Genomic DNA, 124683 nt, shown 5'->3' with positions numbered 1-124683 from the left:
CGGATCTCTCTGTTTCACTGCCTTCTCCTTTTGGATGATCTCGCTGCAATAATGTGGTAGCTTAAGGTCGGCTTTTGTCGGCTTTCTCTTCCTCATCACCGCCTCCCTTAGTAGCTTCGCATATTTAGGTATTTCCTGCAACGATTCAACAAGAGGAATGTTAGTATGAACCTTACAACACATGTTCAAAAAATGCTTGAACTGCTCTTCGAGCTTAATCTTCCTCTTTGGTTGAAAAGGTAGCACAATCCCATGTGCCGCACGAGTCCTTGCTGAGTGGTTGCATCTGCCTTGTCTGTGCGGCCCGCCGTGGTGTGTGCGGCGGTCCGCCGGCGGCTGGGAAGACTCCATTCGGTGCTTCAGCGGCGGCCCACTGCAATGGTTGCGGCGGTCCACCGGCTGCTGGGCAGTCCCTAGTTTTCTGCTTTGCCACCCACTTCTTATTGATGTCATCCACTCGTGCGGCTGCCTTTGCCGTGTCCTCATCCAACTTCTTTTGGATTTGCTCCATTTGAGTGTTGATGTTGGCTATGGCAGTTGAGATCGTGTTCATTCCCTGCTCGAGGTTGTTTATTCTAGCTTCAACCACTCCGATCTTGGTGTCATTAACCTTCTTGTCTTGTCTGATTACTTCCAAGATCCTTGTGATCCCTTGGTCATACTTTTTCTCCTTCTTGGTCGTCTCAACTACTCCTCCCTTGCTAATATTAAATCCTGCGGGGGGTTGCAAGTAATTATTATTAGAATAAGAGAGATTAGGATGAGGTCGGTTTCCATTATAATTATTGAAATTACCGCCCCCCTGATTAGGATGATAATTATTGTTTTAATTTCTGTTGGAACCGCCTGCTTGCATGTAGTTGATTTTCTCAACTATCGGGGCAGGAGTTTCGGTTTTAGAGACCGCTATGATGGAGGTCGGTGGAATTGAGTCCTCGTTCCTTGATGTATCCATTTGGTCCACCCTAGCTCTAAGCTCGGCCAATTCCTTCGCAAAAGAACTTTCCTCGGCCTCTTCAATTGCAGCTATCCTCTTCATGCTATGCCTTTCTTTCGACCACCCCCTGCTGTTGGTGGCGAATTCCTCTATCACCGCCATGGCTTCCTCACCTGACTTCCTTAAGAATCCTCCATTTGCACCTGAATCAAGCATATCACAAATCTTCTCGTTAAACCCATTATAGAGAATTCCTACCTGATGGTCCACGGTGAAACCATGGTTAGGGCACTTTCGGAGAAGAGCTTTGAAACGAGCAAATGCCTCGTAGAGGGGATCGTCATGGCGTTGGATGAACTAGAAGATCTCTCTTTTGAGCTTCAAAATTGTGCCCGGCGGATAGTACTTGTCGAGGAAGGCTGCTACAATGTCCTTCCATGTGAAGACCTTTTCTCTGGGCATGCATTCAAACCACTCTTTAGCAGAATCAGTTAATGAAAAGGGGAAGAGTCTTACCCTTATGGCATCGTCATCGGCGCCGTTTAATTTGAGAGTGTTTGAGATCTCCACAAATTTGGAGAGATGGTGATGGAATCCTCTGTAGCCCTACCTGCAAAAGGAGTTTGCTCGACCCTTTGAATAAGGGGCATGCGTAACTCGCAATTGTTAGCGTCAATACGAGGTCCTTCGGGAAAGGTAATCATATTCCCAAGATTGAACATGTTCATCACGGGTTGTATTTCCTGATTCTTCTTATCCAAAGCCTCGCGGGCTGCCCTTTCCGCATCTCTCTTATCCATCAACAACTTCACCATTTCTTGTAGCTTTTCGATGTCTGTTCGGTCACCCATTGTTCCTGATCACTTTTCACTTCTTATTTTCCTATGAGTTCTTTCAAGTTCTAAATCGAGCGGTTCTAGGCTGTCCTTCCCAGAGCGTGTTCGCATACAAAACCTGCAAGAATCTAAAACAAAAACAAATTAAAGAACTAAAAATAAAAACTGAAAGCAATTAAATTCCAAAGTTGCAAAATTATCCTTTTGAAGATATCACTGCAAAGTGAATTATCTTCCTCGGCAACGGCGCCAAAAACTTGATGCACTTTTTATTAGCACTAAAAATACCTGCAAGTATACAAGGTATATATAGTATAGCTAAAGGTTAGTACCGGATATCGAACACGGGGAAGGCATACACAAAGTGTCTATCCTCTACTAAGACTCAATTACTATCTGGAAAAGCAAGTAGATTTTGAAAAACTTTTGAAAAACTAAAAACAATAAAAAGCATATAACAACTAAGAGCAAATAAAACACGGAGATAGACGATAGAGATAAGGGAATCCCAGGGATGTGCGTTCACAGTTATGGTTATACAAATTCCAACTACAATACCCTAGCACAGTTTATACTTTGAAAGGACGAGTCACCTAGCTTATGCTCATGCGATACAAACGTTGATTACAAAGTTAGGGTTGTCAATCCTAACACGTAACTCCAAAAAGCTCCTAAGACCATAGAAAAGTCCTCACTCTCAATTAACAGTGCCGTTTTAAGGGAAGCTAACTGTAGTGTCTACTAAGTGAATCTAACTCGCTAGAACTCTGTCACAGTTATGAAGCAAGTTATATTAAATCATACAAGATTGTGTAACTCAATCATGCAGCATAAGAACTACTTAGGGAAGAAACAAAGTAAAAAAAAAACGGATATTAAATAGAAAAAGAAATTTGTATAACCAAAGTCGTTACTAACACATCCCTAGAATCCTATGAGTTTAGTTACACATAATTGAATAAGCTAAAAACATAGATTGAAGGGAAGACAATTTGAACATAAAACTAAAGCAAATAAAACCCGTAGGTTGAATCCTTGTCGTTCTTGATGTTCTTGAAATCCTTCTCCAACTCATTGCACAAGTGAATTACTCTAGCTCTTAATCTCTATGAAGTATTTTGCAAGTATAAGCTCTCTCTTTTGATGAAGCTTGAGGTCTTATTTATAGGGAACAGCCAATCCTAGTTGTAGAAGGAAAAGATCTCCAAAATATGGTAAATCTGGGCTCAAATCTAGGGCTTCTCGGATTCACCGCCTTTCTCCGGCTTGCCGCCGCACCTTGGCCGGCGTTCGCCGTGTTGGACTCCAGAGAGTCTGCTCCCTCGGCGCCGGACCGCCGCACGATTTCCGGCGGTCGCCGGACGAGACTTCTCTTCCAAGCGTATTTTTCCGAGGTGGACCGCTGCATTTATCTGTCCGCCGTGCGCCGGCGCTCGCAGCACACATCCGCGGCGGTCGCCGGTCGCTGTCTGACTCCAGATTTCCAGAATTTGCGTTTTAGCTCCCTTTTTCGGCTCAATTATATACATTTCTCACAAAACACGTCAAAATACCAAAATAGACAAAATATGCGAATAATGGACATGTAGAGTGACTTTGACATAAAAAACGGACCAAATAATGGCCTTAAAATAGTGCAAAATCCGAGCGTATCAACTCCCCCAAACTTACATTTTTGTTTGTCCTCGAACAAAACAATAAAGATACAAGAATAGGCGCACGGATTGCACAAGGACTAGACGTCATAATTGCCTCAAAAGATGAAAGAATAGATTGCACAAGGACTAGACGTCATAATTCCCCCTCAGCAGATTTCTCCACAGATATTTTACCTTCCCTCGCATCCTCATTCCCAAAATCGTCCACCTTTATGCCGTCAAGCTCCTCCGTAAAACCACGAACGCCCTCCTGCTCTTCCTCAAGTCTACCAACGCCCTCTTGCTCTTCGATGTTGGGGCTCGGCCCAGTTTCTGCATGTGGTTGATCTTGGGTAGACTCTTCGATTGAGGCTTAAGCTTCCTCCAAGTGTGGAATCGAGGGTTTGACTGTTGTATCCTCAGGAATTGTTGGCGATTGTGGCGCTGTGGCTGCGGCTCCGACAGATTTCTCTTGGTGCATCGCCGAAAAGAGGGAAAATATTCTTCTAGCCTCCTCCTTGCTGCCAAATTTTTCCTCCAACTCTTTCAAGAACACCGCCTCTTTAGGGTCTTCGACGGTAGTGAGCTCCGGGACTAAGGACGTTTTCCACTCGTAGCGTATATCAAGTGTCGGAAAATTGGTCGGAGTGACAACTGGTGGTTTTGCTGTGGAATCCCCTCCCTTCGTGGTAGCAGTCGGTGCTTTCTTCATGGCTATTCTGCAAGAATTCACGAAGTCTAGGGTAAAATTTGGGTTAGGGTTAGAGAGAAATTGAGTATTGAGAGAATTTTGAGAGAGATTAGAGAGAGAAAGGTCGTTTGGGGTTTTTGATTTGAAAGGAAAAAGGAAATTATTTTATTTGTTTTAAGATAAGGAAGGCGAACGGTTGCAGGGTGATGTAAGCAACCGTACGCCTCCTCAAAAGGCTGATTTTGAATTTCAAAAAGTAACCGATTTCCCTCCAAAAGTATTTTGCCTCCCCTATGCACCTCTCAATACCACACAAAATAAAGGTGAAACACCAAGTTCTCAGGTCGAGGATTATGAATGACTAACCAATTTCCCTAAAAAGCCTGATGCTTCGAAAATATTTTTGGAAGATTAGTTTTTTTTTCCTTTGTTTGATTTTTTTTTCTATATTTGAAAAATCGATTAAACTATTTATACCTGCATATGGGTATTCTCAAGACCCCCTATGTCAGTGCACAGATAAAACTTATTCCCATTTTACCTGACCTAGGAATTCGTTGAGAATATTCATTTGCCAGACCAGTTAGGCAATAATTACGGATGCTTGTAGTGGCACTTCCTCCATTACATGCAACTCCGAATTATCCATATATATTTTCACCCTATGTCCATTAACCAGAAGGGTGAACTGCCTCTAAAATCGTCAACTTTCACTAAAGGCTGGTATTTTCTGTGAACTTTAAAAGTTGCACGAAAAATCGCAAACTTTGTCGGGTTGTGCAAATTTCCCGAGTGACCCGACCCTGAAATATTCCGGCATTAAATTATCTTATATGGCAGCCGGAAGCATGACTAGGCTGTCGGAACAGAAAAACGACGTCGTTTTATGTTGATGTGTTAAAAAAAAAATTTAAAAACCTCACACAGTAAATTACGGGATTCAAATTAAAAACCTCACACACAAAACCTCACAAAAACATCATACTACAATCGGCACCGGAGAACATCACCATCCGAGAATCACCATCCAGATTATATCGAAAAAAACGAGGTTAGATTTTGGGTGTATTTCGAATTTTGGGTGTAGTTCGAATTGTGGGTTCAAATCGATTTTGGGTGTATTTCAAATTGCATTGATTCGATTTAGGGTTTATTACGAATTGCATTGATTCTATTTTTATGGAAATCGATTTAGGGTTCTATTTCGAATTGTGGGTTCAAATCAATTTGGGATTCTATTCGAATTGTGAGTTCAAATCGATTTGGGATACTATTTCGAATTGTGGGCTCAAATCGATTTGGGATTCTATTTCGAATTGCATTTATTCTTGTAACCATGGATTCGTTATTAAAGATTGAATCTTGATTGTTATTTCATTTCGAATTGTGGGTTAAAATCTTGCTTTAAACTATTTCGAATTGTGGGTTCAAATCTTGATTGTTATTTCATTTATTCTATTTCGAATTGTGGGTTCAAATCTTGCTTTAAACTAGCAGATTCTTGTAAAAAATAGGGCAATCTGATTTGTTATTTCATTTCTTGTGATTATTTGTAGCAGAGGCAGAATTTGTGAGTTATACTTTGTGCTCTGATTCTACTTTGTGCTCTGATTTGTGCTCTTGCACTAAAAAGTAGGGCGATCATAATTTGATGTCAGATTCTTGGAAAATAATTCTACTTTGTGCTTTGATTTTGTCAGATCTGTATTTTGAAATTTTTCGTGGTTATCATTTGTGTGTGTGTAGGATGTCCACATCGTCGTGTAATATGAGCCATGGGAGTTGGCCAAGGCCAGAAGTCGTGGTTTGTAATCATGGAATTGAAGCTCAAGTTGTAACATCGAAGACGGATGCAAATCCTGGACGACGTTTCTATCGGTGCTATATTTGGAAGGAGGACGACTGCAAATTCTTCCGCTGGATTGATCCAACTTTGTCACCTTCTCAAGAGAACTATATGCAAAAATTGAAAGTGGAGAAGGACAGCATGCAAAAAGCATTGCAAGAGAGAGTTGCTATTAATGATATGCTAACAGAGAAAGTAGAATTGGAATCACTCCAAATAGTGGTTGAAAATTTGCGTCGACAGAACCGGAACTTGAAGTATGCCATTTTGTGTTTATGTGTTGTGGTGTGGCTTCTAATCTAGACTATAATAGTGTTAACTTAATAGTCTAATGTATCCCCAACTTTATCTTCGTTGTAGACTTTAAGAAATTTTCAATGCAGATGCAGTGTTAACTTAATTCATTTATCATTCTTGTTCATGTGTTCTTTATTAATTCACTGCTCAACAGATTGGATTTATCTTTATCTAAACTGTATCATCAATGGTGTTGTAACTATTTTTGGTGCTTCAGAAAGTAAATTGTGGGGCAGAGTCTTGGGTGGGAAAAGTTTTACTCTTTCATAGTTGATCCTATGCCTGTTACAATTGGGATACCAAATAATAATAATCATTAGTGAGCACAGAGCTGGATGTGATGTTAGTGAAACATGGTATTTTCTTGTATTTTAATTTCAGATTAGCGAATAATCTAGTGAAATAGAACTGGAGCTGGTGCAGCAGTATAATGAGATATGGAAGCCTGTCTATGATAAGCAAAATGATATCATCAAGTCGATTCTTGGTTTCTGGATAACTGCAGTAAATAGACCAAATGTAAACTGTAAACACACCGAATATCTCCTGTCAACACACCAAATATCTCCTGCCCTCATTGAGCTCTTGAATGAAGTAGACCAAAATAAGCCAAATAGCTCAAAATGCAAACTGTCAACACACCAAATATTTACAAATGTCTCAAATTGTCACCAACATAAGCCAAATAGCGCAAACTGTAAACAAGACACACCAAATATCTCCAAATGTCTCAAATTGTCACCAAAACAAGCCAAATAAATCAAAATGAAGAAACAATCAAAGAAAGTCTTCATGACACATCTCTAGGTTGCACTTTGTTGAGTAGAGACTACTCCATCCGGGTTCGCTGCACTTGGTCCAGCTCCAACACTCTCTCATCCTCTACTCCTCCGTCGAACCGTGGTGGTGCCACTATGTGGCGTCTTTCGTGGCCTCCCCCTTTTTGCCTGATAAAATTTGAATCAGTTCACAACATATTAGAAAAAAAAACATGTCAATGTATTAAAGTCAAACAAAATCCGACCTTTGGTTGCTCTGGCAGACGAACAGTCTCGTTCTTGCAGGTCCTAGAGTTATGGCCTTCTTGGAAACATTTTTGGCAAGTCATCACACACATCTTCCTTAGCCTGTTTGGTCTGTCCGGATCCTTCTCAAATGGGTGTACCCGGCATTTTTCTCACAGGTGGTGGGGTGACGAGATAACCGTCAGCAACAGGCCATAGTTTCTCTCCATTCACAGCTGGCAAGCCATACCCATAAGTCAACTTATACTTGCTCACTGAAAAGTATTGGTTGACATATTCATCGACATCCTCCTTCAGAAAGTTAATAGCAGCAATACCATGCAAACAAGGAATGCCCGTTATATCCCACTTCCTACAACCATAGTGTCTTTTTGAAGGAGTCACTACGAATCTGTCATCGAAGTGACTAACTTCGAAATTTCCCCCTAATGCAGGTATTATCGTACAATTTCTGCTCTCATATACCATTGCATTGATTTTTTTTTTAATCTTTGGACAAAAGGTAGAACTACTCCCATAAGATGCAATCTTGACAGCCTTTCTATAGAACCTCTCCATAAGCGTTGTTCGTATCTCCTCAAGCATTTCTATTATGTGTTTATCTCTAGCCTCCAAAATGTACGCATTGAAACACTCACATACATTGTTCAAAATAGAATCAGAGCATTGTGTTGTGGAGAGGAATGCCTTACAGAATTTGCTTGGGTTCTTGTCCATTAAATTGGCAAATGCTTGCCCATCCTCACTCTCTAACTCCTTGCATGCCAAGTCATACTCCTGCCTGTATGTGCTTCTAACCAACTTCCAAAAAAGCTGCTTCAGTTTAGGACCTTTGTGGACTTTCTTCCAATTGGCATATATGTGTTTGGCACAATTTCTATGCTCAGCTAATGGGATAAGCTCCTTGACTGCATTCTCAAGCCCCTACAATCATTAATATTCGTGTAAGTTTTAATCTAAGTATTTAGTGAATGCACAAGTAAAGTGTCAGTTTAGTTTATACCTTTTGTTGATCACTAATGATAGTAATTCCAACTCCTTCACCCAAGTTCAGCTCTTGCACTAAAATGTTAATGAACCAAGTCCAGCAAGCCTCGTTCTCAACTTTAACTATTGCCCAAGCTATAGGATACATTTGATTATTCCCATCAGTTCCTACTGCAGATAACAAAATGCCACCTAGGTAAGTCTTCAAGAAAGCCCCATCTAGTCCAATCACCCTCCTACACCCCCCCTTGAAACCTCTTCGCAGCCCACTAAATCCAATGTACATTGCCTTGAACACAACACCTACTTCCACATGTAGTTCAAACCTACCTTCTTTATCAGCTCTACTCAACTCAAGTACATAGCTCCTCAACTTGGCATAATGATCTTCCACAGATCCTGTCAACAGATCAATAGTTTTTCGTCTTGAATGGTATAGCTTCCACCTTGTAGCCTCAACAACATACCTCTGCATCAAATCCCTACCTAAGTCTTTACAACTCATATTTGGTTTCAGCTTAAAGACATGAAAGTATTTTCTAGCAATCCAATTTGATGTAGCAATTTTATTCCTCATAGCCCTAGGACAAGTGTGAACCCCTTCTTGATGTTTTATTAAAATTACACCAGTTTTGCCCACTTTACTCCCATATATCATCCATTCACAAGGACTCTGGCAACCTGCTTGAAGTTCCTCCTTACTTGCTCTTTTAAAATGAATTTGCCATCCATTCAGCACTGCGCTATCTGTCAATGTGTCTCTAGCCTGGTGTCCATCAATAAATCCCATACCAACACTGAATGTAAGAAGCTTATGATCACATTTTGGATCATACATCACTTTGGCATGTCGCTGTCTAGTTCGTCTCCCTTCATCTTCAAAGTCAGTGGAGTCAGAATAAATATCATCTTCTTCAGAATTATCATATTCAGACACATACTCACTCCTCTGTCCTCCATTGAGTATACCATGGAACATCTCATCAGTTATTACAAATGGCTTCTTTCTCTCTTTCATCTTCCTTCTACATTCCTCATATTCTTCATCCTCAGAGACTAGTTCAACGGCTTCCATTTCATCATCTGTCTCCTCATCACTTGATGGTACAAAATTGTCATCATCAGTCTCCTCATAATCTTCCCCAAAAACCTCGTTAGCTGATCTAGCTCCCTCAGTACACTTAACTACCCTCTGACTAGCTCGCCTCTTAGTAGACTTCTCTACCCTCTCACTACCTTGCTTCTTTGTAGACTTAGCCACCCTCTCAATGCCACTTCTATCAGAAGATATAGCAGAATTCTTACTAATACTTTCAACAACACTCTTCTCCATTGATTCAATCACATTTTTCTCCACATTTTTTTCAATCACACTCTTCCCCGTGCTCGCACCCTTCTCTCCCACATGTTCCCTACCCATGCTTTCAGTAGAATTTCTCCCATCAACTACATATATTGTACACATTCTGTTAAAACTATGTCTTAAAGTAGCAGATAACATCTGCATCACCTCCGTATCACTTTTTATATCCACATGATTTGCTGACATAGGATTCACATAGGTGATTCTACCCCATGTGTCGATTCCTATTTTATTCAATTCTTCTTCTAAGTCAAAATACCCAAATCTATCTGGGTCTAGATCATTTGCTTGTGCTATTCCACCACCAATATATTTCTGAAACTTTCCATTTGGAATGAAATGTCCTCCATGATAAATATATAGGCCAAAAACGTCGTCCCTGCACAAGTTCAAATTCCAAATTTCAACTTTTAGTTCACATTTTCAGTAAAAATCATTTAATTCAAATTTTATTTACTAAAGTAGCAATACTACGGATTCTCGGACAAACTAAGCAAACTAGGCATAACAACATACCAACATACCAAAAACAAACTAGGCACATTCACGGAGAAATAGTACTTGAGCAGCGGAGTTTATGGATTCTCAAACTACTACTTGAACGGCCAAAATCATTGAGCACACTACTTGAAGCTGAATTCTCAAACTCTCACTACTACTTTAAGGATTGGGACAATAAATTAATGAAACCAAAATTCATCCTACACAAAATCAACAAAAAATTGAGCAGCGGAGTTTATGGATTGCGGAACTTACGGAGTCGCCGGCGCCATCGGATGTTGCGGCTGCCGTCGCCGTCGCCGTCACGGTCGTTGTCGGGGAAGAGACGCGTCGCCGCGCTGTGCAGAAGAGTCGCGTCGCCGCGTTGTCTGGGAGTAGGGCAAACCGTTTAATTCTATGTTAGGGTTTAATCTAATTTGGGAAATTTAAAATATAAAATTTAGATTTTTAAATTCAGAATTTTACAATATAAAATTTAAATCCATGTCATTACACACGTCAACGTCCACAACATCTTCCACGTCACACACTTATACACGTCAGCACTCTACTTAGCCGGAATACCCGACTCGGGAAATTTGCACACCGGAGCAAAGTTTGCGATTTTTCGTGCAACTTTTAAAGTTCATGGGAAATAACAGCCTTTAGTGAAAGTTGACGATTTTAGAGGCAGTTTACCCTAACCAGAAAGGGAACACAATTAGGAGCATTTCCCTGAATTTCCACTGCTCCATTTGCACGAAAGCCGACAATGGTTGTAACAGCCCGAACTTTCGTACCTTATTATTATTACTATTATTATTATTATCCTAAAGAAAAAAAAAAAGAAAAAAAAAATTATCTATATATATATATATATAATAAGTGATCTTGTAGAATTCAAAACCTGCCATTTTCGTTTATTATAATCGATCTTGGAATTATAAATAATAGTTGCTTCGTTCTCAAACGAACATTTCAAGTGCAACTAAAAGGAGAGAACCAAATAAAAAGTTTCAATGTCCGGCCCATCCATCGGATGTTCGATGAAGTCTTATGGTACAAACTTATCAAATCCTAATCTATTACAATTAGAGAGAGAGACGTGCAAGCCCAGGCAGCCCGTTCTACGGTCGTGCTCGCACTCCAAGAAAGTCGGAACATCATCAGGGATGACCGTGGATGTTATTTGTTTTCCTACACCAAAGCCACGAGCTTGAACCGGGTTTTTTTTTTCTACGCCAAATTAAACAAATATTAGATGAATAAATGCCCAAATAACTAAACTAATAGAATAGTAAAATGCATACGAATAAAAAAAAAAAGAAAAGGGATTGGGCGTATCCTAGAAGGATCAGGTGAGAAGATCATCACCTTCTGGCAAAGATGATATTTTCTGACAGAGAGAATATTTGGAGGGGAGATTTGTCAGCCAAGTTGCCATCTTCTCGCACATATATGTATACACCACCAATCATTTGCATACCCCCACCTCACATAAACAATAACTCCCACAATATTTTCTCAACGAAGCAAGAGGAGGAAGCAATCCATCAGGACCTTTTGTATATCATGAGAGAGACGAATTCAGCAAGTCCTTTTCACAATCACACAAAGGTGAGTATCATCAACAACTCACTTTTTTCACATATTGCATATAGCCTCTGCTCAAAATAGTTCCACATATTGTATATAGGCAAAACTTAGCCTCTGCCCAAAATACCAACTTAGCATCCGATGGATATTGCTTATAGGCAAATTTAGTATTCCCTCCGTCTCGGAGTATTAGACTCACTTCTTTTGGCACATGATTTAAGGAATTGATATTTAAATAGTTAAAGTGGAGAGAGTAAAGTATGAGAGAGGGAAAAAGTAGGGGAGAGAAGAGAGAAAAAAGTAGGTGGAGAATAAAATAAGATAGATGCTTTTTGCTAAAAAAGGAAATGAGTCTAATATGTTGGGACATCCAAAAAGGAAAGTTGGTCTAATACCTTGGGACGGAGGGAGTATCTCAAGAACATAGTTGCTAGCATCTCAAAAACATGAAAAATAAAATGGCCGATTTTAAGGGATACTAAGAACTTAGCTTGAAATAACATAGGAATCTGTCGGAGAGACTTTCGGTAGAAAGCTCGACACTGTCTTCATTCCTTTCAAATCTGAAATTTCTAATTTCCAAAGCTTGGCATCAAAAAGGAAATAAAATAAAATAATACTAATAATAAAGTAAATTAATTAATAAAATAAAATCTTGGTGAATAAGCAAATGAGAGAGACAAAATAGATGAACGAAATTTGTTGACCACCTTACCTGTCGGAGGGGCGGCGAGGCGGTGCATGCCGGCGGTGGCGGATTCGTGGCGGCGGCGGTACGGTGAAGAGAGAGGGAGAGAGGGAAAGAGAGAGAAAGGGAGAGAAGAGAAAGAGAGAAGGGGAAGCCGCGGCGGCGCGACAGTGGCGGCTGGTCGACGGCAGCAAGGTGTGAAGGGGGGAGGCGATTGAAATTCTGATTTGGGGGAAGTGTTTTCATACTTTGTGCATTTGGGGAAGAAGAAGTCAACAGTGTGATTGAGTGAGGGAGAGAGACCGATAAGTGAGTATGTATATGGCTGATTTCATTTTAGAATTGAGGCTGCTCTTTTTCCTAATTAATTGATGGGCCAATAATTTAATTAGAGTTGGGTTAATTTCTAATTTGGTGCAAAGATGGTGGGCTAGTTCGATGGAATAGACACTGGGCCAAGATTTATCAAAGAGCAAGAAGCATTGTTGGACTGGATGGAATTAATTTCTAAAGGATTTAGGACGGAAGAATAAATTGTTTAAGTAAGCTAAAATAATTAGTTGTGATCCAAGTTGTTATAGTTTTGCATAAATTTGTAGTAGTATATGGAATATCACTTTAGTCGAAACCCGAGAACAGTGGAAGAAGAAGCATCAAATAATATATGAGTTCTATAAATCTTCTTAAGGATAAATAATAAATAAATAAACAAAATGAAAGAGATTAATTAGGAGGCATGCATTCCTATTAAAGTTAAGCATTTCTTGAAGTTTGATTAGTATATCATATTATATTGTTTTGTTATCAAAAAGGTTATCTTTGCAAGTTAAAGTCGGAGCAAGAATTTCAAGTTAAGGAAATTAAACAAATGAGGTGAGCTTTCTTATACTAAAAATACAAAGTATATTTTGTGAAAACTCGAACACATGTTCGTGATTTGATATTGTCTTGCCATAAATGTTTTGTGTATGATGCCTATCTGTTGGCTAAGGCCAAGTGAATTATGAATGATGATAAATAAGTCGAATTCGGGTCCCAGTGAGGGTGGTGTCCCCTCTCGGACTAGTGTACACGGGATACCTTTGACCGTGAACGGACGGCAGAGAAGGTGACCGTGGAAGGTGCCCACCTTCCCGGCACAAGGATACCTCTGACCTGTTGGGTAGAGAAGGTGACCGTATGGGAACACCATCTCAGCGGCACAAGGATACCTCTGACCTGTTGGGCAGGGAAGGTGACCGTACGAGAATACCATCTCAGCGGCACAAGATGATCAGATATGGCTAAGTACAGAAAAATGGGGCTGCAGCCCAATGTGAATGTTTTTAGTAAGCTCAGGTCTTTTCAATAAAACCCCTGAGTATTACTGTGATGATGATGGCTTGACAATATTTTTAAATGTATATGTGTATCTTTTCTCGGCAATGTGTTCTGAGTACCTTTGTACTCAGCCCTGCATATATTTCTAAATATGCAGGTTAAGCGGTGACGACGAGGGCGATGTTGAGCAGGGATGGCGAATGTGTTTCAGTGTGATAAATGCTTGGATGCATCGTGTCTTCATACACAGTGTCATTCTCTCTTGACTCTTCCGATGCAATGTAAATAACGAGCTTATGTTCCTTTGTATCATGTACTCTGATATATTTTGCCAGTTATTCAAATTTAATTTCATTCATATCAGTTTTCCCGAGATCCCCCTTTCTTCCCCGCTTCTTTAATCCTCCCCTAGTCGCGATAAACCGTGTTTGCTATCCTTAGCAAAGTGCGGTCGTGACAATGGTGTACGGGCCTATCCACTTGGATTTCAGCTTCCCAGGCATTAGCTTGAGTCGAGATTGAAAAAGAAGTACTTTCTGTCCAACTCGCAGTTCTTTGACCCGAAGGTTCCTATCATGCCAGAGCTTTGTTCTCTCCTTATACCACATTGCTAAATCAAATACCTCCAGTCTTAGTTCCTCCAGCTCCTGTAGTTGCAGCTTTCTTTCTTCTTCACAGGCTAGCGCCTTCATATTCATCTCCTTTATGTCCCAATATGCCTTGTGTTCCACTTCCACGGGCAGATGACACATTTTTCCAAACACCAATCTATAGGGTGACATTCCAATTGGTGTCTTGTAATCGGTCCTATAGGCCCAGAGAGCATCATCAAGGTGCTTACTCCAATCCTTCCTTGTGGTGTTCACCGTCTTTTCCAGAATGCTCTTGATCTCTCGGTTCGATACTTCAGCCTCACCATTTGATTGGGGGTGATATGGAGTAGATAACCGATGGTGGACACCGTATTTCCTCATCAATGCCTCTATGGTGCGATTGCAGAAGTGTGTTCCCTAGTATGAGACTATGGCTCTAGGCACTCCATACCTGTTGAAAATATTCACCTTCAAAAACCTTGCCACTTCCTTTGATTCACAGGTGGGTGTAGCCTTTGCCTCTATCCATTTGGACTCATAGTCCACCACAACCAATATATAAGTGTTGCCATAGGAAGATCGGAACGGTCCCATAAAATCCATCCCCCACACGTCAAAGATTTCGCAAACTATTATTGGAACTTGGGGCATCTCGTCCCTCCTTGAAATACCTCCTGTCTCTTGACATCTCTCACAACATTGACAGAATTCGAAGGAATCCTTGTTCAGTGTTGGCCAATAGAATCCACTGTCTAAAACTTTTCTGGCAGTCTTCCTATGTCCGAAGTGACCTCCACACCCCAGGGCGTGACAGTGGTTGAGTACGTCCTTTTGTTCCCATTCTGGAATACATCGTCGGATTACTTGATCTGAGCACATTTTCCAGAGGTAAGGATCGTCCCAAAAGTAGTATCTAGCCTCACTCTTCAACTTCATTCTCTGGGCCCGGGAAATGTCTTGGGAGCTTGGCATTTCTCCCATGACCAAGTAGTTAGCCAGGTTAGCGAACGATGGCTCTGTATTCAATGGATATTTCCCTTTATCTGATGTTCCTGGCCCCGTTGCTGCTAATACTGTTTCCCAGTCAATAGGTCTAGCAGGTTTCCCTAGATAGTAAAGGTGTTCCTCGGGGAAGTGATACGCTCAGATTTTGCACTATTTTAAGGCCATTATTTGGTCCGTTTTCGATGTTAAAGTCACTCTACACGTCCATTATTTGCATATTTGGTCTATTTTGGTATTTTGACATGTTTTGCGAGAAATGTGCATAATTGAGACGAAAAAAGGAGCCAAAACGCAAAGTCTGGAAATCTGGAGTCAGACGGCGACCGCCGACCGCCGAGAGGTTGTACGGCGACCGCCGGCGCCCAGCGGGCAGTGCAGTGCAGCGGTCCGCCTCGGAAAAATACACTTGGAAGAAAAGTCTCGCCCGGCGACCGCCAGAAGTCATGCGGCGGTCCGCCACCGGAGAAACAGATTCTCTGGACTCCAACACGGCGACCGCCGGCCAAGGTGCGGCGGCCCACCGGAGATAGGCGGCGAATCCGAGATGCCCTAAATTTGCTCTAAGATTTACCATATTTTGAAGATCTTTTCCTTCTACAATGAGGATTGGCTTTCCCCTATAAATAAGACCTCAAGCTTCATCAAATGGGAGAGAGTGCTTCTACTTGCAAAATAATTCAACTTCCTATGCCGATACATGGTTTTAAACCAACCCACATTTTCTAGACCATATTCTACAATAATTGCATCCCACATTTCTTCAAACTCCTCCGGTTCGTGTAATTTGGACCACACACAAGCATGGAAATCCTTCTTGAAATGTTCATTTGTGAGGAGCCTCTTCGGAGCTCTGACCGAAAGCTTGTGCATTATATGCCACATGCACCACCGATGTCTAGTGCCAACTAGAATTTCCTCAATTGCTGACCGCATGCCCAAATCTTGGTATGTGACCATCATTTTGGGTGCGACGCCCATGCACTCAATAAAATGTTTAAACAACCAAGCAAATGCACCTGTCTTCTCATTCGAAACTAGACCAGCAGCGAATGTAACAGGTCTCCCATGATTATCCTTACCAGTAAATGGACAAAATATCATACAGTACCTGATATTTCCAACCAGAAAAAATAATGTAAAAAAAACTATGAATAATGTACAACCGTAAGGAGAGGATATTGTTTAATTGAGATTATTTAGCTAAATTGAGAAATGAGATGCAATGTAGGCCACTAATCCACAAGATTAACAAAATATCAACAGATACCACATTATGTCAACACGGGGGAATAAGTGTCATTTCGTTGTGTAATTTCTGGATTTGTTGAGCAAAAATTTTGGATTGAATTGGATGAACTTTGTGCAATACCATTTTTTCCCCAAAATTGAAGCTGAAGAATTTGAGCAATTGAAACATGAATATAGGAAGTAAACAGAAGCAGGGAAGAGAATTGCATGGCGAGGAGGTAGGGAATAAAGACGAGCGTGTTGGCGATTAGGTAGGAGGAGAGGCGGTAGACGCCGCTGGAGGCTTCTCGGAGGAGGATTGGTCGCTCGTTGATGAAGATCGAGAGGGTTTCGGTGGTGGAGGAGAGGAGGAAGGTGAGTGTGTACGCGAAGAGACCTAATCACTTCTCGATCCCCGATTTGTCTAATCCGATGTTGATGTAGATCGTGCCAAGCACGATTCCGACTCCTATGGCTTGCAATGTGTTGGTGACAAGCAATTGCTTCGTTCTGTAAATCATTTTCCAGAATCGGAAAGATAAGAGTGTGATTTCGTGGATTCTCGAGCTTCCAGATCTGATTTTGTGTTCAATTGGAGGAGGAGAGATGGATTTAATTGATTTTTCTGGCTACTGCTCCGGCTGTTCCAGTGGTTGGAGGTCGGTGAGGATTTCCATGGCGAATTTGAGGGGATTGAGCTAAGGGGGGACAGTGAAGCCGTTGGAGAGGAGGAAGGCTTTGAGGGAGGAGTTGTCGCCGTGGTGGATCACGAAGCTGCAGCAGCCGCCGCAGGGCGTGCCGCCGGAGCTCTTCTCCGTGCTGCAGTAGGTGAAGAGAGCGTTGGTGCCGTTCCAGAGCCACCAGCAGCGCAAGGGGGCGGCGGAGGTGGTGGAGCTCGATCGGATTCTCCAGGTGTTTGATGAATTGATTCAGAAGGTGTGTGCGTTTATGCGTGTGAAAGTTTAGAGTGATTTGTCTCGCTAATCTAATTATTAAGATTCGATTTTTTTCCAGAATAAAATGCTCTTTTTTCTTGTTTATAGTGATGGTTGAATGTGTTCTGTTTTTCTAGAAATCTTTCCTTTCTTTTCAATGAGGGATTTTTTTTGGTGGATTGTTTTTCTTATTCTTGAGCTGAAATTGTTCTTGATGGAGTTGCTGTCTTACTTAATTCTGCTGAGTTTTTATTGGTCTTGATATCTTACCATAGCTAATCTCTCTCTCCGTTTGTCTCTTGAGCTAAGATTTCCATAGCTTCTTGGTTCCTGAAAGAAACATATTGATCTATTTGAGAGAAAGAGTGAGAGAGAGAGTGGAAAACATCTTGATCTTGTAAGGAATAGAGTGAAAAGCAGCACTCTCAATATTGATGATGACGATGATGATGTGCAGAGCCATAAAATAGTAGTTATTTTTTAATTACAAGAATTGTTTTAGTTGTTGACACTATATACAAGTTGTTGACAAGATGTTGACATTTTGCTATAAGTTGTTGACATTTGATATTGTGGCTATTGATATGTGAATTATAACTGTTATTTTTTAGTTGTTGACATTTAATACGAGTTGTTGACATTTGATATTGTGGCTATTGATATGTGAATTATAAGTGTTATTTTTTAGTTGTTGACATTTTAATACGAGTTGTTGACATTCGATATTCCGCCATTTTAGAAATGAAATGACGATAATACCCCTAGTTGGCATAATCATGTCAACTATACACATATAATGTCAACTATAAGTTGCTGACATTTGATGGAGCCACTCATTCATAATTTTCGTGCGATGTCAACAGCGTGTAGTTTATGTCAACTAGGGGTATTATCGTCAATAGCTTGCACATCAAATGTCAATAGCCTGCATCAAATGTTAACAACTTATAGGGTACATTATATGTGTATAGTTGACACGAATTGTATATGTAGTTGACATTATATGTGTGTAGTTGATATGAATTGTATATGTAGTTGACATGGATTGTACACATAGTTGACATTATATGTGTGTAGTTGACATGAATTGTAAATGTAGTTGACATTATATATGTGTAGTTGACATAGATTATATAGGTAGTTGACATGCATAGTTGATATTAAAAAAGGGAGATATTACCAAACAACTAGAGTGCAAAATATTTCATGCTTTAATTTGGAGAAATAAAAGAGAGACACATGTAACATTTGCCTCAAAAGCATAATTCTTTATGTATTTTCCGTTCCTTTCATATTTGATAAATCATCCAACAACAATAAGAAAGAAACATAAATTTGTGGAAGAAAAAAAAAATTAGTAAATTAGAGACGACTCAAAAACGACAAATATGAATTAATTTAATTTAAGAATCATAATACAATAGATTTCGCACACTCAAACCCGAACACAAACAACAATGATTAAGTATTAACCTACAAATTAATCACAATTAACAAACAACACTCAGATCAAAACAGAATCCCCAAAACAGAAACAGATCTGCTACATTGCCCTCAAAGCTGAATCGAAGCCAACACGAATTGGTAGAATTGCAAAACAGCGACTGTAGTGGGTGATGGAGGAGCAGCAGCGAGAGTAGGGGTGAATCGGAGCGCGGCGGGCAAGGGATCCTGTTAGAAGTTATACGCCTCCTCCTCCCCCTCTCCTCCTTCGCCGCCGCTCCTCCGCCGTATCGCCTCCACGTAGCTCCTGTGCGCATAGTACGCCTCCGCCTCCACGATCCCCGTCTCCGCATCGTCATGGGTCTGGATCTGAATCTAGATCGGGCGGCGCTCGTAGTGGCCGCGCGAGATCCCCTCGAGGTTGTCCATCCTGGCAAGCGCGGCGACGTAGAGCTCGCCGGAGACGCGGTGGCCATTTTTGTGCTTCTTTTCTTATCTGTGGAAACCTCATCGATACTACTACACTTGCTCAGGATTGAAGACGGTGGTGAAGATGAATCCCCAATCCCCAAACAAAAGCTGAAAACCCTAATTAAAACATATAATTACCATTCTACCCTTTCATAATAAATTAATCTAAAAATATTTTTTGAGCGGTAAAATCTGGACCACTCATTTAATAAAAATGAGTGGCTGATATTGCATCTCATTTCTCAATTAGCCTAAATAATCTCAATTAGCCTAAATAATCTCATTTCTCAATTGAGATTGCATCTCATCTCATTTCTCAAAAATAATTAATATTAATAAGAATATCTAATGTCAACAACTCGTATTAAAATGTCAACAACTAACAAATAATACTTACAATTCACATATCAATACCGATAATATCGAATGTTAACAACTCGTATTAAAATGTCAACAACTAACAAATAACACTTATAATTCACATATCAATATCGAGAATATCGAATGTCAACAACTCGTATTAAAATGTCAACAACTAACAAATAACACTTATAATTGACATATCAATACCGAAAATATCGAATGTCAACAACTAAAAAATAACACTTACAATTGACATATCAATACCGAGAATATCGAATGTCAACGTGTACAAATGATTGGCTAGGAATAGTGGTATGGTGTTATTTTAAGGGGTGGTGGCACCCTAACATGCCCCTATAGGGATGCGATCAAATGAAAACCATATATTTAATACAAACTGAAAATTTTAATCCTAGCCGTTAAATATTACAAATCTATGGTTATAATGTTGCTGAATTTTAATGTCAACAATAGCATGTATTTTGTCAACAGAGGGTATTTCTGTAACTAAGTTTTTTTTTACGGTTCATACGTTCCTTAATTTTCTCCCACACTCTAAACAACAATAATTTATATCTTGAAGATTCTTTAACCCCATTTTAATTAATTAGAAAACTTAACTCTTTTTGTTTATTGATTATTCATTGCAAGACGATTATTCTTAGTTCATAGTATTATTTTTTTTGTTATTTTTAGAGCTTTCTGTTTTTGTACGCGGTTATCCTAGGTTGATTTATGTTATTTCTATTGATATTTTATGAAACGAAGTTGATTCTATGTTGACATTTTTATACGTAGATATGTATAGTTGTTGATTCTATGTTGATATATATTGTTGTTACGTTGATTTAATTTTTTGCAGTTTTATTCTACTATGTTGACATCGTATTGACATTATTCCATTGTGTTGATATCGTGTTGACATTATTTTATTGTGCTTACATCGTGTTGACATTATTCTATTGTGTTGACATCGTGTTAATATTTATTGCAGTTGATTCTATTGTGTTGACATCGTATTGACATTATTACATTGTGTTGATATCATGTTGACATTATTTTATTGTGCTTACATCGTGTTGACATTATTCTATTGCGTTAACACCGTGTTGATATTTATTAAAGAATCAATATACAATCAGTAGAAAAGGAATAAAATAAGAAAAGAAACAACGAATTTGTTAATTTTATAAAATCAGCACAAAATCGACAAATATACAACACCAAATTTGTATTAATTCCACAAAATCAACACCAAATCTATGTTAATTTCGCAGAATCAACTCAAATTCAACTTCCCCATTAAAATCAACACAATTTCAATGCGACTTCAACACAAGCAAATCGGAAATTCAACGTGAATTCAACACAAATAGATTAAACAATTTTCAGAAGCACAAGCATATAGTCGCTTGAAATTTTTAGCAGAGATGAACATAGAGTGAATTGAGAAAGTGGGAAGGTGGGTGGAGAGAGAATTGATCGTGTATAATTAATGTCAATAGTGGGAAGGAGTGAGAACGTTTTTGATGACCAATATTATAGGCATTATACAATCCTACTAGAATTTTTAAAAATGGGTCGAATTAGATTGTCCCTAATTTACCCCTTGTTGATAGATTTATAGAAGCCGTTGCCATTTTAATTTTTATATATAAAAATAGTTGATTTAACATAATTAAGGGCTAGGATTAGAGTTTTGAGTTTGTATAGTATATAGGTTTGCATTTTATCACTACCCTATATATATATATATATATATATATATATATAGGGGTGTATTCAGATTAAAACCATAATGTATATTAAAACATCAAACCATGTAAAATAATGTACATTATACACACTAATAATATACATTTTATTCATGTATAATGTACTGTCAGCATAATGTACAGAATTCATATAATGTAAATGTACATTATTAATGTGTACAATATTTAGAACAGTACATTATACATGAATAAAATGTACATTATTAGTGTGTATAATGTACATTATTTACATGATTTGATGTTTTAATATACATTATGGTTTTCATCTGAATACACCCCTATATATATATATATGTGTATATATGGGCATGTTAGGGTGCCACCACCCCTTAAAATAACACCATACCACCATTCCTAGCCAATCGTTTGTACACGTGGACGAATAATAAACTACCACGTGGCAAAAAAAATCTGAAAAAAGACGGTCAGCAATTTGCTGATCTTTATCCAGCAATATTTCTTATCCAGCAATATCCGACACACTATACAACAATCTATAGATTGCTGTGTAGTGTTTGTAATATTGCTGTATAAGTGGTGTCACGGTGTCATTTTAAGAGGGGTTGTCATTTTAACACAAACCTATATATATATATATATGTATATATATAGGGTCTTGTTAGGATGAGATTTTTTGGCATAATTGAGAAATGAGATGCAATCTTAGCCACTAATTCACAAGATTAATTTAATGTCAACAACTATCACATTATGTCAACACGGGGGTATAATTGTCTTTTCATTAAATTGTATTTGAAATCATTTTCTAAAATCCTCTCTAAAACTCTAGCTGCAAAGTCTTCAAATCTTCAAATCTTCAACATTCAAATCTTCAAATCTTCAACATTCAATAAAATAACACTTATTAAAATTTTAACAACTAAAAAATAACACTTATAATTCACATATCAATACCGAGAATATCGAATGTCAACAACTAAAAAATAACAATTATAATTCACATATCAATACCGAGAATATCGAATGTCAACAACTCGTATTAAAATATCAACAACTAACAAATAACACTTACAATTAACATATCAATACCGAGAATATTGAATGTCAACAACTCGTATTAAAATATCAACAACTAACAAATAACACTTACTATTCACATATCAATATCGAGAATATCGAATGTCAACAACTTGTATTAAAATGTCAACAACTAACAAATAACACTTACAATTCACATATCTGTTAGGTTTGGTATACTGAAAAGCATGTTTCGAGCAAGTTTCGCTCGAATAGAATCTTGCTTGTATACGTAAAACTCTATAATCCACTTTTAACCCGATTCAGTATTATTCGAGCAGTTTCGCACGAATCAGTATATTATTACATTGTGTTTGCTTGTGCATTTATAAGATGTTATATAAACATTTAAATGTATAAGAAGCAAACAAAGTCTAAGTCTTTTGCTTAGTAGACTGGTTGTGGGCGGCGTCCACTTTAAGGTAACACGGTCAGATCTATGCAATGCTTTGCAAAAGAAAAAGAAGAATTTCACAACCTTGATAGGCTTAGACTACCTATCGTGAAAAGTTGCAATGTCAGTCCGCATATTTCTAAGCCTTACTGAAATAAGATGACATTGGTGTGGTATAGCACTGAACGGATCTAACAGCAAGACGTGTCTTTATGCTATCTACTGAAAGACTAGGTCTTGATAAAATACTATTTCTTAATCTACATATGTTAGTATTGAGCATACGGTATTGATTATGCATTACTTTGACTTATCAAATGGTGCGGGTTTTTCGCAACCCAATAATCTTGATATATTGGGTAGTGGTAATTAATATCTAGCGGTGCTAGGATTGCTATTATGTTGAAACGTGCGCGAGGTGAGTCTCGTTTGATAATGTCCTCAAGAGGAGCTCGAACAAGGTTTTATTATTTAGAAAAACTGGTCAGTTGGAGTTTTATTACTCTATGAATAATAAATAAATGCTTCTTGCTAAGTCCACTCTTGGAGTTAATAAGATGTTAATTAATTAAATCCATAGCAGACATTGATTAATTAATGGACATTTATATCTTAAGCGCTGGAAATAAATAATAAACAAAGTGGAAACACGGATTACTTGTAATTTCGGTTTTGGATGGGGAGAGTTCAATATTACCTCTGTAGTGACTGCTCGTAATATTCCAATATAAGCTTGTATTAAATTGTGGGTTCAATTTAATTAGTAAAACGCCAATTGGGGGAGCCCACGATCAAAACCTTCCATAGATCCCTGTCTGGGCCCAAAAGGAACTTAATATAATTAGGAGAATAAAGAAGACAGAAATAATTATTACTCATGATGAAAATTTCGATCCTTTCTCTCTACAGAAGGAGACGATTTTTTCTTGTTATTTTCTCCTCCGTGAAAATTTCAGCTCCTCCTCCGTGAGGAATTTTCTGTCTTCTTTATTCGAGTCCTAGTATTTTGATAAGATCAGCCCACCCTGATATCGAGATACAGTTCGGGAACCAGAGAGGATCCTTAGTCTAGTATTGAAGATCGTCACATGTAGAAGGCGCGAGCAATCGTCGATTCTTTGGAGAATCAAAATCGGTAACCCTAAACCGTAGAAATAATTTTTTAGGATTTATATTTTCTAAGCATGAATTATTTGCGTGCTAGCATGCAATTATCTGTTTAACATGTGAATTGATTAATCACATAATCAATCAAATAGATCCGTATCTGATTTATTTGTTTTGTACAAGTCTTCCGCTGTGCAAGGGGCTCCAAAACCCCAGCAATATCAATATCGAGAATATCGAATGTCAACAACTCGTATTAAAATGTCAACAACTAAAAAATAACACTTACAATTCACATATCAATACCGAGAATATCGAATGTCAACAACTCGTATTAAAATGTCAACAACTAACAAATAATACTTATAATTAACATATCAATATCGAGAATATCGAATGTCAACAACTCGTATTAAAATGTCAACAACTAAAAAATAACACTTACAATTCACTTATCAATACCGAGAATATCGAATGTCAACAACTCGTATTAAAATGTTAACAACTAACAAATAACACTTATAATTCACATATCAATACCGAGAATATCGAATGTCAACAACTCATATTAAAATGTTCACAACTAAAAAATAACACTTACAATTCACTTATCAATACCGAGAATATCGAATGTCAACAACTCTAATTAAAATGTCAACAACTAACAAATAACACTTATAATTCACATATGAATATCGAATGTCAACAACTCGTATTAAAATGTCAACAACTAACAAATAACACTTATAATTCACATATCAATACCGAGAATATCGAATGTCAACAACTCGTATTAAAATGTCAACAACTAAAAAATAACACTTGTAATTTACATATCACTACCGATAATATCGAATGTCAACAACTCATATTAAAATATCAACAACTAAAAAATAACACTTATATTTCACATATCAACGGCGAGATTATCGAATGTAAACAACTCGTATTAAAATGTCATAAACTAATATATTATGTCAACTACGATGTCAACAACAAACGTTATTTATGTCAACTACGATGTTAACAACAAACTTTATTTATGTCAACTATTATGTCAACGATAACATTTTACAAATAATTAATGTCAACAACAAATATTTACATGTCAAGGACGAATATTATTTATGTCTACAACAACGTTTTACATATAATTCATGTCAACAACATTTTTCATAAAATTTATGCCAACGACCTATATAATTCATGTTAACAACAAACGTTATTATGTCAACGAGCTATATAATTCATGAAGTTCCTATCTCCAACATTCAATTAGCAAGTCATATCTAAAATCCACAAATACGCAATAATGCAAATAACTCTGCTTTAGAAAAGATCAAAGAAAACTCCTATTCCCTAAGTAAACTAAAAGGAGATCCAGACACTCAATGTAACCGAAGGAAAAATCCACAAAATTGTAAAAATACACAGATAACAACATCGTTCGATCCATTCTTCTAATTTCATACTATGTCGAAGAGCATCATTACCGCCAGATTAAAATAACCAAAATAGATGAAAATCAACTAATCAATTTTTCAAAATTGGAATTCGCTCAGCCTAGATAATTCACTGTAATACACCGACCAACAGCCGTGGCTCCTCCCTCCCGCCGCCTCCGCCGACCGAGCCGCCTCTGCCTCTAGAAGCCATAGCGATGCCGAGAAACGCCGCAGAGACAGAATCAACGCTCAGCTCTCCACTCTACTCAAACTCATCCCCAAATTCGAAAAGGTATTTTTCCCTCTCCTCTCTCGAATCAAATTAAAAATCAAAGCAAAATTGAATCAAAATTCTCACTGAATTGATCGATTCCGATCTTTGTAGATTGACAAGGCGGCGCTATTGAGGCACGTGGTGGATCACGTGAAGGAGAAACGACAAAGAGCGAAGGAGGCGCGCAAAATCAGCAGCGGCGTGCCGAGCAAGATAGAAGAGGTGATCGTCCATCAGATTGATGACAGATCGGAGCAGATCAAGGAGTCAATCTGCTGCGACGATCGGCCGGAGCTCTTCACGGAGATCGGGAGCGCGCTGAAGGCGCTGGAAGCCACTTACACCAGCACCCTCACCAGAATCCCCTAATTAAAACATGAAATTACCATTATGCCCTTTTATAATAAATTAATCTAAAAATATTTTTTGTGTGGCAAAATCTGGACCACTCATTTAATGAAAATGAGTGGCTGATATTGCATCTTATTTCTCAATTACCCTAAAAAATGTCAATTGATCATGGACATATATATATATATATATATATATATATATATAGGGGATCATTAAGGTCCTATTGCCCCCTTAGTTTCTATTTCCTTCTTAATATCAACCATTAGATTGATGGAATGGACGGACTAGATTAAAAAGAGAGATCTGATCCCGTGTTGCATTATTAGGTCCTTCTTGTGCATTATAAGGGTAAATGTGTAAAACCACTGTGGATCCCACTCGTTTCAAAACGGAAAGCGAGATAATTCAGCGGGATATTCATTGAAGCCGATTGGCATTCCATCCAATCACTCTCTCTCTCACACAAAACGCCTCTCTTCCCTCAACCCATGTTCAAAATCAATTCTCCCCAATTTCAAAACCCTAGTCGCCGCTTAATCGGAGGAACTGCACGGAGAAGAAGATTTGTGTCGGATTTTGCACCCTCGGTCGACGAAGCACCGATTTAATCAGTAGAAGACTTGCACACAACAACAAAGTAGGGTTTGAAAGTTTCGATTTTGGGTATTATATTAGACCCGGACACGATTTTAGGAGTGAAATTAGACAAAATCAACGATTCAGTCTGTGTTACTAAACACAGTCACTGTGGAAGCAAAGATTTGGTCGATTTCATTTGAAAATCTAAGAAGCGTCATCATTTGTTGAATGTTTTTCTTCATTATTCACCCATTTTGGTTTATTGTTGGTTTAGATGTGTGTATTGGTCGGTTTTAGTTATCCGACACATCTGCTGTCGATTTTTCTGTAATGCATAACTTCGTCTGCATTTTCGCTAGGGTTATGTCCCTTTTTTGGAATTTTTTTAGCTAATTAATTGTTGAACATTGTGTATTGGGCGATTTTAGTATAGATAATCTCATCGGGTTTCGGTTTTTGGTGTGTCTCGCAGATACGGAATGACGAAAAGAGGCCGACCATTCAAAAGCCAACCAACACAGAGTGAAGGTGATAATTCTATTCAATTTGCCATTCGTATCACGGTGTTGTATGTCGTGATTGTTTGCAATGTCGATATAGTTGTTTCTCCTTGTTTGATGCATTATTTGATCATTGTTGTACATTATTGTCCATTTTATTGCATTTGAAATCTGTATTCAATGAGAAATTGTGCATTATTGTCAACACGCAATTTATATCATTATTTAGTGCAAATATGAAACATTTGGTTCACACTGAGATCATGCATTATTTGTTGGCTGTGGGACATTATTGACCACATTCTTGCATTTACCTTTTTTGGCATACTGCAAATTTTTCATTATTCTAATTGTGGATTGATGTATGTGGTAATGTTCTTGCAATCTGAGTCCATTGTCTCTGTTGAATTGTTGCATTATTTGGTTGGTGTTGGACATTATTGATGTATGTGGTACTGATGATTTTTTGGTGTGTATGCATATCACATATGCTATAGATTAGTACATTGCTTGTAGTAGGCATTGGTTAGAGTTGAATTTATGAATTATTCGGTTGATGTTGTGCATTACTAATCGATATGTTGAATTTTTGGTTTGTATGCATATCATAGATTTACATTATTAAGTTCATATTATGCTTTATTATGTTGATGGTGTAAATTACAACTGATTATGTTGAATATATGGTTTGTATGCATGTCATGGATGCACATTATTAGGTTGATATTATGCATTAAACAGTTGACATTGTACGTTATTGAGTAATGGTGTCTATGCATCGGTTAAATTTGTTTTTATGCATTATTTACTCATTTGTTAACATGAATAAGCAAGATTTGTGCATTAGAGAATACTCATGTGATACATGTCTCTGTCTTATTTTGGTTAGCAAGTAAGCAGCGCCGGGTTGATTTTGAGGAAGCAGTAGATGATGTTATTCCAATCGCATTAGCCCAGAAGCTTCGGCATAGATTAGTCGAGGACAAAGCAGAGACCAGTACATCCCGTGAAGATGTTGAGCCCCGGAAAACTAGAGGAAAAAAGGCAGACCATCTGTATTGTCGTCGCACCACGACGGAGTTTCTAAATGCTTTACAAAGTCTGACTCCTAGGCAGAAAGAAGCTGTAAAGGAATTGGAATTGAAAATACCGAACTTGTTGCTTAGCTAGTTGTGAACAATATCAAGTGTTATGAATTGGTGGAAATCAGGCGTCTATTTTCATATTATGTGATTATAGGATTATCTTACATCTATATAATGGATGAAAATTAACGTATAATGTATAATTTGGCATTAATAATGTATTATATAATGTATAAATGAACAAATTTGGTGATTGTGTGAATGACATTATTCAACATAATTTGATTATCAAATATCCAACATAATGGCTAAAAATGAAATAATTATGTATGAAATGTAAATAATAATGTATAAAATTTAATGAATAATGCACTTTGCAATACTACTCGCACTTTATTGTATGTAATGTGATCAATAATGCCCTTAACAGTACTAATCACGTACATTAAGTTATGTGATTCGTTTAATATAATGTACAATTGTACTAATAATAATGGACAAAAAAATAGTAATAATGTAATATATGTAAAGAATAATGTAACTGATCTCTCAGAATCAGGTATAAATACTATTGCGTAAAACAATAAGTTATTGTAGCTAATAATGCACAAAAAAAAGAACAATAAAGCATAGTTATTGTGCATATAATGTACCAATATATACGACTGATGAGAATAAGTTACTGGATTAATGACAGCGTCGAATACGAAGAATAATAAAAAAAGGGGGGAATGAGCTTCGTGAGCATCAAAAAATCGTCAACATTTCCTCTTGCCCTTGCGCAACGCATTCTCCTTCTCCATCTCTTTAAGCATTGGACAATTCCTAGATTCGTGATGGCCCATCTCGTATCAAAACCAACAACCCGGGCATACACGTCGTAAAAGGCGAAACCAAAATCTAGTGTTTGGAACTTCTGACCGACGACCGGCTTCAATTCCGGAGAACACTCAGGTATAACACCAAGTAGTAACATCGTCCGTCTTCCTCATGCCTTGTTTGTGCGTTCAAAACCAACAGCGCAGGCATATACATCGTAAAACGCGAAAGCAAAATCTAGTGTTTGGAAAGTTTGACCAACGACGGGCTTCAAATCTGGAGAGCAATCAGGTACAACCAACACTGTGAAAAAATGACAAAAAAAACTTCTCAGCAGACATATACATTAAAGAAGAGAAATCGGCGATTACTGAGTGCATAATAACCATTACACAGTACTATACGTACATTACTTTTACCATTTAAAACATCTACGAAAAAATATACATTACAGTACACATTGTTGGGGTTATGGTGCCCCTTGCACAGCGGAAGACTTGTACAAAACAAATAAATCAGACACGGATCTATTTGACTGATTATGCGATTAATCAATTCACATGTTAAACAGATAATTGCATGCTAGAACGCAAATAATTCATGTTTAGAAAAATATAAATCCTAAACATGATTTCTATGGTTTAGGGTTACCGATATTGATTCTCCAAAGAATCGACGATTGCTCGCGCCTTCTCCACGATGATGATTGATAAGGCTAATTTCATGCATCGGTTATGTGATGAAAAGTCACCTTTTTACTGTGTCTAACACAATTTTTAAGCCAGGTGTGTGAAGGAAATCGCTAGGTCCAGGAAGAGCTGAAGGCAGTGGACCAGCGAAGAAAAGCGAAGGAAAGTGAGCAGAATTAAAGAGAAAAATGGCTGGACGAAGGGAGTCAAAAGCTGAGGGCAAGGAAGACTATTCACACAAGAGAGCCCTGCTGGACCCACTTCTACGCCTATATATAGAGGAGCATGCAACACACAAAATATACATGATTTTGCTCTCAGCTCACACACTCACACACACTTGGGAAAATGGGGATTCTGGGGTAGTTATAGGTTTTATCTTCGGGAGAAAGTCAGTGGTAACACCGTCCTCATGAAGGGCGAAGATACAATCATTTACATTCAGTTTTTGTGTTGTTATTCCGTCGAACTTCAACGTTTCTGAAGTCGATTGGTTGTTTGCTACTTACCGTTTATCTATGCATTTAGTTTACGTCACGATGGTGTTCATTTTGTGTTGATTTACATTGATTCTGTGTTTTGAGGTTGAATGTTATTCTCTGTTTTGGATGTTTCTGTGCTTGATCTGGGAAATAGGTTGTGGATCTGTGCTGTTGTTGTTGATCTGTGGTTAATCGGCGAATCTGTAGCTATGGGTATAATTTTGGACGGAGTTTGTTTCGGATGCTTGGATCCGGAGTGGATTTAGCATCCGAAGTGTGGATCTGAATAGGGGAAACCGAGTTTGCATGGATTTTGAACTTTCTGCTTTCTTTTTACTTTACTTCGTCTAGTAGCCGTAGATCTACCTTAGTTTTAATTGTTCTTCGATTTTGTCGCTTAAATTCCTGTTGCTTCATTTCGAATTACGTTCCCACTCTGTTTACCTGGATGTTTCATGCCAATTGTTGGAGAAGATGATGTCGTTATTAGTTAGTACTTTAGTTAGTTGTTTTTCAGCTTTTCATCTGTATTTTACCTTTTCAGTAAATGGTCCCCACCGTCAGTTGTTTTCTCAGGTCTAGGTAAATTTAGGAAGTAGTTCATAGATCCAGTTGTTAGAATAGCATATCTCAATTACCAAGTCTAGTTAATTTCCTCAACCCAAATTGCATGGCAGCAGCCAACCCAAAAATAGTTCCCGAGTCTTTGAACGTGTTTATCTGCGCATTCATCTATGTAGGATTGATCCCTACTTCCTTGTGCTAATTTTAGTATACGTGGTTGAGGGTTTTGAAGAGGTATTCTGTGTGTCCGACGACCGAGATCTTCCAACGTTCCGTGAGTTCCTAGACCCTGTGATCTAGTGGATTCACTGGACCCAGGAAGCTTGATATTCCTTACCGTGCACACAGTCTAGATCCAGCACTTACTTCAATGATCTTCAACACTAGACCACGGATCTTCTAACTGGTTCCCGAACTGTATCTCGATACCAGGGTGGGCTGATCTTATCAAAATACTAGGACTCGAATAAAGAAGACAGAAAATTCCTCATGGAGGAGGAGCTGAAATTTTCACGGAGGAGAAAATAACAAGAAAAAATCGTCTCCTTCTGTAGAGAGAAAGGATCGAAATTTTCATCATGAATAATAATTATTTCCGTCTTCTTTATTCTCCTAATTATATAAAGTTCCTTTTGGGCCCAGACAGGGATCTATGGAAGGTTTTGATCGTGGGCTCCCCCAATTGACGTTTTACTAATTAAATTGAACCCACAATTTAATACAAGCTTATATTGGAATATTACGAGCAGTCACTACAGAAGTAATATTGAACTCTCCCCATCCAAAACCGAAATTACAAGTAATCCGGGTTTCCACTTTGTTTATTATTTATTTCCAGTATTAATTAATCAATGTCTGCTATGGACTTAATTAATTAACATCTTATTAACTCCAAGAGTGGACTTAGCAAGAAACATTTATTTATTATTCATAGAGTAATAAAACTCCAACTGCCAGTTTTCCGAATAATAAAACCTTGTTCGAGCTCCTCTTGAGGACATTATCAAATGAGACTCACCTCGTGCGTGATTCAACATAATTCCAATTCTAGCACCGCTAGATATTAATCACCACTACCCAATATATCAGGTTGCGAAAAACCCGCAACATTTGATAAGTCAAAGTAGTGCATAATCAATACCGTATGCTCAATGCTAGCGTATGTAGATTAAGAAATATTATTTTATCAAGACCTAGTCTTTCAGTAGATAGCATAAAGACACGTCTTGCTGTTAGATCCATTCAGTGCTATACCACACCAACGTTATCTTATTTCAGTAAGGCTAGAAATAATCGGACTGACATTGCAACCTTTCACGATAGGTAGTCTAAGCCTATCTGGGTTGTGAAATTCTTTTTTTTCTTTTGCAAAGCATTGCATAGAACCGACTGTGTTACCTTAAAGTGGACGACGCCCACAACCAGTCTACTAAGCAAAAGACTTAGACTTTGTTTGCTTCTTATACATTTAAATGTTTATAAAACATCGTATAAATGCACAAGCAAGCACAATGTAATAATAATAGTGATTCTATTCGTGCGGAACTGCTCGAATAATACTGAATCGGGTTAAAAGTGGATTGTAGAGTTTTACGTATACAAGAAAGATTCTATTCGCGCGAAACTGCTCGAAACATGCTTTTCAGTATACCAAACCTAACACACACATCGTATGTTACTGATTGGATAAAATACATTACAGTGAAATATTTGTACATTATATCTATAACTGAATACTACTTCCCAGCCGAGATGAAAACTAAACCCTAGAGGAATGAATGAAACTCGTGGGCTGTGGCGACGATTGTGTTACGTACACCATACTACACCCTAACCCCAAGGATTGCTAAACCCTTGGGAATAAATTTAACTTGCGCCAAAAAATCAAACCCTGCAAATCATAAATTACTCATCAAATTGTATACCACAACCAAACACCAATAAACAGTAAGTTTCTGCAATGAACAATTACTCCAACTAATCGCTATTGACTTCTGCAAATCGTTTTCTAATCAATGACTGAAGAAATATAATTACCTTTTTCCATTGTTGTAGAAAACGAAATCAATCAACGAGTGCTCCAAAAAATGGTTTTTGACGAGAAACAAAAAATTAATTGTAACAGCCCGACATTTCTAGGGTGTAATAAATGCGGCGACTGCTACTTAGGCGAACTTAAAAGCAACAAGAACAGAGACTAGGGTTTCAATTAAAGAGATTTGACCAAGTATTTAATGAAGATCAAGGCAATAAGTCAACGGCTAACTTACGAGAATCAAGACTTAATAGATTAGGCTCAAAAGTCAAAGGTTTAGCATAATTCCAACAAAACGCAATAATTCCCCTCATTCCAGAACAAAGAATTAAGTTCACCACAACCAAAGATAATAAGTTTCAAAAATATTCAGCGGAAGCATTTCAAGAGAAAGAGGAGCCATGTATGAAGACACGACTACACTTATAGTTCCAAACATCCATTTTATTCGATTCACTGTCTCAACACCACCGACTGCCCATCGCCGCTCAACCTGCACATAGGGAAAACACATGCAGGGCTGAGTATTTTAAACATACTCAGTGGACTCATGCCAAAACATTTTATAGTTATGCCACCCTTACCAAAGTGAACTCGAGGTTTTGCATTTATTTGAAGATAAGCATCGAGTATCACAAAATATATAATGGACTGGCCAGTCAAACAATACCTCCCATTTTCTCATCATTTCCACAATCACAATCACAATCATTTCATAGTGCGATGAAAGTGTGGCCACACTTTTCGCCCACGAGACCGGCCGACTAGCAAGGACGGCTCCCGATCCCACCGTGTACACAGCCTGGTAGGGTTTGCGGCCCTACTCAGACCCGAATTCGTTTATATAGCCACTGTAGCCTAATGGAGCGTACTCACAATCTAGGCATCAGGCACTCACAATATCCAAAATAATTTATAGGCATGGCATAACAGTTCAATCCACCCTTATTTCTCCAACATCATAAATTTGCACATAGAAGAGAGTTCAGAATAAAGCCCACCTCGATTTCCTTCGAGTTCAACAAAAACGCACTTCTTCTTGATATCACATCGGGAACGCGAACTATCACCTTTAGTTCATATATTTCAAATAAGTCTCAATCATGGATCAAAATCATGCATGATCTCACGTTTCCCTTTCCCATCGATTATTTTCAATATTCCCATTCAAAATCAAAGTACGATTATCATATCGTTTTCATTCACACAACAACTCTAGATTTATCATCAAATCATGTCACGCATGAGTGTTTCCACACACAACACACGCACACACACACAACACATGTACACGCCTACCGAGGCGTGCACACACACACACGGTCACACACCCACACATGCATCCAAATTCACCGATTAATTTCCCCTTCACTCGTTCTAAATGCATGTGGACTCAAGAACACCGATTGATCGTTAGAAGAAGAGAAGATCAAAATAAAAGTACCTTTTCCAAAAGAACAATCGGTAGGAAACAAGTAGAATCTTGATTCTTCAATAAAATCTTGAATTGCAGCTTCAATTCTTCTTCAAAAGATGAAGAATTAATGGAGAAAGTAGAAGAAAAATTTGAGAGAGTGGGGAGAAGTGAGAGACGTGTTTTTGGGAGTGGGGCGATTTCTTTCTGATGTGCTAGGGTTAGGTCTTCTCTCTTATTTGTAGAGTGCAAGATATAATATCTTTAATTAAATAAATTAAAGATTTGGAGAGATTTGAGGGGAAGTGGCGTTAAAACCGTTGAGGGAAAGGAGGATTTCGAATTTCTTAGGCTATTTAATTAGCCTAAGATTTAATTTGAATATTTCACGGAGTAGAATAAAATATCACGGAGCAAGAAAATAATAAATATTCTCCCCAATTAAAAAGTGAAAAGTGGCTGATTTTCAATTCCTTAGAAGGAATTTAATTTAAATCCTATTTTAATTAGGATATGGCAAGATCTTCTTAGATTTGGCAAGATATGCTAGGATATTTGAATTTAATTATGGAAGAGAATAAACAAGGGATCAAATAATATAATAAAAATTCCCTTCTCCCATAATATAAGGATTTTCGAAAAATCCCTCTAGACCAACATAGGTTTTTCGAAATTTTCATGAAATAAAGGAATAATCGGACTTTGGATTTAATTTGGATAATTATCCCAAGCAATAATTAAATCCAAGAAAAAAATAGGATTTCTTTCCAATAAATAGGAGAGGGTCGAAAATTTCCACATACTTAAATAATGCTCCTATTAAATTCTCACTCATCCCTTAGGATATTATTTCACCACAATTATTTTCCCCACATCAAAATATCCACATATTCGGATTTCACCTCCACTTCACATTTTCCAACGACTTTGACCATTCCACGGCCACGTCATATTTTCCACAAAATTGACTATTCAATAGCCACGTCACATATTCCACAAGTTGACCATTCAACTCAATCTCAACTCACAATCGCAATCAGGTCACAAAGAGTATTGCAATTTATCACTCATCATTTAATTTCACATATCATAGCATTAAAAGCATTTAATGCAAAAATTCCTACGTCACAAAAATTAGGGTTCGAAAAAGCGGGGCGTTACATCCTACCACCCTTAAAAGAAATTTCGTCCCGAAATTTGGTACCTTCAGGGAAAGAGTTCCGGGTACAGTTCCATCATCTTATCCTCGAGCTCCCACGTGGCTTCCTCGTACTCATGGTTTCTCCAAAGTACTTTCACGCTAGCAATGGATTTGTTCCGCAAGATTTGAACTTTACGGTCCAAGATCATCTGAGGTCACTCCTTGTAACTCAAATCTGGATTCAAAGCAACTTCTTCATAGTGAATCAAGTGTTTCGGGTCGAACACATACTTCCGCAACTGTGACACATGGAAAACGTTGTGTAGGTTCCCAAAGTTCGGCGGTAGCGCTAATCGATAGGCTACGGGTCCTACTCCTTCGAGAATTTCATAAGGACCGATAAATCGTGGTTTCAACTTTCCCTTAACACCAAAACGAGTTATCCCTTTCGACGGGGAATAAAGATTGTATCGTGTAATTCTGTACAAAAACCGCTGGGATCATGAGATGGAGAAAATCAAGGACTTACCATAACCAACTCCAATGTATATACCAATTCCACCCTTTTCGTTATTTTTAATTATTAAAATTAAATACATGAGGCTTTATTTTCATCCATAGGATCATGAAAATGGATGGACTAGATTGAGAAGAACAATAGAACAAAAGATGGGAAAAGGATCATTAGTGAAATAATGTAAAAACAAAACACGTACAAATACAAGATTTAAAATGAACACCCAATCGAAGCATCAAAATGCAACACAATAAAATCAGTGATAAACATAATCCCAACTGTAAAAACAGAGACAATCAAGGTGGAAATCAGTGACAAACAAAATTCCAACTAAAAAAAACAGAGACAATCACATACACATGTAGAATTGATGATCAAACAATTGAGTGTTGAATTTATGACAAAATACTACCAAAACACATACTCAATGCACCGAAACTAGCAAAAAATCATCCAAATATTGACGAAAATCACTAAAAATCACAGATTCATAGAAACCTAATTGAAAAACGGGCAAAATTAAGTTTCACCAAAATGGAAATTGAGTATCGATTCCTCTTACCTTTTCCGCGAGTGAAATCGACACAAACAGTGAAATCTTTGCTTCAATCTACACAACAACTCGAAATAATGCACAATATGGCGTTGATTTCTACTAGCTTGTTCGGCGGAGTCTTCAAAGCGGTATAAAATAATGAAGATTAGAGTTTTCCTGTTAGAAATTGGGAGGCTATGGTTTTGACTAGAGAGAATCTGGGGAGACGAAATTGTGAAATGATGGTGAGAGATTGGGATGTGAGAGAGTGAGAGGAAAGGTGTATTTTTAATTCCGCTGAAATCTCGTATGTGTAGTTTTAAAACTGATGCATTAAATTTTGTTTTACCAATTTTGCCCCAATAATGTAGCAATATGGGGCAAATAATGTAGCTCGGGATATTGAAAAAAATACAATTGGCAGCCACATCAACCGTTATATTAAATAATTGAATGGATGAGATTGACTTGGATATTTGATATAAAATGAGTTATGGACCTGATCACATCCCTATATATATATATATATATATATATATATATATAGGGGTGCATTAGGGTGCCACTATAGTTAGGATAACAACATAACACCAATATACACTGTTAGATCCGGAAATCCAACGCTTAAGATTAAATTTAACTAACATAATACAAATTGCAGTCTAGTGTATTACGAATTACAGTCATGGGCATTTTAGTCATTTCATATAGAATTAAATTAGGGATATCTCCCTAAAATAGAATCACTCTCCAAATCCATCTCTCTCTCTCCCCGACTCTTCTCTCTCTCCCTGACTCATTGCTCTCATTCCGCCGCCTCCATATTCACAAATTGATTTCCAGCCGCCTCCGCCTCTAAATCCCGCCGTCTCCGCCTCTACACCGTGAAACTTCGATTTCCAGCCACGACTACACCGTGAATCGCGCGATTTACGGCTAATTTCTGGAATTCCGAACGCCTACAACAACTAAACGGTGAAATCAATTCACAAGGTATGTTAATCGCCGTTTGGTGTTGATCGAAATAGGTTTCGAGAATGTTTTTCTGCTTGTGTATGCAGATTTATGTATGTGTTTATTGATTTTTGTTCATATTTCCTTGATGTTGCTGTGAGATTTAAGTATTATTCATTCACTTAATGCTTTTTTAATGTTTAGATCTGAGGTTTTTGCGAAATTTAGGTTGATGTTTTGGAAACCTTAGATCAATGAAATTTTAATTTGATGTTTTGAAATTTCGGTTAATGTGAGCTACTGTAACCATCGATTTTGGTTGATGTGCCATAGATTTTTACTCAATTAATCACGATTTGTGAGGTGTTGCTCGGTTAGGAAACTCTAGATCAATGAGCAACTGTAACCATCGATTTTGGTTGATGTGCCATCGAATTTTACTTAATTAATCTCGATTTGTGGATGATTTGGTTGTTGATTAGTTGTTAAAATATAGACACATAATGTTTTTGGATATTACTTGTATGATAGATGATATTTGATTGATGTTCTTGGTTTAATTCTGTGATTGAATAATTATAATGACAAGAAAGAGAACAAGAACCGAACCCGATGAGGACGAGGTTGAAACAAGTAATAGTGAATGGAATTTGAATGAAGAAGAGTTTGAAGAAATCAGCAATAGCATGAATGAAGATGAAACACAATCTGTACAAGGAGGTTTAGGTATTGTGATACATCTTGCAGCTTTCCATATTATATATTGCAGTATTGATTGTTATATATTGCAGTGCATCATGTAGAATATTGTAGTATTGTTCTATAACAAGATATTTAAATGTGAAGCAGCAGCGGGATATAATAGAATTGGGCTTCGGGGCACTTCTGAATTTCAAGTTAAATTACAGGCCTCCAAACTGAGGTTCTGGCTTGCAGCATCCTTCAACCTATAGGAGGGCCTGGGACAGATTCCAAGCCAAATATTGTACATCAATGTTGTATAACAACGACAATAGGGTCATTGGTTGTGTGTTGAGACTTGCCTCACATCAGTTTGCGGAGGCAAAAAAGAGAGGACTGATAGATGTGGAGAAAATGGTCGCAGAATACAACAACAAACCATCTTGGATTGCTTCATAATGACAATAGGGCCTATGACTGCTGCAATGATGAATGAAGTCTTGGCTGTTTAAATGAACTCGTACTGAAACATTAAGTTTTATAGTTTTATTTTTGGGTAGACAACATGACTGACTTAATTTGATTTAGCTTTTTATCCATAATTATTTTGATGTCAGTTACTTATAAAATGCTTGCATGGTTGAGATTAATTACAGGTATTCTGCTTGCATGGTTGAGATTAATTACAGGTATAGAATATGTCAAAACATTATAAAGCAAATTGTTATTAGTTGCACTGCAACTTATATAGCCATGTACAACAATCTTGACTCAAACTAAATTATTCTCACTAATAAACTTAATTACTATAACAGTAAAAATTAATCCTAATGTGGTATGAAATGAGTAAACTAATAAAATGAATAAGAACATTAATCCTAATGTGGTATGAAATAAGTAAACTAATAGAATGAATAAGAACTATCTAATGGGGTAAGCTATAGTTTCGCTCCATTAAACTACATAAGAAAGAAAAATTATTACAATTATATGTAAACAACAACATTGTTGTGATAACACTGCAACATTCATTGAATAAGACTGCAATATAGTAATGTAAAAATTTGTAATTAAAAAGGATAGAAGTTACACTATTTACTGAAATGGAAGGCAACTTGGAAACAATAGTATAAAATTAATATTTAATCCTACTGTCGTGTGAAATGAATGAAGATAGAAAAAAGCAAATAGTGTGTCTGCACTCGTTTAATTAGACTGCAATATAGCGATCCTAATACTGCAATTTACAATGTATACGACTGCAATCTGGTAATGTAAAAATGAACTAACAATTTTATATTCCCTTTTGTCAGCCACACCAAGTGAAGAAAATATTCAGTGGTCTAGACACACCACGTGGCATGATGACGTGGTGTGTCCCACTAATTAGCACTTGACAAGTGTAAGTAGGAAGAATCTAAAGATATAAGCTATTTAAGTATTAAGATTATATGAATGATCTAAAATCTTGAAATTTGGAAATTTTCTAAATTACTCTATGAATAAATAAGAACTATATAGTGTGGTGAACTACTCCATTAAACTACATAAAAAAGAAAAATTATTACAATTATATGTAAACTGCAGCATTTTTGTGGTAACACTGCAACATTCATTGAATAAGACTTCAATATAGTAATGAAAAAATTTGTAATTAAAAAGGATTGAAGTTACACTATTTATTGAAATGTAAGGCAACTTGGAAACAATAGTATAAAATTAATATTTAATCCTACTATGGTGTGAAACTAATGAAGTAATAGAAAGAAGCAAATAGTGTGTCTGCACTTGTTTAATTAGACTGCAATATAGCGATCCTAATACTGCAATTTACAATGTATACGACAGCAATATATGGTAATGTAAAAATGAACTAACAATTTTATATTACTTTTTGTCGACCACAGTTCCTAGAGTCATGGTAACCAAATTCTCCACATTTTTTACATTGACGCAATGGTTTGTTGTTCAACTTTATAGCCTTCTCCTTCGCGGACACCAAACGGCTTTTAGAATCACTTGCCGAACCTTTGGTCAACACAACTGATGGTGGTTGTACTTCAACCACTGCCGGCTTTTCAGCAAAATAGAAATCTTTAATTGTCTTACCCTTGTTTGCTAAAGATAGTTAAGGGATTCTTGTCATAAGACTCTTCCCAAGCTCATCAATTCCAGCTGAAAACATATCAATGATCGCACTATCACCATCAAAAAATTTTCATGTAACTGCAAAAAAATGTCAGCAGCTTTATTCTTTGAGAGCTGCTTTGGATCTGATGGAATTTCAATTTCTCTCAAACTTCCAGCTGGTCCACGAATAGCATCGGCTAAGGCAGTCTTCAACCACCTCACATGAAAGTACTTATCAGTATAACCTTCACAAACCTGTTCTTGAAAACCAAAAATACATGACTACAAAGAATTCCCTCCCTCCCAAATAATTTGCAAGAACATGAATACGAATCCTTACTGAGGCTAGGTTATAGCACCACCACATGAATCATTCCCCTTGGGTTTAGCAACCCATGAGGCTAGGTTATAGCACCACCACATGAATTAAATTTCATTTTTTAATGCGTTTAAGATTTGGTACAGTAAATAATGTACCAATAGTATCTAATAATGTGCACGGATCATTGAATAATGTACAGACTGAATAGTAATGTTGAAAGGAAATTGAATTCATGCCCTTTGGGTTTAGCAATCCATGGGGCTAGGTTGTAGTACTCACTCACAAACGGAACCATCACATAGGGCAGAGAGTTTGAATCATTCCCCTGGGGTTTAGCAACCCATGGGACTAGGTTATAGCACCACACCATGAATTAAATTTCATTTTTTTAATGCGTTTAAGATTTGGTACAGTAAATAATGTACTAATAGTATCTAATAATGTGCACGGATCAGTGAATAATGTAAAGATTGAAGAGAATAATTATGAAAGGAAATTTAATTCAAACCATACCAAGTGCTTTACATCGTCATAAATCTAGAAAAAATACCCTACAAATCTATTTCAAATCAGTTGGACACCTTTTGAAGTACATGTTGTTGTCTTTCTTGTTTCGATTAGGTGCTGCAAAATCTTCTCTCATCGGGACCGCCACAGAGCCGTCGCTGACGCCGCAACGCACAAGGAATGATGTTGATCAATGGGCATGAGCATTTCCAAACAAGCCTACTTGGTTCATCTTTCTCCAACAATTCCTGGTTGGGTGAATTGAGATCGTCATTGCTGCCAAGTTCCTCCAACACCTCCTGATTTAGCAAAAGTAAATTATATGTATCAGTGATGTAACAGATCAATAATGTATAAAAAAAAATTTATGCATGCGTAATAGCAACAACAGTAATGGTTAATATATCAGGTCAGTAATGTACGATAAATAACACATAATGCAAGACAACATATCAATAATTTACCCAAAGATATTTAAATTTTACCATGCAACTCAGTAATGTACCAAGAAGTTCATATAATGAGTAGTAACTGACTAATAATGTACCAAACTTTATATATAATGTCTGTATTACAGCGAACACAATATTTCATACTGTAACTTGTCAGTAATGTCAAAAACTTGATGCACTATTTATTAGCACTAAAAATACCTGCAAGCATACAGGGTAGATCTAGTGTAGCTAAAGGTCAGTACCGGGATATCGAACACAGGGAATAAGATTGCAACTGACTGCCATATACTAAGCATCACATACTATCTAGAGACACGCATTATTTTTGGTTTTTGGTTTTATAAACTAAACATAAATATAAACAAATAAAAGAAAATAAAATAATACAAAACAGGCTAAAGAATGTAGAGTTTTAGGATCCAACTAATAAAACCTAGTGATGATTAATCTCATAGAACCTTTACCTTTATGTGTCTCCAGGCTTATTAGGAAAGTCGCGATTATCAGATAATTTCCCTCTCGAGTGTACCTATCTAGTAGATTAGACTCTAACTATCAAAGTCTCCTTCTAATAGATTAGATTCTAACTCCTTAAGTTCCTAAGACTCAAGCCCTATGGAAGGTCAGGTTTTCTTTCCTCGGGTTTTCGTATGTAAATTGATGTGTGTCCAACTGATCAGGAAGAGATTCCTGACCCAGTTGAGTCGTTGGTACGACAACCGGGACCTGGCTTCAAACAAGTTTCCTCAACCCACTTCTACTGATTAGTATAATGGAGGTAAGGGTCGAATCCCACGAGGATGGACAGTACTGACTAGTAGGCGTGAAAATAACAGGCATGTGGTGGTGTTCGTGAAAATAGGGGACAAGGTGTCTCAGAGGCATATGAAAAGGTTCAATTCAATAAATCAAAACATGTTCATAATAGTCTTCACCAAAACTTCTACAAAAGATATTTAACTACTCATAGACAAGTAGTAAATACAATAAAAGTATGAGAATGAAAGAAATTGATAAAACCCAAGGCTTCAATCTTCATTCTTCTCTCGCCTGGATCTGCAGAGATCCGCTCCAATGGAAAATGGATGAATTATGTGTGGAAGATAGAATGGAAGAATGTGTAGAGGGAGAGGATTGGAGGCTCTGAGATAGAGATTGTGAATTAGGTTTGGGTATTTATAGGCTCGAAAAAGGGTTTAGGAATGGTAAAAATTATCCACCAAGAAATATAAAAGATATTATTTTCGAATTCTTCAATTAATAGGAGAGATTTGAGCAATAATATATTCCTTCCTTGAATTTCCGCCTAATTTCCGTCATCTTTGACTGCACTGCGCAATGTTCGTAAAATAGTCATAATTTTCTCCACAGAACTCCGATTGAGACGTGCGAGATGTCCACGCGAAGCTCTTTCAAAGATGAAGAGAATGGTATGAACTAAGCACTGATTGGACTTCAAAATCGCTGGCAGAATAGGCTCGAACAGAGGCTGCTGCACCTTGGCCTTTGTGCACCTTTTTTTTCTATCTTTTTCTATCATATATCAACAAACACATTAAAAATACCAAATGTATAACATATGCAATTTAAGAACATAATTTGCATGATTGACATTTAAAACGAGTCAAATCTAGTCCTTAAAAACATGCAAAATCCGTGTTTGTCATCTCCCTCAAACTTAATTATTTGTTTGTCCTCAAACAAAACAAGAGAAAAACTAATAAAGAAACACGGATGCTAAGAACTAGACTTTATAGTTGCCTCAAAAATTGTAACCAGAAATAAAGAGTTTGACAAGAATACAAATCAAATCAAGCAAAGCTTATTAGTGCATTTTCATTACTAGCTCGTTGATCACCTTGAAGTACATGCGCTCACAAGTGTTTAGAAGTGTGTTTATCACTCGCTCTCAAAGTGTATGTTGGAAAAAGTGTATGCTCTCTGATCATGCAACATGCAAAGTTTACCATAGGCTTGCTCGAAGTCTAATCCCTCCTCTACTTTATGTGATTAAAATCAAAAATCCGAAAGGTCTTTATTTTAGGTTATAATGTAGGCTCTTTGGTAAGGTGAGGAAATATGGCTAAAAAGTGACTAAACCCAAACATAGCAAAAGTGATCAAGTTCTACTACATCAAACTTAGCACCCCACCAACAATTCGAATCTCAGTAAATTCTAGACTTTGTCTAAATTTCTTCTCACTTCTCAAACTCCTCTGATTTTTTTTCTTTTCTTTTCATTTTTTTTTGTACATCCTTTCTTCTTCTTTTTTTTTTCTTTTATGCACAACCAAATTTCTTTTTCATAACACAGATGTCTATGCACTTTTCACAAGTAAGCACACTACTTTTCTCTCTACCTTATCTCTCCAACTCTTTTCACAAGATATAAACTAAAATTCATCAAGAGTGTATGTATATTTCCCTTTATTTAGCTTCCAAAGAAAAATGCATTAAGGCTCAAAGTGGCTAGCTAGGAAAAAATGTTTTGAGTAAGGTCAATAATTTGGATATAGAAAGTAGCTAAGAAGGATGTCCTAACGTCCTCTTTTATCATTTAAACACTATGTAGACTTAGGCAGACTAGAAGCAAGTTCTAGAAACAAATACATGAAAGCAGATAAATCACACAAGAAGAAAATTATAGCTCAAAGTCTCACAAGGTATAAGCATGATTCAAGGTAAACAAGAAATTCATTAATTGTGCACATTTTCACTAAGCCTTCAAATCAATGCATCAAGTCAACTCAACCAATACATAAACAAACTTTTCATCATAGGCAACTCGGTCTGATGTCCTTAAACATGAGTATTTCTAAGTTTTCTATGTTATGCTCATGACAAGATTCACCTCGGGTTAACTAAAAAAAACTAACAAAAACAAACTAATCTAAAACTAACAAAAATAAGCAAAAACAACTAAACTCACGGTCCACTACTTCATCCCCCCAAACTTATTCTTACCCCAAACTTATTCAAAACTACGTTAAGAATAAGTTTGTAAAGTCGATAGGGACGTGAGTAAACTAAGAAAACAAAATAAACTAAAGCAACAAAAGGAAAAATGAAAAAAAAATGATACCAACGTTGGGTTGCCTCCCAACAAGCGCTTGGTTAACGTCTTTAGCTTGACGTTCTTTGAAGCTCATAAGTTAGCCCCCATTCTCGGGACTTCCTTGGGGGTGTCTTTTGTACCTACAATTTCGTAATGTGAGTATAGAATGAAGAGAATTATAGTACAATGCATAATATGTGGTAATACCCCAAACTTTAATCATATCAAGGCATAAAATATGCAAATCAAATTATCTACCTTAACATGATCATTTTTCATCCTCCGTAATATTCTCTATCCCCCAATTAATTGCAAAAAATTTCAACAGTAGACCAAGATCACCCAAAACAATTTAAGCTCTTAAAACCACAATTCATGCAAGATATAATAGTCGCGCAGAACATGAACTAAGTATATCAACAATTAAACCAAAGTGATATTCAATTTTCATCCACCAAAGATCAAACATACTCAAGCATACCCAACAATTATTTCTTATAAAAGTCCAAAACTCACAAATTCACCAAGAATAAATCCCAATTAAATCGTCACTCATCAAACTCCTATCCAAACTCCCAATATATATCAACAACAAAGTCATTCAATTAAAGGATTCAAGATCAGAGCTCAGAAATTAAAAGAGAACGTACCTTGTGTTGATTGATAGCTAAGCACATGAATAATCGGTAGAGTCCACAGAATTTGATTAAATGATGTGAATTTGAAGTGTGTGTGGGAGAATTATGTGGAGAAAATAAAATTAAAAACAGAGGGGAGGAGGCTGTAGTTTTTCATTAAGAAAAAAAAAATTGTAAGAAAGAAAAGAAAAATGAAAATCAGAAGTAAAGGAAAAAGGAAAAAAAAAAGAAAAAGAAAAAAAGTAAACGGAAAAAAATTCAAAGAAAAGAGTTTTTTTTTTAATATTTTTTTACCTAAGCTCTACGGAGAAAAACTTCAGCTCTACGGAGGAGAAAACTAAAGATAAAAAAAAATAAAAACAAGAGAGCAAACATATGTTTGTATCTCACCCACGCTGTACGGAGTATATCAAATGTTGTAGCAGATAATTGCATCTTCCATACGAGCGGAGAGTAATCCATTGTTGTGCTTCGTGCTCCTTGCAAAACAAATAAAAAAAAATTAAAACAAAACTATACAAAATATTACACTCCAAATTAGTATTATCAACCGTTCTACAATATCAGCTTAAAGCAATAATAATCCCCGGCAACGGCGCCAAAAACTTGATGCACTATTTATTAGCACTAAAAATACCTGCAAGCATACAGGGTAGATCTAGTGTAGCTAAAGGTCAGTACCGGGATATCGAACACAAGGAATAAGATTGCAACTGACTACCATATACTAAGCATCACATACTATCTAGAGACACGCATTATTTTTGGTTTTTGGTTTTATAAACTAGACATAAATATAAACAAATAAAAGAAAATAAAATAATACAAAACAGGCTAAAGAATGTAGAGTTTTAGGATCCAACTAATATAACCTAGTGATGATTATCTCATAGAACCTTTACCTTTATGTGTCTCCAGGATTATTATGAAAGTCGCGATTATCAGATAAGCTCCCTCTCGAGTGTACCTATCCAGTAGATTAGACTCTAACTATCAAAGTCTCCTTCTAATAGATTAGATTCTAACTCCTTAAGTTCCTAAGACTTCAAGCCCTCACAAAGGGTCCCCTCTCTCGAGTGCAGATAAACCTATGTGTTGTACCCGTTCCTTTTACCACGCAAAACTAGCTATCTCTCGATTAATCTAGTTAAATGGACATAGTTGTAAAGTTGGTCAGACAAAAGAACAATAAAAGCACAAGAACAAGCAAAACAATCACAAGAGCTAGGAAAAGGTCCAATTCAATAAATCAAAACATGTTCATAATAGTCTTCACCAAAACTTTTACAAAATATATTTAACTACTCATAGACAAGTAGTAAATACAATAAAAGTATGAGAATGAAAGAAATTGATAAAACCCAAGGCTTCAATCTTCATTCTTCTCTCACCTGGATCTGCAGAGCTCTGCTCCAATGGAAAATGGATGAATTAGGTGTGGAAGATGGAATGGAAGAATGTGTAGAGGGAGAGGATTGGAGGCTATGAGATAGAGATTGTGAATTAGGTTTGGGTATTTATAGGCTAGAAAAAGGGTTTAGGAATGGTAAAAATTATCCTCCAAGAAATATAAAAGATATTATTTTCGAATTCTTCAATTAATAGGAGTGATTTGAGCAATAATTTATTCCTTCCTTGAATTTCCGCCTAATTTCCGTCAGTTTTGACTGCACTGCGCAATGTTCATAGAATAGTCATAATTTTCTCCACAGAACTCCGATTGAGACGTGCGAGATGTCCACGCGAAGCTCTTTTAAAGACAAAGAGAATGGTATGAACTAAGCACTGATTGGACTTCAAAATCGCTGGCAGAATAGGCTCGAACAGAGGCTGCTGCACCTTGGCCTTTTTGCACCTTTTTTTTCTATCTTTTTCTATCATATATCAACAAACACATTAAAAATACCAAATGTATAACATATGCAATTTAAGAACATAATTTGCATGATTGATATTTAAAACGAGTCAAATCTAGTCCTTAAAAACATGCAAAATCCGTGTTTGTTATGTATGAAAATTGGTAATGTAATGTACAAAACGGTATAATAATGTAGCTTGCAGCAGAACAGGATGAATAATGTATCAAATTAAACTAATGTAATGTACAAAACGGTATAAATAATGTACCATATACATGCTAATGTAAAAATCCAGTTAAATGCATAATGTACAAATGGAAGCAAATACTGTAAAAATCTGAAATCATCAACCAAACAATTACAACAACACATATAACATTCTTCATATTAGACCGATTGATGAAGCTTCAAAAAAAAACATAATGCACGCCACTACTCTATGAATTAAAGAGCCAAATGCAATACACTGCTCACCTGCAACCGCCTGGGTGGGTTGGGATTTGAACGGTCGGCATCTTTTTGTCATTGTGGATCTGTTAGACGAACAAAATATCAAACTGGTTAAGATTTCCAGTACACTATCGCCTATTCGACAATTGTAGACCGGTAATTAAATAAAAGCTTCAATCATGTACAAAACCCTAACGAAAATGTAGACAATTTCATGATTTACAAAAATATCGACCAAAAACGCGTGTCTCAACCGTGATATTGTCTGGGAGAAAACTGACGGCCACGTCTCGTTCCTTTTCGGGTTTTCGTATGTGAATTTGGAGTGTTTCCAACTGATCAGGAAGAGATTCCCGACCCAGCTGAGTCGTTGGTACGATAACCGGGACCTGGCCTCAAACAAGTTTCCTCAACCCACTTCTACTGATTAGTATAATGGAGGTAAGGGTCGATTCCCACGAGGATGGACACATTTTGATAACTGCGGTGACTTTCCTGGGTGTTTTGGTTAGCTACCACGCTTGGGTTGAGATTTTACCTACACACGAAATAAAAGTGGCACCCTACTGACTAGTAGGCGTAAAAATAATAGGCATGTGGTGGTGTTCGTGAAAGTAGGGGACAAAGTGTCTCAGAGACATATGAAAAGTAGACAGTTACTAAAAGGGGAAATTTAAACAACAAGGTATATCTGATGGCTGGGGGCTTTCTGACAAGTCTGGATAGTACATCTGAAAAGTAGGGAACAAAAGCAAAAGTAACTTAAAAGTAAAAGTGGTCCAATAAAGTTGATTTTGACGTTTTCTTCCTCACCAAGTATTGACAAAAATCATATGAACACAGACACCATAACTAAAGCTTCAGATTCATAAATTCAAACTCAAGATCCATCGATTAAAATGCTTAAACTTAAATTAAACGGTAAAACTGTAACTTTACTTCTACTGACTGACATGCAAGGTGGTAATCACGGCGCAGAAAAGAAATTCATGCACGAAAACTTGACTAAACATAGCTACAACTTTTGAATCAACAACTCCCGATAAGAAAACACTTAGAAATTGAAAGCAATAACTAAATCTAACTTTCCTAGGCAGAATGAAGCAAACTCGAACCAAAGTGACATGCGAAATAGAAACTTCATAACGTAAATGTTGGAAAATAACAAAGTATTTCAAAAGAGCAACAGCGATGAGTGTTTGCAAGTAACTAACGATGAAAACAAGTAAACTTTAAACTAAGAAAGCGATTAAGATTGTTTGTGCCACTCCGGGCGATGATACTACTACACTGCTACGATAACTGGCTGGAACGGTGGACTGATGACTTCTCCGGCAAACTCTTGGACGTCAAGTGACCATGGCTGTGGTGAGGAACGAGAGGTAGGATAATGCTGAATGACTGATCTTCTAGAGAGAATTCTACTAAGTGTGTTGAGAACCGAGAACTTCGAACCGAACTCTAAGGAACCAACTCTAAAGGGGCGTTGATCGAACTCTTTCTCTCTCTCCAAGTGGCTTCTTTTATAGGGAGGCTTGCCCTTGCTTTTAGGGTAGACTTCTCCCGCGTGTTGACCTTTTTGCCCTTGTCAATGATCATCTCAGCTATCCTCCTTCTCCATCTCGAGCCTTTTCTCTGGCATGCATCCTGGTCAGTATCGCACCCTTCTGGCGCCCTTTTCACTTGCGTCACCTGAATCGTCTCCTACTGACTTGGATCCTTTTATCCTGCACACTTAAGCAACTGTTTTGCAGATAATACATGCATTTCACGACATACTGACCAGTAACCAAGGCTTAGAATACGACTTATCAAAAACATTGAATCGACTACTAGGTGGTGTTTCGTCGGTGAAAATCGATAATTAAAATTTGGTATTACAAAAAGTCGAAGCATTTAAACCCTACCTTGTTGTGGTCTTGAAATTCGTGGTTGAGCGCATCGGTACTGAGGTTTCGACTGACGAACTGCGTCGGAAGCTTTGTTAATCGGTGAAAATCGAAGCTTGGGTTGATTTCCGGTGGCTTGGTGTAGCGCCTAGGGTTTGGAAATGAAGGGGAATTAGAGGAGACGATTTTTGGTCGTGGGTTGAGGAGTGAGACGGTTGGAATGAGAGAGAGAGTGGGTATCTATGAAAATCTCGCTTAAATCTCGCTCCTTCCATTTTGAAACCCGTTTGATTTACTGTAGTTTTACAATTATACCCATATAATGCACAGATTATGCCGAATAATGCAACACGGGATCCTTTATCAAAGAATCATCTAGTCCGTCCATCCATTAAATCTAATGGATGATATTAAGAAGGAAATTGACACTAAGAGAGAAATAGGACCTTAATGCTCCCATATATATATATGGGATGCACTATGGTGCCACCATAGATAGGATAACACCATACCACCAATATAGTCCGTTAGATCTCATCTATGGACGCCTAGGATTAAGTTTCGTGAAAAAACACGGGTTTGCAGTCTACTGTATTAGATATTGCAGTTGTGGTAAACTGCAATATTGTTGTGGTAAGACTGCAATATTCAATGAACAACACTGCAATCTGGTAACGTAAAATTAGAAATTTCCTATTTTACCCCTCCGTGTTTTTACACGTGGCAGCATGACAAGCACACGATTTTCAGATCCAATGGCCTAAAATGGTGGTATGGTGTTACAATAAAGAGGGTTGTTATCTTAGTACATCCCTGTATATATAGGGGTGCGTTAGGCTCCTTTGCACCCTAAGTGTCCTATTTCCTTCTTAATCTCAGCTCTTGGATCCTTGAATTGGATGGTTGTGATCAATGCATTATTAGTCTATAATGTTGCATTATTAGCCGCTGTGCATTATTAGAATGAAAATGTACATTATTAGTCTATAATGTTGCATTATTAGCCGCTGTGAAAATGTGCATTATTAAATGACACGTGACATTAATCTAACCGTCAGATGACAAAATCGTGGGGCTAGGATTAAGAAGGAAAAAGGACAAAAGATATGAAAAGTATTTGAATACATCCCTCTATATATATATATATATATATATATAGAGTCCCATTATTCACAAATCCAGTCTTAAAGACCGAACTAGAGACCAAATTAGGGCCCTTAGATCTTGATTTTAATGGATGAGATTAAACCATGCCTCATGAATTTCGCTACTTCATTATGTGAGTAATATACTTCAAATCAGGGGTATTTCGGTCAAATTACATCTAGGGTAAAAATTTCAACGTTGCTTCTCCTCATTCACGCCGTGCATCTTCTTTCACATCTCTCTCGCTCTCTTCTTCTCCAAATCGAAGAATACTTCTCCAAATCGAAGAATTCTTCTACAAATCGACGCATTTTCTTCTACAAAGCGACACTAATCTTCTTCTCCAAATCGACGTTCATTTCTACCGCAAATCGACGCTCATTTCTACAGCAAATCAATGCTCAAACGTTGTTTCTCTGCCGAAATCGATGACTCCACAACTTCCTCTTCTACAATTGACGACATCTCAAACCTATTCAAGTCGAAATGTGATCTGTGGTTTGTGAAGAGTTGATTTTCTGCTTGCTGTATCCTATCAATTTCTAATTACACACTTCCTAGATCCAGTAAATCAACTAGATCACAAGGTCTAGAGACTCACAAGACTGGAAGTCTGGTCGTTGGTACGCAAGCAAACCTTCAAAACCCTCAACCACAGATACTAAACTAGCACAGGGAAGTAGGGATCGATCCCACAGAGATGGACTCGTAAAATACATGCGTAGAGAATTGGAAACTATTTTTGGGTTGGCTGCTGCCACGCATATTTTGGGTTGAGGAATTTAACTAAGTGAATTTGGAAATAAAGTACGCTATGCTAACTGCTAGATCTAGGCGAAAATGAATTTTGCATAAGAACTAAGTCAAATCAACTACTAGATCTGGGACTTCTACGAACATATCTAGACCAAGGAGATTAAATCAAGTGGGGACCAAACTCTGAAAAAGGTAAGTACGGACAGAATCGAATCTGCAGCCTAACTAACTAAAGCATCAACTGAAAATGACTTCATCTTCTTCAACGAACACAAATAAATGCAGAGATCGAGAAAAACAAACTCAGATGTAGATTGGAAACATAATTTTAACGGTAAACGAAACAACGACGGAAATCACACTACTAGACGAAGCAAACCAAGCAGAACAAAATCCCCATAATCTCATGCACAAATTTCACCTCCCCTGTTCAGATCCACACTTCGGATGCTAAATCCACTCCGGATCCAAGCATCCGAACAAAAATCCAACCGAACACAACTTCAATACCACGATTCTCGAATCTCCTAAAATATTCAGCAACAAATTCAAGAGAACATCTCAAATAAACAAACCAAAATAGCAAGCGTCATAATAATCAACACGAAATCCAACTTCATCAAGGCAAATCAAACGTAAACAGAACGGATAAACTGATTCAGCAACAAAACAACAAGCTCGACTTCCAAACGTGAAGTTCGAGACTGAACTGAGTACCAAACAGAAATTTTAAAAGAACAATTGTTTCTTCGCCCTCAAGGGACGGTGATGCACTGATACGAGACTCCTGAAAACGAAAACCACCCCAAATTTCCCATATCCCTAGTGTGTGTGCTAAGAGCGTGACTGTGTGTGGAGTGTAACCGATCTGCCATTCTTGTTGCGCACTCCTTTATTTATAAGCTTCGAGGTGGGGCCCAGCGAGGTATTGATTGACTTGATTGCCCTCAGCTTTTGGCTTCCTTCCTCTAGCTTTTCCTCGTGATTCCGTTCCTGCTCCTCGCTAGATATCCTCCTCCAGCATCTCCTGGATCTAGCGCTACACACACACCTGGCTTAACAAAACTTGTTAGATCCAGCAGAAATGTGATGTTTTTCACTACATAACCAATGCATGAAATTAGCCTTATCAAACTGCTCACACTTAAACCATACTTGTCCTCAAGTATAAAGACAAGAAGAAAAGAAGAATAAGGCGAATTTCAAGCATGGTTATCCCCTTGACCGACTCTACAGACTCTAGACAAAACTACTACACTTAGACACTAAAACAAAGAATACATAATCACATAAGATGAAAACACATAAACACATATGCATGAACTGGTTTCAACTTTTAGACAACCGTCCCCACAAGATTAAGGTCAATCCAACAGGCTGCACTCCTCCAAATAGGCCCTTTTCTCCCCTCTACCTAGCCAATCTGTCAGCTCGTCAAGATAGCCTTTTACTTCCCCAATTGTTAGATTCACTCGATCGCTCATTCCTTACCAGGGATGTTAGGACCGATTCTCTCTTAAGTTATTGCCAAACCACTGAAACCTCGGGTTATGAGAATTCCTCCTTCTATCCTCCGTCACTATCCCCCTTTTTTTCTTTTTTTTTTTTTCTTTCTGGACTTCGTCCAGCTTATACCTCCTTGATTTCCTGGACTTCGTCCAGCTTATACCTCCTTGATTTCCTGGACTTCGTCCAGCTTATACCTCCTTGATTTTTTTCTCTCTTTTTATTTCCTCCTCTGGACTTCGTCCAGCTTATACCTCCAGATTTTATGATTATATATTTTCTCCTTTCCCCCTTTTTTATTTATATTTTTTTTTTTTTTTCTTCTCTTTTCCTTCAGCATTCAGTGGCAGACTTTTGACATATGTTAGCTCTAAGTGTTATCACAGGCTTATAACTCACCTCTAGAGTAGGGCTTCACAACTGAGCAAGTAAAGGCATTTACTATCGTTCTCGCTTCATTCAGATTGGTTCGGCTTACTAAAGAATCAGGCTTCTAAGTTGGAATACCTCCTATTTTCAATTGCTCTCCCTAAGGGAATCTGCCGTATTATATCCACTAGTTCATGCGACACACCCCTAGACCTACGACTCCTCAAAGCATAATAACACTGCATTGATTCCTCTCCCCCTCCCACTTCACTCAAGCTTGTCCTCAAGCCATCGTCGTGAAGGGGGGAAAACAGAGAATTCAATGCAGAATTAAACAACAATTTCACTTCTCACACTTAGACCGAGCAACGGGCTAAGTGGGAGAAGAATAAACCAACAGAAAACATAGAACTTCTCACACTTAGACCAAGCATTGGGCTAAGTGGGAGAAGATAGCATAAAACACAGCAACGCATGGAAATAAAACACAGAAAAAGAAACACAAAAACTAAAATTTACTTGGTCTGGGGAAATTGCTCATTTCTGGGGCTGGCTCCCGCGAGAGCCAGACGGTGGTGGAACACTGGGGCGGTTTGTTTTCACTTTCTTCTTCGCTGGTTGCTCCAGCTCTTCCTTTCCTTCTGCAGCTTGATCGAGTCCTGGTTTCCTCATTAGCATTTTCGTCCTCGGTGGATTTGGAACTTTCTCGGGAATAGTCGGGGTGGTCAACTGCTGGAATGGCTTGATCGAGGGACTGCTGTGGATGATCTTCTGTGCCTCGCCACTTGACCCAGGAGTCGACTTCGACTGGGTCAAGGGAAGCGTCTGATGCAGCCATTTCAACATCCGCGTAGATATCTCCACAGCTTCCGCCACTCTTTCACTTTGTTTGGCACATTTCGTGGCCAAATCTGCTACGTTGCTGCTCAGAACTTTTACTTCTTCCCGACTCCCATTGAGTTCCTTCTGTATTCCCCCGAGTTCCTTCATCATCTCCTTTTTCATCAGTTGCATTTCCTTTTTCATGTCCTGCACCTCCTTCCTAAGCTCTTCCACCTCTTCACTTGGCATGGCCTCCTCAGCTTCCTCTAATTGATTCCCTTGACCGCGACCTAAAAAAATATGAAGACCCCAGACTCCTGGGTCAAGGTTAAAGTACGAGACATAAACCCCCTTTGAGTTTGGGTCTTCGAAAATATTTTTGGAAATTTTTGAATTTTTATTTTGTTTGGATTTTCTTTGTCTTCTAAAGCAATTAAACTATGTACAATTACCTTTGAATATTCTCGAATCCCCTGGATCAGTGTGTAAAAACATAAACATTTCTCTTGACCCAGGAGTTTATCGAGAATATTCCTTTGTCTGGCTAAGTGATAACTGAGAGCGCACGTAGTGGTATTTCCTCCACTACGCATAGCTCAGAATTATCCCTATAGACTTTCAATCGATGGCCATTAACAAGAAAAGGGACCGAGTTAGGAGCACTTCCCTGGATTTCCACTGCTCCGTGTGCGCGGAGGCCAACGATGGTATATGGACCTACCCACTTTGACTTCAACTTCCCTGGCATTAGCTTGAGTCTGGACTGAAATAGAAGTACTTTCTGCCCCACCTGAAGTTCCTTGACCCGGAGGTTCTTGTCATGCCAGAGCTTCGTTCTTTCCTTGTACCACATTGCTGAATCGAATGCCTCTAGCCGTAGTTCCTCCAGCTCCTGTAATTGCAGCTTCCTTTCTTCTTCACATGCCACAGACTTCATATTCATCTTCTTAATGGCCCAATATGCCTTGTGCTCCACTTCCACGGGTAAGTGACACATTTTCCCAAACACCAACCTATAGGGTGACATCCCGATTGGTGTCTTGTAAGCAGTCCTATACGCCCACAAAGCATCGTCAAGGCGTTTACTCCAATCCTTCCTTGTGGTGTTAACTGATTTTTCCAGAATACTCTTTATCTCCCTATTAGAGACTTCAGCTTGCCCATTCGATTGGGGGTGATATGGTGTAGACAATCTATGATGCACGCCGTATTTTCTCATGAGCGCTTCAATAGTGCGGTTGCAAAAGTGTGTTCCTTGATCTGAGATAATCGCTCTAGGAACTCCATATCTGCTGAAGATGTTTGACTTTAGAAACTTGGCCACCTCCTTAGACTCACAAGTGGGCGTAGCCTTCGCCTCTATCCATTTGGAAACGTAGTCTACCGCAACCAATATGTAAGCATTTCCATATGACGACGGAAATGGGCCCATAAAATCCATCCCCCAGACATCGAAAATTTCGCAAATCACTATGGGCACTTGGGGCATCTCATCTCGCCTCGAGATTCCCCCTGTCTGTTGACATCTTTCGCAGCATTGACAGTATTCAAAGGCATCCTTGTTCAATGTAGGCCAGTAGAATCCACTGTCTAAAACTTTCCTTGCGGTTCTCCTTGGTCCGAAATGCCCTCCACACGCCAAGGAGTGACAATGATGGAGTACATCTCTTTGTTCCCATTCAGGAATGCAGCGTCGAATTATCTGATCTGCGCACATCTTCCAAAGATAAGGATCATCCCAGAAGTAATATTTGGCTTCGCTTTTAAGCTTCATCTTCTGGGCCCGGGAAGCTTCCTCTGAACTTGGCACCTCTCCCGTGACCAAGTAATTTGCCAGGTCGGCGTACCATGGTTCTGCGTTACGTACGCGCTTTCCTCGATCAGATTCTCCTGGACCGGTTAAAACTAAGACAGATTCCCAGCTTATCGGTCTAGGTGGTTCGTCCATATAGTACAAATGCTCTTCGGGAAAAACATCGGGAATAGCCTCGTCCGTATCTCCTTGATGAATTCTACTCAAGTGGTCAGCCACTCGATTCTCTGTTCCTCTTTTGTCTCTTACTTCCCAATCAAACTCCTGTAGAAGTAGGACCCATCGAATTAGCCTTGGCTTTGATTCTTTCTTAGCTAGCAAGTACTTTATTGCTGCATGATCAGTGAAAACAATAACCCTTGACCCAAGAAGATAAGGGCGGAATTTTTCGAACGAGTAGACGACAGCCAACATTTCCTTCTCCGTAGTATCGTAATTCTTCTGAGCTTGATTTAGTGTCTTGGACGCATAGAGAATTACGTAGTTTTTCCCATCTATCTTCTGCCCTAGGACGGCTCCCACAGCGAAATCGCTCGCGTCGCACATTATCTCAAAAGGGTGATTCCAGTCCGGTGCCCTGATAATTGGTGCGGACACTAGTCTCTCCTTGAGCAATTGAAATGCCCTCTTGCATCCCTCATCAAACTCGAACTCCACATCGTTGTGCAGCAAATGAGTGAGTGGTTGCGCAATTTTTGCAAAGTCCTTGATAAACCTTCGATAAAACCCTGCGTGACCGAGGAATCCTCTAACTTCCTTTTGATTTGTAGGGTAAGGTAGCTTTGCAATCACTTCCACCTTTGCCTTGTCCACTTGTATTCCTCTTTCAGAGACCACATGACCTAAAACAATCCCCTCAGTTACCATGAAGTGACATTTTTCAAAATTCAGAACTAGATGTTTCTCTTGACATCTTTGCAGCACTAGGTCAAGGCTGGCTAAACAAGTATCAAATGAGCCTCCATATACAGTGAAATCATCCATGAATATCTCGATGCATACCTCTAGTAGATCCGAAAAAATACTCATCATACAACGTTGGAATGTACCTGGTGCATTACATAGACCAAATGGCATCCTTCGGTAGGCATAAGTTCCAAAAGGGCATGTAAATGTGGTCTTTTCCTGGTCCTCTGGGTTCACGAAAATCTGGAAATAACCGCTATATCCGTCGAGGAAACAGAAATACTGTTTGCCAGCCAGCCTCTCTAGCATCTGGTCAATGAATGGTAAAGGAAAATGATCCTTTTTGGTGGCTTCATTTAGTTTCCTATAGTCGATGCACATCCTCCATCCAGTGACCAGTCGAGTAGGCACCAACTCGTTCTTGTCATTCTTCACCACTTGTATTCCAGATTTCTTCGGTACCATGTGAACCGGACTGACCCACTCGCTATCTGGAATAGAGTATATGATTCCAAGGGACAGTAGTTTCAGAACTTCCTTGAGCACTTCCTCCCTCATGTTTGGATTCAGTTTCCTTTGTGGATCACGCCGAGCCTTTGCCCCTTCCTCTAGTCTGATGTGGTGCATGCAAAGATCAGGGCTAATTCCAACTAGGTCAGAAAGTGTCCACCCTATGGCCTTCTTGTTCCTCCTTATTACTTCCAGCAGCGCACTCTCTTGGTCTTCAGTCAAGCGGCTGTTAATTATCACTGGACAAGTTTCTCCTTCCTCCAGGTATGCATACTTTAAATTTTCAGGCAAAGTTTTCAACTCCTTCTTCGGTGTGATGGCTTCCTGAGGTAAAGGGTTCTCCGCCTTACTTCTTGGCGCCATTTCCTCTAGATTCGCTCCCTCGTCTGGGCTCTTCTCCTGAACAGATCTGGCTGATTGGAATGATAGTGGCTGGTGGCAGAATGCCATGATCGCTTCATTGATCTGATCATCTGTCAAGTCCTGTGTGAAAAAAGTTTCACACCATCCTGTCACCTCCTTTTCTACAGTCTGGCTCAGCTCCGAATTGTCAAACTGTTCCTGCATTAGTTCAGTCTCAAGATATTCTTGGACTAGGGGGTTAATTACATCTACAACATGCAAGTTTTCAACATCAAGCGGTTTTTTCATAGCTTCTTCAATGTTGAAGGTGTATTTCTCCCCATGATAGTCCAGGCATATGGTTCCATCAAACACATCAATAACAGTCTTCGCGGTGCGAAGGAAGGGTCTCCCCAGTAACACCCCACTAGACTCAGCAGATTCATTACCCCTCATTTTTATCACATGAAAATCAGCTGGGTATAGGAAATCATGCACTCTGACTATGACATTTTCCAATACTCCCTCAGGCGATATGCATGTTCTATCGGCCAACTGAATCACTACTTTAGTATCGACCAAACTGACTCCCACCAATTTTTTATATATTGACAGCGGTAGGACATTTATCGAAGCACCTAGATCACACATGGCATGCTCAATTTTAATATCACCTATAGAAATAGGAAGAGTGAACATACCTGGATCTGTACACTTTGACGGCATCCTCCTCTTTTGTATCACGGCGGATACATTTTCTCCTATAACAATCTTCCCATCAGGTTTGGTTTTTCCTGCTATGAATTCCTTGATGAACTTGCTGAAGGTGGGTATTTTCAGAGCCTGCAAAAAGGGTAGGTTAATCTCCAGCTTACTAAATATTTCCACAAGGTCCTCAGTATCATCTTTCTTTTTCTTGGCTTCTCCTCGATATGGGAATGGTTTGGGTCGCTTTACTGCATTCGTGGAACTCCCTGCTGGGGCTGCACCTGTCTCCCTGCTTCCCTCTTTAAGTTCCAACTCAGGTTCTGGATCAAGGAAAAATGGGTCACTTAGTCGAGGCATCGATCCCCTTAAATCTCCCTCCTGGAGGTCATCCTGTATAGGAATTTCTCTGAGTCCAGGATCATCTCCTCGAGACTTCTGATTCCCCTTTTCTCCGTTCATCTGTGAGGGTGTCTCCTCGTTTATCACTTGCTTCGGTCCTTCATAGCCTTTCCCCGATCTCAAGGTAATTTGACTAATATTTGCTCGGTCTGGTGGTTTGACAGTGGCAGGCAATTTCCCTTCATTTCCCCGCATTTCGTTCAGCGACGTGGCCAACTGGGACATCTGCTTTGCCAGCATGTCCATGGCAGACTTCTGCTCCTGCTGGGCATCTTGAATTTTGTGCACCACGTCATTGTTAGCCTGCATGTTATTCTGCATGTGTTGTTGGGAATTTACCAGATCATGCACCATGTCATCAAGATTCCGCTGTGGTCGGAAACCTTGAATTGAACTGGGATTAAATCCTTGATTTTGATTGGTTCCAACCACCTGGTTCTGGCGAAAATTTCCCTGACCTCCTTGATTATTGTTGTACTGGGTTGCTGGACCTGGGTGACTCTGTTGGAAATTTTGATTGTTTCCTGAATTGTTCCTCTGATGCGGTGGCACATAAGAATTCCCTTGGTTGCTCTGGTTCCTGTTGTTCCAGTTATGCTGATCCCCTTGGTTACGGAAATTCCAGTTGTTCAGCCCCTCTTGCTGCTTCCCTGCCCAGTTAGAATTATGCTGTGGTCCTTCCTGATTCCGGCTGGGCCATGTCTGCTGGTTCTCCGCTGGACCTGGGTGTTGTGACTGTGGTTGTTGGTTCCCTTCAGCCCATCTGAAACAAGGATTGTCCCTCCATGGTGCCTCCTTAATCTTCCACTGGTTCCAGTTGGTATTTTGATTACTTTGATTCCAATTCCCCATTGCATTCACTTGAGCTTGGAAATCTCCATCGAGTGAGGGATTATTGTAAAATTGAAGCTGATGTTCCTCTTGACCTGGGTTTTTTTCCTTATCAGTCGACCCAGGGGTATTTTTCTTTTCAATGGCATTTAGCAGTGCCTTCTCCAGTCGATCTATTCTGTCTCTAACCTCTTCTCCTTCTCGTTCCTTAACTGTGTTCGCGGAGCTTCTCCTCATGATAGCACGCGGGCAGTCATACGCCTTCTTCGCGTCGATTAATCTTCCCAGAATCTCGCGTGCCTCGCTTGCCTTATTCTTGGTGAAATTCCCCCCGCTCGAGGAATTCATTAAGTCCTTGGACTCAGGATTTGCTCCTTCGTAGAATAGATAAAATGTTTCAGCCTCCGTCATCCTGTGATTTGGGCAAGCGTCAAGCAGGCCTTTAAACCGAGACCAATATTGGCTTAAAGATTCATCGTAGTCCTGCTTACACTCTTGAATTTCTTTTTTCAAAGCGTTTGTCTTATTGGACGGAAAGAAATAGTCCAGGAACTCCAATTTGAAATCCCTCCATGTGGTGATCGAGTCAGGTGGAAGCCTCAGCAACCAAGTGTTTGCCTCTCCTTTCAATGCAAATGGAATCGCTCGCAGGCGATAGTCCTCCTCGGTAGTTTCGTTAGGCCTTTTCTGGATGCTACATAGCTTACTAAACTCGTTCAAAAACTCATAAGGACACTCATTCCTCCGTCCAGAGAATGTAGGTAAAACGCCCAGCACATTCGTCTTGATCTCAATAGACCGCTGACGTTGATTTGACACTATGGCATGAGCTGGCTCTCCGTCGAGATGTGCAGTTAGCGAACCAATCTCTGGGTCTAGGTCCACTAAGTTTGCCATTACAGACTCCTCTTCCTCCCTTTCCGAATGCTCAGTTTCTGACGACGACCGTGAATCCTCTTTCCCCGATGAATTCCACTCTTCTTCACTCCCTGATTCAAACGGAAATGGATCTACAGTTGACAACCCCGATCTGGTAGTTATGGCGGATGTTGATTCCTTAACTTGCCACTTCAACTGCACGTTCCTTGACCAAGATGGGTTGCTCCAGATTCCTGACCTTGAGCCCTTGCTCATAAACTGCCAAAAGCGAAATTCAAAAGATTAAAACTATTTACACCAAATCTCTAAACACATAAACAAACTACGCCATCCATCCCCGGCAACGGCGCCATTTGAAGAGTTGATTTTCTGCTTGCTGTATCCTATCAATTTCTAATTACACACTTCCTAGATCCAGTAAATCAACTAGATCACAAGGTCTAGAGACTCACAAGACTGGAAGTCTGGTCGTTGGTACGCAAGCAAACCTTCAAAACCCTCAACCACAGATACTAAACTAGCACAGGGAAGTAGGGATCGATCCCACAGAGATGGACTCGTAAAATACATGCGTAGAGAATTGGAAACTATTTTTGGGTTGGCTGCTGCCACGCATATTTTGGGTTGAGGAATTTAACTAAGTGAATTTGGAAATAAAGTACGCTATGCTAACTGCTAGATCTAGGCGAAAATGAATTTTGCATAAGAACTAAGTCAAATCAACTACTAGATCTGGGACTTCTACGAACATATCTAGACCAAGGAGATTAAATCAAGTGGGGACCAAACTCTGAAAAAGGTAAGTACGGACAGAATCGAATCTGCAGCCTAACTAACTAAAGCATCAACTGAAAATGACTTCATCTTCTTCAACGAACACAAATAAATGCAGAGATCGAGAAAAACAAACTCAGATGTAGATTGGAAACATAATTTTAACGGTAAACGAAACAACGACGGAAATCACACTACTAGACGAAGCAAACCAAGCAGAACAAAATCCCCATAATCTCATGCACAAATTTCACCTCCCCTGTTCAGATCCACACTTCGGATGCTAAATCCACTCCGGATCCAAGCATCCGAACAAAAATCCAACCGAACACAACTTCAATACCACGATTCTCGAATCTCCTAAAATATTCAGCAACAAATTCAAGAGAACATCTCAAATAAACAAACCAAAATAGCAAGCGTCATAATAATCAACACGAAATCCAACTTCATCAAGGCAAATCAAACGTAAACAGAACGGATAAACTGATTCAGCAACAAAACAACAAGCTCGACTTCCAAACGTGAAGTTCGAGACTGAACTGAGTACCAAACAGAAATTTTAAAAGAACAATTGTTTCTTCGCCCTCAAGGGACGGTGATGCACTGATACGAGACTCCTGAAAACGAAAACCACCCCAAATTTCCCATATCCCTAGTGTGTGTGCTAAGAGCGTGACTGTGTGTGGAGTGTAACCGATCTGCCATTCTTGTTGCGCACTCCTTTATTTATAAGCTTCGAGGTGGGGCCCAGCGAGGTATTGATTGACTTGATTGCCCTCAGCTTTTGGCTTCCTTCCTCTAGCTTTTCCTCGTGATTCCGTTCCTGCTCCTCGCTAGATATCCTCCTCCAGCATCTCCTGGATCTAGCGCTACACACACACCTGGCTTAACAAAACTTGTTAGATCCAGCAGAAATGTGATGTTTTTCACTACATAACCAATGCATGAAATTAGCCTTATCAGTTTGCACTCGAAATGTTGACACTCGCAAATCGTTTACCGAAGGTGAAACTGCCTATTTGCTTGGAGTATCTGTGGGGTTTCAATTGTGATTCGAGCATGAAGAGACATAGTAGAAGAGGAAAGCAGTCTAAGGTAAGAGATGGTTGCTTGGAGTTGTGCCTTTGATGTGTTCGTAGAAATGTTTCAAAGAATGTAGAGGTTTGATTAATTCTTATACAATGAAAACGTAGGGAAACTTGGATTTTCGTATGTATATGGCATTTGCTTGATCAAATACCGGAATGAAGTATAACCGTAGTCCAATGAAGTAATAATGTTTTAAAATGAAGTAAAATCATACTAGAATGAAGTAAATATCTATTCATTTTTAATTTATTATATACCAGATTGATTTGTGTTTGTTATAATTTTTGACTAACAACAGTTAGATTTTATGTTTTACACCAATGTTTTGTTTTATTTGCCAAATAAAGTATATGTCCAAGCCTGGTCGTAGATTTGCCAAATGAAGAAATAAAGGATTTGTCCAAGCTTGGTCGTAGATTTGCCAAATGCTACGTGGTTGGTCGGCATTCAAGGAATTGTGACAAAGCAGATGAGAAGAAAAAGCAACTATAAGTAATGAGCTGTTTTATTGATATTCTCCTGTTAGGATTTTGATTTTCTAAAAATGTTGTGATACATTTATTTGTTTGTAATTTATTACTTCATTCAAATAGGTTTGATACTTCATTCCAGTAGTTAACCACTTCATTTTGATACTTTGTTACTTCATTCCATTTTGAATTTGAATCTGTTTAACTTTTTGCAAACTTTAAAGTGAATAGACTGTATGAAGTTTTTTATTCATATGTTAATACTGAACCTATGCATTTAAAGAAAACTATATGTGTCTGCATTATTAAGGTATTTCCACATCCACGGTATTTATTATGATGTATTCGTATAGTTTGTTGTCGTTTAAATTTTTGAAGGTAAAATAAAATCTCATTTCAAAAAACACATAATAACTCTACTAACGAAGTACTTTTATGCATTTTGTTTCATTATTTGTTAACCTTCCAATCTCTTACCAAACAAAATATATAGTATATGATTAAGATTATCATGATAAGTGTTCTGTTGGGCAATCATTTATCAATAGTTCTTATCTTGTTTTATGTTGACTCAAAGTAATGTACAGAAGAAATGAATTAAATCATTTACGAGATGAAGTTTATAAACCAATGATATAAAGGATTCAAGTGTAGATGAGGACAAGTGATCACTACTTCATTTATACGTGCATTTACTTCATCCAACAAGTATATCACTTCATCACAATAGCTTTTTACTTCATCGAACTTCAGGTGGGTTATTACTTCAGTTCACAACCTTATTAAATGAGATTATAACTTCATCAATTAAGTTATTTAGTCAATACAGGTACAAGTCCAACTGCACACTTATACATAAACACAATTCAGTTCATATTACTTCATTACATGTGATTATAACTTTATCGAGTATGTTATTTAGTTCATTACACTTATAATTCTTTGCAAACTATGCATAAAACACAGTTCGGTTCATATTACTTTATTACTTAAGGTTATAACTTCATCATATGCATTATTTAGTTCATTACAGTTACAATTATTCGCAAACTATGCATACAATACATTCAGTTCATATTATTTCATTATTTGAACTTATAACTTCATCACGTGTGTTATTTAGTTCATTACAATACTAATTCTTCACAAACTATACATACAACACAGTTCTCCATCCTTTCTTCCCCACTCTGAAAAATTCCTTCAATCTACCGCTATGATTTCCAACAAAAATCTCTCAAAATCGAACCAGATGACGATAAATTGTTCTCTAGCCCGAATCAAGCAATATATGCATTTCTTTTTCGAGTAATTCTCCCGAGTAGTATTTTATTTTCCAATGTATAAATTTTCCAATAATCTGCATAACAACTAAAATATACAAAACAAGAAAGAACTAACACACACGAAGATTAACACAACAAATCATGAAGTAACTCAAATAATGTGGATTTGACAACCAATCATGAATTAACACGCAAAGAATAAAGTAGATGTACGTATGAATAAAGTAGTGATCACTCTTCCTCGTCTGCTCCATAATATAGTTTATTACTTCAGTAGATTTATTACTTCATTCCAATAGTTAATTACTCCATTCCAGTAGATTACTACTTCATTCCACTTTGAATTTGTTTAACCTTTTTACAAAATTTAACCTTTATTATAGAACTCAGTAGCATCATCAAGTTTAGGAAAAATATGTCCTATATAGGGCTTCAGTTGGGATGGACAGTCAGGTAAGTATGACACTGATATAAAACATGCAAACTACTGTTAGTGAAAAATTAAAACAAACAATTTATGCCTACAAATTTAGTTCATTATAACAACAATTTAGTTCATTCAGCTGTGTTATTACTTCATTATAACAACAATTTAGTTCAATAAGAGTCGAATTGATGGCATACTTTAATGTGCAAACAACACATCAGTTAATGATGTTACTTCATTATAATGTTTTATTACTTCATTTTTACTGTGATTTACTTCATTATTATGTATTATTACTTCATTTTAGTAATAAAACCTACTGTATAAATAGATCATTTATATTACTTCATTATCATAACTTATTACTTCATTATATGAATTCAATACTCCATACTAACTAGATTATAGTTAATAGGAAAACAGATCATTTATATTACTTTATTATCATAATTTATTACTTCATCTTATCAATTTACTATTTTATTAAAAAGAATATGTAGTTCATTTTAATGTGCAAACAAGTCAGCAGCTGAGTTAAATCTTAAAACCCTAAAACCATGCAACACAGTTAATAGATAGTTCATATTTAGTATCTATTACTTCATTACAAATGCTTTATTACCTCATTTTACGAAATTACTACTTCATCAAACAGAAAAGTATGCACTGCTGTTACCGCCCGCATTAATTCGACTCAGAGCATGTCAGCATACTTTACTAGTCTTAGAAATCATACTTTAATTTGGGGCTGATAGTTCTTTTTTCATTGTTCATATTTAATTTGGGGGTGAAGTAAACATTATAGTTCATATTTATAGAATTTGGAGTCCTATTGGATGAAGTAAAAACCTAGTATAATGAAGTAGTAACTTTTTGGAAGGAAGTAATAAACCTACTGGAATAAATTGTACTATTATTTTACATTAATAAAGTAAAACACCTTGTTCAATGAATTTGAAAGAAACATGTGTTGAATCATGTGAATACCTATTGGAATGAACTAAAATCCTAAATGAATTAAGTAATGACCCATTTGAATAAAGTAATAAACCTACTGGAATAAAGTAAAAATATGTTCATTTCCAATTAATTACGTAATGGATGAAATGAAGTAATACACTTACTTGAATGAAGTATAAACGTACTAGAATGAAGTAAAAATATATTCATTTTCAATTTATTACGTACTGGATTGAAGTAATAAACCTATTGGAATGAAGTAAAAACCTACTAAAATGAAGTAATACCTACTAGAAATAAGTTATGCACTGGTATTTTTCAATTTATTAGAACAATATGTTATACGTCAATATTAATAGTCATTTGGTTCTTTTCATTTCTAATATTATTCATTCATTATATATTACTTCATTTAACCATGCTATTACTTATTTCAGATAGTTCCATCAAGCTATTACTTATTTCAGATAGTTTCATCACTTCATCTATTAGTTTGTAATTTATTACTTCATTTTTTTATTTTCTGATGATATAATGATACATTTATTTGTTTGTAATTTATTACTTCATTCCAGTAGGTTGATACTTCATTTCAGTGGTTAATTACTTCATTACATGTGATTATAACTTCATCAAGTACGTTATTTAGTTCATTACAAATATAATTTTTCGCAAACTATGCATACAACATGATTCAATTCATATTACTTCATTACTTGATGTTATTATTCCATCAAGTGCGTTATTTAGTTCATTAAAATTATAATTCTTCAGAAACTATGCATATAATACAATTATATCCATATCACTTCATTATTTGAGGTTATAACTTCATCAAGTGCGTTATTTAGTTCATTACAATATTAATTCGTCATACAATGCAGTTCTCCAACTGTTCTTCTCCACTCCCAAAAATTCCTTCAATCTACAACGACGATTTCCACCAGAAATCCTTCAAAATCAAACCGGATGACGATAAATTGTTCTCAAAGCTTCTCTAGCCCGAATCAAGCAATATATGCATTTCTGTTTTGAAGAAATACTCCCAAGTAGTATTTTTATTTTGCACTGTATGCTTGCCAATAATTTGCATCACAACTAAACAATATGAAACAAGAAACAAGAAGAAGCACACACAAAGATTAACACAATGATATAACTCAAATGTCGTGGATTTGGCAGAATTATTTTCTCACTTTTATTCAATTCAGTCAAAAATATCAAGCCTCCTCGTGATGGAGATTTTCCAATGCTAAATTGGATAAACTAATTAAGGTTGAAAGCTTATAAAGTGGAATATGCACAACTCAAAACAACAGCCAATTTGGCTAGAATTCAAAAACTATAAAACAAATTAGGATTCAAACAAAAGCCCCAACGTTTCAAAGAGTGAGAGAGATAGAGTCATCAAAAATCCGATGGAAGTAATATGCAAACAATCGAGACCCATAGATGTAAAACTACATCATAGTTGTTGTTTACCCTAAATCTGTGACTTAGGTGAATAAAATGACCTAGTCAAATGAAGTAATAACCTAATAAAATGAAGTAATGATCTAATTAAATGAAGTAATATAGAAATCTGAATAATGACGATTTTCACACTTCTTCCCCATTCTGGAATGCCTTCAATCAGCCTTCTCCACGCTACTCTTGCAGCTTCTTCTTCTTGGCCATCAATGACAGCTCGTCCGGCATCCTCTCCAGCCCATTTCCTATGGCCCCATGACCTTATCAATTATCTCCTTTTGCATCTCCTTATTCACAATCATCCATGTGTTGAACCGATAATGTCAACGTCGTCGGAGTTGTTCTCTGTCAATTCCTCGACGATGTAATCTCGATTTCGTAATTGATCGATTTTCCGGCGGAGTGTTTGGAGGCGAGCAACTTGAGGGATCCGTAGGGAAGTCTCTGTCTGAAATAATGAGAGGAACTCCCGATTGACCGCACCAGTGACTCCAAAGATGGCGACGGAGGGGCTGTCCTTACAGAGAGACATGCTGAAGGCGAAAGGGAATTGGGGTCGGGAATAGTGAGAGAGAATTGCAGAGAGAGAAGTGGGTTGGATTTGGAAGGGAGGAAGAACTGCATATTCCGGAAATACCCTTTTACCATTTTAATTAAATAAAAAAATGAGACAATGTATAATTATTAATAACCATTCGATGTGATTAATGAGTGAATGAGATTTAGTCTCTAGTTCGGTATTTAAGAAGGGTTCGACATTGATCACATATATAGGTCCCCTTATATGCACAACATCTCCTAGTGTAGAACTAGAGACTAAATATTGAGCATAGGATTCAAAAATTGATGGATTAGATGTGAATAAACTATATTTCATTCTCGTTATTCATCCAGTAAATTAATCACTTCAGCCAAGGGATAATTTGGTCTTTCTGCTGCTTAGGTGAAATTGTGAAAATGCAAAGACGGAAAAAGATGACTAATTTTCACCTATTCACTTTCCTTCTATCAATTTTCAGAGCCCCCACTTTCTTCCCTCTTTCAATGATTCAGGGAGCGGCGAATGCAATCGTCTTCACCATCCGAGTCAACAAGTTCTTCTTCCCTCCAAGTCTCGCTATCATCAAGTTCTAACCATGGTTGGCATAAGGAAGACGGAAACCAAAGGTATTTGTTTATTTCTACACTTTTAGTCATTCCTCGAAAGCATAATTTTTAATCTTTACTATTATAGATGGGCGGCATTTCCGTTCGAACACAACATCTGGTATCGGTAAGATCTACCTTAACTCTAATTAGTTCTACTTTAGAAGGTTTTAATTCTATTGATTTGTCGAATCAGGGATGCAACAGGTGAATGATAACCCTTAAAATAAGTGTACTGCGAAATGAAAACGGACAATAAACTCTCAGGCTACTGAACCCAAAAATTCCGGTGAGCTAACCCTAACTGACGGTTTAATTATGTGTTCTTTTTTTGTGATTTAAGATTGTTAAAATTTCATTTTATAAAAAAAATTGTACTGCTTAAGTTGTCAATTTTTCGATTTTCTGAGTGGTCTGGAACTTTTTGTTAGAAACTATGAGTTGGTAAATATGCTTCATCCTAAGTTTATAATGTGAATTGATTCCTGCATAATATGAAGGGATTCCTAGATAGTATGAATTAATTTTTCTGTTTGAGGTGTTCGTAATGTGAATTGATTGCTGTATAACATGAAGGGGTTTCTAGACAATATGAATTAATTTATCCGTTTGATGAAGTTTTGTCAATAGGATTTCTCCAAAAAATTTAACAGGTGTGTTTCATTAATTCCTAATTTGTTTAATTTCTGTTGGTAAATTTGAGTTGGTAAATTTGCTTTAGATTAAGTTTTTAATGTTAATTGGTTGTTGTATAACATGATTGATTGTAATGTGAATTGATTGTTAAATTTTCTTCATCCCATGTTTGCAACGTGAATTGTTTGTTGTATAGCATGAAGGGATTTCTGGACACTATGAATTAATTTTTCTGTTTGATGAAGTTCATTAAATAGGATTCCTCCAAAGGTTTGATTCATTAAATGTTATTTTGTATATACTTTTTTGTGTCGTTATAAAAGTTATATATTTAATTCATGTAATTCAGTTTGCTTTTACTGAACATTGTGTTTTTACCATGGCTGTGATTAAGGGAGGGAGTACTGCAGAGGTTGAGAACCAAATATTGTTCAACCTTGATGAATGCAGTAAACAATCATGAATACCTCAACAACAAGTGCATCACTGCAAGATATTACGAAGAGGCTTGCATATACAATGATATTGATGTTGAAAAAATATTGCATATTACCTAAAGAAGAAGTAATGTAATTGTTGGTTAATGTTTTAGAGTTTCGATAGAACCATACTCTTGAAATTAATGCTACCGATTTGAATTATGTTCTGATTTTGTGTACACCTATTTCACCGACGTTAAATATTGGTTTCTTGTGTGGAAATAAATTACCGACACATTCAATCGAATTGTCAATTAAATATCTAAAATAATGCATCAAGTGCACATATTTACTTCATTGCAGCAAGATTTTGTTTCAAACAAAAGAATTTTATAGTATAACGAACTGTATAAAATTAAAATATATGACATATTTTATCATTGCAGAACAACTGCAACAATAAGCACATTCATAGCAATTCAAATTCTTGTTATAATGACAATAATGATGGAAAACTTTAGTTAATTTTATAAAAAATTAAGTTCATAATAAACACGCCGAAACTTTATGATATAATTTGGCTCAGAATAGTAATTGGAAAAGTCATTCTATATTGAACTCCAGTACAGATTAAATTAAACCAAAAAAACTTTGAAATTAAATTGCATAAATACTTCAGCACGTATGTAAAACGATTCATTTCAATCACAGATAAGTTCTACTATGTAAAAATAAAACAGTTTTACAATTTTGAAATTACATAGAGACATGATAGCATAAGGGATCCAAAATCACTTTTTTTTCTATTGGCTCGTTATATTGTAACAATTCCTTGAATCATGACTCCCAACCTCGCCACATCTGGCACATTTATGACTGGCTTCCCATTCATCTTCATAGCTTTCTCAAGGCGTGAAATAAGCCATTTTTCCGAACCCTTGATTTTGACGTTGTCAGGAGGATAGACATCTATTTCACTAGCCGCTTGAGACCCATAGAAATTCTCAATTTGCACTTATCATTGGTGTATGACACTGAGATATATAATAATAATAATAATAATAATAATAATAATAATAATAATAATAATAATAATAATAATAATAATAATAATAATAATAATAATAATATTAATAATAATAATACAAACAGATTATTGCTATATAAAAATAGAGAATGAATATTAATATTATTAACTAAAACGTTCCATAAGACTAAATAAATGATACTGATATTATTACTAACAAAAATTGATTTCAGAAATTATAGAAGGTTCATTACAACCATACAATAGTTCATCCCAAATGACAAAAAGTTCAAATCCATAGTCATACACCCAAACAAATAACCATTGACGCAATTCAAACTAGAACACATAATGAAGTTCATTAAAACCATACAATAGTTCATTCCAAGTGATAAATAGTTCATATGTACGCTCATACACCAAAACAAATAACCATTGACGTCATTCCAGCTAAAACACATAATGAAATTCATTAAAACCATACAGTAGTTCATCTCAAAGGACAAAATGGTTCATATCTACGCTCATACACCAAAACAAATAACCATTGACGCCATTCAAACTAAAACACAGAATTAAGTTCATTACAACCATACAAAAGTTCATTCCACGTGTTAAATAGTTCATATCTACGGTCATACACCAAAACAAATAACCATTGACGCCATTCCAGCTAAAACACATAATGAATAATAACATGATTCACAAAAACGAGCATAATACTAAAAACACGATAATTCAAACTAAACTTAAAAAGAATAAAAAAACATAGTGAGAAAAAGATTATGCATACAATAACATTGTTCATTCAAAATGAAAACCAGTTCATTACAACAACAACACAATACATTCGAACTGTAAAATAGTTCAATGCTACAATCAAACAACAAATTTAAAAAATTATTCAAAGATTAAATAAAAACGAAGAACCATTAACATTCGATATATAACTGCTGTTGGTCGAACAACATAAGAAAAAAATATAATATTGATACAACTAACCTGGATCGCATTCGTCGTCCTCCAATGATTCAGAATCAAAAAGCGAGCCGTCAATTGTAACTCATCTTCCTTGATTTTTGTGATTTTTTTTGAATCAGTTCCACGTGCATTTGTTGTGTTTGGTAAAAATTCAAATGTCGGAGAAGGATTGTTCGATCGTGTGACTGATATATTAGCAGATTCAATGGCAAATGTGTTAAATTCTTCAAATCATTGTCCCACATCGGCTTGGTGATGATCCTAGCTTATCTATATAAGTGTGGATAACCCTCCCCCTTACGAGGCCTTTTAAGGGGTGAGTGGCCCATTTCTAATATGGTATCAGAGCAGGGGCCCAAGTCGATGATGGTTTATCTCTTTATCTCTTCTCTTGCCTACCCACGTGATGGAAGTCCGATGTGTCATTCCGGCCCACACGTGAGGGAGCGTGTTAAATTCTTCAAATCATTGTCCCACATCGGCTTGGTGATGATCCTAGCTTATCTATATAAGTGTGGATAACCCTCCCCTTTAAGGGGTGAGTAGCTCATTTCTAATAAAATGAAGATTAGATTAGAATAATTTGAATATCATTGTCATATTAACATGTCTGAATATTTTTGCAGATTGAATTGCAAATGAAGAGTGAATTAGAATCGTTTGAAAATCATTTCCATATTAACATGTCTGAAATCAAGGAAAATAAGATAACTGCCAAAGTTACAATTACAAAATAAGCCCCCCCACACGTTACTTGCACAATATTATAATACATGTAGACAATATTTAATAGTATTTGAGAGAATTAATTATGACCATAAGATTATAAAATGGGTGGACAAGATTTGTTCTCTAGTTCAGTCATTAAAATTTGTTCGACATTGAATATAATCCTATATATATATATATATATATATATATATATAGGGTCTTGTTAGGTTGAGATTATTTAGCTAAATTGAGAAATGAGATGCAATATGAGCCACTAATCCACAAGCTAAACAAAATGTCAACAAATACAACATTATGTCAACAAGGGGGTAAAATTGTAATTTCATAAATAGAAAAAGCGTGAAACATCCAAACTGATTTCAAACTCTAAAATCTCTCGTAAAAAATCTATCTCGCTGATCTTTATACACTTCGAGTCCTTCAAAATCTGCAACAACTCGGTGATTTTCAAAATTCAAAGCAAAAACATTGAAAATCTCGCTGATCTAAATGACGAACGAAGAGGAAAATCGGAAAGAATCGGTTGAAAAATCGATTGAAGCTGAGGAACAGCAGTCAAAATCGGCGACGCATGAAGCTACTTCTTCAGGTTAAGAAATCGATAAACCAGAAATCTCCGGTCGTATCTGTGAGTGACACTTTCCTGCATTTGTCCCAGTCATTTCATATAGACGACAATGTTGCTGTTGATAACTGGAAAGCGGTATTTGACTCAATACGGAATGCTGAAAAAGAAAACGAAACACTTGAAGATTTGAATGAATTTCCAACTTTCAGATTGGGAGATTTCTTCGATAAAGTAAGCACATAAACAACCTATATTTAAATTAATACATCATTTTGTTGATACATTGTTGAACTAATTTTTGAACAGGCTGTAGAAAAAAGAAATAGAGAAAATTTACCTACATCACCAGTTGATAATCCTGAAGAGGTCAGACAAACTGTTGAAGGAGATGAACAAAGCAAGGATAACATGATGTGTGATGGTGATAATGAATCAAACTCTCCTATCTTGACAGCCGTATTAGGATCTCCACACACAGCATCCCTATCTCTCCAACAACAAGAAGCCAATGCTTTAGAGCATGTTAACAAGCAAGCATCAGTTTTAGGATCTGAGAACAGAGGAAGTGAGATGGAAATTCAAGTACAAGTTCAAGCTGATAGGTCATCACCAACTACTGAATATGCTGGACATGTCAATACTCAAGAATCAATTATGGAATCTGAGAACAGTGGAACTGAGTTGGAAATACAAGAAGAAGTTGAAGCTGATAGGGCATCACCAACAACTGAATCTCCTGGACAAGTCAATAATCAATCATCACTTATAGAATTTGAAAACAGGAGTAGTGAGTTGGAAATTCAAGCAGAAAATGAAGCTGATAGTACATCACCAACAAATGAATCTCCTGCACATGTCAATATTGAAACATCAATTATAGGATTTGAGAACAGGAAAAGTGAGTTTGAAATTCAAGCAGAAGATGAAACTGATATAGACTTAAGAACACAAAATGCCTTGCATCTATTATCAAAAGTATGTACTGACTTTGAAATCAGCAACAATGATGAAGCAATCAAGGCAACAAATGTTATTGTTGATATCATAAATGAACAGGTACAGTTTATAATGATTATATTAAACTCTTGAATATTTTTATATGATTTCATATTAGTTATTGACATTGTGGATATCATAGTTGACATAGATAAAAATATAATTGACATGGTATAACATGGAGTTTCAGGAAGACTGGGAGGATGCAGCTGCATGCTCAATTGTTGAGTATATGATGAGAGAGGGTATTGAAACTCTGGATGACACTCCTCCTGAATCCAACATACAAATACAAGAACATAAAGGGAAAGAGAAGATGCATGAGGAAAAAGAAAAAACTCCTGAAAATACGGAAAGAAGAATGATTGTTTACAAGGTAAAAAAATGAATGAATTATTGTTTAAATTGCTTGTAATAGTTGTTAAAATGTAATTGACACGGTTATTGACACGATATGTAGTGCAGTTGACATGATATGTAGTGTAGTTGACATAATCATATTAGTTATTGAAACAGTTAGTGTAATATATTTGACAAGATTTGTAATTGCAACTAACATTAAATTCACTGACAACGGCATCTGAACCCTGTTCCGATCTCTGAGATTCCACTGGTTGAAGCTAGAGAGAAACGGACTCGTGCTGAAATACGAGCCGTGCATATGAAAACAACCCTGAACCCAGACGAAAGAGATATGTACTACTACATAGTAGAAACTGAAGGAACAAAAGAGTATGCATAATTTAATTCTTTGAATAATCTCTACAATCCTTTTATATTTACATACAGTTGACATAATTTATGAATGATATTTAAATGTTGTCTGCATGCTTCATGTCAGTGATTTATGTGTCTACACTAATGGCTTTGTTTGGGCAAGCAAAGGAGTGTTTTCATCTTTGAAACCCCATTCAGAAATCAGTACAGGTGTAATTGATGTATGGGCAGCACACCTGAACTACAAGGAAAGAGAAAGGGCAAAATCGTCACCTCCGCGCCTGTTTCTGACAACATCCTCATGCGTGAGTAATCTAAATTTCTGTGTCAACTATTTGAATGACAAATTTCACTAACAAAAAAATGTTAAATGCAGTATTTGAATATAACAAATCGGCAGCCTCATTGGGATCCATTACAATCCCAGAACAACTTTGTGTCGCGAATTCAACAGGAGATTAGAATAATAGAAGATTTTGATTGGAGAAAGATTGATTTGGTAACAAATTTATTTTTGGGCAAAGATCTCACAGTTTCACCTACATAGTTTTTGATAGGAGTTGTCAAATTCTTTTCTCTAATTTTATCTGACATACAATATAGGTATTCTTCCCTGTTTTTAAAAGTGGTTTTTACTATCTTGTGGTATTCTGGATGAGGATGAACAAAATTGAGATAATTGATAGTGCCAAACCACCTAAAGACAAGAATCCCTTGGAAAAGTATAGCTTTGATGTTGCAATACTGGTATGCTTTTTTAAATATAGCTAACATTATGTTTAGATTTTTGTTGACATAATTTACGTATCTTGCTAAAATGCTTTGTATACAAATTTTAATTTAGTTGTTTATATATTTGCAGAAAGATATGTTTGAGGCATACTTTATAGAGAATAACATGACAGATCTATCACAAAATATAAAGAAGTCTCCTTACAAGGTTATTCCTTTAGATTGGGCCACAAGCACCAATAAAGAAGACAACGGTGTTTATATGATGAGACATATGGAGACATACTTTGGCAGGAAGGGAAGGGATTGGGATATTGGCTTTACTCCACGCGGCTTGAAGATTCTACAGGTACTCAGAGGAAGATATTGCGAAGCAATGCTTACATCAGAGAGCAACAAGAAGTGTATGGATATGATATGTCATGCTAACATCTGGATGAATGCAAACAGGCAAAGATTATCTGCGTTACAGAACAAGTACAAGGAATGGTTTAGCCGTAGAACCAATAAATAAACAGCTGTTTTATTTTGATTTGAACAAAGACTCGTTTGAATATTTGATATTATCATGTTTTTTAGATGGATGTGTAAAACAATTATTATATATCGATTTGAACTACGCAGCCTGTAATAATATATTAACTATGAAATGAGTAAAGCAACTTCAATAGTAATGTCAACAACTTGAATTTTATGTCAACAGCTCAAAAACAATTGTTTTAACTAAAAAAAATGTACAACTATTTTTCTTCATTTTTTAATTTTAAATATGTACTGGCATCATTATCATAAAAAACATGTTAATAGTTTCCGTATAAAAACTCAACCAATGTGAACAGCTTGTCAATAGGCTTCATATAAAATTTCAGATAACTCAATATTTTGAAGATATTGATGAATTATGGTCATACAATACATTTCAGTATAAAGCAAATTAAACGTGAAAAACAAAAAAGAAAATATAAATAAACTCTATGTAATGCCAATAACTAAATAATTGTCATGTCAACTGCCTTTTTTTCAAATATTAACAATGTCAACTGCCTTTTTTTCTAATAAAACGGATGAAAAAAAATATAATTCAAAACCATCTACTCTAACACCTACTCTCTCACACATAGATTACCGCTAAGTCATAAAAAAGCAGAATAATAAATATTTCTGTAAATATAAATAAACTCTATGTAGTTGACATAAATTTTATGTACCGTTGAAACGATATGCACAAAAGTTGATATAATTGTAAAACTAATATAGTTGACATGGATTGTACGTGTAGTTGATATGGCTTAAAACATAGTTGACATGACTAGTATATGCCGTTCACACGAAGTTCACCATAGTTGACATAATTATATTAGTTGTTGACATGGCTAGTACGTATAGTTAACATGGTTGGAAAAATAATTGACATAACTTGTACTTGTAGTTGACACGATATGTAGCCTTGTTGACATGACTGGTATGTGCCGTTGACACGATGTGCATCATAGTTGACATAATTATATTACTTGTTGACATGGCCAGTGTATATAGTTGACTTAATTTTTAAGTGGTTGACATGTGCACATCAAAAACATGAAGGAGCATCAAAGCAAGGCATGTCAAACTTGTATTGAAATGTCAACAACTTATAACCAAATGTCAACACTTTGTATAAAGGTGTACAACTCAGAAAACAAATCTTATAATTAAAAAAACAGAATCATAAATAGATGTCAATAGAGATTAAAATCAGATATAAACAACAGATGAGAAAATGTCAATAATCTATGTCAACAAATAAAAAAAAACGCTGACTATTAAAAAAAAAAACAATCATGTCTCCTTTTTGCCACAACTTCTAGCATTATGATCAGTAATTTTGTGACACTTTCCACAATGCCTATGAGGTTTATTTGCTTTTTCAATTGCTTTCTCTATGCTTGACTTAATCCTGTTTTTCTTGTCACTTGCACCTCCTTTTGTACTAACCACATCTGGAGCATGGGCAGTTATTTCTTCAGGAACAGCAATACCATATATGTTCATGATTGAATCATTTTTATCAAGAGAAGACGATCCAGCACAATCATCTTTAAAGATTTGAGGACCAATACCCGCAAGCAAATTATCCAAAGCAATCAAATGATCTTTATTTCTAAAAGCACGCTGATATAGACCAAAGTAACGACCATGACATCTGTTAGCAATCTTTAGTTTGTCATCTTTGTTAGAACCTGCGCAGATATAAAATGTCAACAGCATATATAAGATGTCAACTGTCTATATAAGATATGTCAACAGCTTAAACAACACATGCTAAAACTTAAACTGAAATATGTATAGAAAACAGTTTGCATACCTCTGTCAGACGCACTTTCATCAATTGTGAGACCATGAACTGCCTTTAGTAATTCACTTTTAAGCCAACGGTTACCAACATATTTCTCTGGAATATTGTTGACATCTTTGTTTCTGAGGATGAAAAAAAGGTGGCTGCATAGATAACCACGCCTTAAAAATAGTTTACACTCACATTCATATGACTCAGTCTCTATCTCATGTCTAACTGTAAAGATCTTCTTTCTAGCATCAGAAACTTTGAAGACCTCGATGTTCTCCAATGTGGACATGCTAATCATCCGACAACTCTTATCAGCCTCAACAATCAAATCTTGTACCACTCTAAACATCCTATCTGTGTAAACAGATCCCAATTGCTTCTCAAATGCTAAATCAGTGACATATTTTGGAGTGATTACAGAATCATAATAGTCAAGCCTTTCAGTTTGATTCCTTTGAGCATCAATGGCATTGTAATACTGAAGAGTGAAGTCAGCAAAATTGAACAACGGTTTCGAATACCTCTTAAAAAAACTGTTTTCAGATTCTGAAAAAGATGTTGTTCTCATTAAAGAACCCATAGGAACATCTCTAAAGAAGGCTGGGATCCACATCTGTCTGATCAAAAACATATCCTTAAACCACTTATGATCTTCTACACTATATTTTTCAACAATACTAGTCCATAATATATCAAACTCATCCGGATCTAACAACTCTGACCAAACACAAGACTTAAACTCCTTACTAAACTTTTCTCTATCAGAAATTGATTTAGGTATCTTCTCAAATAACTTGCTCATAATATGCCACATACACAAACGATGCCTTGTACCAGGTAATACCTTCTCAATGGCAAGCCTCATTCCCCAATCTTGGTCAGTGATTATGATTCTTGGAGCAACACCCATGCATTCAACAAATACAGTGAAAAGCCATGAAAATGCATCACAATTCTCACCGGATACGAAACCAGCTCCAAACGCAATAGGACACCCATGATTGTCTTTCCCGGTAAATGGACCAAACACCATACGATACCTATTGAACAAATATATCAACACAAAACATCAATAATGTCAATTATAGGTATATGCTATGTCAACTATTAAATCAGAAATGATGCAAAGTACAAATGTATCATATGTCAACTACCATATCAACTACTATCTATGTCAATTAATAAGTATAATAAATAAACTACCTGTTTGTTGAATATGTTGTATCAAATGCTACAACATCTCCAAACATGTGGTAATGCTTCCGAGACTCAGCATCAGACCAGAATAAGCTCACTAACTTATTATCTTCAGGTGATAATTGATATTTGTAGAAAAAGCCTTCACACATTCTCTTCTTCTCTTGCATCTGATTTAGGATCATTTGCACATCCACTTCTTTTAATTTCTCTTTAATATCACGTGAACAATTCCTAACATCAGTCAATGTACACCCAACAACAACATAACCACCGAAAAACTCTTTTAATAAGTTAAAAGTAGAGGTAGGACCGATGTTAGCTTTGGTGCAATCTTCAACAAACTTGTGATGAACATCATTCAAACTCCGATTACCTTTCATAAATCTCTTATGATCTTTGTCAACCATAGTATGATTGTGTTCCTCAACAAACTGATGCACAAGGTAATACTTATCACCAAAATCAGAAAAAAACTTAAAACTAATTCTCGCTCCACATCCACACCTTTTCGTGCCACGTCTACGTCTCTTCTTTGAAGATACTTCATCATCATCAGACACATTACCATCCTCAGATACATTAACATCAACATCCAATGAGTCTACTGTATGAAATCCTTGTCTATTGCAAACAATATACTGAAAAATAATAACACCACCACTAGACCTATTCCCAAATCTTCGACAATCAAAACAACACTCTTGAGCATAGTTTTCATAAAATGAAATTCCTTCCTCAAGAGAATAAAATTTTTGACCTTCATAAGGCCTCAACTCAGGCTTGCAAATTGGAATAACAGACCCTACAACAGAATATTTACCAAGGAACAGAAATCATGTCAACAGAGAATGAATCAACAACATAACAACTTTAGTTATCTCTAAAAAGGTGGCTGCACTCTTGTAAAATTCTTAGACTATAGTTATAAGTTATGTAAGCCAAAATATCAGAATAAGCTTCAAATTACAAGGATCAAAATGTCCAGTTTAATTAGAATACACCGATTAAAACACATGATGTCAACAGAATAATTAACATGTACGCATAAATCATGTCAACAGAGCATAAATCACCAACATAACACAACAAAATAATGTTAATGAAACAGAAAGTGAACAAAGAGCATGACAACAACACAGAATATTTACCAAGGAACATAAATCATGTCAACAGAGTTTCAAGTCATGTCAACAGAGCATAAATCAGCAACATAACACAAAAAAATCATCTTAATGAAAATCAAACCAAACTACCTCCACCATTCATAAATCATGTCATCAGATTTTCAAGTCACATCAATGCAAATCAAAAGACTTAGGAAAATTACTCCTATAGTTATCTCTAAAGAGGTGGCTGCACTCTTGTAAAATTCTTAGACAATTGTTATAAGTTATGTAAGCCAAAATATCAGAACAAGCTTCAAATTACAAGGATCAAAATATCCGGTTTAATTAGAATACACTTATTGAAACACACGATGTCAACAGAATAATTAACAAATACACATAAATAATGTTAATGAAACAGAAAGTGAACAAAGAGCATGGCAACAACACATAATATTTACCAAGGAACATAAATCATGTTAACAGATTTTCAAGTCATGTCAACAGAGCATAAATAAACAACATAACACAACAAAATAATGTTAATGAAATAGAATGTCAACAAAGAGCTCATAACCCATACTTTTCCCTTGAAAGCTCACAACTGATTAAGAAAAAAGGGTTAAACAGTCTACACCTAAAGTATCCATAGATTCCAAACTCAACCATGTTTCTCAATCTTCTAAGTATTTATAGTCTTTTGCTTAGCCAATAACTAACTGATTTTTTTAAGTCAAGTTAAGGACTCTGATTATGGTCATATCATATGTACTTTTACATTCAAGAAAATCCAACAAAACATTGATCCACTAAGACTAACATTTATTTCCTCAGTCAAGAATTATTGAGCTGATTTCTAAAGTAGCTTCAGATAAATCAGAAAATTACCCCTACAGTTATATCTAAAGACGTGGCTGCACTCTTGTAAAATTCTTAGACAATTGATATAAGTTATGTAAACCAAAATATCAGAACATGCTCAAAATACCAAGATCAAAATGTCCAATTTAATTAGAATACACTAATTCAAACACACTATGCCAACAGAATATTTAACAAGTACACATAAATCATGTCAACAGAGCATAAATCACCAACATAACACAACAAAATAATGTTAATGAAACAGAATGTCCACAAAGAGCATAACAACAACACAGAATATTTACCAAGTAACATAAATCATGTCAACAGATTTTCAAATCATGTCAACAGAGCATAAATCACCAACATAACACAAAAAATTCATGTTAATGAAAATCAAACCAAACTACCTCCACCATTCGTCGACGTAGACTTGGAATAAGATGAAGAATCCATCAAATAACACTTAGCTGTTGATTATGAACTGAAATCGAACCTGAAGATGAGAAAATAAAAATAAAAACTAATTAGGAACAAATTTAACTGGGCATCAACAAATAAAGGATAAAAACAGAATAAAAGTGGGTATAATCGACCGAAAAACGTCAAAATCAACAGAGAAATCCGTCGAAAATTAGTCGAACTGTTCGTCTGTTTTTCGAAAATTGAAGCGCAAATCAGATATCGTTGAAATCGTTGAAATCGTCTGAGTCTAATTTTGTGAATCAATTGAATCATAAATCGTTAAAATAGATTCAATCAGTGATAGTATTGAATTGTTAAATTCTCAGCAGAATCGCCAATGCAACTTGAATATGATGAAGAACCCTAAATTAAAACGCGAAAAGACCATTATACCCTTTCATATTAAACTAATCTAATAATATTTATTGTGTGGCAAAATCTGGACCACTCATTTAATAAAAATGAGTGACTGATATTGCATCTCATTTCTCAATTAGCCTAAATAATCTCAATTGATCACAATCCTATATATATATATATATATTAGTTTACAACATAACAACATTCATCCATTAGCTCAAAGTGGTTGGCACTCTGGTTAACTTGTGCCGATGTACGAGTTCAAACTGCCTAATGCCTTTTTTATATCATATTTATGCATCCAGACTCAGTTGCTTTCTATTTTACGCTTTCCATTTCTTTACTTTTATTTTGTTAGTACTTCCCATTTTTCAAATGCACGAGGTTTTAACTTTAAGTTACACATACTTTACTTTTTTTTTTTGTTAGCACAAATTTTGCAAAATAAAAATTCTCCTTATTTATCACTCTCATTAAAATAGAAATAACATCATCTCTATATTTTTCACTCTCTTATTTATTAGTATTTCTTACTTAACTTATAAAATAATAATAAATAAAAATTGGTCCTGAAAAACAAATGTTTTACATTTAGTGGAACATAAGAGTTATTGTCACCATCCTTTTATTATTTGTCAATCATTATCCATCTATATACTATCTCATAACTTCTTACCACCCATGCTATAACTACAGACAAATATCGAAAAAAATACACTACAACCGTTAACAATAATTTGGATCCCCATAGTAGAAATCCTGCGTCCGCCACTGCTACGAGCACTTTTTTGCAAGTTTAATAAGTTTGTTTATCTGATGTAATTATAATTAGGTCACTCCCATCAACTTATATATAGTAACTACGGTTCATTTGGGACAATGAGAATGCTATTCCATTGTTAACCCAGAGAAAATAATTGAGGTGTGGGTGCGAATGATTAATATTTAGAGCAATGGACACCACGTCCATGATACCTATTGGTAATTAAATATACAGCCACTGACACTGGCCCGTGGTGGACCACTGTACCTAATCTCAGAACAATTTGATACACCCATATTAGTCACTAATGTCATGTTCTGCTATTTCAAGATAAAACAACTCATCAACCGTGAACAGAAATAGTATGACTAACCTCATCACAGAGGGCCCACGTATGATATTTAAAATTTTAGTGAAAGTATATTGTCAACTAGATATTTTTGAGTTTCTCAATAGTCATTCCAATCATTCTATAAAAATATTTTTGTTCAATTATTTTACACTATTAATTCACTCATATTATAATTTTTTATAAATACATATATTAAAACTAAAATCATTTTTTAAAAAATTTAAAACTATTATGCCAAACAAGGTACGGAAAATGGAGATTTTACGTCATCAAAAGAAAAATGTTATGAGTATATGAGTATTTATGACAAATAGAACAAAATTACTACTCCCTTTGTCCATTATTGATAATGGACAATCTAAACAGTGGACGATGCAAATTTTAATATATTTTTTTTTGGGACGGAGGGAGCTATATGTATTGCAACAAATTAAGTTTTGATATATGATCTATTAATATTAATTGAAATAATGGTTTCAAGTTTAAGAATTTCATAATTTTATATTAAAATATTCACTTTCGAAAATACTATTAACTTCTATAAATTCTTATTTTATGAATACGACCAACCTCTATATATAAAAATACTTGAATATTCTTAACTCATCTATTTAATACTTTTATTAAAGCAACTGATTTAATATTCACTCATATTATGAAATATTAGAAACCTTGTTTAATTTACTATAACATGAAATAAATTAGTAAAATATTACTAATACCAATTGAGTTCATAAAATTTTAAAATGGAAACACCTTTATCTCTACTTTATTCTCTCTCTCTTACTTTACTCTCTCCTCTTAACACACAAAAATTAACTGCATAAAATCCCGTGCCGTCCAAGGAAGGGGTCATCTTCCTTGGGATGGAGGGAGTACTTTTTAAAGTTTTAATTATTTTAAATTAATTAAATTTGTAAAACTTACGGAGAAAGCTTGTACAAAATTGCATAATATATACTTTAAAGAATATGTACGAATAGAAATATAAAGAAAAAAATGGAAAATGAAACTATCGGTAATACTTCAAATTTTTATAAATATTTTAATGATTTCAGTTTGAGATCATGAGAAGGCGTTGAAGACATGGTTAGTTGGCCATAGTTAAATCACTATATCTCTCAACTTTAATAAGTTATAACTGTATAACTTTAATTCACTATATTGTGATTAACTCTAATATATTATTTTTCACTTATTCGAATTTCAGAAAATGAATATACTACAAACATATATCAACACTATAGTATTTAATTTCATAAAATGATAAAATTAAATGTCTCGCACATTTATTATTTGTCAAAACCTTTAACGAAACACAATTCCAACAGTCTACGCTTCTAAAATTCTGAACGTCTCTTTTTGTTTCTCTATTATAGAGAAAATATATAACTACCATTGACTCTAACTTCTCTTTTTATTTCTCTACAGTAGATAGAATGTGTATCAGTTCCGTAGGCTATGGGTCAATGCATTTACATATTTATATCTAAATTAATTCATTAAAATCCAACTAAAATTAATTAAAACACAATATCTCAGTCTAATCCATTCATTTTTAATGAATGTCAAAACTAATAAGTGAAAACTTTATTATAATCTATAATTGAAATCTAAAAAGTTAAAACTCTAAATAAATAAATCATAAATACGGAAATAAAAATAATACTTAATGGAAGACACAAAAGGAATATTTTTTTGAAAATGATGGTACTTCCTCCGTCCTAATTAAGATGACACACTTTTCTTTTTAATTTGTCCTAATAAAGATGATACATTTCTATTTTTGGTAATTTTTTCTCTCCAATTAATACATTCAACCATTTTTTTCTCACTCAAACTAAATATTCAATTATCTTTTTCTCTCCATTTAATACATATATCCACTATTTCTCTCTCCAAATATTTACATAAACCAACAACTCCTAAAATCCCTTGAAGATTAAGAAATGTGTCATCTTAGCCGTGGGGCAGAGGGAGTAATAATTTATCCGATCAACCCTAGTATTTCTTATGCTCATACGTCCCATAGAACTAAACCGAATTTCCTTTTCCGTCCGTATCCATTTATGAAAACTTTTTCTTCTTTTCTTTTACTTTGTCATTTATATCCAACTATTCAGTAGTATATTATTTCAATTACTTTATTTTATTCCTTCTTATTTTATCAATTATGCATTTAAACTTGTGTCATTTCTAATTAACCTAATTCTATGGCACGGAAGGAGTAATTTCAGGAGTAATTTATTTTGTGTTTCAATCAGGTTTGGTTTGTAATCAAGTTTTAAAGAAACAAAATTGCAATATCCCGTATCTTTCGTTGGCCACATCATATCTCAGCTACTGGAAAGGATAGGCTGAACACAATATCAAATTATTAAACTATTGAATCGACAGATGGATTTGTTATTAATTAAATGCCGGGACATTTATGAAACCGCTAGAGTTTTGGTATTTGTCCTTAAAAAATAATCACTTGCAATAGTCTTTTTATTTATTTAATTACTTCATTCATATGTGAATAAAAACATATTCTAATTTGGTTTTATTAGCTGAAAAAAGTTAGTGAATTGTGTGCTCCGATTTTATACACTCCAATAAATGTAAATATAATGAATTAATAGAGTGTTGGTTTCACTAAGTAAAGTAGGAAAAATTAAATATGAACGTCCCAAAATAATATAATATGCATTGACAAAATGTTTATACTTTTAAAATTTACTAGTAGTACATGTTTAAGTCGTGGACGGAGGACGTATCTTTTATTACGTTCATATATAACATACTTCATGTCACGTTTTACATAGCACACATTTTACATAGCACAAGTAGTTAATGAAAGTTTCACATGGTTATACTTGTGTGGGCTTAACGAGCATTTCTAGCACATGAGATACAAATTTGTTGAGATGGGAAAACTAATCACAAAATCCAAATGTGGCACTATATATATAGTCTCCCTGACAAAAACTTAATTTTCAAGGATACAAAAATTGGACGCAATTACTAGCGCTTGGAAATTTAAAAAATTATCATAATTTAGGACGCAAAAGAAAGCGTCCCTAAGTTGATGACAAATTATCTTAATCTTTTACTCTTTTAGTATATAAAGCGTTTGTGGTATAATTAGACAAGCAAATTAGCATACTTAATAGCATTAAAAAAGTAGCGTTATCTGATTTTTTGGTTGTAGTGTCTGTAATATATAGGACTATAGTAAAAACAGAAAATACTGTCTTTTCTTATCTTGAGCTCAAGGTTTATTATTTTCTGAATTCAACTATATAAAGGGTTGAAGAAGTCCATCTCCAATCACCCATAATCACACAAACAAACACCACTATTTTCCTTGTAAAAAAATTATGAGCCATAACTTCTTCTTCTTCCACAAGTCTCCTCAATGCATAACAGCTCAAACCCTAATTCCTTCATACAACCATTTTGTCTCTGGTGATGGAAAAAATGTTTCATCTTCTTCTTTTCAAATTCACTGCCAATCTAAACAGCGGAAGAAGCTACGGCTACGCCACTCCTCCCACGGCGTGAAAGCCAGCTTGTTTACCTCCAGTCAGAAGCCAGTTTCCGTTAAGGCGGTCATTACGGTGATCGAGAAGGTGGGCGCTGCCCTCACCCACCTCGGCTTGAGCCGAGGCCTCGACGAAATAGCCGACTTGCTCGGTAGAACCATACTTGTCGAGCTCGTTGCAGCAGATCTCGATTCTAGTAAGTATAACTCAAGATAATCACTTACTCATTCGTCCCACCACAGAATATACACTTTGGATAGACACAAATTTTAATGCACAATTAATAAAATAAGAGAGATATAATGAAAAAAGTAATTAAAGTAGTGTTAGTGCAGAATTAGTCCAACCTTAATAGACAAAAAAAAATGTTTTCAAAATAAGAAAGTGCATATTCTTATAGAACGAACTAAAAGAAAAAGAGTGCATATTCTGGTAGGATGGAGAGAGTCTTTCTTTCGAGTACAATTATTTGAAGAGGCTTAACATACTTTTATATAATGGAGTACTCTCTGTCCACTAAATTTAGTCTCTTTTAGTTACTTTTTCTTCTTTTACTTATATATCTTAGTATTAAATTTTCTTTTATCTATGCATATTAAAACTCGTGGTGCTTACATATGAAATTATTTGTCATGAAAAAAAGTATATAATATATATTTAAATATATGTGTGAATGAAATTCTTTTAAAAACATAATATTCCATCCCATGATATTATAGTGAATTAATACTATCTTCGTCCCATGATAATTGAGATATTCTTTTTAAATATGAATTTATGAAAATGATATTTATAGATTACATGAAGAAAGAATAAAGTAAGGAAGAGAATAAAGTATGAAAGAGAAAGAGAAAGAGAAAGTAAATTAGGAAAGAAAATAAAGTTTTACAAAAAAAACGACTCAATTATCTTGAGACGTACGGTCCAAAAAGGGATACGACTCAGCTATCATGAGACGTATAGAGTAATATGAGTAATACTAAGAAAAGTGAAGTAATATCGTTGTCCTTTAAAAATACTAGCAAGTATCTCTATTTTAATCCGTCCCTTAAAATTATGCAATTCTAATTCAAGAAACTTTTGAAGGACACATTATTATATTTACAACTTATATTATGAAAATTAACAATTTAATATTTTGTAGACCCTACAATCCACTAATATAATGTGGACCTTACAATCTACTAATACTACTGCCTTCTATTTTTTTTTTCTTTGTCTCTCTTACTTTATTCATTGCTAATACTACTGTCTCTAACTTTTTTTTTTCCTTATCTCTCTTACTTTATCAATTTTGTATTAGAATTTATTTTAAAATTTGTAATTTTAATAGTGTGTATTACTCCCTTTGTTCCATAGTAGTAGAGGCATTTCTTTTCGTTACGGAGATTAAGAAAACTGTGTGTAATGTATTAAATAATAAGATACTAATAAAGTATTCCCTCCGTTCCATAGTAGTTGGGTCATTTTGTCATTTTGGTATGATACATAGTAGTGGAGTCATTTCCCTTTTTAGTAAAAGTCAGTACATTTCTTCTCACTTACTTTATTCTCTCTACCTTTTTCATTTCTCATTTTATTCTTTATTTACTTAACTCACTTAACAATACATTTCTTAAATTGCGTGCCGAAAAGAAATGTCTACACTACTATGGAACGAAGGGAATAGGAGAGATAAAAAAATAGAGTTAATAAAGTAAGAGACAGGAAAAAAAGAGTGGAAAAATGTATTACTCCTATATTTTACTAAAAATGATATGACTCGACTACTATGGAATACCGAAATAGAAAAATGACCACTATTATGTAAAGATGGATGTTATGCACATTACTACCTCTGTCCACTACAACAGACAAGTTTTACTAAAAGTTAAAAACCAATACTAACTCTACACATTATTTTAAATGTGGACCACACATGCAATCGACTAATACCACTTCCACTATATTTTGTCTATTCTCTTTTATTTTACCAATTACGTATTAAAAAATCCGTATCATATACTCCCCCTATCCCACTAGAAATGAAACGTTTTCCTTTTTGGGTTGTCCCATTAAAAATGAAACGTTTCTTAAAATAGAAATAACTTTATCTTTACTGTTCTATTTCTCTTACTTTACTCTTTCTTCTTTAACTCACAAAACAACACTATATAAAATCCTGTGCCGAAAAATAAACGTTTCATATTTATTGGAATGGAGGGAGTATAACTTTGTCTATTTTATTTTGACGAAGAGAGTATATTACTATAATTTATACACTCCATTATTCATTTCTTGGATCACGCACATGCATCCAGCAATCAAATTGCACGTCATTCCTAATAAGGAAATATGATTTCGATCTTTTGTTGAAATGTACGACTTAAAGTGCATACTTGCATTATTTCTTGGAGTTTGCGAAATGATAATAATAGCGACGACACGATTCAAAATTATACAACAAAATAATGACTAGATTTCCAATTAAGGTAAAAGTGGAAAAAACAAAAGGAAATGGAGTTGAAGTGAATAAACAATTAAAAAAAATTAAAATTAAAAACCAAATCCTATAGTTGGAAAAGGGTGAAAAAAAGAAAAAATGCCTAGAGGATATTATAGATTAAAACTTTAGAGGCATTGAGTGCACAATCAATTTTATTTTCATTCTTATCACATTTTGCTCAATGAACCCTCTATACATAATAAAAGTATGAAAGTATTTCATTAATTTTTTCATTTTAGTATGTTTCTTAAAAATAGAAACTTTATATTTAAAGAATTTTTTTCGCTCTTTAGTGAGGTAAGACCTATTTTCTACTAACACATTTTTCTTTCTATTTCTCTTTTACTTTCCCAATTTTGCATTAAAGCTTCTGCCGTTTTAAAAGTTCCTATTTTTCGGGGAGAAAGGAATATATAGTACTCCCTCCGTTTCGCCATAGTTGAATCATTTTATCAATTCAAGAAATATCTTCATAGTTGAGTCATTTCCATATTTGGTAATTTTTTTTCTCTTTCTTACTTATCTCTCTCTACTTTATTCACTTTATACTTTATTCTCTGTACCTTTTCCTCTCTCTTACTTTATTATCTATTTATTTAACACACTCAACATTCATTTCTAAAACTCCGTGCCTAAAAGTTCCGCCTCAACTATAGCGAAACGGAGGGAGTATGAATTATTTCGTTATTAGTCCGTACCTGAAAAGCATGAACTTTCTAATTTTGGAATAATTAAACAACACATTACTTCTACACATCATTTTATTTACAACTTATACCATAACACTATACTACTAATAATGTGGAACTCACTCCCCACTAACACTATTTACACTATCCTTTTATCTCTCCATCTTTCTTACTTTATCAATTGTACATTAAAACACTATTTTGAAATAAGTTACTCCCTCCGTCCCGGCTAAGATGACACATTGCTTAGCCGGCACGGGTTTTAAGAGTTATTGGTTAAAGTGTTTAATTGGAGAGAGAGAAGGTGGGTGTAAGTATTAAAGTAGAGAGATAAAGTAATATGAATATTTTAATAGGAGTGAGAAAAAGTGGTTGAGTGTATTAATTGGAGAGAGAAAGTTACCAAAACAAGAAATGTGTCATCTTAGTTGGGACAAACAAAAAAGGAAAACGTGTTATCTTAAGCGGGACGGAGGGAGTAACATAATAATTACTAAATTTAGATTTTCGTCTTCATCATATCATCAACTAGAGCTGTAATCACTATCTATTGATTCTAAAAGCTATTGTCACAAGTTACCATCTTGGTAGCTTGCTTCGCTTAGCCAAATTGATGAGCTGTATGTAATTGGTTAATTCGATTTTATTTTACTGTAAATTGAAGAATCTGGATTGGAGAAGCCTACAGTGCAAGCATATGCACGTAAAATTGGGAGTGATGACAATTCGACCTTCTACGAGGCCACTTTTGAAATCAAAGAGGATTTTGGAGAGATGGGTGCCGTTCTAGTTGATAACGAACACCATCGAGAAATGTATGTTAAGAGCTTTGCTTTGGATGGATTTCCCTCTGGTGCTATCCTTATCAACTGTGATTCTTGGGTTCAACCCAAATTCGATAACCATACCAAGAGAGTCTTCTTTTCAAACAAGGTAACTCTTTATACGCATTCTCATCTTTCATACTTTAACATGACACAATTTTTAAAAAAATATGATTTATTGTAAATGTAAGAAATTAGTGAATATGAAATTTACTTATGAGTTAATGTAAAATAATAATAATAATAATAATAATAATAATAATAATAATAATAATAATAATAATAATAATAATAATAATAATAATAATAATAATAATATTGTCGGACGGAAGAAGTATTTGTATGAATCTCACCATTTTCAATATTCTTCATCTATGATATGCAATATTTTAAATTAGAGGTCCATTGTACAAATTTTTACTGACTTTTGGCGTAGTTCATATAGTATAACCAATTACTATATACTCTTATAATCTTATTACACTTTTCATTTTAAAATGATAGACCACATATCATTCAAAAAGTTTATTAGTATACTTAAAGAACGAGGTAATCGAAAGTTCCAATAAAAGACTAGTCATGTTAAAAGCCATTTCTTAATCTATGTTAAAAGTCATTATATTTTGTAATCTCTTCGTGCATGATTAAAAAATACGTTGTGATTTGTCGTAGTTTTTATAAAGTCGTTTGACTTTGTAAAGCAAAATTAATAAAAGATACTACTAGTTTTATATGTTTATCTTTGTTATAGTATTATTTTTTTAATGAAATTTGAGTGAAATGAATTAGTTAGATGTAGGTCTTACTAACAAAAAAATGTATAAAAAAAACGGAAATGAGTCCTTAAATCATTGATGTTTTAACATGACAAAATTTGTCACTATTTCGTAGAAATAAATGATTAGTGATGCATGAATTAATTTACATAAATAAATGTAGTCATACTTGCCATTCCAAACTCCAAGCGGGGTGAAGATATTGAGGGAGAAAGAGCTCCAAATTCTTCGAGGAGACGGCCAAGGAGAGCGCAAGACCTCCGATAGGATCTATGATTACGACGTCTACAACGACCTCGGTGACCCAGACAACGACAAAGACTCGTCCCGCCCCATCATCGGCGGCCCCACTCATCCCTATCCTCGCCGCTGCAGAACCGGCCGCCCAAGAACTAAAAAAGGTCATCCATCTTATCTATGCATGCGTATATGTGACACATTTCAGATAGAAATTAATGCTCTCTCCGTCCTACTAAAGATAGACTTGTTACTTAAAAATACGCTTTCATCTTTACTTTAATTTTTCCATTCAACACATAAAACAAAACTAGATAAAATTCTATGCTGCCCAAAGATGGGGTTATCTTCCTTGGGACGGGGTAGTCCATATTTAAATTGTTGTAAAAACGTACGACAGATCCATTATCCGAGTCTAGGTCCTCCGACGTGTACGTACCACGAGATGAAGCATTTTCCGAAATAAAGCAAGCCACATTCAATGCGAAAACTGTCTACTCAGTGGTTCATGCTCTCGTGCCATCGCTCAAGACTACACTGGCCGACCCGGATCTCGGATTTCCATTCTTTTCGGCTATAGACACTTTGTTCAACGAAGGAGTCGCGCTCCCGGATATTCCCACCACCGGCTTCCTCGGCAACATTGTGCCTAGGCTTGTAAGAGCAATCGAGGACACTGGCAACAGCGTCTTGCGCTTTGAAACTCCCGAGTTCGTTGACAGTATGTGGCATCATTTCTTGAACATTGCATTGTGTTGTTTAATTACTACCTTTAATTGCCATTGTTTTTTACTGCAGGAGACAGGCTTGCGTGGTTTAGGGATGCTGAATTTGCTCGACAAACTCTAGCCGGCATCAATCCATGTGCCTTACAGTTGGTCACGGTGTGCACCTCTTCACACATTAAGGTTTTTTGGTTTTACAGATTTTGTTCATGATATGTGTTAACTAACAGGAATGGCCGTTGAAGAGTAAACTTGATCCTGAGGTGTATGGACCGCCGGAATCAGCAATCACCACGGAACTCGTAGAACAAGATATTAGAGGATTCTGTACAATCGAGGAGGTATTAAATGTGTGTTCTTATCATTTTTTGTTTATTTATCTTTCTGACTAGACTGCCCCTTATTAATTTATACATATATGCAGGCATTAAAACAGAAGAAACTTTTTGTCCTAGATTACCATGATCTACTATTGCCTTTTGTGAAAAGGGTAAGAGAGCTCAAGGGGAGAACTCTCTATGGATCGAGGACGCTCTTCTTCTTGATGCCATCGGGCACATTAAGGCCAATAGCCATCGAGCTGACTCGGCCAAAGATGGACGACAAGCCCCAATGGAAGCATGCATTTAACCCAAGTTGGGAGCCTACTGGCATCTGGTTGTGGAGGCTCGCTAAAACCCACGTCCTTGCTCACGACTCCGGTTATCATCAGTTGATCAGTCATTGGTAGTGTTGCACTCGCACTTTCTCTTAAGTAAAGGGAGAGATGGGACTGACGAATTACGTTTAATTTCAGGCTACGAACTCACTGTTGTACCGAGCCTTACATAATTGCGACACACAGACAACTAAGTGCAATGCATCCGATTCATAGATTGCTACATCCTCATCTACGATACACAATGGAGATTAATGCATTGGCTCGTCAGTCACTCGTAAACGCAAAAGGGATCATTGAGGGTTGTTTCTCCCCCGGGAAGTACTCCGTAGAGTTGAGCTCCGCTGCCTACGACCAGCTTTGGCAATTTGACTTACAAGCATTGCCAGCAGACTTAATTAACAGGTAACTACTACTACATCCCTTCCGTTAAAAATAGAAATTATTTTCATTTTTGTTTGTCCCATAAAAATAAACTTTGTAAACTTTCTATTTAGGAAGTGGACCATTAACACTACTTTCACTACTTTTTTCTCTTCATCTTTCTTCTTTATCCATTTTTCTCCCTATCTTTCTTACTTTACAAATTGTGCATTAAAACTCGTATCATTTCAAAAGTTTCTATTTTTTCAAGGACGGAGTTAGTATTAACTAGTCAAATTTGAAGCTCAATGATATATAGCGCTGAGTTAGTCACTTTTCGAATAGAAGTGCGTGAAGTACCATGTCTAAAACTAATTAGTGAGGGGAGAAGTAGCCGATGAGACTTATATAGTAGTTCAAGTTCTCTCGTTCGGTGTGTGTTAAAGTTGTTTATTTCATTCGTCTTCTAATTTGTCAGAGGAATGGCCGTGGAGGATCCAACCGCGCCTCACGGCCTAAAGCTGACGATTGAGGATTATCCTTATGCAAACGACGGTTTACTTATATGGGATGCCATCAAGCAATGGGTTACAGACTACGTTCCACACTTCTACCCTGAACCAAACCTCATACAGTCGGACACCGAGCTTCAGGCCTGGTGGACGGAAATAAGAACAGTAGGGCACGGTGATAAGAAGGACGAACCCTGGTGGCCTGAGCTCAAAACACCTGACGATCTGATCGGAATTCTAACAACAATTATATGGATAGCTTCAGGTCACCATGCAGCAGTGAACTTTGGGCAGTTTGACTATGGAGCATACTTTCCGAATAGGCCTACTGTGGCTCGATCCCCAATGCCTATAGAAGAACCGAGCCCAGCGGATAAGAAGAAGTTTATGGAAAGGCCCGAGGCGTTCCTTCTAGAGTGTTTCCCTTCACAGGCTGAAGCAACAACGGTGATGACGATCTTAGATGTTTTGTCCAACCATTCTCCTGATGAAGAGTACATTGGGGGTGAAGCTGAGGCTTGTTGGGCAGAGGATAAAGTGATTAAAGCTGCTTTTGAACGTTTCCACGGGAAGTTGGTGGAGATTGAAGGGATGATTGATGCAAGAAACGCGGATGAGAAGCTGAAGAATAGGTCGGGGGCTGGAGTGGTGCCGTATGAGCTTCTAAAGCCATATTCTGGGCCTGGTGTTACTGGAAAGGGTGTTCCAAATAGCATATCTATTTAGTCATTTCTATCTTATATTAACGAACTGTTTAATTTGATTTGAATAAGAGATCATCAATTTAATAAACTTTATCCTTTGGGTGTTATGCTAGCCCTTTTTATAAATACGAACTCAATAATTCTGCAAAAGGAATTTTTTAAGAAAAAATGTAAAATTGGACTTTCTGTTACATGGTTGATAACTTTTGTAAACTGCATCTTTTCTACCAACTGAAAAATATGATCTGAAACGTTATACGATAAATAACATGAACAGAAAATGTAAACATGTAGTCAACTGATTGGCATTGTGTTGACGTTGATATTATTTCAAACCTGTTAAAATCAAATCATGAAATCTAGCAGTCCACATCATAGTTTTGAATTTGTATAATATATAGAGTTTTCATTTGACTACATCCCTTCTTTTACATTTGGATATCTTGAAATCTAGTAGTTCAGATCATAGTTTTGAATTTGTATACTCCCTCCGTCCGCCATTAGGAGTCCCGGTCACTTTTGCACACTCGTTTTGTAAAAATGATAATATATAGTTAAATTGGAGAAATGGTAAAGTAAGAGAGAAAATAATGTTGAGAAGAGTATTATCTAAGTTATTCTCTCTCTTACTTTATTATTTCTCCACTTTAACTATTTATTATCATTTTATAAAATGAGTGCGTAAAAGTGATCGGGACTCCTAATGACGGACGGAGGGAATAATATATATAGAGAGTTTTCATTTGATTACGTCCCTTCTTTTACAATTAGATGCATGGTGCATGGTTCCATTCTAATAATACAATTGGATAATATAGAAATGATTTTTGACAAATTCTCCTGGATTCGACATGGTCCAAACTTGAACCTGACTTGAATTCAGCCCAATCCAGTCCAAACCTACCCAGATCTATCCCATGCCAAACATTGGTTTACATACAAGTGTCTCACACTAGTATCTGATGGAAATTAAGATCTTCAATTAAAAAGAAGAATCAAGGAAAGATCAATTAAAATTAAATTAAAAGGATAGTTACTAGCTAGAATTAGAATATATTTTCTATGTATATCGTTCCTCGATGTGCATAATTTCATTTTGAAGACAAAGACATTAAACAATGTTGTTTTATAAGATTTTTATCAATTGTATAGAAATTCTCAAAATATACAACTGAAAATGTAAAATTCTATCCGTGATGAAGGTAATGGATCGGATAAGGAGCAACAAAAATTAGTAATGATCTTTTGATCTGGTCAAGCTGAATCTTGAATGCAATAGATCCATGATATGCTCAAATCTATGCAATTAAGCAATGGAAGTGATGTTCTCTTTGTTGTAATAATTGAAGTAGTAATATATAAAATCGATTTATAATTTAGTATCAGCATAGCGACGAAATTAATACTATTAAGATAGAGGGTGAGTAATGTGGTTTGTATTACTTTGTAATACTATGTCACATGATCACACATGATCTCTATAGTAGTCAAATAAACGTCACATGAAAATAAGAAACCAAGGAATATAATTTAGACTTAAGGACAACCCTTTCACATGATAGTCCAAACAACAATTAACTCTTGGGCTACACTATTGTACGTCAAACCCAGTCTCCGGCTCGAGTCTGACTAGCTTTTACACGTTAAAACAATATCTTTATTAAGAAAAAAAATTATTTTTAAATTATCAATTTTAATTACAAAAAGTATTGATTTTCATTCGGGGCTTATCATAATTTTTGTTAAAAATACAATCCATATTGATTATAATAACAGGTACTTTTATTCGTACGTATAAAAAGTAACTACATACAAGAATAATACAACATTCATCCCATTTCAAATGACTAAAAATCTATGTTGGAAAGTCTCATTTATAACTACTCAAAGAAGTATCTTGAAATCAGATTAGATTTACTCAAATCTGTGTTGGAAATTCTATTTCAATAAAGTTCAGTTACCGATTCGATTTTAATCCCAACTTAAAAGTCAATAAAGTAAGTGTTTTAGAAGTGAGTATTCTCTAATTTAAATGCAAACATTAACTGTTTTCTTGTAACCCACGGTGACGGGACTTGCACATGTTTTTTGTTTCAAATCATGGACTATTGAAATATCACCATATTCAATAGTACAACTCCCTTCGATCTATTAAATTATTGTCGCATATTTTCTTATATTGAACGGTCGTTACTAAATGTCACAATTCAGTTTTATTATTTTTAATAAATAGATATCACGACTAATTTATTCTACTCACAATTAGATCATATTTCACTAATATTTTCTACTTCTTTTACAAAGTTAAATACTTCTCTGTCTGCGAATAAGAGTCTCATTTCTTTCCAACACATATTTTAAGAAAAATATTAAGAAAACTGGGTGGAAGAAAGTTAGTGGAATATAGGTCTCACTTTTATATGCTCCCTCCGTCCCAATAAATATGAAACATTTAGTTTCCGGCACAGGATTTTATGCAAGTGTTGTTTTGTGAGTTAATGAAGAGAGAGTAAAGTAAGAGAGAGTGAAAAGTAGAGAGAGTGATGTTTCCATTTTAGGAAACGTTTCATTTTTAGTGGGACAATCCAAAAAGGAAAACGTTGCATTTCTAATGGGACAGAGGGAGTATTAGTTTTAAATGATTCGTGAGTGGAATGCGTTATGAAATATGAGGCCTCTCTACCATTTATAGTAATTATGGACTGAACCGCCTATTCGCCAACAGACTAAAACAGAAAAACGTGACTCTATTCATAGATGAAATTTTTTTAAACCATCGTCGGTCAAATATGGTACTTTTACTGGGGAGGGAGTAATAAATAAACAAAACTTTTGTTTTTGGTAACGGAAAAAAATATTCTCACCCTTGGAGTAAAATTAAGAGTAGGTAGTTAGTGTGATCGGCTGGCAAGTGTTTTCAGTACTGCTCCAAATTGACTGAATTAATTTATGTTGAGCTTGTTGAAAACTTAGCCATAATACACATGTTATGTCAGGCTTAAGCACGAGGCTTATTTCAAACAAGGAAGCCTCGCCTCACCATCTCTTATTATACTCCACTTACACGTTAGAAAACAAAATCAATATTGTAACTCATCACACTATAACTACTTGCAAATCCCAAAGAGAATCTACATTGTTCCAAACTCCCATTTCTCTTGTTGAAAAACATGGTCATCAATTTTCACAAAACAAGAGCTCGTCTGGTGTTATTAGTTTTACTCATGCTCCATTTACAAAGTTGTTGTGGTGCTCATACGATATCGCACGAAGGCGGAATCGGGTCGAGAAAGATGCTAGTGGCTGTAAACAGAGGGAAGCTTGGAGGAGTTAAGGTTGAGCCACAGAAAGCAGTGGTGAATGGGCTCAGGAAAAGGCCCCCGACTTCTTCGAATCCTCGTCATAACAGATAATCAAACAGAGGATTTCGATCTTTCCATAATTTTGCAGGTCTTGTTTTCATATATGTATTATTATATTTTACTATTTGATAGGATTATCAGACATTAGTATTATTGTCTCATAGGTATATACCAATACCATGTTTATCTTAATTTGTTATGTAATGATTCTTTCCAGATTCAGATTTGTATCTTGTAGACATCGTTGATCCAATATGCTTTTGATGAGCTTATGGGTTTAGAAGGAACCATATACCTATTAGCGGGATGCGTTATAATTTTAACTAACATCTATGTAGTATATTAAAAAATGTCAACACGATCACATTAAAATGTTAACACAAATTTATATTGACATTTTAAATATCAATGCCACCACAGTGTGTTAAAATATCAACTAAGTTTATGATGACATTTCAGTGTCATCGTGTTGACAATTTTAATACACTGTATTGATAGTAAAGTTAGCAACTTAAGAAAGTTAGCAATGGATCAGACCTCCCTATTAGCTTATTTATTTAAAGAAAACCAAACATTTTTATATAGGTGCAATTGGGAGGATAACACGTGAGTCATCATATGCAAAGTAGAATGAGATTCTTCTTAAAGATTGGGAAGAATCATAAACGAATAAAGTCCCAGGAGTATTTCACTTTCTATTTAAGCACAATTGCACTTCTAAATTTTGCATCACTCCAAACATGTAGCAAATGTTTTACATAAATTGTTAAAGCTTAGCTCAACATGTTTGTTTGTGGTGCAATGGGCGAACGCCGAGGTGTTATTATTTCCGGCTGGCAGTCTAACCCCGGCGTTGCCATTGCACCACTCACAATCATATGTTGAATTCTTCCAAAGGGTGAGAATTGTATAGAAGAGACGCATTCAAGTTGGTCACCTGAGTGAAGTTCATTCCTTCCATTCTTTGGTCATAAAGTGATCTCAAACTCTCTTGAACCTTGATATAGAATATAAAAGAATTTCTAATATTTGGTGCTTCTATATTTTATAGGGGTAATTACATCCTTGAAACAAAGGTAAAACAATTTGTATGAAACACGTAATTATCCCATATTTTATCAATACTTGAAGTAAACATTCATTTTTATGTAGTGTGAGTATCCTACTACTACTTTTTTGTTTATCTGAAATAATGTGGCTATAAAGTTCTAAGTTCCATTTCTATATTTCCATTGAATCAATTATTTTGTATTAAGACAGTAAAGTATAAGTAAAGAATTGTTAGAAACAACCATCCAAAACTCAGATCTAGGCTTAAGCGAATTCTCGAATACTTTTATATGCACTCTTCAATAAGAAATGCAAGCATCTACACAAAGATGAATTATTACAGGTACAGCCATAGTAGATAAAGTACAACATGATTGTTACTTTTTATTTATGTAATTAAGGATGTGGTGAAGCAGTTGAGCTTTTGACACAAAAAGATGATAGAATAGCCATAAAAATAGAATATATATAAAGATGCAACTACTCCCTCCCTGTGGTTAATGGATATGGATTCACTGGGTTGGGAACTTGGACAACTCCTTCCAGCATTTGGAATGCTTTCTTCATGCTTGGCCTAAGCGATGCATCTTCTTGCACGCACCAAAGTCCAACCATCACGAATCTTTCCACCATTTCCATCTCTCTCAACGCGTCCTCCTCGTTTCTCACCAATGCTTCCAATCTCCCTTCCACAAAGCGGTCCCAAGCCCAGTCCGTCAGAATTGGATTCTCACCATCTCCGAATTCGATATCTGCGTGTTCCTGAACCATTCAGGAGCGACATAGCCTTTGGTACCTTGGATGTTGGTCAGCGTCTTGCTCTGATTCATCGTCAAAAGCTTAGCCAATCCAAAATCCGAAATCCTTGCAATGTAGTATTCGTCAAGGAGAATGTTGTGAGGCTTTATATCACAGTGGATGATCTGGCTGCTGCACTCCTCGTGCAAGTATGTTAGCCCCTGCGCTATCCCCATTGCGATTTGAGTCCTTTGGCTCCAGCTCGCTCTCAGATCCCCGAAAAGAAAGTCTGCAAGCGTTCCGTTGCTCATGTACTCGTACACAAGCAAACGATGAGGCCCCTCCTCGCAGAAACCAATCAGACTGACTAGATTCTTGTGGTGAGTCCGCCCAATCACATTTACTTCTGTCTTGAATTCTTTATCCGAATCTTGAAACATTCGGTCCAGCCTCTTTACTGCAACCAAACCGTTTTGGATTGACCCTTTGTAGACAATTCCAAAAGCACCCGTTCCTAGCTCGTCTTTGAACCCGTCTGTAGCTTGCACGAGTTCTTTATAAGTAAAGCAACGTATGTTAGAAGCCGAAGGGTCTTGAACAGGACTGGGACCCCGAAATATTCTGTTGTAACCAAAGAAAAGAAGGACACAAGCTGCAGTAATGAATAAGCAGTTGATGAAGGATGAGCTGCCTAAAAGCACTGATATCACAAATATCAGCGTCTGCCGATCTCTTCTTGGCCTCGGATTTCTTAAAGTAACATCCCGTTTCCTGATCTTGAGAAATGGCTTTAAACCTTGGGAAGTGTCGACTCTGCCATTAGAAAGGGGCAGCCTTTTCTTCCAGCAGCTATTATCTCTGTATATGGAAACATCGCAGAAACAATCCTCCTGGCAAGCGATTCGACACTGCTCTTCTGGACATGGTTTTTTTCGTTCATAGTCATTGTTAGGCCAATCGGTATCATCGATGATCACCAAGTCATACTCATTGCCACCATCGGTGCAACCCTGCACGAACTGAGGCTCACAGTTGCCATACGGATTGCTGGGATCGGCCAGCGAAAAACCCTGTGGGCATTCGCAAACCGGCCTCTGATTCACGAGCCTGCACACGCTGTTATAACCACAAGCCCCACTGCCTGTGAATCCATTGATGTTCCTACAGATATTTTGAGGCCAAGATGAGGCAATTTGCCAACTCGGGTTGCTACCAAAGTTCTTGGGATGACAATACTGTGTGAAGATTCCGTCAAAATCCAGAGTTGCTCTGTAGTAATTGTCTGAAGACAGGGGAATCGAACGAGGACTAAGAATTTGGTCCTGCCCATTTCTCCTCACCAAAGAAATCAAGGCTCCGCTGTCGAATTTAGCACGGATCACAGCCTCGGAAGCGTTTGGAGGAGAAGTGGTGCCGCCGTAGTACTCATCATCATAGTCCGAATTCGAGGGCACGTTCTTGGTATTGAAGATAAAACGTCCATTGTTGCTGATGGAAGCGTAGAATCTTCCAACAGAAAAATTAGCCTCAGTTCTCCGCGAAACAAGCGTGTCACCCATCTCGATACTCTGACTGGGCAATATTGTATCGGTCGGATGTCTAAAACTTTCCCACAAGATAGAGGAATCTCTAAGCCGTATAACAAAGTTTCCGGTATCATTCAACAATGCATGACTGACTTGATCAACAGGGCCTCCTGTGCTAGTGTTGTACAGAAGGCGGCCCTGGGGATCCTGGAGGATGAGGCCGTTGGCGGAGTCCAGGCGCAGCATGGAGCCACGAGGCACAGGGTAGCTGCTTCTTTCGTACCAGACGGTTGTTTTGTCGGGGATCTTGTCGAACCATATGGCGAGTAGAAAGAGACCGGTGTTAGGTTGAAGCTGTTTGAAGCCAAGAGCGAAATCGCCGTTGGGAGAGGAGCGCCATGGATTGGTGTTTGAGGCAGCTGTGAGAGATGATCCAACGGATATAGTTTGAGAACAAGTGGAATGTGGATAGAGTAGTACTAGTAGTGCAAGGATGATAGATGAACGGAAAGCCATGGAAATTGCAACTCCAGGAAAATGCAGATTGAGTTATTTAGTGTTTCATGGTTCAAGTCATTAGTCAATTATAGAAAAGATTAACGAAAGACACTGATGAATGTCTCCTTGTACTTTTGTGGGAGTGGCGCAGAGGATTCCAGCTTACATTGACAAACTCCCACAGATTTATAGAACGTCTCTTCATTTCTTAGTCGGCATAAATAGACCTACCCAAGGTTTACCGAATCGGCGGTTAAAACCGAAACCGTAACCAGCGGTTACGGTTCCCAACCGAAACCGTCTATTTTTGAATCGTGGTCTTTTTCAGGTTAAAAAATTTTCAAAACCGAAACCGTGCCGAAACCGCCAGTTCCGTTTGGAACGGCGAAAAACCGCCGGAAAACCGTGAAACCTAGTTGGAACTGAAAAAAATCAGCAGTTCAGAACCATGAAAAACCGTAAAAAACCGCCGAAATACTGCCGGTTTGAACCGAAACCAAAACCGGTGGTTTTGGAACCAACCGTAACCGCGAAACACTCTCGCGGTTCGGTTCTAGTTCGACAATTTCCTAACCGTAACCGCCGGTTCCGGAACCGTGGGCACCTCTATGCATGAGATTTTAATTAGGAGTTGTTAGTTGATGTGTTTGATTGAAGAGAAAAAAATGTGGTATAGGTATTAAAGGGAGAGACAAAGAGAGTTGAATATTTAAGTGAAGATAGAAAAAAGAGTAAAGGTCCTTTTTGATCCTTAACATATGTCGATTTTTTTATTTTGGTCCATAACATTATCTTTTGAATTATTTGGTCCTTAACAAATAAAAATCAGTCACATTTGGTCCGAATTGGACGGAAATGGTTAAATCTAACGGTCAACTAATATTAATTGAATTTTGACAGGATTAATATTCAATTAACTGTTTTTTTTATTAATATTCAATCAACTACGGCAATGCGCCACCCCTTTCTGGTTCGTCGGCACCACACCCTCAAATCCCTGAGATTCCAAAACACAATCTCCGGCGCACATTCTCCATATCCCTTCCATGGCTCCTCGCTCTATTCCGACACCAAAATCCCTAGCGCCACCGATACCTTCATCGGAGTCCCATACATACTTCATGAAACATTGTCATCAAAATCCCTAGCGGCACAAGCAGTGTGATTCTGTCAAACGACGAATACAGAGAGGGGCACCATTTCGCGGCGAGGCTAATTCGGTTCAATTTCCCCAATTTCAACATCTCCATGCCCAATCTCAACCGATCAGCGAAGAGGTCGGAAATGCAATCGTGCAGAAACCTGAAATCGGCGTCGTGATTGACCGCTCTCCTCGCTATTGCTGAATATTAATTGATTTGTAAAAATAAAAAAACAGTTAATTGAATATTAATCCGGTCAAAATTCAAGTAATATTCGTTGACCGTTAGATTTAACCATTTCCATCCATTTCGGACCAAATGTGATCGATTTTTATTTGTTAAGGACCAAATAATTCAAAAGATAATGTTATGGACCAAAATCAAAAAATCGTCATATGTTAAGGACCAAAAAGGACCTTTACTCTAGAAAAAATGGTTGAATAAAACTGTGTCATTTTATACGAGACAAATTAAAAAGAAAAGTGAGATGTAGGGAAAACAAAATTCCACATACAAGTCTCCATGGACTACTGCGTTTGTCCACATGACCGCAGTCCGCATACAAGTCTGTATCGAACGAGTGTCTCCCATGAATTGCCTCATAAGTGGGGTGGTTTATCCAAGAATGCATATACAAGAAAAAACAAGATCCCTATCAAGTCAATATCAGACAAGAAATGAGGGTTGCAACAAGCCCATGCACATGTATCTAATGCACACCGTGTTGGAATAATTGAATAAACAATTACATAAACCTTTCTAAGACGATTAACCAATAACAACAGAGAAGGAACACAAACTGTAAAGCTAAAACATACCTTGATTCATAGCGAATTGAAAGATGGTTATGGATCTTCCAGAAGATCGGAGACGTGCGGAGAGAAAACAGAGATATTGAATCGTTCTTCTGATGTCTGAGGACCATAACCCTTGCTTATTTTTATATAAAATATATGCCCCTTTATTTTCTATTCGGTCCCTCATCAATTAGAAAATCTCATATGGTATTTACACTTATTTTCATAACAAATAAATAACTAAAACTTAATCTTTATTGGATCATTTTAATTGGACAACTGAAAGATAGCCATACACATTAAATTAGTCATGTGCAAACCCAAATTTCTAACACATTGTGATTCATAACGTGAACAAAGAATTGAGATTCTTTAATCGTTTTGGGTATGTTTTGATACCATGTTAAAATGAACATTATTATTCAAGAATATATACATAAAAGATGAAAAAATCACTTCCAATTTGATGTGGAAAAAAAAAATGAAAGTTCCAATATAACCGACCTTGTAGTATATCTTGATTTTAAAATTCGTCATAACAATAGGTCTGGGCTTCAATATTGGAACATAGGTACGATAGAAGGAGATGTATCTCAAATCAGATGTCGTAAACTATAGAACAATAATCTAAGCAAGTATGGCAAAACACACGCCACGTGATAATTTGAATTCTAAGTAGAACATAGATTAGTAATAATAAAAATACTCCATCTGTCTATCCCATAAGGGCATGTTTGATAGCCCAAGTTGGAAATCCAAGAAAATAAACAAGATCAGAAAATAAACCAAATGTTCAGGTAAGCTTTCTCAATTTTCAACTCTTTATAAAAATGAGCACATGTTTGATACCCCCAAATATGCCCTAGTTCTAACAAGATCAGAATGATATATGGATCGTGTAGACAAAATTGCCCTTATCTTTTCCCATTTTTAACAAATTTACCACAATTCCCCCAATGGATAGAAAATTGAGTTCTTCAACGATGCAAGAAACCTCCAATTTTGTGAATAAATCTTCCAGAGAATAGGGCTGCACAATAACAAGAGGCCAATTTTAGTGTAACAAATTCGTGTAGAGAAAGAAACTGATGTCTAAAAATCGTGTGGTGTGGTGTGGTGCTGCATCTCTGACCTAATTTCAGAGAGAAAAAGGGAAGAGAAGATGGAGTGGTGCTGCAAATTTGACCCAAAATCAAAGTGAAAAACGGAATAGGCGAAGGTTTGGTGCTGTAAATCTGACCGAAAATCAAAGAGTAGAAGAGAAGAGAGGATGGAAGAGAAGATAATCCTGGTTTGGTGCCGTAAATTTGACGGAAATTCAGCAAAGAGAAGAAGAGAAGAGAAGATGGAAGACCAGAGAGGATTGACGTGAAATTAGGGCAAAGAGGGCTAATTTTGGAAGCAATTTTGTTTCTTGATGAATTGGAAAATAAACCTCGGCTGAAGCAGCGATAAGTTTGCAGAGATAAGTTGGTATACACTCTCGGGCCTGTGCGGGCTCTCGTTTTTTTGCGGGCTTCTTAAAAAAATGTGAAAATGTATCAAACAATGGAAAAGCCTAGGAAAGGGGTCATTTTCTTGGTTTTCCTGGGCTATCAAACACACCCTAAGAGTACACACTTTCATTTTTTAGCCCGTCTCATAAAAATATGCGCTTTCTAATTTTAAAACTCTTTTATCTTTAACGAGGTGTGATTCATTTTTCGGCAACAATTCTTTTCTTTAATTACTTTTTTTTTTCTTTTTTATTATACCAACTATGTATTAAAATATGTGCCTAAATAAGAATGCATACACTCTTCACAGAGGGAATAGAGAAAAAAATAAAATAATTAGTCAATTAGTTTGAACTTTACCGTGATTAGTAAAAAAAAAATAAAAGAATTAGTCAATTAGTTTGAACTTTACCGTGATTGATTTTTCAACATTTAGATGAATGACTGAAGACTCAGTAATAATGCCCTTTCTCTTCAAAGCAGACAAAAACTTGACAGAGAATGGTATATATGCTGGTCTGCAGGACAAAGATAGTTGAAAGAGAATTCCAATTGATTATATCATATTTTTGTTTTACTTAACTTAATAAATTTAAAATATAGCCGAAGAGTTTATGGTGCGTATTAAATCCACACATATTTCTGGTTAATTTCCTACTTGACTAATTTATACATGCTTTTCATAGGTTAATAATTTTCTAAAAGGTGATATGTTTGAATTAGGGGTGGCAAATCGTGCGTGTTGGATAGTTATCGAATAAACCTGTTAACGACACGATCCAATAAAGACAATTACGAACACGACCTATTAAGAAAACCTCAAACCCGAACACGAACACGAAGTCCGCTACCCTCAAACCCGAACACGGCACACGAACCACTTTGGGTCAACACGACACGAGAACAATACAGACATGACATGACACTATAACAATGCGACCTGATAACACGATAAGAACCTCATAACACGGTAAGAATCTGATTACAACTTTGATTAACAAAAGTTACAAAGCCGTAAATCTGATCTTTAAGAGTCTAATTAAAAACCTGAAATCTGAGTACACAATGTGAGAACAATAATATCAATAGATTCATAGCAAAGAAATCCAACAAAAAAATCATTTTTAAAATACTAAAAATTAATAATATGATAATATTATTTTTTAATGGGTAACCCGAACACGACATAGAAATTTTCGTGTCCTAAGCGTGTCGACCTAATAAGGACACAAAGCCAACAAGCTTTGATCCAAACCCATTAATTTCGTGCGAATTTATATCAGGTTATCATGTCGTGCCAAAAATTGTCAGCTCTAGTTTGAATTAAAATTGAAATTCCATTGAAGAATTGTCAAAACTACAAGTGATATGAATCGATAGATGTTTGGTTTTTATTAAACCCAAAGAGATGCTAAAATTGATGTTGATCTATAATAATTGAATAAAAAACTTTACTCCCTCTGTCACATAAAAATATGTGCACTTTTCATTTTTGTAATCCACTAACACAACTATAACTATCATTCTCCTTATTTCTCTTACTTTACCATACCATTCTTCTCATCTCTCTTATTTTACCAATTTTGTTTTAATTCTCGTGTCATATCCTTTGCCCATATTTTCATGGGACGGAGGAAGTACATGAAAAAAAGGATGAATTGAACTAGCCATAAAAACTAGTATATTCATGGAAGATTGAGAAGGGAGAAGTCATTTTTCCATTTTTGGAAGCTATCTCATAGTTGGATCATTTTTATATATAATATTTTTTCTCACTCTTACTTTACTCTCTCTTATTTTATTCTTTCTACTTTATTAATTTCTACTTTTTTCTTTCTTATTTCTTTTATCTATTTACTTAACACAATAAACATCTATTTCTCAAACTTCATGCCGAAAATTTTGCCTCAACTATAAGGGAGGAGGGAGTATGAAGTTTGAACTATAGATGAGAAGCAACTAGGCTTCTTTCACCATTTTATATCTCCAATGGTTTGACTACTCAAAGGATTCACAAGCCTTTGATGCATACTTTTATTTGATTTATCATTAATTAAATCAATTAATGAAACAAACAACCTATAGAAATAGGAATTGGATAAAAATCTCACAATGAGAAACACTCTCAATAGCTACAATAATGATGTGGATCTATGTAATTTGTGATCCATTTCCTAAGGATTTACCCTTTTGTGATGCTTAATCTAGGTATTTGATATGCTCGGATTTTGCACGGTTTTAAGGCCATTATTTGGTCCGTTTTTTATGTCAAAGTCACTCTACATGTCTATTATCTACATATTTTATCTATTTTGGTAATTTGACGTGTTTTGTGAGAAATGTGCATATTTAAGCGGAAAAAGGGAGTCAAAACGCAAAGTTGTACGGCGTTCAGAGCTATGTAGGGCCCGCCTCGGAAAATTACGATCGGAAACGAGTCTCACCCGGCGACCGTCGGAAGTCATGCGACGGTCCGCCACCGAAGGAACAGAGACTCTAGACTGCAACGCGGCGACCGCCGGCTAAGGTGCGGCGGCCCGCCGGAGAAAGGCGACGAATCCGACTTGACCTAGATCTGCTCCAAGATTTACCATATTTTGAAGATCTTTTCCTTCTATAATGAGGATTGACTTTCCCTATAAATAGGACCTCAAGCTTCATCAAATCAGAGCTTCTTTTTGCAACATAAATTCCCAGAGATTAAAAGCTAGAGTACGTCATTGTGCAAGGAGTTGAAGAAGTATTTCAAGAACATCAACAACGACAAGGATTCAACCTATGAGTTTTATTTGCTTAGTTTTATGTTCAAATTGTTTTCCCTTCAATCTATGTGTTTAGCTTATTCCATTATGTGTAATTAAACTCATAGGATTCTAGGGATATGTTAGTAACGACTTTGGTTATACAATTCCAGTTTTCTATTTAATATCCGTTTTGTTTTTACTTTGTTTATTCCCTAAGTAATTCTGATGTTAATATAACTTGAGTGACACAATCTTGCATGATTTAATATAACTTGCTTCATAACTGTGAGAGAGTTCTAGCGAGTTAGATCCACTTAGTAGACGCTACAGTTAGCTTCCCTTAAAACGACACTGTTAATTGAGAGTGGAGACTTTTCAAGGGTTTAGGAGCTTTTTGGAGTTACGTGTTAGGATTGACAACCCTAAGTTTGTAATCAACGTTTGCATCGCATGCGTATAAGCTAGGTGACTCTTCCTATCAAAGTAATAACTGTGCTAGGGTATTGTAGTTTGGAATTTGTATAACCATAACTGTGAGCACACATCCCTGAAATTCCCTTATCTCTATACTTTACCTCCATGTTTTATTTGCAATCAGTTGTTATTCGCTTTCTATAGCTTTCAGTTTTCAAAAAGTTTTCAAAACCTTTCTGTGTTTGTTTTCCCCGTGTTCAATATCCAGTACTGAACTTTAGCAATACTATATATACTCTGTATACTTGCAGGTTTATTTAGTGCTAAAAAATAGTGCATTAGTGTTTTTGTGAGTGTTTTTGTGAGAATTGGTTTTCAATTTTATCAATAAGAGCAACCCAACAATAAGGAAACTAAGATGAACAAAGAACGAAATAACAATGGATAGGGTGGAAATTGGAATACAAAGTCATTGATGAAGCAAGTTAAGGCACTTACAACATAGCAAACATGTATTCATGGCTAGATCTTCAAGGAAACCAGAAACCATAAAGCATACCTTTACTTGATCCAAACTTTACTAAGAATTGATGAACCAAGCAACCTAAATTTAGGAATTGGATAGGAAACCCTCTTCAAGAGGAACAAGTCTCTCAATCATCTAATTTCATCAACTATAGTTTAGGCCCAAAATTCAAGAAAAAGGCCCACAAAATCTAGCCTTTGCGTGAGCCACCCGCCCAGGTGGAATTTGGTGGCCAAAAGCCACCCGTCCGGTTGAAACTTGTTGTTTCCGCCCTGCCTTCGGGTACCCACCCGCCCGGGTGGAATTTGGTGGCCAAAAGCCACCCGGTCTGGTGGATCTTTTTCTGCACTGCGCGACTTCCGTAAAACGGCCATAACTTCCTCCTCCGGACTAAGATCGGGGCGTGTAAGATACTCACGCGAAGCTCTCTCGAAGGGGAAGACGATGATAGCAGTTTCAAGGAGTTCGGACGTCATTTCGACAGGCAGAATACCAAATAAATCCAGCTGCAGGTATAAATTTCCATGCGCGGCTTCCATGGTCGTATCATCCTCCCCTTCTTGGAAAGGATTTATCCTCAAATTTGTGCTTTCTCTATTCCTCTCATCCTCGGGAGGTCCTCTAGCTTTGTTGGATCCTTAGCATGTCTTCTCTTTCATCCTAGGGCCCCAATCAACCCATGGCTCACGCCGAAGGGAAGACCCTTGACGTCTAGCACTCATGGTCATATCACTCTCCCCTCCTTGGAAAGGATTTGCCCTCAAATCCTGATTCCGCACACCTATAAAATAGTACGAGAGCAAATGAAATATCAAAGTATGGTGAAAAAGGTTTGGACCACTAACGACTCTAAGAGGCCAAATTACAACAATGGCATTGTATGAATCTCCAAATTCATGTTCCATCAACTCAAGGCCAAGTCACTATAAATATGAGAACACAAATTCATGAGTTCTTTCATGTCCAAATCCCGCACACAAAGAATCAAGACAAACTCGTCAAGATATCCTTCATACCAAAACTCAAATATCCTCACAATATAGGAACAAGATGTGGGTGCAAATAAGACTATGCATTCCTTCACAATGTAGTCTCAAACCAAGCCATTAGATATATAAAGTTCTTAACAAAAAGACCATAATAAAACATCCCAATTCCGTTGAACGGTTTAATGGACATGCAATAAAAGCAATCAATATGCCAAAACACACATGCCCCAAGCACCTTGCTTCTATTTTGTTCGATCATCCCCATACAAATGATGCCCAAATTCTTGAACATCTTCACAAAAGATTTGGCATTCTCAACAAAACCAGGCATATACAAGAATGAATCCTCATATGGTGTATATTCAAAAGTAACCAAACAAGGTCTATTCACAATATTCCTATTCTCAAGATTAAGCAACAGAAGATCATAAGGAATCATTGATACATCATTATTTCTCAAATGAGAACTACTCCACAAGTTGACAAGCCCGTATTCAACACATAGAGTAGGTTCATCACAATTCACATCAAGTTTGCAAGAAGGTGTATCAACCAACAAACCAAGTTCATCAATATGGATTTCATGCCATTTCCCCATCAATTTCAAGAGATTATAAAAAATAATGGAGCAATGTGTCCATAAACCTGTTAGGTTTGGTATACTGAAAAGCATGTTTCGAGCAAGTTTCGCTCGAATAGAATCTTGCTTGTATACGTAAAACTCTATAATCCACTTTTAACCCGATTCAGTATTATTCGAGCAGTCTCGCACGAATAGAATCACTATTATTATTACATTGTGTTTGCTTGTGCATTTATAAAATGTTTTACAAACATTTAAATGCATAATAAGTAAACAAAGTCTAAGTCTTTTGCTTAGTAGAACGGTTGTGGACGTCGTCCACTTTAAAGTAACACGGTCAGATCCATGCAATGCTTTGCAAAAGAAAAAGAAGAATTTCACAACTTAGATAGGCTTTGGCTACCTATCGTGAAAGGTTGCAATGTCACTCCGCATATTTCTAAGTCTTACTGAAATAATTTGACATTGGTGTGGTATAGCAGTGAACGGATCTAACAGCAAGACATGTCTTTATGCTATCTACTGAAAGACTAGGTCTTGATAAAATGTTATTTCTGAATCTACATATGTTAGCATTGAGCATACGGTATTGATTATGCACTACTTTGACTTATCAAATGGTGCGGGTTTTTCGCAACCCAATAATCCTGATATATTGGGTAGTGGTGATTAATATCTAGCGGTGCTAGGATTGCTATTATGTTGAAACGTGCACGAGGTGAGTCTCGTTTGATAATGTCCTCAAGAGGAGCTCGAACAAGGTTTTATTATTCGGAAAACTGGTCAGTTGGAGTTTTATTTCTCTATGAATAATAAATAAGTGTTTCTTGCTAAGTCCACTCTTGGAATTAATAAGATATTAATTAATTAAGTCCATAGCAGACATTAATTAATTAATGGACATTTATATCTTAAGCGCGGGAAATAAATAATAAAAGTGGAAACCCGGATTACTTGTAATTTCGGATTTGGATGGGGAGAGTTCAATATTACTTCTGTAGTGGCTGCTCGTAATATTCCAATATAAGCTTGTATTAAATTGCGGGTTCAATTTAATTAGTAAAAAGCTAATTGGGCGAGCCCATATCCAAAACATTCCATAGATCCCTATCTGGGCCCAAAAGGAACTTAATATAAATAGGAGAATAAAGGAGACAGAATTATCACAATTTCATACTTGAAATTTTCGAAATTTTCGGCCCCCCAGCTGAAAGAGATTTCGATTTCTACTCCTTTTCCCAAAAGGATTTCTTCTGTCTTCTTTATTCGAGTCCTAGTATTTTGATAAGATCAGCCCACCCTGATATCGAGATACAGTTCGGGAACCAGAGAGAAGATCCGTGGTCTAGTATTGAAGATCATCACGTGGAGAAGGCGCGAGCAATCGACGATTCTTTGGAGAATCAAAATCGGTAACTCTTAACCGTAGAATTCATGTTTTAGGATTTACTATCTTTGAGCATGAATTATTTGCGTTCTAACATGCAATTATCTGTTTAACATGTGAATTGATTAATCGCTTAATCGGTCAAATAGATCCTACGTCTAATTTATTTGTTTTGTACAAGTGTTCCGCTGTGCAAGGGGCACCCAACCCCAACAAAACCTTCATGCACGACATGGAGACAAGACACAACGCCATGCATATGAAACTTGTAAAAAGCTACATTAAGTATCATGAGAAACTTGTCAAAATAAGCCCCACACAATTGCTCCAACAATTTTAGACCACAACTATGGGAACAATGTATCCTTATGGTCATTAAACACAACACAATCCACAAGAGACATATGAGTGGAAAAATCCTTCACAAAATGGTCATAGAACACTCCAATCCCCTTGAAGGGTTTAACCACTTTGCAATGAAGACATAGCAAACACCAAGTTTTAAAGCAATCAATAATTTCACTTCTCTTGGTCCTACTATTCTCATTGACATATTCATGAAACTCAATGTTACTAACAAAAAAGATCCTAGTCATCTTAGCATGCAAGGAAGTAACTCCAACATTCAAGGTAGAATCCACAAGAGAAATCTCATGTCTCTCAATGCTTAGGCTTATCAAGAAAGGATCAATATATGGTGCAAAGGTAGATTTAGCATTCAAAGATTCAAGCTCATGAGACCACTTTTTAAACAAGTCGTCAATAACAAATCTATCAACACAAAGGGGCTTCTCTAATGTAATCTCATTCAATGAAACGTCACAAGGAGATAAGGATAGTGCACTTAAACCTTGGTTAAGGAGTTCATCCACTTGCCCTCGTTCCTCTTGTTCCTTCACCGGGTGAGTAGTTTCCAAGCCATGTACAACATGATGCTTCACACCTATGCCTTCAATTAAATTTCCTACAAATTCATCAACACAAAAAGATATAGAAGAAGTGTTAGTGGGTAAGAGTTTAGTTTCCTCACCAAGGGCAAGAGGCAAAGGATCATTTGGTGCCCACCCAAGGTTAACCTTAGAATCTAACAAGCACCCTTTACTCACTTGTGCTTGTGGTTTTTCTCTCATTTGATATTTTTCTTTTCTCTCACCCCCACCGTTCTCTCTCATAACTTTTGCACCTCACACTCTTGTCTTTTACCACGCTCTTTTGGCTTTTTAGACTACATTCACTCTTAAGCCTTTTCTCTCTCTCTCTCGTTCTTTTTCTCTACTAATTTGGTTTAAGCTCATCGAAGAGGAAACGTTTCCATATACATCAAGAGGCTTATGTGAGAAATGGAAAGAAAAGGATGTAGTCAAATGACTTGATGAGTTACCTCTTTGGTTTGTGTCAACACCATTACGTGGGTAGGTAGGCCTCAATCAAGCTCTATATGAGACTTCTTCTTCAATTCGCCTCTCAAACCCCTTATGGCCACCCTCCTAGAATGCCACTCTCCATGAGACATGGGAGCTCATATCCCTCTACTTCCCTTCTCAAGTCCATCTTCATGGTACCTTATTTCATAGTCACCTCTATCATCACCATAGAGCTCAACTCTCCCTCGTTGATTGCCCCTCCCGAATCTATCATAGCCCCTCTTATCATCCCAATTTCTCACATTCCCTCCTTCAACTTCCCCATGCCACTCCACGTAATTTATGATCCATTATTCAAGATTTACCCTTTTGTGATGCTTGATCTAGGTATTTTTGTGAGAACTGGTTTTCAATTTTATCAATAAGAGCAACCCAATAAGAAATAAGGAAACTAAGATGAACAAAGAAGGAAATAACATTGGATAGGGTGGAAATTGGAATACAAAGTCATTGATGAAGCAAGTTAAGGCACTTACAACATAGCTAACATGTATTCATGGCTAGATCTTCAAGGAAACCACAAACCTCAAAGCATACCTTTACTTGATCCATACTTTACTAAGAATTGATGAACCAAGCAACATAAATCTAGGAATTGGATAGGAAATCCTCTTCAAGAGGAACAACAAGTCTCTCAATCATCTAATTTCATCAACAACCAAGAAATGAAATGGAAAAATGTGCTATTTATAGTTTAGGCCTGAAAAGACTAATTTCATGCATCGGTTATATAGTAAAAAGCGTTACAATTTACTGGGTCTAACATGTTTCCTAAGCCAGGTGTGTGATAAAATCGCTAGATCGATGGAATGCTGAAGGAAACGATCTAGCAAAGGAATGAAGTGAAGTGAGCAGAATTCAAAAGAAAAGAAGGCGTGACGGAGGGAGTCAGTGGCTGAGGGCAACAAAGTCTATCTATACCTCGCTGGACCCCACTCCAACGCCTATAAATAGAAGAGCATGCAACGCACAACGATATCACTTTTTCACTCTCTTTTAGCTCACACACATAACACACACTTGGGAATGGGAGATCTGGGGTAGTTCGAGTTACGAAGGGTTTATTTCTTTAGAAGTTCTCAGTTGCAACACCGTCCGCGTGTGGACGAAGATACAATCTCTTTTAATTTCAGTTGTTTTGCACTTTTGCAGTCGAACTTCACTTTCGGGAGTCGACTTGGCTGTTGATGTTACTTGTTATCTTTTCGCTTCTGTTGGTTTGCGTTTAGTTGTGATATTTTGAGTTGAATTACGTAGATCTTGCTGCTGAGAGTTTATTTTAACAAGTATTATGTCGATCTCTGTTTTATTTTGATGTTGTGGTACTCGATCTGTGAATTTGGTGATAGATCTGTGGTTTATTGACTGAATGGAGGTTGTTGTTTGAATCTGAAGTGATGAAGTGTTTCTGTTGGGAGGAGTTTGTGTCGGACGCTTGGATCCGGAGTGGATTTAGCGTCTGAGGTTGGATCCGAAGTGAGGAAAGGAAGTTGTTAGATGGATTTGAGTTTTCTGCTTGTTTCCTGTTTTACTTCGTCTAGAATATGTAGATCCGTTCAGTTCTTCATTGTTATGCATCAATCTGATTTAGATTGAGTTTGCTCTGCTCTGATTTCGTTCATGTTGTTCTTCTTATGAGTTTGTGTTTTTTACTCAATTTGGTTGAAGAAGATGATGTCGTTGTTAGTTAGTACCCGAGTTAGTTATTCTGCCAGCTTTTCGTCCGTACCCTGCTTTTTCAGTCATGGTCCCCACAGTCAGTTTGTTTCCTAGGTCTAGGTAATTAGAGTAGTTTTCTTAGATCTGGTGATTGAGCAGTTAATTTTCTTGCAACGTTCTCTTGTTATTTTCGCCTAAGTCTAACTATTAGCGTAGGAGTTTTAAGATTCCCAAGTCAAGTTTAATTTGTTTCCTCAACCCAAGAAAAATGCGTGGCAGCAGCCAACACAAAAAAAAAAAGTCCAAATCCTTGAACATGATTATTACGCATCCTTCTCTTTGGGATCGACCCCTACTTCCCTATACTAGGTGTAGTAAAGTGGTTGAAGGTTTTTGAAAGAAGTGCTCTGTGTGTCCGACGACCAGGATTTCCTACGACCAACGAGTTCCTAGACCGCGTGATCTAGTGGATTTGCTGGACCAAGGGGACCTGTTTATTTCCTTCTGTGCGCACCGTGAACACATACATCGTACTTTCAAATGGCGCCGTTGCCGGGGAAGGATGGCGTTTATTGTTATTTCGTTTAAGGATCTGGTGTAAATATTTTAATTTCTGTTATTTTCTTTCTCCTTGACAGTTTATGAACGCAGGCTTCCATTCTGGAAGTTGGGCAAGCTCATCTGGGTCAGGGAGTGGCCAATACAGGTGGCGAGTCAAGGAATCTACATCTACCATCACCACCAGATCAGGATTGAGGACGGATGATCCATTCCCGTTCGAGTCAGAGAGTGAAAAAGAGTGGAATTCGTCGACAGAGGAGAACCCGGAGTCGTCAACAGAACCAGAGCATTCCGAGACCGAGGAGGAGGAAGACCCGAATATGGCTCATCCAGTAGACCCTGATTCGGAAATAGGGTCGCTCATCGCACATCTTGACGGTGAACCCGCTCATGCTATAGTCTCGAACCCACGACGGAGGTCGATCGATATCAAGACGAATGTACTTGGAGTTCTACCCACTTTCTCTGGACGTAGTAACGAATGCCCCTATGAATTTTTGAACGAGTTCAGTAAACTATGCAGCATTCAAAAGCGACCCAACGAGGCAACAGAGGAGGACTACCGTCTTCGAGCAATTCCGTTTGCTCTCAAAGGGGAGGCGAACACTTGGCTGCTAAGGCTCTCACCGGACTCGATCAACTCGTGGAAGGATTTTAAACTAGAGTTTCTGGATTACTTTTTTCCATCCAACAAGACGAATGCCTTGAAGAAGGAGATTCGGGAGTGCAAACAAGAATATGATGAGTCTCTGAGTTCTTATTGGTCCCGTTTCAAGGGGCTGCTGGATGCTTGTCCGAACCACAGGATGATAGAAGCGGAGACTTACTATCTGTTCTACGATGGTGCTAACCCTGAATCAAAGGACTTGATGAACTCCTCGAGCGGGGGAAATTTTACCAAGAATAAGGCAAGTGAAGCTCGGGAAACCTTGGGAAGGCTAATCGAGGCGAAGAAGGCCTATGATAACCCGCGAAGCATATTGAGGAGAGGATCAGCCAATGCAGTGATGGAACAAGAAGACAAGAAGGTGGAAGATAGGATCGATAAACTGGAAAAGGCCTTGCTAAATGCAATTGAGAAATACAATCCGCATGCTCCAGTGGAAATTGAGAAACCCCCTGGTCAGGAGGAAAGGCAACTTCAACCATACTACAGTCAGCCCTGCGAAGGGGAGTGTCAAGCTCAGGCAAATTCGATGGGAAGTTGGAAGACAGAGGGACGCTCCATGGAGGACTCACCCAAACTTCAGATGGATTGACCATGATCAAGGCCAGCCACCCCCACTTCAGCTCACGAATTATGCACACCCTCCGGAGAGGCAGTCCAACTGGTCAGGGAAAGGTCAAGAGGGGCAATTGCAGCTGGGGCACAGGAATCAGGACCATACTAATTGGGGAAATAGGAATCAGAACAACCCAGGGAGCTCCTATGTGCCACCTCATCAGAGGAATAACCAAGAGAACTACCAGAATTCCCAACCAAATCATCAAGGGAATCAAGGGTCTGGTAGCCAGTACAACAACCATCAGGGAAATCGAGGGTCTAACAACCAATACAACAATCATCAAGGTAACTATCGTCAGAACCAAGGTCAAGGACAAAATTCTGGTCAATTTAACTCCAGACCACAGAGGAGTTTGGACGACATGGTACATGATCTAGTGAATTCACAGCAGTTCATGCAGAGTAACCTGCACTCCAACAATGACGTGTGCACAAATTGCAAGACGCTCAGTCTGAACATAAGGCTGCCATGGACATGATGGCAAAGCAACTGTCCCAGATCGCAGTTTCCTTGAATGAGATGCGAGGGAATGATGGGAAACTTCCCGCCACCGTCAAACCGCCAGATCGAGCAAACATTAGTCAAATCACCTTAAGATCTGGGCGGGGTTATGAAGGGCCGACTGTGGAGATTGACGAGGAAGTACCCGTGCAGGTTAGTGGAGGACAAAAAAGCCAGATGCATCAAGGGGATAACCCTAGACCCAGGGAAAGCCTTGTTCAAGATGACCTCCAGAAGAGAGATTTAGGGGGGTCCCTATCTCGACCAAGACACCCATTCTTCCTAGACCAAGAACCGAAAGGAGTGAGCAAGGAAGGAAACAAGGGAGTTGATGAAACCCAGGCTGGGACTTCCACAAATGCAGTAAAACGAGCAAAACCATTTCCAGGGGACAAAGAAGAAAAAGGATGATACAGAGGATCTCATGGAGATTTTTAGCAAGTTGGAAATCAACCTGCCATTCTTGCAAGCCCTTAAAATGCCTGCCTTCAACAAGTTTATCAAGGAGTTTATTGCAGGGAAGACCAAGCCAGATGGGAAGATTGTGATCGGGGAGACTGTGTCTGCTGTGATACAAAAGAGAAAGATGCCCTCAAAATGCACCGACCCAGGTATGTTCACATTACCCATCTCTCTAGGGGATATCAAGGTCGAGCATGCTATGTGTGATCTAGGGGCGTCAATAAATGTTTTACCGCTTTCGATCTATAAGAAGTTGACTGGGGTGAGAATGGTTGCTACCAAGGTAGTGATCCAGTTAGTAGATAGAACTTGCATCTGCCCTGAAGGAGTGTTGGAAAATGTTATAGTCAAGGTGCATGATTTTCTATATCCTGTTGATTTTTATGTGATCAAGATGAATGATAATGAGTCTGCTGAGTCCAGTGGGGTACTTTTAGGGAGACCATTTTTGCGTACCGCTAAGACCATTATCGATGTCTTTGATGGAACAATTTGCTTAGACTATAACGGGGAAAAGTATACCTTTAGCATAGATGGGGGGATGAAAAGGCCTTTAGATGTTGAGAATCTCTATGCTATTGATGTTATTAACCCTTTAGTCCAAGAGTATCTTGAGACGGAATTTATACAGGAACAAATCGACAACTCGGAGTTGAGTCATTCGATTGACAGAGAAGTTGTAGGATGGTGTGCAGCAATGAACACAGCGGAATTGACAGATGAGGAACTCACGGAGGCCATTATGGAATTCTGCAGAAGTCCTGAGTCAGCCAAATCTAAGGGATTAGCTCACGTAGCTAGTCTGGAAACATCTCCTGGGTCTGGGAAGGAGGCATCACCAGAAATTGCGGGCAAAAATCCCTTGCCCCAAGGAGACGAATGGAACAAGAAAGGAGCTGAAGACACTTCCACCAGGCCTCAAGTACGCTTAGTTGGAGGAGGATGAGACATTTCCGGTAATAGTCAACAGCAACCTGACCAAGGAGCAAGAGAAGGAGTTATTAGAAGTCATCAAAAGAAACAAGAAAGCAATAGGATGGACTCTCTCAGATTTGGTGGGAATAAGTCCGGATCTCTGTATGCACCACATTCGTTTAGAAGAAGGTGCGAAGGCTCATCGAGATGCACAACGGAAACTGAACCCGAACATGCGAGAGGAGGTCCTAAAGGAGGTGTTAAAATTGCTTGCTCTAGGGATTATCTACTCCATTCCTGACAGTGAGTGGGTCAGTCCGGTCCATATGGTACCAAAAAAATCTGGAATACAGGTTGTTAAGAATGAAAGGAATGAGTTGGTACCTACCAGACTAGTGACAGGATGGAGGATGTGCATCGACTACAGGAAGTTGAACGAAGCCACAAAGAAGGATCATTTTCCCCTACCTTTCATTGATCAGATGCTGGAAAGACTGGCTGGCAAACAGTACTTTTGTTTCCTTGATGGATACAGCGGCTATTTCCAAATTTACATTAATCCAGAGGACCAAGGGAAAACCACATTCACGTGCCCCTTTGGTACCTATGCATACCGAAGAATGCCGTTTGGATTGTGTAATGCACCGGGAACTTTCCAACGGTGTATGATGAGCATTTTCTCGGATCTGTTGGAAGTATGCATTGAGATATTCATGGACGATTTCACCGTATATGGGAACTCATTTGATACTTGTTTAGCCAGCCTTGATCTAGTGTTACAGAGATGTCAAGAGAAGCATTTAGTGTTGAATTTCGAGAAATGCCATTTCATGGTGACTGAAGGCATTGTCCTGGGTCATGTGGTTTCTGAGAGAGGTATTCAAGTAGACAAAGCAAAGGTGGATGTGATATCAAAATTACCATACCCTACGAACCAAAAAGAGGTGAGAGGCTTCCTAGGCCATGCAGGGTTCTATAGGAGGTTTATCAAGGATTTTGCAAAAATCGCGCAACCACTCACTCGGTTGTTACATAATGATGTGGAATTCGTCTTTGACGAAGGATGCGAAAGGGCGTTCCAGTTGATTAAGGACAGGTTAGTATCATCACCAATTATCAGGGCACCAGACTGGAACCATCCTTTCGAGATAATGTGTGATGCGAGCGATTTTGCTGGGGGAGCTGTCCTAGGACAGAAAATTGATGGAAAAAGCTATGTGATCTTCTATGCTTCCAAGATGCTGAATCAGGCTAAGAAAAATTATGACACCACGGAGAAGGAAATGTTGGCGGTCTTATACTCGTTTGAAAATTTTCGACCGTATCTCCTTGGGTCGAGGGTTATAGTCTTCACGGATCACGCGGTGATTAAGTACTTGCTGTCTAAGAAAGAGTCTGAGCCGAGATTAATCCGTTGGGTGTTACTCTCGCAGGAGTTTGATTGGGAAGTAAGAGACAAAAGAGGAACGGAGAATAGAGTAGCTGATCACTTGAGCAGAATACATCAGGGGGAAACATAAGAGGCCATACCCGATGCCTTCCCCGAGGAGCATTTGTACCTTCTGGAGAAATTTCCGAGACCACCTAACTGGGAAGCAGTTTTGGCTCTGACCGGTCTAGGGGAATCGGATAAGGGGAAGCACACACTAAATGCAGAACCGTGGTTTGCTGATTTAGCCAACTACCTGGTCACGGGAGAGATGCCAAGTTCAGGCGAAGTTTCCCGGGCCCAGAGGATGAAAATTAGGAGTGAAGCTAAATATTACTTTTGGGACGACCCTTACCTGTGGAAAATGTGCTCAGTTCAAGTGATTAGATGCTGCATTCCCGAATGGGAACAAAGAGATGTGTTAATTCATTGCCACACCTTAGCATGTGGAGGCCACTTTGGACCAAGGAAGACAGCGAGGAAGGTCTTGGACAGTGGTTTTTATTGGCCGACACTAAATAAGGATGCCTTGATTTGTGCCAATGTTGCGAGAGGTGCCAGCAGACGGGGGGAATTTCAAGGAGAGACGAGATGCCTCAGGTCCCGGTGATCGTGTGCGAAATTTTTGATGTGTGGGGAATGGACTTTATGGGACCGTTCCCATCGTCTTGTGGGAACACGTATATATTGGTTGCAGTGGACTATGTGTCTAAGTGGATAGAAGCTAAGGCCACCACAACATGCGAATCGAAGGAGGTGGCAAAATTTTTGAAGGCCAATATTTTCAACAGATATGGAGTTCCTCGGGCCATCGTCTCGGATCAGGGAACTCATTTCTGTAATTGCACCATCGAGACTTTGATGAAGAAATATGGTGTTCACCATAGAGTGTCGACTCCGTACCATCCTCAGTCTAATGGCCAGGCGGAGATTTCTAATCGCGATTTCAAGGCGATATTGGAGAAAACAGTTAATCCGTCAAGGAAGGACTGGAGTAAGAGGCTCGGAGACGCATTGTGGGCTTACAGAACTGCTTTTAAAACGCCTATTGGAATGTCGCCTTACAGACTTGTGTTTGGCAAGATGTGTCACTTGCCTGTTGGGATTGAGCACAAGGCGTACTGGGCAGTGAAAAAACTGAACATAAAACCGATAGCTTGCGAAGAAGAGCGGAAGTTACAATTGCAAGAATTTGAGGAACTTCGGCTGGAGTCATTTGAGTCTGCCATGTGGTACAAAGAAAGGACGAAGTTATGGCATGATAAGAATCTCCGGGTCAAGGAACTTCATGTGGGAGAGAAAGTGCTCCTTTTCCAGTCCCGGCTCAAGCTAATGCCAGGAAAATTGAAGTCTAAATGGATCGGCCCATATACCATCATCGGCATCCGAGCAAACGGAGCAGTGGAGATCCAGGGAAGTGCTCCGAACTCTGTTCATTTCCTTGTCAATGGTCATAGAGTGAAAGTCTATAGGGATAATTCAGAGTTGTGTGTTGTGGACGAAGTTCCACTACATGCACTCCCTACTATCGCCTAAACAGACGAGGGGATATTCCCGATGAATTCCTGGATCAAGTAGTAGGTTAACAATTTTGAAAATACAAACTGAACCAGGGAATCTCAGGAATACTCTAAAAAATGTGTAAATAGTTTAATTACTTTTCAAACTTAGAAAATCCAAAAAATATATTCGAAGCACCAGACTCAGAAGGAAACCGATATTTTATACTCTAACCTTGACCTAGGAGTCTGGAACCTTCATTTTTTTTATAGGACATGGTCAAGGGAATCAGCTAGAGAAGAACCTGAAGGAAGAAGTCAAGGGAAGCCTGGAGGAAGGGGTCAAGGAGGGAAAAAGATATTTTGAAATTCAAAATCTGGCCGATATTTATGGAAGTTGTACGGTTGCTTACATCATGCCTGCAACCGCACCATCTTTTCATCAGAAAAGCAACCGTCGTCTTTCTCTCTCCAATAATCCCAAATCGACGGAATCTGATTTACTCTCCCTTCTCTCTACTTTCGTTGTCTCTCTATAAAATAGAAACCCTAACCCAAATTCAGTCCAGTTTTGTTTTGCCCGATTTCAGATCTGCAGTGATGGATTCAACCCAACTCACCGGAAGTTCACAGAGCACGATGTACGACCCAACCCTGTTGGCGGAATTGACGCAGAAATTGGGGAGCGTCGAGAAAGCAAAAGAAGTGTATGCCCTATTCGCCGCTAGTCTGATGTCGTCAGCGCCGGTCATACCACCGCTGCCGATTCCGGCCGATTCGGCTGCACAACCGGCGGATATTCATGAAGAAAGGTCGCACGATTCTGGATCAAAACATGCAGAGACCGCTTCACAAGAGGCAGAGAAAGAGGTGGCGGTGGAAGAACGGCCGGGGGGTGACGGATTGACGAACGACGAAACCATGGTGGGGACAGAAAAGCAAGAAAATGAGAACCCTAATCTTTAAGGTAGGGAAGTTTGTGAGGGGGAAACCCCTGTTTTTGATGAAGTTTGTGAGGGGGAAACCTCTGTTGTAGATGTAGTTGCTGAGGGGGAAACCCCTATTTTGGAGAAAGTTGCTGAGAGGGAAACCCCTATGGACTTTGGGGACGAGACCCCAACTGATTTCAGGGGCGCAACCCCTGAACCCATGGAAGAGGGGGCAACCCCAGGAGATGTCAGGGGGGAGAACCTCATTTATATTGAGGGGGCAACCCCGATGTTGGATGGCGAGGGAGAAACCCCACGAAAATTGATGGAAGAATTACAGATGACTGGAGAACCGGAGCCCGTTGTGGAGGGGCTACACTTGATTGTGGACCTGGTTGATGACCGAGAGGAAGATGTACCAAAGATAGATGAGAGGGCAGAAAGGAGGCGCACCAGGAGGAGTCTCCTCGATGAGGTCGATGACTTAGTTCCTGATGCTGCGGAGGCAGAGGAACGCCGCCTGGCCAAGGAAAGGGCGAGAAAAGGAAAGGCGGCGGCGACCTCATCTACTCGGTCAAGGAAAGCTCCCTCCGTCAAGGAGGTCGAGGAGACCCTTTCCCCTATAACCGAGGATCCCTCTGTCGAGGAACAAGATGAACCCATTTCTGAGCCCATCTATGACTCTGAAGAAGCCGAAGAGGAGCCTATTCCAGGACGTCCAGAGATTTGGTTGACTAAAGAACTGCTGGAGGAGATGAGGCAATTCGAAGATCAGAAGAGGACCGCAGTGTACAAGGAACGATGTGGCGCCGGGAAGATGGCCAAGTCGGGGAAGCAGTACAGCTCAAGGGAGCTTAAAATGATTGCATGTGACAAGGAGTTCCGCGCCTGTATCCATTCGATTGGATTTGAGTGGTTGCTGCAGCACAGCCAGGAAAAGGTGCCAGTGGATCTAGCGAGGGAGTTTTTCTCCACCTTCCGTTTGAAGAACACCACTGATCTCGACGCGGATTCTATAACGTTCAGGCTTTTTAATGAAGAGTATGAGATGAGCATTCGGGAATGGTCTCTGCGGATGGGGTTGTTTACCCAAGCCGAGGATGAAGAGGGGGCATGGAATGATAGGATGGTTGGAGTGCCGAAGAACACGCCCGGTTTCAAGGTGCAAACGGCATGGGAACTGATCACGCACCCCAAGGCGGGGACGTTTAAGTCCAGCTACTCCAAGGCCTCCCACATTGAAGACCGAATTCTCCGCTTTGCTCAGACGTTTGTCAGTTACAACTTGATGGGTACCGCTAATTCAGCTCTTACAACCACCGACCTCTACTTCACATGGTGCATGGCGAAAGGTGTAAAGGTGCACCTAGGATATTGGCTGGCGCAGGCATGCCACCAAATGACGAGCAACCCTGCGCGTCATATGTACACCTGCCACCTCCTCGGCGGTTTCCTCCAGCGGAACATAGAAATGAAAATTGCCAAGACTGCTCCTTTGGTAGTCATGTGCGAACCCCCGGAGGTGTTCAGTGTTGATTATTTCTTCAACAAGCGGTTACTGCAAACTCATGGTGCCAAGACCCTTTTCTACTCGTTAGAGGATAAGGTTAAAGCAGAGCCTGAGGAAGTCGAGGAAGCCATGCCAAGTGAAGAGGTTGAAGAACTGCGCAAGGAAGTCCAGGATGTGAAGAAGGAAATGCAATCAATGAGGAGGGAAATTATAAAGGAACTTGGTGGGATCAGAAAGGAATTTTTTGGGAATCGGGAGGAAGTGAAGACCCTGAGGGGCAACATTGCAGATTTGGCGGTGAAGTGCGCCAAACAAAATGAGCGAATGACGGAAGCGGTGGAGCTTTCAATGAAAATGTTGAAGTGGATGCAGCAGACGCTCCCCTTGACCCAGTCGAAGGCAACTCCTGGGTCCAGCAGTGAAGTCAAGCAGCCCATTCAGAGCAGTCCTTGCGTCAGGCAATCGCAGCAATCGCTCAAGCAGTTGATCTCCCCGGCCGTTCCCAAACAAGTTCCAGCCCCATCTAAATCAAAGTCTATAGTGAGGAAGCCAGTACTCGAACAAGCAGCACAGGAGGAGGAAGAGCTGGAGCAGCCAACAAAGAAGAAAGTAAGAATGACCCGACCCGAAATCCCACCCCAGTCTGGCTCTCGAGGGAGCCAGCCCCAGAAGTGAATCACCATCCCATGACCAAGTAACTTTTAATTTTCATTCTTTTAGTTTTTTTTTTAATTTATTTCTGTTACCTATGTGTGTTTTATAATTGTTTGTGTCTTCTCCCACTTAGCCCACTTCGTGGTCTAAGTGTGAGAAGTTTGTATTTTCTGTTTTATTGTGCTTTTCTCACACTTAGCCCAATGCTTGGTCTAAGTGTGAGAAGTTTGTGTTTTCTGTTTTATTGGGTTTTTCTCCCACTTAGCCCAATGCTTGGTCTAAGTGTGAGAAGTTCTGTTTTGTAACCTGTTTTGTTGTTTTGCATTGATCTCTCTGTTTTCCCCCTTCACGACGATGGCTTGGGGACAAGCTTGAGTGAAGTGGGAGGGGGAGAGGAGTCAATGCATTACTTTTTCTGCATGTTAAGAGTCTGTAAGTCTAAGTTTTGTCGCATGAGCCAGTGAATATAATACAGCATGATTCCCTTAGTGAAAGTAATTGAAAATAGGAGGCATTTCAACTTAGAAACTTTTTCCTGTAATAAGCCTAGTTAATCTGAGTGAAACGAGAATGATAGAGGATGCCTCTACTTACTCAGTTGTGAAGCCCTACTATAATAGTGAGTTATAAGCCTTAAATTATTTCAAGCTAACACATGTTAAGGGCCACCACTGAATGTTTAGGGAGAAGAGTTGTGAAGGAGGAAAAAATGGGAAATTGGGTTATGAAGGTATAAGCTGGACGAAGTCCAGGGTAAGGTGTTATAAGCTGGACGAAGTCCAGAAGAGAGGAGGAATGGAGGAATAAGCTGGACGAAGT

General features: G+C 37.3%; 4 protein-coding genes, 4 long non-coding RNA genes and 1 pseudogene across 11 annotated transcripts in view; 6 read left to right on the top strand and 3 right to left on the bottom strand.

Moving 5' to 3' along the window:
• Positions 1-7277: 7277 nt before the first annotated feature.
• LOC148932613 (uncharacterized) lies at positions 7278-10392 on the bottom strand. The gene is made up of 3 exons (XM_089063742.1): positions 10376-10392; positions 8273-9998; positions 7278-8193 (listed from the first exon to the last, which is right to left on the bottom strand). Exons 1-3 carry the CDS (start codon positions 10390-10392, stop codon positions 7396-7398), a joined length of 2541 nt encoding a protein of 846 aa, XP_088919868.1. The 3' UTR covers positions 7278-7395.
• Positions 10393-11082: 690 nt separating this feature from the next.
• Positions 11083-12651, bottom strand: LOC125202995 (uncharacterized). Of its 3 annotated transcripts, none has more exons than XR_016135132.1 (3): positions 12411-12651; positions 11474-12280; positions 11083-11335 (listed from the first exon to the last, which is right to left on the bottom strand). It is a non-coding gene; the product is annotated as an uncharacterized LOC125202995 (long non-coding RNA). The 3 variants fall into 3 exon arrangements; XR_016135131.1 differs by having other exon boundaries at positions 11474-12267; positions 12411-12650; XR_007173287.2 differs by having other exon boundaries at positions 11474-12258; positions 12411-12650.
• A 78-nt stretch (positions 12652-12729) lies between these two features.
• On the top strand, positions 12730-14061 carry LOC125203022 (uncharacterized). The gene is made up of 2 exons (XR_007173290.2): positions 12730-13256; positions 13861-14061. It is a non-coding gene; the product is annotated as an uncharacterized LOC125203022 (long non-coding RNA).
• A 5202-nt stretch (positions 14062-19263) lies between these two features.
• On the top strand, positions 19264-26142 carry LOC125197108 (transcription factor bHLH51-like). The gene is made up of 3 exons (XM_048095814.1): positions 19264-19386; positions 25651-25791; positions 25885-26142. The coding sequence occupies exons 1-3, from the start codon at positions 19264-19266 to the stop codon at positions 26140-26142; spliced, it is 522 nt and encodes a 173-aa protein (XP_047951771.1).
• Positions 26143-37271: 11129 nt separating this feature from the next.
• On the top strand, positions 37272-38719 carry LOC125211638 (uncharacterized). Its single transcript, XR_007174550.2, has 3 exons — positions 37272-37480; positions 38031-38167; positions 38291-38719. It is a non-coding gene; the product is annotated as an uncharacterized LOC125211638 (long non-coding RNA).
• Positions 38720-67873: 29154 nt separating this feature from the next.
• LOC125202326 (uncharacterized) lies at positions 67874-69322 on the top strand. Its single transcript, XR_007173077.2, has 4 exons — positions 67874-68060; positions 68128-68166; positions 68236-68328; positions 69070-69322. It is a non-coding gene; the product is annotated as an uncharacterized LOC125202326 (long non-coding RNA).
• A 16286-nt stretch (positions 69323-85608) lies between these two features.
• On the top strand, positions 85609-93890 carry LOC125218686 (linoleate 13S-lipoxygenase 2-1, chloroplastic-like). 2 transcript variants are annotated; one of them, XM_048120416.2, is made up of 9 exons: positions 85609-86006; positions 89649-89917; positions 90748-90985; positions 91222-91542; positions 91620-91705; positions 91777-91887; positions 91971-92272; positions 92343-92609; positions 93046-93890. In XM_048120416.2, the coding sequence occupies exons 1-9, from the start codon at positions 85646-85648 to the stop codon at positions 93803-93805; spliced, it is 2715 nt and encodes a 904-aa protein (XP_047976373.1). In that variant the 5' UTR covers positions 85609-85645; the 3' UTR covers positions 93806-93890. The 2 variants fall into 2 exon arrangements, with proteins under 2 accessions (XP_047976373.1, XP_047976381.1); XM_048120424.2 differs by lacking the exon at positions 91222-91542.
• Positions 93891-98459: 4569 nt separating this feature from the next.
• LOC125219901 (G-type lectin S-receptor-like serine/threonine-protein kinase RLK1) lies at positions 98460-101175 on the bottom strand (annotated as a pseudogene).
• Positions 101176-122040: 20865 nt separating this feature from the next.
• The window catches only part of LOC148932612 (uncharacterized), an 8306-nt gene continuing 5663 nt past the window's right edge, over positions 122041-124683 (top strand). The window contains exon 1 of the mRNA XM_089065179.1: positions 122041-123346. Coding sequence (XP_088921305.1) covers positions 122041-123346 — 1306 coding nt within the window. The remainder of the gene's footprint in view (positions 123347-124683) is intronic.

This window comes from Salvia hispanica, chromosome 2, assembly GCF_029641045.1.
Source record: "Salvia hispanica isolate PSC_SH4W2 chromosome 2, Shi_PSC_v1, whole genome shotgun sequence".
NCBI lineage: Eukaryota > Viridiplantae > Streptophyta > Magnoliopsida > Lamiales > Lamiaceae > Salvia > Salvia hispanica.
Note: the sequence above shows the minus strand (reverse complement) of the source record. Positions and strands in the feature narration are given on the sequence as shown.

Bases quoted from the DNA above. Each gene is read 5' to 3' on its own strand.
- LOC148932613 (XM_089063742.1), bottom strand. The intron at 8,194-8,272 runs GTATAAACTAAA...TAATGATTGTAG, and splicing joins TCATTAGTGATCAACAAAAG to GGGCTTGAGAATGCAGTCAA.
- LOC125197108 (XM_048095814.1), top strand. From the start codon at position 19,264: ATGGGTCTGGATCTGAATCTAGATCGGGCGGCGCTCGTAGTGGCCGCG. The intron at 19,387-25,650 runs GTGCTTCTTTTC...ACCGACCAACAG, and splicing joins GAGACGCGGTGGCCATTTTT to CCGTGGCTCCTCCCTCCCGC. The intron at 25,792-25,884 runs GTATTTTTCCCT...CGATCTTTGTAG, and splicing joins TCATCCCCAAATTCGAAAAG to ATTGACAAGGCGGCGCTATT.
- LOC125218686 (XM_048120416.2), top strand. From the start codon at position 85,646: ATGAGCCATAACTTCTTCTTCTTCCACAAGTCTCCTCAATGCATAACA. The intron at 86,007-89,648 runs GTAAGTATAACT...TGTAAATTGAAG, and splicing joins TGCAGCAGATCTCGATTCTA to AATCTGGATTGGAGAAGCCT. The intron at 89,918-90,747 runs GTAACTCTTTAT...AAATAAATGTAG, and splicing joins GAGTCTTCTTTTCAAACAAG to TCATACTTGCCATTCCAAAC.